The sequence below is a fragment of the Mytilus galloprovincialis genome, chromosome 3 (genome assembly GCF_965363235.1).
Source record: "Mytilus galloprovincialis chromosome 3, xbMytGall1.hap1.1, whole genome shotgun sequence".
NCBI lineage: Eukaryota > Metazoa > Mollusca > Bivalvia > Mytilida > Mytilidae > Mytilus > Mytilus galloprovincialis.
The window spans coordinates 37,601,281-37,709,324 of NC_134840.1; the positions used below are offsets into that span (position 1 = coordinate 37,601,281).

At 32.4% G+C, this 108,044-nt stretch overlaps 2 protein-coding genes and 1 long non-coding RNA gene across 6 annotated transcripts in view; 1 reads left to right on the forward strand and 2 right to left on the reverse strand.

Moving 5' to 3' along the window:
* Window positions 1-7,340: 7,340 nt before the first annotated feature.
* Window positions 7,341-72,169, reverse strand: LOC143067868 (von Willebrand factor A domain-containing protein 5A-like). Of its 4 annotated transcripts, none has more exons than XM_076241454.1 (19): window positions 72,053-72,169; window positions 60,064-60,182; window positions 55,151-55,353; window positions 53,240-53,459; window positions 50,524-50,672; window positions 49,526-49,634; window positions 48,321-48,425; window positions 47,432-47,558; window positions 46,842-46,983; window positions 41,473-41,552; window positions 40,872-40,989; window positions 37,792-37,959; window positions 34,709-34,871; window positions 34,291-34,397; window positions 33,614-33,629; window positions 14,454-14,636; window positions 13,410-13,505; window positions 10,075-10,205; window positions 7,341-9,134 (listed from the first exon to the last, which is right to left on the reverse strand). In XM_076241454.1, the coding sequence occupies exons 2-19, from the start codon at window positions 60,125-60,127 to the stop codon at window positions 8,949-8,951; spliced, it is 2,367 nt and encodes a 788-aa protein (XP_076097569.1). In that variant the 5' UTR covers window positions 60,128-60,182; window positions 72,053-72,169; the 3' UTR covers window positions 7,341-8,948. The 4 variants fall into 4 exon arrangements, with proteins under 4 accessions (XP_076097569.1, XP_076097570.1, XP_076097571.1 ...); XM_076241455.1 differs by lacking the exon at window positions 72,053-72,169 and adding an exon at window positions 67,027-67,045; XM_076241456.1 differs by lacking the exon at window positions 72,053-72,169 and adding an exon at window positions 64,390-64,408.
* Window positions 72,170-81,692: 9,523 nt separating this feature from the next.
* LOC143067867 (uncharacterized) lies at window positions 81,693-86,563 on the forward strand. The gene is made up of 3 exons (XR_012976054.1): window positions 81,693-81,938; window positions 82,457-82,606; window positions 86,314-86,563. It is a non-coding gene; the product is annotated as an uncharacterized LOC143067867 (long non-coding RNA).
* Window positions 86,564-100,548: 13,985 nt separating this feature from the next.
* The window catches only part of LOC143067869 (EH domain-containing protein 1-like), a 14,731-nt gene continuing 7,235 nt past the window's right edge, over window positions 100,549-108,044 (reverse strand). The window contains exon 2 of the mRNA XM_076241458.1: window positions 100,549-108,029. Coding sequence (XP_076097573.1) covers window positions 107,340-108,029 — 690 coding nt within the window. The 3' untranslated portion in view covers window positions 100,549-107,339. The remainder of the gene's footprint in view (window positions 108,030-108,044) is intronic.

Sequence of the window (108,044 nt, forward strand, 5' to 3'; positions counted from 1 at the left end):
AAAAATGTTGTTTTGGGGCATTTTGTAAGTTGCGACATAGGTATATGACATTGAAGATTGCCTTTTGATCAATTTATAAAGTATTTTTCAGTAAAGGGCATTGAAAATGTACTTTTTCAACGTAAACAAATTAAAAAAACTTATTTTTTTGAAATGTAGATTTTTTCTTGATTGCAAAAATATGTATTCACTTCTTAATATAAAAATTCAAACGACGATAGTAGACATAATGATTGATGGGGAATAAACTAATAAAAAATGGTTTGTTATGATTAAAAGTTTTAAAATTTTAAAATTGTTTCAAGCCAATTACTGATAAAAGAAATAAATGAACTAACCTAAATTGTTTATTAATTGCAGATGATTATTGGAAATTTATCGAGTAAATTATAGGCCTTACTTGAATACCTTTTATATATTCATATTTATATTTCATCTTTTTAAATATCTTGTTAATCCTTAATTAATCATTTATCTTTCAGATATAATTTACAGAATCACTTTATGTAATGTAGATAAAAATTAATATGCAATAGATAAATCTATCATCCTAATATATCAAACATCTAATATATACATTTGTGTATTGGGATATTTATTGAATTGTCTGTATAATTATGTAAGACTGAGGTTGATAAGTAATGTGGTCAATTTGATAGACAGTTTAGGAGGTGGGGCATTGTAATTACAGTGAGTTGACTGTTAGTGTTGCTCTCCACCAATTGCAACTCATTCAAAATTTTGACCAAATTGCAATTTGTTTTATAAAATCAAATTGTTCAACTGGTCAGAAAATAAATATAGAATACTTTTAGAAAGAAAAACTATATGAAAGCTTAGTTTGGACAATTTTATAGCAATTCAAAATAAACAGTTCCTCTTCAGCATGGAAATGACTATAATATAACTATACAAACTGATAAACTAATTTTGTCACAGCATCATTAAAGTGGAGTTAAAGTCTTATAGGATTGTAAGTATATTTTATTTTATCACCTTGCACTTTCACATTTTGACTGAACAATTTGTTCAATATTCTGACCAGTTAAACAATTTGGTTTAATAAAACAAATTGCAATTTGGTCAAAATTTTGAATGAGTTGCAATTGGTGGAGAGCAACACTAACAGTCAACTCACTGTAAAATAACACAATATTTATATGCATGTAAGTTTGTGGAAGCACCTGTTTATACCCTATTCTGATCCTTTATGTGTATTATTCAGTTTTGATTTTAATGTTATATTTCTTAATTTGAATCTTTTTCACCAGTCCTGAACATGCATGAAATATTTACCACTGGACATTAAGCAACCAACAATCAATCAATCAATCTTCACCAATTCATCTACTACAGATCTAGCTTGCAAAAATAACTGTATTAAAGCTGTTAAACACCGAGTTGAACTAGAAAGTCATTTACTAGTTTTCCAATTTTTTCATGAAAAAAATAAATAAATATCAAACACAAAATCTAAGTGCATCTTGCACTTTTCAACAGTAGTGTAAAAAATGGATGTTTTCAAAAGTTCGTAATTTTACTTTGTCCTAAAATAAATCTTATAAATAATCTCTCGTAAATGGGAATGATTTATTATCTAAATTTTGGATTATCACCAAAATGACCACTTTATTACACTCACACTGACAAACATTACTATGTGGTCAAAATAAAATGACCATATAATTGTCAATTGAAGGTCACTTAAAATTTATTACATTTTCACTTGTCTGTTTACATTGAAAATATTGGTTGTTTTTGCTTCAAGTCTTGGCATTTCCTTCAGTTCTAAAAATACAAATGTTTTTACAAAAATAAATATAAATCATCAAATTTGTCAAAGACACTTGAACTTGAAATAACTTCCCTGTGAATATTATATTTTTATATTCCTTCATCTTTCAGTTTTCTTGGGGGTTTCAAGTATAAAACAATTATGAATTACAGTTATAATAAAGTTTTCATCCTTCCATTATGTTAAGTTAGGCTGCCAATGTTCAAAATTAAGGTTATCCCAAAAACCTGAGGCCTACCCGTACAGTTTTGAAAATGACCTGTTAGATTGGTAGTAGTTATATCGGAGTAGACCAATATAATATTTCAGTCTGTGGCAAGTCTGGGTGTAACAATAGAGCTTTTAAATAAAGATATGAAATAAATGTGATACCACATCTTCCTATATCTATGAAAGATCTACTGGCAAGTTTTCTAAATAGCATGGTTTTGTTTGTATAATTATAGGCTTTATTGAACTAATATATCCATTTAACATTAGGGAAATCATTACATTGATTAACCAAAATAGTAATAGACATTTATATGTTTTCAACATTAACTGCAAGAACATTTACTGTTATTGTAATTTGAGTCTGTTGATCAAGATTCTAATTCTGCAGAACACCTTCATCATGCAATATACAGCATAGGTTGGTACAGGGGGCATCCCCTTTTATGGGAAAAGTTTTGGTTGATATAGTGAGTCACTGAAGAATGACTGGAGCAGTTTTTTTTTTATAAAAGGTTCTGGATTTGCCACTGTACAGTTAACTTTATACAAGGATTTGTATAATCCTTGCTTTATATAATAAATGTACCTGAATTTGTCATTTTTTACAACTATAGTTTATAGTTTGTTGAATTAAGAAAGTTATCTTAAACAGCTCCAAATTATTCTATCAGGTAACATGCAAAGACCTTAAAAAGATACCACATTGTATTACATTTCTTACATTGTCTTACACACAAATATTCTAGTCTATATCACTTTGTATTACTTTTCATACATTGTGTCAATTTTCTTACACTGTATTACTTTTCTTACATTGTGTCAATTTTCTTACATTGTATTACTTATATTACATTCTGTCACATTTTTCACACAGTGTGTCAAACTTTCTAAACATGAAATCAATATAATAAAATTAACAGTACCAATTTTCTTGCACCAGATGCGCATTTGACAATACATGTCTCTTCAGTGATGCTCGTGGCCAAAATATTTGAAATCCAAAGCTTATTTAAAAGATGAAGAGCTATAATCCAAAAGGTCCAAAAAGTATAGCCAAATCGCTGGAAGGAATCAGAGCTTTGCATGAGGGAGATAAATTCCTTAATTTATAATAATTTCTATCATTTTGTAACTTTATGTAAATGTCCTTTGATTTTTTTGAGTCTTTGTTTACTCCTTGGTTTTGATTGTTATTGTTTCTTTCATTGTGGGGAATTTTCTTACATTTTGTTACAGTTACATTTTCTTACAATGTGTATTACATTTTTGGATATTGTTGCAAGTAATATTCAGGTTTTACAAGGCTTTTAAATTTGCCCTTGGGGTTTCCCATGCCTGACAGAGATTGGGGAGAACTTAAGGAAGTAGTTTTATTGTTGTGTCTGTCGGCAGGGATTTCCCAACTTATGAACCTCAATTCTTCATATTTAACCTTGTGCAAAGAACCCATTTTAAAGATATCATTAATATTTCACCTGATTTTTTTTTAAATGACTTCAAGCTTTTGAGCACTTGGGCGAAACATTTACTAAAATATTATTGATAGGCACAGTTTGAATATCAGGAAGTGTCTAGGGCAATTCAAATTTACAAAAGAAAATTAAAACTATTTTGGTGACAGAAAGTCTGCAAATATTTGCTTATTCTTATAAATATAGAATACTTTTAGAAAGAAAAACTATATAAAAGCTTAGTTTGGACAATTTTATAGCAATTCAAAATAAACAGTTCCTCTTCAGCATGGAAATGACTATAATATAACTATACAAACTGATAAACTAATTTTGTCACAACATCATTAAAGTGGAGTTAAAGTCTCATAGGATTGTAAGTATATTTTATTTTATCACCTTGCACTTTCACATTTTGACTGAACAATTTGTTCAATATTCTGACCAGTTGAACAATTTGGTTTAATAAAACAAATTGCAATTTGGTCAAAATTTTGAATGAGTTGCAATTGGTGGAGAGCAACACTAACAGTCAACTCACTGTAAAGGTCCAACTTGTCCCTGAATGGTTGATGACTTCGTCAATTATCTAGTATTGTATCAATACTCAATTTACCTAATCAAAATGATTTAAAAAAAGCCTTTCCATCCACACACCTTAATGACATATATTCTTGAATGAACTGCTCCAAAAATATACTCATTCTTTTAAAATTCAAATGTATATTATGTGCACATACATGAGAACAGGGAACTATAGTAAGTAAGTAAGTAAGTAAATTATTTATTATAGTGACATGTGTTTTTTACAAAATATTATATAATACAGTGAGATATAAAAACAATAATGAGAACACCCGACCCTTTGGGTCTATAAGTCACTTTAAACATAAATTTCAATGGTACGATGAACAAAAATAAATAAAATGTTATCGAAAATTTTCATATAAAAAGTTTTTTCTCTTACTGAAAGCTTGCAATAGATATTTAGCAGTTTTTCTCGGATGTTGACATATTAAATATTTAAACTGTTCTTCATTTGATAGTATACATAAATTGTCTATTTGTGAGAAATGTTGCAGTCGCAGATTGTTATAAAAGTTTCAGTTTATAAGGAAATGAAATTCGTTTTCCACACAGCTGTCGCTACACATTTTACACAAACGGTCACATTCGTCTTCACCTACAAAACGACCAGTTTCTAACCTGAGAGGAAGAATGCCACACCTGAGTTGCGCTATTAAGGATCTTTCAGTACGGTTAAGATTAAGTTCAATGTATTGTTCACAGCAGTGTTCAGATTTTATGAGCCTGTATGTTCTTAGTTTCGGAAAGTTTGTTAAACCTTTCTGCCAATCGGCGGAGCATTTATCTTTGAGCAATGTTTTACACATCAGTGAATCACATGTGTTTTTTTGTAATAAAATTGCTCTCTAGTCCTATAACTGACATGTTTTTCTCTTCGGATGACCAATTGTTCATGCATTTTTCGTAGTCCCAATTGAAGACGCGTTTACATATACTAGTGTCGTCCATTGATATAAGTTTGTTCCAATACCTTATCATATTACACCATCGTCGTTCCTTTGAGTTCACCCAACCAACTTCACCGTTTATTGCCAATGTCGGTGTAAATTTATGGACGCCAAGAAAATAACGAATTGCTTTGTTCTGGATTTGATTCAAGCAAGCAAAGTCCTTGTATCCCCAGATCGAAGAGCTATAGTCAAGCACTGGTACTACACAAGAGGTAAAACGTTTCTCAAAAGTTTAATTCTGAAGTCTTTTAGATGATGAATCTTGGAGATAACTCCTCCTAAAGCTCTACCTCCAGCTTCTGATAGTCTATTTGCATTATCTTTAAAGTCCTTTAGGTTGTGAAAAGTTACACCGAGGTATTTGTATGTGTCAGTTATTTGAAGTAGATTGTCACCGATTTTGAACTGGAATTCACTTCTTTTAGATCGAGACGGACGAAAATGCATAACTTTTGATTTCTCTGTATTTATCAAAACTATATTTCAGTGTGAATACATTTAGTAATAATAGCTAACCTGTCGTGTTGTTTGGGAGGCCAGGAAAGATTTAGAACAAGTTCCAATCTTTCTAAAAACTTGGCTGGTTTAGTTGTCATCTTTGACCCGTTTACCAAATTCTAAAAATTTAAACCATACAATTTACCAGAATTAATTATATAGCTTAAGAGGAACAAGTGATCAGTATACAGAATTTTTGACATTGTCAATTTCCCCCATCTTACCTGCATATGGATATAAATATTTTTTTCAACTCATTCGGTATTCAAGAGTCTTTTGTCTTTGTAAATTATTAACCTTTGCTGTTGAGTTCATTTTTGCAACATCCTTTTGGTAGGGCTCGGCACTTGTGCATCCCACCAATGCGTTGATGTTCTGTTGTCATTTTTGTATACTAGTTTTTCATTTCCATTTAATTTTCTTTGTTGGCATATTTGTTTGTATTTATAGTGAGGACTGACTGCTGTATTCTCTTTTTTTTTTTTTTACATTTTTACCTATTATTTCTGTTTTCTTTCACATATCGTTGAAAAAAAATTGAATGCGACAGTCATTTAAATGAGAGGTTTTTCAAGCTATAAAACCAGGTTTCACCCACTATTTTCTGTATTTGGCAATGCCTGTACCAAGTCAGGAATATGACAGTTGTTATCCATTCGTTTAATGTGTTTGAGCTTTTGATTTTATCATTTGATAAGGCACTTGCCTTTTTGAACTTGTTTGGGATGCTTGGAGTTCGGTATTTGTGGTAGTTCACTTTTTCCCTTAGATGTTATGTTTCCTCTTAACTTCCAGCAAAAAAGTGAAAAGTTATATAATTCCTCCTTCCTTAAATCAATTATTCATCATTTTGGTAACTGTATATAGGAAGATGTGGTATGAGTGCCAATGAGACAACTCTCTAACCATGCCACATTTGTTGAAATGGACTTATTTATATAATAGTGCCATGTTTTTTTATTCAAATATTCTAGAACCTTAAGCTATGCCAATTGTTGAAAATATCACCCTGCAGATGTTCACAGGTCATATTTCAATATTAATTTAATTTTTAATTACAATACAAAATATCCATAAATTACTTAGAATAATAAATAAAAAAAACTAAAAAAAAAAACTATGAGAACAAACACATACAAAACCCCAAATAACAAAGCCCCACTTCTAACAAACAAAACAAAAGACAATGATAAATTTTATGACGATCTTAATGACCTGAGGTAGAATGAGGAAATAAGTCATTCAATAGATGTACAGATCTAGTGCTAGTTTTTCAATTATTGTCCTAGTTTTCATGAAAAATGTGACATTTCCAGAATAACATTGGATTAAGGGATGCACTCAAAACCATACCTCTAGAAGGCCCAAAATATAAAATAATTCAAAATTCAAAGTACCAGAATGGCTACAAAACAGACTTAAATCAAGTTTGTTGGAGCAAGTTGCTAAAAAACTAAGTACTAGAATATTTCCATCATCTTTAATACTAAATGAGCAATAAGTTGTTTCACAACACTCAAATCAAGCCATAAACAAAGCATTAATAATTTTGCCTCAAGGACAAATGCAATTGTACATTTTTCATTGTTTTTAGAAAACCATAAAGGAAAATAAAAACAAACTGCTGACTTTTTGGAGACTTTACTCTTCATAAGAATTCTTGGTATTTTTTATTAGTCTGCCCTCTACATGAATCATCTGATCATGAGATCCCTTAACAACAGCTGTTTGATGGACCTTCTAAATTTTTTTTTGTATATTATCCATTGTTTGCTTAATTCAATTCCAGTGGTAAATGTCAATGCATATACAGGACAAGTCACTTTGGCATAGTAAAATATCAAAAAGGTGTGAGAAATTTTATACAAATGAAAAACAATTCTAACAACAATTATTCTAACAATTATAACAAAAAGAATAGGCACATGCCAAGATAGACAAAAAGCTATTGTATCATAGGACAAGGTTGCTTAAGTTTCTACTTAAAGATAACATCAATAAAACTATATTTTAGGTTAAATGGCTTTAAATATTTCTTATGGTTGATAATGTAAAGTTCTAAGAGGGGCCTTTAAGGTTTTGTTAATGTCAAGACTCAGTGGGGACTTATCTTCATGTGGTTTATGATTATGCCATTTCTCAAAAACAGCTTTTGGTGGACCTTCTGAAATTTGTTTCATAAATTATCCATTGTTTGCTTAATTTCCAGTGGTAAATATCAAGGCATATACAGGACAAGTCACTTTGGCATAGTAAAATATCAAAAAGGTGTAAGAAATTTTATGCAAACGAAAAACACATCTAACAATAATTATTGTAACAATCATAAAAAAGAATAGGCACATGCCAAGATAGACAAAAAGCTATTGTATCATAGGACAAGGTTGCTTAAGTTTCTACTTTAAGATAACATCAATAAAACTATATTTTAGGTTAAATGGTTTTAAATATTTCTTATGGTTGATAATGTAAAGTTCTAAGAGGGGCCTTTAAGGTTTTGTTAATGTCAAGACTCAGTGGGGACTTATCTTCATGTGGTTTATGCATTCAGGCCAGCTTAATGAAAAGGTAGAGAGGGGCGTTTACCTTATGTGGTATATGAAAAGTTATGTTTAAAGTTTCTATCTTGCTTTAAACATAATAGGCAAAAAAGCCAAAAATTAAATAGGTTTGTTATTATATAAATTGATTTAAGCTGTATTTTAGGATATTTGATGATTTTATATAAACTATTTAACCACTTTGAGCTGGTTGCTAGGCAACAGAATATACAAGATAGACCCAAAATGCCACTATTTTCAGACGGTCTGTGGTAAAGAGTAACAACATGACAAATTAAATGAAATATTGGGAGTGGGGCCAAAAATAGCCATTATCACTCCTTGTCCTTTGGCCCAGTAGTTTCAGAGATGTTCATTTTTGTAAAAGTTATCAGAGGACAACAATAATGAATGCCAAATGTTGAGAAAAGCTCACTTGGTGCCTTTGGGCCATATGACCTAAAAACAACGATTCATACATTGAAATGCTTTCTCCTTGCACTTCTTCAAAAAAATTTCAAGAACTTCTCTGTTCTTTTACACGAGGGACACTGTCAGTTATACTAGTAATGAACTGACATGGTATTAGCTTAAATCTATCAGACATATTGGATGTAATTCACAAACTGCTACTAATGACACATTGCCATGCAGATACATCTCAACTGATGTAAACAATGCTTAAAGTTGTCATACAGATCACAACTACAAAATATCTATCATTATCAATATGTGACAATATATATTTACATGCATCGGAAAAATCTCAACTGATGTTAACTATGTTCAATGTTGTCACACAGATCACTACCACAAAATATCTACCATTATCAATACGTGACATTATATGATATTTACATGCACATATGTGTAGGTTTATTATAGAGATAACTATATCAATAAAGACTGTCTATCAATACATAATAGGCATATTTTGATCCCTGATATCATATAATAATTTGATCACACCCTGCCCTGACAAGTTCTGTGACTCTAGCCAACTCATAGCTTTGCTCACAATAAACTTCAATTCATCAGCATGTTTCTCAAGGAATTTCTGCAGGAAAACTATAACATAGGCTGTGCACCAAACATCCAACTAAAACAGTAAAAGACATAAAATTATAGACAGCCTTTCCACCTGTGGGACAGCAATTCCTTGTACAAAAATTCATAATTGATAAGGATAAAAAATATAATAATAAATGGGGACTGTATCCATGGGACATATATGATGCCCCCCTTGCATATCATATAAAGTTATAAATGGACAAAACTGAAGAACATTAATCAAAGCACTTGCAAGCACCAAAGGGTAAAGATTGTTTTATTTTTTTCAGTGAACATTGCGTTGTATAAAGCATTGGTTGTAGTTGATTCAACTACAATTATGTACAAAGGAAGCTAACTCCAATTTAATAAAATGACTTTTAACAATTAAATCAATGATATTTTTAGAACAGATATAAGATTCCTATTTTTCCATTTGTAAAGGATTATAACTCTAGAATAGTTAAAGTGACACCACCAAAATTCTATCTGGATCTGTACTTTTTGATTATAAGCATTGTGTATGAGTTTAATAACATTTGGTTGAGGCAAACTAAAGTTAGAGAATGGCATGCACTGTTGGTAAAGGGTAAAACTTAATGCCTCCATCCGCTACTGCTGGGGGGTATAAAAATAAATGGGACACAGTTGATGTCCCCTCTTGCATATAAAGTTATAATGAGGCAGAACTCCAGAACAGTAAAAGTTATGCCATCAAAAATAAAACTTGATCTGAGTTTTATGGTAATAAGCATTGCGTTTAAGTTTCATAACATTTGGTTGAGACAAATCAAAGTTAGAGAACGAAAACTAACTTTGGCAAGCACTGACTTACAGTCGACAGACAGACCAGGTTAAAACTTGCTACCCCCTCAACTATAGCGGGGGAATAAATAGAGAAAGATTTTCACATTTGAACAACATCTTTATTAATTCTTACAATTAATAAGTTTTAACATCTTATAGAAGGGATAATAAAATATAAATACCTTGTAACTTTTGAAACTATCAAATTTCTTTAAATTTTCTTCATTTGTTCCCAAGAACTTCACTAAATCTTCTGAATACTTCCATGGTCCATCAAACTGCTGCAGATCCACTAAATTCATCATAATATCACCTAAAGTAGAAAAACAAGAAGTTGAATTAAAGTTGTCTTCACTTGGTTCTCTACAAAAGAGGCATATACTGTAAACTAACTTATTTTTGTGGATACTTTGTTTTGCTTTTAGTCCATTAAAGCCCACTGCAAGACAAATTAATTTCATGATTTTTGATATAGTTAAATAAGAGAGGATCCTACTTTATAAAAATTTTTCAAAGAGATGAAAAGCATATATGAGTTGAAGAAAATACTATAGTTCATGATTTGAATTTTTTGGGGGGAAAAAATAAGGCCTGGTGGGTGCGGGAAGGATTGAAAATTTACCAATTAATTTTAATTGTCCTAACCTTTGGATTTTTGTATAAAAAAACATCTATAGTTCCACATAATGTGTAGTATAACATGTATTAAAATAGAAAAAATTTGTAAGGGTTCCACGGAACCCAGTGTCTCACCTACTCTTTCTGTTAACCGCAAGCTCAACAAAAATGAGGAAATAAATCAATAAAATATTCCTGTTGATACTATCTTTTGATTGGTAGAACCTTCTGTTCAAGTTTTGTAAAAATCCAGGATAGTTTATGTAATAAATGTTTAAAAAATTTAACTGCACACTGAATGTAATGTTAACTAGAAGAAAACAAAATTTCCTTCTAGATACTAGCTTTTGATCATAAACAAGCTTCTGTCCAAGTTTGGTACAAATCCAAAATAGTATAAGAAAGTTATTAAAATTTAAAAAAGTTTAACCACAGAGTGAATGTATTGTTTCCTGGCAGAAAATCTAAGTCCATTTACAGTGACTTGACTGTTAGTGTTGCTCTCCACCAATTGCAACTCATTCAAAATTTTCACCAAGTTGCAATTTGTTTTATTAAACCAAATTGTTCAACTGGTCAGAATATTGAACAAATTGTTCAGTCAAAATGTGAAAGTGCAAGGTGATAAAATAAAATATACTTACAATCCTATAAGACTTTAACTCCACTTTAATGATGTTGTGACAAAATTATATATATGGAAGTGTTTAACGACCTTGACTGGCTATACAGCCCTCGCACGGTCGGCTCGGTGCCCAAAGGCGATTGGTGAGCGTTTGAATATTTTGTGCCGTGGGTCAGGAACAGGTAGCAAAGGACGCCGAATGGAGGCCGCCATCTTGGTTTTGTTGAGTTGATTTTGTTTGTTTACTATTTTGGTGTTATTTCTTCACTAACGGCTGCTTTCAGGGCCAGTTTGGTCAGCTTGGCAGCCCGCTAGCCTCAATGATGGAGTACTGGTAGATGAATCGTGGTCGTAGTTCTAAAGATGACAGGAAGCGTTATCAGGACCAAAGCCGTGAGGCAGTGAAATGAAGGTCGTATCACCCAACAGCCTAGGATACAGTTTGTATAGTTATATTATAGTCATTTCCATGCTGAAGAGGAACTGTTTATTTTGAATTGCTATAAAATTGTCCAAACTAAGCTTTCATATAGTTTTTCTTTCTAAAAGTATTCTATATTTATAAGAATCAGATATCATTTTAAATAAAACATCATATATTCAGTAAAATATGTGTGAAATAACAATATGCTATTGATAAGTTTTCAAGGGAGATAACCTAAAATATTATTCTTTTGAATAAAGACTTTTTGAAAGAAAAGTTATTATCTCCCCCATGGAAACTTCCTACAAATATATATTGCAATTTTACACATATTTTACTGAATATGAAATGTTTTAATTCACATAATGTCTGATTCTTATAAATATAGAATACTTTTAGAAAGAAAAACTATATGAAAGCTTAGTTTGGACAATTTAATAGCAATTCAAAATAAACAGTTCCCCTTCAGCATGGAAATGAATATAATATAACTATACAAACTGATAAACTAATTTTGTCACAACATCATTAAAGTGGAGTTAAAGTCTTATAGGATTTTAAGTATGTTTTATTTTATCACCTTGCACTTTCATGACTTGGCTGTGGTTTTCTACAGCAGTTGGTTCAAATTTCTGACCAGTTGAACAATTTGGTTTAAGAAAACAAATTGCAACTTGGTCAAAATTTTGAATGAGTTGCAATTGGTGGAGAGCAACACTAACAGTCAAGTCACTGTAAAAGTAAAATACAAAAAAATGGATTTATTTTTTACAAAATTTACTTCTAGATACTATCTTATGATCATAAACAATCTTCTGTCCAAGTTTGGTACCAACCCAGGATAGTTTAAGAAAGTTATTAAAATTTTAAAAACTTTAACCACAGAGTGAATGTAATATTTCCCAGCAGAAAAACTAAGTCCATTTATAAGTAAAATACGGAAAAAATGGAATTTTATTTTTACAAAATTTACTTCTGGATCTTTTGATCATTAACAAGCTTCTGTTCAAGATTGGTAGAAATCCAGGATCGTTTGAGAAAGTTTTTCAAATTTTAAAAACTTTAACCACTGAGTGAATATTTGTGGACGCCGCTGCCGCTGCCGACAACGGAATGTAGGATCGCCTAGTCTCACTTTTTCGACTAAAGTCGAAGAATCAACAAAAAGTTTTAGACCACAGGAAACTTCTGCCAATCTGCAATTTCATGTCAACAGAGTTCAATAATGAAGAAAATACTGAAAAGAAATCTTTCCATACATAAAATGCTTAATAGATCTGAGAAACAAGATAAACCACTTAATTTAACATAGACCAGTGAACCATAATAATAAGGTCAAGATCAGATGATACCTGCGAGACAGACACAAACACCAAATATAGAAGACCTATTGCTTAAGTATATGAGAAACAGACTAAACCACAAAACTTAACATCAACCAAATAAACCATGCAAATAAGTTTAAAGGTAAGAAAAAGGCTGCCAGACATGTACAGTATTCAACAATTCCATACACCAAATATAGTTGACCAACTGCTTATAGTATCTAAGAAAGGGAACTAATTTCTTAAACATTAATCTTGATCACAGTTCCAAGAAAAGAAGTTGAGGTCAAGTGAACGCTGCCTAATGGACACGAAAATTACCAAAGGACAACAAATATACGACAAATGGGCACTTAGTAAGTCATCTGCATACCAGGTATGAACTCCCTTGTCTTTTTCCTTCTGAAATATAAAGCTTTATACAAATAATATATACAGTCAGTTTAGCATCCCTATTTCTACGGACACCAAGTGATGACAAAAGCTCGAATGGACTTTAAGGCCAGGTGAGCTAAAATGTCATACCATATTTTTCTGATCCCATCTCTATCCATTGTTCTGGACTACATCCCCCTCCTCGAAGTCTCAGTACTATGTGAAGTGTAGCACCAGTTGTAATACCTACAAAACATACATTCAATATTAATTCAAACAAATTCCTGTCTTTGTCAATCCTATTTTTCAAGATGAAATATCCTACATATCTCAATTTAACCATTTACAAGATGAATCTTATTCATGAAGTTCATAAAGTTCTTGGCAAGATCAATTTTAGGGCATTTGGTGCATGAATACTGGTAACAAATTCCAACTCTATAAAGCGCTTTTATACCAAAATTGTTCCAGCCATAATTTTCATTTTCTTTAAAATTTGAAAGCTTGAAAAATCTGGTAATGAGGAAAACTTATTTTGCTGAAAGATATTCATTGAATGTGCCATTTGCTGCATGCACACACTTACTTACCATATTCATTGAAAGCGCCATTTGCTGCACACACTAACTTACCATATTCATTGAAAGTGCCATTTGCTGCACACACTACTTTACCATATTCATTAAAAGTGCCATTTGCTGCACACACTAACTTACCATATTCATTGAAAGTGCCATTTGCTGCACACACTAATTTACCATATTCATTGAAAGTGCTATTTGCTGCACACACTACTTTACCATATTCATTGAAAGTGCCATTTGCTGCACACACTACTTTACCATATTCATTGAAAGTGCCATTTGCTGCACTTACTTACTTACCATATTCATTGAAAGTGTCATTTGCTGCACACACTATTAAACTTACCATATTCATTGAAAATGTCATTTGCTGCATGCACATACTAACTTACCATATTCATTGAAAGTGCCATTTGCTGCACACACTAACTTACCATATTCATTGAAAGTGCCATTTGCTGCACACACTAACTTACCATATTCATTGAAAGTGCCATTTGGTGCACACACTAACTTACCATATTCATTGAAAGTGCCATTTGCTGCATGCACACACTAACTTACCATATTCATTGAAAGTGCCATTTGCTGCATGCACACACTAACTTACCATAATCATCTAAAGTGCAATCATCTGACAATTCTAGTCCCCCGTGTATAAGTCTTTGTTGATCAGGTGGAATACCTTCTATGTCCTGAATGGCATTCTTTAAATCAAAAATAGTACTACTACTGTCAATGTGTACAGTGATTGTCTTTCCTGTTAAGGTCTTGATGTATATTTCTTGAGGAACTATAAGAAAAAAACATGTACAATAAAATGGTATAACGCCTACATGTTACTGGAACTTGTGTGATTTTACGTAATGGCGGACAAATTTGCACACAAGTGTAAATGCGTCTGTTGTAACTCTTTGACACATCACTTGCAGTTCATAAAAAACAAAATTCCATGACAGTGTCTATAAAGGTTACCCGGTAAACTCAATAAAATTGATGTGTCGTGTCATAGAGTTACAATAGACGCATTTACACTTGTGTGCAAATTTTTGACATCACAATTTAAAAAAATTGACAATGAAAAAGTGATTGTTGCTTGACTTCAGAAGGTTATTTGGAGTAGATCTGAGGTCATTCGGAGAAAAAATTCAGCTAAATACCAAATGTGCAAATACGTTTATAGAGACATGCATCATGTAAGTGACAATTGAAAAAAAACAGCTGTTTTGGACACAATTTGTAGCTTCTTTTTTTTTTAAATGGATTCAGCGGATAAAAACGTGTAGATGGATACATATTAAGTCAAAGGTTTACAAAAATAGTACTAGAATTCACAAGTGCCAATTTTATAGAATGCAAACATCATTGCATTGGTGAGTGGGGTCATAAATTCACTGATTTTAATTGCCAGTGTAAATTGATAAACAAATTTTAGTTCTTTGTATGTATTGTGTGTTTTTGAATGATAATCAAACCATTAAAATGTGTATTTCAAACTACTAAATATTACTTTCTAAATACTGATGACTAAATGCTCTGTGGGTATACAAATCTAATGGATAACTAGAATTTAAAATAGATATATATCTTAAACAAAGCTTTTGACATCAAAATCTAAATTGATTTCTAAATCAAAGAGCAGATTGATCTGAGGGATATGATTGCCAAATGTACGTTGATAGTGGGTCTTCCAATGGATAGAAACAAATGCCTGTGAGCTGGATAATATTATTTTCAAAACTAATTCAACTGCACATGTAAAATAGTTACAAAATAGCCAATCCTGGATAAAAGTGTATGAACAATGTAATTAGGCCTATTGTGTTTTATTTTTTTACTATCAATTCCAAGTTTACTTTCCACAGCAGTCACTGAGACTCAGAGTGAGAGAAGGTATTTCACTTCGTATCTTATCACCTATTTTCCTACGTTAATTCTAGGAGGAACCCCATTCCTAACTCTTTAAATATTTAATTTCCTTTGGGTCAGTGATCATGACTCCTTTCCGTACACATTTATCGGTTTAAAATGGGAATCGTTTTTAATATAATACACTTTATTGACAGAACGAGCTAATACTCGACATATTGTTTTGATTCAGAATTCACGGAAGTTACTTCCGGAAGGGAGACAACTCGAAACGATATTATGGAAGACTCCCTTTCGCCTGAAGGGGGTGTTCTACGATGTGGACTATATTCATTTTAATTTAAATGATGCATACATAATTTAAAATTATGCAACAACAATAACCTTCAATAGCAGACATACATAGTCCGAAGTGTTGAAAATCCCCCCTTTTTTATGAATAAAGCCCCATAAATCCAAAACTTAAAATCTGAAATTAAAAAAAAAAAGAAAAAAAGGGAGCTTACGTCAATAGATATAAACAATTCACTTAAGTTTCATGGCAATTGGTGAAAGTGTTTTTGAGTTATTGTCCGAAGTGTGGACTACAGACGGACGGACGGACAACGGTATACCATAATACGTCCCGTCTAAAAGACGGGCATATAAAAATTAATTAATTGAGTGGGGAATCAAAAGCAACCATTCAATCGAAAACCCCTTGAAGTCAAGAAAACTATACGCATGCGCATAATTTCCAAAACAAACCCTGGAGCAAGAATGTATATTAAATGTTTATTAAACGACCTAGACGTTTCTCTATTTCTTTTATATGGAAGTAAAATCTCAAATATCAGTTTCATAACGGTAAAATATAAGAAAAACTCCACTTCAGTTCTTATATGACAGAAATAGATTTATCGGAATTCAGAGAACTCTCGCATTTTATCAAAACTGGGAATTCACTCTAAACGTGTTTCTAAATTTATAAAAACACTAAATATAAATACTGCTTAATTCTGATTTTCCGTGTTGTTAAAAACACACATATAAGTCAAGGGAATTATCAAACATGAAGATTATGAAAAGAACATATATAGGAAAGTTGTTAAAGTTCAATCCCTTTGTTTGTTTTTACCTTTTAAAGCAAGACAATCATAAGAATCTGATCTGTTCCTTAATGTTTAGAATAAAACGATTGACGTGAGGGCAATGCTCTGAGCCACCGGTATAAGTCTACAGATTGCTTGAAAGCAATCGTATCCCAAAAACCCTGGTATTTTGTTTTTTCAACCAACAACAACAAAACCAGATGCTCCGCAGGGCGCAGCTTTATACGACTGCAGAGGTCGAAACCCTGAGGACAAAACATTCAAGCTTGATACAGCTCTGAATTTGGATTTTGATCAAATTTTTGACATTATATGGGTTTCTCACACAAAACAAATGTCAAGATCTTACAAATCTATTGCACAATCTTGTGCAATTAAAGATTTCTTCTTCAACTTTTCAAAATTTGAAATTTGAGAAATTTAGATTTTTTTTTATTGAAAACTACTACCACCCTCCTTTTTTTTGTAATTTGTCCAAAACCTGACATTTCTTTATACATAATTTACAAGTAGTGTAAGGGAGGTGAATCTGAACATGCCCAACATTGTATGTTAAATGTTTTTGAATTACCTCCATTACACTGCTTTTAAATTGTCTTAATTGTCCATTGACCAGAAAAACCTAATTTCCCCCCTAATTCCAAAACATTTTGAGCCATAACCCCCCTAGGTCAATACGAACTATCCCTTCATGGAATACACTCATGGTATAATTTCAGAGAGATTCATACACTTAAACACAAGTTATTGTTTGAAAACTACAAAAATGCTTATTTTGGGCCCCCTTTTTGGCCCCAAATTCCTTAATGATTGGAACCATAACCCCCAAAATCAATACTAACAATCCCTACATGGTATGGCAATTTGTGGTATAATTTCAGAGAGATTCATACACTTAATCTCAAATTATTGTTTGAAAACTACAAAAATGCTAATTTTGGGCCCCTTTTTGGCCCCTAATTCCAAAGCTATTGGGACCATAACCCCTAAAATCAATCCCAACCTTTCTTTAATGGTATTGAACCTTCTGGTAAAAATTTATAAAGATCCATTCACTGAAACTAAAGTTATTATCTGGAAACTAAATGCGTCTTCAGACAACGACGACAACATGATAGCATTATAGGATGCAAAATTTTTTTTTCGGTCGTATAAAAACAGCTGTGCCATGAGCGCATGATACACCCTTCGTCTTGTGTGAGAAGTTTTATGCAATAATCATAAAAAGTTTCTGAGATACCGTGCAACATGTGAGTTTTTTTTTTTTTTACAAAAAACTCAATAACTCTAAAATGAAATTTTGAATAATCACCAAAAAACATATAGATCTTTAGATTAATATAACTAAGAAGTGTGTAAAGTTTGAAGCAATAGTCATTTATGGTTTTTAAGATACGATGCAACATGTGAAAACCCCCTCTTTTTTTTACAAAAAACTCAATAACTCCAAAATAAAATTTTCAATCATCACCAAAAAGTATACAGATCTTTAGATTAATATAACTAAGGAAGTGTGTAAAGTTTTAAGCAATAAACATAAATCGTTTTTGAGATTATGGCGTGACATGTGAAAACCCACCCCCTTTTATACAAAAAACTCAATAACTTTAAAATAAAATTTTGAATCATCACCAAAAAGTATACAGATCTTCGGATTAATATAATTAAGAAGTGTGTGAAGTTTAAAGCAATAATCAGAAATTGTATTTGAGATACAGCGCCACATGTGAAAAATACACACACCCCTGTTTTAGTTATAAAGTCCCGTAACTCAAACACTTAAATCCTATTTTCACCAAAAAGTATAATCAAAGCACTGTAAGCGCTGTAGGCAGTTAACCAAAAACCAAGGCAAACATAATTATGAAAACTGTGGCAATGTTGCTTCAATTCTTTTTAAAGATTTTTAAAAAAAGAACAAACATTAAACATTCATAATTATATCATGTATATTGTACATTTATGTTCATTTAATGAATTTACCATTAAGGCAAAAAATTCATATTTATCAAGGTATTCAAAAGCAACACATATATCAAGTATATTTTTTTCATGGTCATGAGTCTGCAGTGGTACAAGTTCGCAATGATTGCAGTTGTTCTAGTTGATAGTTAATGTTGGTATTAGTTGACTGTTAGTAGTTCAAGTTAACTATAGTACAAGTTTGTTTAAGTATGAATGAACTTGCTTCCTTTGAAAGAAAACCGAGATTGTTTTCTACAGTGCAAAAGTTATGAGACCCAAATCAGACAAATGTTTACTACTACAGGGATCAAAGGTGGGGTCTAACTGAACTGCCCATAGTAAATGTAAATGACCTCCACCTTCACCCTAAATCCATGATGTGTAAGTTTTGGAATAAAATGGCAGGTAATTATAAAACAGTTGGTCAAACATTCTTGGGCTTGAAAGATATGCTTTCTTAAAAATGAGCCATTTCAAAATGAAAATTTTTATAGGACCAGATATAATTCCAAATATAATTAAGGTAAATTCTTTAAACCTACTCATTATTTTCCATCAATAAAATTTTATAATAAACAAGAAATAATTGTAATATAATGCTGTTACGTAGTCTCCCAAACAAAGCTCCCATAATTATTCATTCCAATGGTAGCCTGACATTCCGCAAAGTCTAGTACACATTGGTTAAGTCTAGCAACATAGGCGGATCCGGGGGGGGGCCTGGCCCCACCTTTTGTGGGAAAAATTTGGTTGCTTATATAGGGAATCACTGAAATGTGACTGGAGCGGCCCCCCCTTACAAGAAGTTCTGGATCCGCCACTGAGCAAAGTGATATGTATATGTGATGCCTATGAGATTGACCTTGAATGTCATTCAATCTTTTAGAAATGACAAACAGGAATGAATATGGTTTATGGGTTGGTATCTCAATCTTTTACAAGTTCTCAAAACACACACAAGAGGGGTGGGGTGACCCTTGGGACTACCCCTATATTTCATTTGATTTTTATCATTGTTCCATACATGAATATATATGGTTTAGGGGTGGGGATCTCAACCGTTATCAAGTTTTTAAACAGGAGGGGATGGGGTGACCCCAGTGGCTTCCCCTATATTTCATTTGATTTGTTATATTGTCAAATACAAGAATATATATGGCTGAGGGTGGGGATCTCATCTGTTTCTAATTTATCAAACAGGAGGGGTTAGGTTGACCGTAAGGACTTTCCCTATATTTCATTTGATTAGTTCTTTTGTCCCATACATGAATATATATGGTTTAATTAAAAGGTGGTAATCTCGACTGTTTACAAGTTCACAAACAGGAGGGGTGGGGTGACCGCAGCGACTCCCCTATATTTCATTTGATTTAGAGGTGGGGATCTCAACTGTTTCCAAATTCTCAAACAGGAGAGTTGGGGTGACCACAGGGACTCCCCCATATCTAATTTGATTTGTTATAGTCCCATACATGAGTATATATATATATAATTGGTTAAAGGGTGAGGATCTAGACTGATTCCAAGTTCTCAAACAGAAGGGTGTACAGTGACCCTTGGGACTCCCTTTATAATTCATTTGATTTGTTATATTGTTTCATACATGAATATATATGGTCTATGATTGGGGGTCTCGACCGTTTTCAAATTCTCAAACAGGAAGGGGTAGAGTAGCCCCACGAACTCTGAGTCTCCACCTATATTTCATATGAGAGGGGGTAGTAGGGGTCCTGATCCCGATATCTCTGGCTTAAAAACACCAGACCCCGAAATCCCAGGCTTAAAAACAGGAAATCCTGAGGTCCCGAAATTCGAAAAAAGAATTCCAATTCCAAAATCCTGAGCTTAAAAACACCTGATCCCGGAGTCCCAATAAAGGTCCTATCCCCCCTCTCATATGATTTGTTATGTATTGTCCCATACAAGAATGTATATGGTTTAGGGGTGGGGTGACTGCGGGGACTTCCCCTATATTACATTTGATTTATTATATTGTCCCATACATAAATGAATATATATGGTTTAGGGGTGGGGATCTTGACCTTTTCAAAGTTCACAAACAGGAGGGGTGGGGTGACCCAAGGGACTCCCCCAGTATTTCATTTGATTATTCATATTGTCTCATACATGTATATATATGGTTTAGGGGTGGGGATCTGGACTGTTTCCAAGCTCTAAAACAGGAAGGTGTGGTCACCCTAGGGACTTCCCCCATATTTCATTTGTTTAGTTATATAGTCCTATACATGAATGTAAATGTTTGAGGGTGGGGATCTCATCCGTTTCAAAGTTATCAAACAGGAGGGGGTAGAGTGACCCAAAGGACTCCACCTATATATCATATGATTTGCTTACATTCAGGTATCATATAATCTAGTTGCACTATTTGTGAAAATAAAGTAAGAAACTTCCAGCTATTTTAAATGACCCTTCAAAATTGAGAAAAAAAAATACCCATTGAAATTGCAGGAATATGTTTAGACTTTAAAAGCATCTCACATGCATTATCAACATTTATCACTGATAAAGAAAATTTATACTGTCACCAGGAACATATCGATTGTTAGATAGGGCACATTACGTTTGTGGCATTCAGGGATTCAAATGTTTTACGTTTGCGTGCAGCTTTTGATTACATTTGCGCGCATTTATTTTACAGGTAAACTCAGGTCAAAAAAGGAATATGATAAGATATAAATAATATCAAAATATAAATGACTATAATTTTCATATTAGATATGACTTTAAATCATTAAGTTTGAAAATATTTTTTAATTATATATTGTTTATATTGAACTCTAAGACAAAATATAAAGTGTTCCTAATAAATTTTGTCATAACTTAGAGCAAACATGTAACTTCATTACGAATTTGTCAGGGTGAACAAGTCCCCTGAGTAGTGATCTCTTTTAAATACGAAAATAATTTAAGTTAGTTTGAAAAGTTTGGTCAAGGCACGAACAGTTGACGTTTTTTTTATTTTTTTTTATAACAAATCGGGAAGAAAATCATTAGTATATGATGAATATAAGGCTTAAATTAAAATATTGTTTGTTTGCAGTTTACCGACCGACCCTTGAAAATCCTCCCGACTGTGAAAATTTTATTGCTTTAAATTTGAAGAAATTTTTTTTAATACTTCTATTGACGCGATCCGGAATTTTGGGTCCTTTCCGGAAATGATTTAAAGTCTGGGTCAATTACGCATTTCAAGTTCGGTTTTTCTTAGCTTCCCGTCAAGCGTTCATGTGACCAAAATGATAAAGCACATGGAAATTGTTTACAGGTATCCATGAAGTAACGGAGGAGTACGTCTCGTGTCAATTTTAAGAGAAATAACAAACAAAAAAGTTTATTAGTAAACTGTTTATACAGATTCAGGCACATGTAATGATGTGTGATGATATCATTGACGATGATCATATGCAACTATTCTCAGATCCGGACATCCCGGCATTTAAATTTTTCAAGGGTGATGCAGATAGGATTCCTCTAGATTTTTCATCTATTTGAAGGTGATAACTGATTATTTATATTGCTGATTATTTTTTAACCAGAGGATATAGTATGATAAAAATCAAAATGGAGATATTTTATACTGTCTTTAACAATATTAAGTGGGTAAAATTACTAGATTTAACTGGTGTCAATATAAATCAATTAAATTAATTTGCATTGAAGTCTATGGAAAATCTAGAGGATTCTTATCCGCATCACCTCTCAACATTGATTACATAACACAAATTCTAATCATTGATTAGTCAGTTACATGTTGTGATGTCACTGCAGATCTGAGAATTCCAGTCATAATTACGTTCGATAACTCTGCATGTTACTGGTTTAATTATGATTGTCTAAAATTTACTGGTTACCAGTTACCCGATGACTGATTTAAAGGAAAAGTGAACAATATATTTATTTCACCTCGGTTAATTAATATCCATTCGAGGTCTTCTTTTATAAATATAAAATAATATCGTAATGAATTTTATTGAGAATCGGACAACACTAATCTATATTGGTATTATTATTCTTTATTATATAGGTATTTTGTCAAAACTTACATCGTGATTAGGTGCCATGTTTGTTTTCTTTGATCACGTTGATGTTATATGACTTAATAAGTATCTCCTGAATCTAGCTATGCCCTTGGCTATCATTATAGTGACGACTAAAACATGTCATATTTAATTGCAATGTAAACAGGGAAATTAAATTGAATTATGTGCATGTACAAAACAAGTGTCGAACATCGTCCACAATTGAAAATTATTTGGTCGCCATTTTTTTTCAAAATTTTATAAAACAAACAGCATGTAACAGCTTTACCAAAAGGACCCAATGGTTGATTCTATGCTGCTTTAAGGAAAGACAATAACTGAAAACGCGAGCATCCAACGGTTATTTGATTTTCAATGTTACAATCTTACAAAATATATTTTTACCAAGTCGTCCCATGCTGTCAATGTGGTCGCCATCTTGAAAAATAATACGAGATTTTCTGAAAATGACTGATTTTCAAATCAATTAGGAAGGGACATAATAAAAAATTAAACTATTGCATCTACGATATTTTAAATATTTATGAATATAGTAACAAGCACATATTCCCACAATTATTCCATCTGTTTTGTTTAAATCGCAATTTTAGGTATAACACGACAGAATATCCAATATTTATCGGAGTTGATCGGAGTTGGATGATTAACACTACGAACTTATCGAAGTAACAAGACAAATTTTCAAAAGCATTTGGAAGGGAGAAGACCAAAACTTAAACTGTTTCAAAAGGCATAAATGTATTTCTAAATATAGAGTTATAACTATATATTCCCACACTTTTTGTATCATAAACTTAAAGTACTTTATTTTATCGATTCTTGAAAGCCCCTGTGCATTTCTATACATTTTACTTGGGCTTAATATGGGTGATGTGTGACGTCGTCAAAGTCACGTGATGACTGCTATAGTTGGATATGGCAGCGGATATTCATAACTGACACGATAACCATTCTGTCTCAAACAAATTGGGTACAGAATCTGTGGAGCCTGACTTTATGGAACCAATTTCAGTGGTTAAATAATTTGACAGCAGCTTGAAGTATGGCATATTTTCTACAAATCGTTGTGAAGACGACAAAGATGAAACCACTCCTCCGTGGCTTAAATCTTCATGGATATCTGTAAACACGCCTGTACCGAGGAAGGGCTCATTTGAAATGTTAATGGATATAGATCATGCCAAATCAATAAGAAACAACCCTAACTACACAAAGATGTAGAGAAAATGAATGGTTAGCTTGAAAAATAAATATACTCTCTCTATATTAAATCTATCTTCGATTGCAATGAGTATGCTCCTTTAGGATAAGGGGGGCTGCCCCACTCATTGCAATTATTCTCTTTCTTACAATATTAAATATACCCAAACTGTGTGGCCTGTGTGAATTCAATTAAAACATGTCCTTAGGAGCTATTCTGCCAATTTTTTTTATGCATTAAAAACATTTCAGTACAGACCATTTACTTTTAATGGGGTGCTATGGATTTCACCCCAAACTTTAGATTTCTTTGGTTTTCATTAAAGCCTGGCAAAAATATAACCTTATCACATATAATTAAATATTGTTAGAAATATGAAAACAGTCGGATGTCTTAATACTTTTTTTTCAAGTTGCCTTTTTTTCAATTGAGGAAGATTCAATGGTAATTTTTTTTTATTAAAAATACACTCTTTAATACATTGTCTTATAAATCTTTAATATCTACATTTTTCTGATGAAAATACTCTACTCATGAAAACATTCTAGTCAAGAAGCATACATGTCTGAATATATTTCTTTAAAACAGTTCTAGTCATAATGACATTCCTTGTTTCACTTTATAAGTGTTCCAGTATTTAATAATTATACCATATTTAATGTCATAAGTTGGATAATGACACTATGTTAAAGTTTCAGTTTTGGTTAAACAGTTTTTTATCTGAAAATGCCTGTTCATTTGATGTTGGTTTTCAGCATGTCCAGTGTTTGTTGTTTTAAAATGTTTTTTTTTCTTCACAAGAAACTTGGTTTAGTGTAACTGCTTGTTTAAACTGTATTTTGGCTGATAAAATATAATATTTTTCCTACCTACCGACCCTTCAGTCTGAAGGTACAGTCGGAAAACTGCAAACAAACATATTTTTAAGGTTGGCCTAAAACTTTTCGTATTAATAGAATATAATGCAACCGACGTATCCTGCTTGAATCCCACTTCCACCTCCTTGTGGGTGAGTAGGTGACTTAGACTAACGGAAAGGTACTTTTACTTAAAAATAATTGATCAAATTTATAAATAAATATGTATTATAACCTGAGCTTACCTGTCAAATAAATGTGCGCAAACATAATTTTTTTGCGCGCAAATGTAATGGTAATGCGCGCAAACGTAATGCACCGGTTAGATATACTGTTCCCAGCTGTCACATTCTATTGGATTTTGACATTAAAATTTGTCAAAAAGTAATTTTGAGTTTCTGTACAAAATTTTTTCTGCTTTTTCTTTCTTTAACATATATCTTTTGGTTTTCAATTCTAGTGTTAATATTTATTTACCATGCATAGATGTATTTTGTCACCTGTATGGAATTTTTTTAGTTGATTGCCAAATCCAGAATTACTCTTATCCGCTTCCGGAATCGGATCCGATATTGTAATTGGCATCCATTTTGTTTTCAATGTTGTTTTTGTCAGTCAGATACGATTTTACTCGAATTTACACATCATTTGTCGGCGATTTTCTGTATAAAGCTAGCGGTTGAACAAAATGAACATCGCTGTCATGAATAATAATGATGAAAATAAGTTTTGAGATCGTTTATTTGGAGACTTTGGAGAGGTCTGCAAAGTTATTTATTATTTTCTTTCAAGTGGCATGTCGGGCGTAGCTAGTAACCAAGTTGAAAGTCCGACTGCAAAAGTGGAAGGTCGCGGACCTCGGATCACCGCTAATTTGAACCCCTGTCTACATATTGAAAAGATACGCATATTTCGTCTTCTAATTTAAAATTGCCCCCAACAGTATGAATTTTAATAGACTACTGACGTAGTTGACGTAAAGTATTGATGACAAACAATATTCCTACGACTATTGCCATTTGGGAAATCTAAACTACCTGTATTTAGAAATTTTCGGCGATTAAATATTTCATACATTTGTTCTTTGACATCTTAGCCAAAAGCTCAGGGGATAATAAACTACATAAGGATTCCTAATGTGTTCTACTTCCTACGTGCAACTTCAAAACTTTTGGATAAATCGACGATCATTTAAGGTTTTTCTGGTCATATTTTTTGTAATCCAAAATTAAAAGTATGAAAAAACTGTTTAATTAGTTATAAATAACATACTATTCAGCTAGATAATAACAATGGCATGTATTTCAGAATTTATTGGGTAGAACACAAATCTAGGGTGCTCGCATAAGGTAGCTGAACTGCCTAAAAATCATGGTTACCCTTCTATCGATAAGTGTCAAGCCAAAAAATGACTTACATGTCCCGGTCTTTCCACCAACAATACGGTAAGGTCCACGTTTAATGGTCGCACATTTTCTTTAAATTTTGAAACTGATATCACTTGAAAAACAAACAGTATTATTTATTTACTCACATGAAACAAACCAGGATGCGGTATTCAGTACATAGGTGAAACTGGAAGATATTTATCTAAACGCATGCAAGAACACCTGTATCGTTTTAAAAGACCCAATAAATTCAAAAGTATCATTTATCAACATCTTAAGAAGCACAATCATCCTATTAAATATTTAACAGTTCAACCTTTAGAAGTAGTAAATAAGCAGCCTGGTGAATCTCATTCAAAGTTTGTACGATCACGGAAAATAATTGAATTTAATAGGATTAAAATATTACAGACAGTCTACCCTCTCAGTCTTAATGATAATATCATGGGAATTGGTAATATATCAAGAACCGATTCTGTTAACATTTTGGATATAGTTTCTAAAACTGTTCGTAAAAATCGTTCTCATGGACGTAAGAAAAAAATCGCAATCAATTTAAAATTTCGGACCAACCCTACAAATATTTCGGACCTAATTTCTATTTCAAAAAACAACGACAGACATTATCTGTTAACCAAGCTCTGTTCTTTACCTATAAATAAATTAAATAAAATTTTAGAGGATTGCAACACACTTTCATATTACAGTCCTAAGTATGAGATCGTTGAAATTATAATGGCATATTGTTATTCTAAACTGTTTCCCAAAATTGATCGGCCTGAAGATCATAATTTTTTTTTTATTAAATAAAGTATGTCAATAAAGGTTTTGATTTTGTAAATATTGCCGGTATTTTTAACGACCATTCTGTTAAAGACCAAATTACTGGATATTTTGATAATACTGAACTCCCTCTTATTTGTTATATTTAATGTGTTGAGTCCTCCATTCCTATTAGAAAGGGGTGTTAAACAACGTGATATATTGAGTCCCCTTCTTTTTAACTATTTTATAAATGAACTAGTAGGTAATCTTGATAACAAACATACGGATCCAGTTGCCATTGGGGATACCTCTTTGAACATTCTTTTATATGCAGATGATATTGTTTTACTATCTGAAAGCAAAGAGGGTCTACAAAAATCTCTTGATATTTTACATGAATATTGTTCATCATGGAAACTACAAGTTAATACTGATAAATCAAAAATTATGATATTTAATTCTAATGGCAAGACATTGTTAAACCATTTTACTTATGATAATGCATATCTTGAAACGGTAACAAATTATTGTTACTTGGGTATTGTTTTAAAGTATAATGGCAATTTTTGACCTTTCTGTGAATACTCTAAAGGAAAAAGTCAGGAAGGCATATTATAAGATAAAGAAAACTATAGGTCTCAACAACCCATGTAGACTTCTTGAATAATTGTTTGATTGTTTAGTTACTTCCATTCTTACATATTGTAGTGAAATTTGGGGGGGTGGATTCACATTTTAAAGACTCTGATCCCTTTGAAAAACTTCATGTTAAATTTATCAAAGACATATTAGGGGTTCACTGTAAGGCATCTAATGATGGATGTTGAGCTGAACTTAATAGAATTCCCTTGAAAAATAGAATATTATATTCAATATTCAACTACCTGAACCATAAAGTTTCTTCGGAAAATTCTTTGGCATATGATACATTCGCTAAATCTGTAGCTTCAATCCCTTGGGTCATAAAGGTCAAGAATCTTTTGAATGGACTTGGAATGTCTTATATCATCAATAACTTTAATTATGTTAAGGCCAGGGTTTTTTAATTTGTTGGTTTACGGATTTTACCCATGAAAAAGTCGGGTCGGTCGGTCGGGAAAAAAAAGAAAAAAAATATTTTTCAAGACAGAAAAATATGTTCGATGACGGACGGACAAAAACAAAATTAAATCGTCATTTCACAAACATTAAAAACAGATTCGCGTAGCTCTTAATCAATTCCAGAAAACTTGGTGAATTATGATCTTCAAGCACGAAAACTGATAAAGAAAAAAAATGTAAAAACGTCGTACGAAAATAAGTTTCAACACACGTGTCAAAAAACGTAATAGACTCGTCAACTGGAAAAAACGAGAATATCGGGTTAATCTGTTGTCATGCATTCCCATTTTTTATCCAAATGGACGATATTTTTTTATTATCTATGAAACAAGAAAATTCCAAATGATTATTTAATATTCAGTACTTTAACTTGACATCTTCCACCTGTCCACATTTGGACAAGTCTATTTCTATCAGATGATGCATCTTACGGACTGATGACAAATACGGGAAACGAACTTATTGTGTAATTGGTTTTGAACACAGGTTTCGTTTCTCAAAATTATTTGCGCAAACGACATTTCAAGGTCAGTTATAATTGATTATTTTTAGAAACGTAAACTGGAAGTTTTATTTTTTCCCTACATAAAGTGTTATCAATTTTGTTAGTGATAAATGCATTTCATTTCATAAAAAACAGAATATTTTAATTATTTTTCAGGGATAATGCACTTGTAAGGGTCAGCGGAAATAAAAAAGCATGAAAAAGTGATTTTATTTTTATTCTGGAAATCGGCAAAATCGGGTCGGCGGATCCGTAAACCAACAAATTAAAAAATCGTGGCCTAAAGGTAATTTAAATTCTATTAAACAAAGAATTATTGACCAATGTTTGCAAGTTCAAAATGCAAATATATTTGAATCAAAAAAGTTAGACTTTTTCAAGAGTGTCTACATAATGGGCAGAAGACCACCCTATGTTGATATATTGAAAAACAGAAGTGACAGAGCTGCAATATGTAAGATCCGTATAAGCACTCATATACTGATGATTGAAAGAGGGAGACATCTAAATATTCCCAGAAATGAGAGATGTAATTCTGGTCAAATTGAAAATGAAAAACATTTTCTTTTACATTGTGAAAAATACTCAACTAAAAGGACCATATTTTACCAAAAAGTTTCAAATATCATCATTGATCCTACAAAATTTCAAAAACATGAAAATAATATAATCTTTTTAATAAATAATAATTCATATACAATCCTAAAATTGACTTCCTCTTTCATTTCAGACAGTTTGAACCTGCGTAAAGCAGAACAAAATCTATAAAATTGTCAATATGTCTAATTCATAATCATTGTTTATAATATTACATATTAATATAGTCATTATTTGCAATGTACTTATTATGTTTGACCAACTATGTAATTGATATACCATGAGCCTTAACCATTTATTGTTGATGAGTTTGTGTTAATTAAATATTTGTATTTATTTTTACAAGAAATCTACCTGGAAATATGTGTTTAATTATAGCCAATTGTGTAAAGATGTAAATATCATTGAAAATACACCTATGTCATGTAATTGCAGTAATTCCGAATACACTTATGGCCCCATTTCCCATGTCATAACAGGAGACCTTAACATCGTTCGAGACCAAGAGTTGAAATCATTCCTCAGTAAAGGACCTAAATATCGTCCCCAATCAATTATTAATTGGAATGAGTGTCGTAATACCATCCACGACTCACTCCATACCTACTGTTTTGAAATGGGTAAAACGAGAAAAAGCTGACAAAAAATCTTTGGACTCTTTTTTTTATTCCGTAATGAAGATAGTTGATATTCGAATACAATATTTTAAATAACATTTTACTCTTAACAAAACCATAACCAGATGCTCCGCAGGGTGCAGCTTTATACGACCGCAAAGGTTGAACCCTGAACGGTTGGGGCAAGTATGGACACAACATTCAAGCTGGATTCAGCTCTAAATTTGGATTGTGATTAAATAGTTGACACAGCATAGGTTTCTGACACAGAATGAATGTGGTCTAATTGAACTTAAAATATTTTTTTTGCCTTTGAGCAATTCACTATGCTGTTGAATATTAATCCTCTCAAAAAAATGTTTGAAGAAATTTTCTTTTTATTTATGAAATCTGAAATGAGAAAAATTTACCCCCCCCTTTTTTTCCCACACCCCCCTTTCCCTTTTTCCAAAACTGATCTCAATTCAAATTTCTACTGGAGTTTGCAACAATAACTACTCATTTAAATACATAAAAGTGAATATACATTGTATAAAACAATGATTTAAGTTGATTCAACTACTATTCTGGACAAAGAAAGATAACTCCAATTGAAAATTTCTTGCTATTGCACAATATTGTGCAATTAGATATTTCTTGCTGTTGCGCAATACTGAGCAATTGAAAATATTTGCTATTGCACAATACTGTGCAATTAAAGATTTCTTGCTATTGCGCAATCAATTAATCAAAAATCTGAGTACATGTTTAGATTCAGCATATCAAAAAAGCCCAAGAATTCAATTTTTGTTAAAATCAAACTTAGTTTAATTTTGGACCCTTTGGACTTTAATGTAGACCAATTTGAAAACGGGACCAAAAATTAAGAATCTACATACAGTTAGATTTGGCATATCAAAGAACCCCAATTATTCAATTTTTGATGAAATCAAACAAAGTTTAATTTTGGACCCGATTTGGACCAACTTGAAAACTTGGCCAATAATCAAAAATCTAAGCACATTTTTAAATTCAGCATATCAAAGAACATCATTGATTCAATTTTTGTTAAAATCAAACTAAGTTTAATTTTGGACCCTTTGGACCTTAATGTAGACCAATTTGAAAACGGGACCAAAAATTAAGAATCTACATACAGAGTTCGATTCGGCATATCAAAGAACCCCAATTATTCAATTTTTGATGAAATCAAACAAAGTTAAATTTTGGACCCTTTGGGCCCCTTATTCCTAAACTGTTGGGACCAAAACTCCCAAAATCAAACCCAACCTTGGTCATAAACCTTGTGTTTAAATTTCATAGATTTCTATTAACTTATACTAAAGTTATGGTGTGAAAACCAAGAATAATGCTTATTTGGGCCCCTTTTTGGCCCCTAATTCCTAAACTGTTGGGACCTCAACTCCCAAAATCAATCCCAACCTTCCTTTTGTGTTCATAAACCTTGTGTTTAAATTTCATTCATGTCTATTCACTTATACTAAAGTTATTGTGCAAAAAAACAAGAATAATGCTTATTTGGGCCCTTTTTTGGCCCCTAATTCCTAAAATGTTGAGACAAAAACTCCCAAAATCAATCCCAACCTTCCTTTTGTGGTCATAAAGTTATAGTGCGAAAACCAAGAATAATGCTTATTCAGACGACGACGCAGACATGATACCAATATACGACCAAAAACCCTATTTCCCTTATCAAACATAAACTAAAAGAACTAGCCAAGGAATTTGTTTTTGTCCTTGCTGATAAAACTGCAAATAATATCATTATTGTTTGACGTAAATTTTATATTGAGGTTCTGCAAAAGGAAATCACTAATTCACCAACATTCCAACTGACTTCATTTTCAGAAAACGACATCTGTAACAAACACAAACTTTTAGCTACAAGCAGAACCAAATACAATAAAAGTCTCAGATATGTACTGGCTTCCGAAGCTACACAAAAAACCTTACAAATATAGATTTATTTCATCTTCAAGCCATTGTTCCACTACTAAATCATATTATTAGTATACATACTGAAGTCGTCATTAATGAGAGCCAATATATCATCCAAATATCTGAAAGTATGAAGTCGTCATTAATGAGAGCCAATATATCATCCAAATATCTGAATTTAACAATACTTTCAGATATTTGGATGATATATTGGCTCTCATTAATGACGACTTCAGTATGTATACTAAAGAAATTTATCCTGTTGAACTGACTTTAAATAAAGCTAATACTAACAATTTATGACTAGAATTAGCAAAGACCCATCGAAACAACATTTGATACAAAAATTTAACAATACTTTCAGATATTTGGATGATATATTGGCTCTCATTAATGACGACTTCAGTATGTATACTAAAGAAATTTATCCTGTTGAACTGACTTTAAATAAAGCTAATACTAACAATTACCACTGCCCTTTCCTCGATCTTGATATCTATATCATTAACGGGAAGCTTAATACAAAAATTTATGATAAAAGAGATGATTTTTCATTTCCTATCGTTAATTATCCATTTTTAGATGGTGATGTTCCCTTGTCACCATCTTATGGTGTTTATATATCTCAACTTGTACGATTCGCTTGTGTATGTAACAACGTATTAGATTTTAGCGAAAGAAATTTATGTATTACTGAAAAATTATTACACCAGGGTTTTCGATATCACAAACTAGTCAAAACATTTACTAAATTTTATCATCGGTATAAGGAAATAATTCGTAAATATAACTCAACATGCAGATATCTTATAAGTTCAGGTATTTCACATCCCATCTTTTATGGTAATATTCTTTACAAAGCACAAAAATGTCAGTATTCACCTCAAAAGCTTACAAAACCTTTAAACAGACTTATTAAGAAGGGATACAGTTACGATACTGTTGTCAGGTCATTAAAGATTGCATATTTTGGCTTTAATATTGATTCACTTATAGGGTCTTTGCATCGGCACTAAACACATTTATTTAAAAAACAGTTGTTGGCATGACACGGGTTATGTTCTTCTCATATATTTTATGATAGTATGATACTGAACCCCTAACAGGAGGGATTGTGCCTGATGTTCATCTGATGAAGACATAATCTTTCAATCAGTTTAATTGAGGTCTGGAGCTGGCATGTCAGTTAACTGCTAGTAGTCTTGTTATTAATGTATTATTGTCATTTTATTTATTTTCTTTGGTTACATCTTCTGACATTGGACTCGGACTTCTCTTGAACTGAATTTTAATGTGCGTATTGTTATGCGTTTACTTTTCTACATTGGCTAGAGGTATAGGGGGAGGGTTGAGATCTCATAAACATGTTCAATCCCACCGCAATTTTGCGCCTGTCCCAAGTCAGGAGCCTCTGGCCTTTGTTAGTCTTGTATGATTTTAAATTTTAGTTTCTTGTGTATAATTCCGAGTTTAGTATGACGTCCATTATCACGAACTAGTATACATATTTTTAAGGGGCCATCTGAAGGACACCTACGGGTGCGGGAGTTTCTCGCTACATTGAAGACCAATTGGTGGCCTTCGGCTGTTGTCTGCTCTATGGTGGGGTTGTTGTCGCTTTGACACATTCCCTATTTCCTTTCTCAATTTTAAATTGTTTGACCATCATAAGAAACAACTATATTAAGTTTCATGAAATTTGGATAAGCGGTTCTCAAGTTACGGTGCCACATGTGGACGCGGGACAGACAGACAGCCAGCCAGACATTTGTAATTTTGACGGGCATATAAAAATATATACAATAAAAGACTTACCTATTTGACCCTTTTTCTAAAATAAAAAAAATAACAATAAATCAGATTTATATTTTATACTAAACCATGTATATATCATGTATATGAAACTATAGACATAATTTTTGTTTTGCTCATCAATTAGGAAAGAAAGATTAGTTTCTACACTGACAAATCTTGCACACATGATTCAACATATGATTTTTAAAACATAAAATGAGCTGCTAGGTTATTGTTTCACCTTTTATTTTTTTTTAACAAATCATGACTATCTGCAAGTCATCATTACACACTGGCATACCAAAATCAGTTCTCCTGAGTTGATTTACGGTTACAGAAGATCAGTTTTAAAGATAATAGCAGATATGTTCATAATGATTTTGAATTATTTAACATTTTTGCAACAATCAGATTTTTGCTTTCTAGAATAGTATTTTAGATTTAACATAACTCGTATTTCACCCCTGTGCTAACTTTTTAAGCCATGATAGTTGCCCCAGTAGTTTCAGAGGAGGAAACGTTAAGTAAAAGCTAAAAGGTGAAGACAACTATTTGCTTTCAGCAGGACTGAATGTTAGAATGACACATAAGGACAACAATTGGTAGGGGCATAAAAATCAGAAAATAAAGGAAATGTGATATTGAGATAACACAATATTTTGTTTATTGTAATCAAATAATGTTTGGAATCTACTTACATTAGTAACTGGGAGTTTGGTTTGCACATCAACTCCTACAAAGGCTGTGAATCTAGATATGATTTTGGCTGCTGTACTTATCATGATGATCTTCTTTTTAGTGTCATCTATAAAAATAGTGCAATCTTATAATAACACACATTTTACCCCCAAATGATCAAGGACACATATCTGATCAAATTGTTGTCTAAATGTCACCTCCAAAACCTTATAAATTCAGACAGCAACTCTTGAGCATTAAATGTGAAAAGTTACTAAAAATAATCTGAAGTCTGTGGTAAGTGGTACTCATTAGATTTTAATTTCATGAAACATTTTCTTTAATTTATGATGCAGAATACACACAAATTTGAACTCTGCAAAGGAACAATGATATGTGTCGAGCTAAAAATAATGAAATATTTCTGAAAATTATTACCTGATAATGGACCATTTTCTAGCTCTTTCATTTGGTGTTTTGCAGCCACACGATGAATAGGCAAATCTGGATGTAAATAAGATGACGCTTTGATATCCATAGTATGAGCAAGTTGTTTTCCAGAAATAAAACCTTTCAGAGTTACTGACCCTTCAACAGATTTCTGAAAAGAAATGCAATCAAGTTGAAACAAACAAAAAAGTATATATGAAATATTAGACAGGTACTGATAAATAAAGTAAACTAAATTACAAAATTAGGACAATAATGTTTTGTATGAATATGGATATTAAAGATAAGATTTATATAAGTCTTCCAATTACATTATGAAGGCAGCCAAGCAGACATTCCAATATAAAAAGTTGATTTCTATACATGTTCAAACAAAAATCATGTATTTAGAAGGAATTGTAAATATCTGTTTTAAAATGAACTAGAGGCTCTAAAGAGCCTGTGTCGCTCACCTTGGTCTATGTGAATACTAAACAAAGGACACAGATGGATTCAAGACAAAATTGTGGTTTGGTGATGGTGATGTGTTTGTAGATCTTACTTTACTGAACATTCTTGCTGCTTACAATTATCTCTATCTATAATGAACTTGACCCAGTAGTTACAGTGGAAAATGTTAGTAAAATTTTACAAATTTTGTGAAAATTGTTAAAAAAAAATGACTATATAAAGGGCAGTAACTCCTTAGGGGTCAACTGACCATTTTGGTCATGTTGACTTCTTTTTAGGTCTTACTTTGCTGTACATTATTGCTATACAGTTTATCTCAATCTATAATATTATTCAAGATAATAACCAAAAACAGCAAAATTTCCTTAAAATTACCAATTCAGGGGCAGCAACCCAACAACAGGTTGTCCGATTCATCTGAAAATTTCAGGGCAGATAGATTTTGACCTGATGAACAATTTTCCCCATGTCAGATTTGCTCTAAATGCTTTGGTTTTTGAGTTATAAGCCAAAAACTGCATTTTACCCCCATGTTCTATTTTTAGCCATGGCGGCAATCTTGGTTGGTTGACCGGGTCACCGGACACATTTTTAAAACTAGATACCCCAATGATGATTGTGGCCATGTTTGGTTTAATTTGGCCCAGTAGTTTCAGAGGAGAAGATTTTTCTAAAAGATGACTAAGATTTACGAAAAATGGTTAAAAATTGACTATAAAGGGCAATAACTCCTAAAGGGGTCAATTGACCATTTCGGTCATGTTGACTTATTTGTAAATCTTACTTTGCTGAACATTATTGCTGTTTACAGTTTATCTTTATCTATAATAATATTCAAGATAATAACCAAAAACAGCAAAATTTCCTTAAAATTACATATTCAGGGGCAGCAACCCAACAACGGATTGTCTGATTCATCTGAAAATTTCAGGGCAGATAGATCTTGACCTGATAAACAATTTTACCCCCATGTCAGATTTGCTCAAAATGCTTTGGTTTTTGAGTTATAAGCCAAAAACTGCATTTTACCCCTATGTTCTATTTTTAGCCATGGCGGCCATCTTGGTTGGTAGGCGGGGTCACGCCACACATTTTTTAAACTAGATACCCCAATGATGATTGTGGCTAAGTTTGGTTTAATTTGACCCAGCAGTTTCAGAGGAGAAGATTTTTGTAAAAGTTAATGACGACGGACGACAACGATGGACGCCGGACGCAAAGTGATGGGAAAAGCTCACTTGGCCCTTCGGGCCAGGTGAGCTAAAAATACAAAAATGTATGGCTCTTTTCACATGCAATCTATTTATCTATAGTTAACTTTAGAAATATTGAATTAGTTGTATTATTAGAATTATAAATGTGAAATATATAATACTCTTGATATTCAATTTCCATTTGAACAGTTCTAAATGGACTCACATTTTCATAAAAAAGAATTATGACATAAATTACACTAAAATTTAACAAATCAAAGTGCTTGAAAGCACTGAACAGTAAAGATTGCTTCAATTTATCAGTGGAAAGTAAAATTAAATATTGCATTGGTTGTTGTTAATTTAACAGCTATTCTAGCAAAGGAAGATAACTCAAATTTTTAAAGATGAGGTTAACAATGACATAATTTATATTTATAGTACAGATATTGGATTCCTGCACCTTGAAAAGTTATGTAATTTTCTTGACAAGTGAAATATCATTTTGTGCCTTGAATATCTGAGCATATATTACATCGATAAATTTCTGAAAATATTCATGGATAGCAATATCAATGTGTTTTCAACTGATCGGGCGGAGCTTACGTTTCAATTTGCATAAGGACAGTCTATTTGAAGATGTGTGTGATAAGGATGACAATCGTTACAATCATTACTGATTTCTAATCACCTATCAGTGTCACTAAAATATTATAGAATAACGTCATATGTAGATTTTGCAACTGCTGTCGTTATAGTTTTACTTTCATACCCATAAATTCCAAAATGTGACAATTTATACATGTTTTTAAACTACATTTTTTTCAAGAAAATTAACGGATGCGTCTCATTATTCATTTTGCAAATACACATATAGTGTTTACATATTTTAACCGGGTCAATGACAATAACTGGACACTTCATTGATGATTTTATTCTAAAACACCTGTCTATAGATGGAATGGTCTATAACGAGCGAACTGGTTAAACTCTGCCCAGTCAAATGAAATAAATCAAGTAATATGTATAGAATTTTATGATCAATGCACAATATTTTGTGTATCAAAAAAGGTAGTGATCAGCCTTGGAACATTTAGATATCAGGTCAGTCCCATAAGGTTTTGATTGTATTTTATGTAATCTTTACCTAAAAACCACCACTGATGAAGCGGAGATCATTGGACAAAATCACAAATGAAGAATGATTGATCAAGGCAAAAGTTCACAATATCCAGTGGTTCAATACACAAAAAAAAAAACCAATTTGAAATCAAAATAACACTGAGTCAATAATCATGCATATTTGAAAGAATATTGCAGAAGTGGTGTAGTTTTCTTGGTTTTTCTAGTCTGGTCTGGTTATATCCTTCAAACAAATAACAGCTGTTAAAAAAAAATATATCTTACTAATTAGTCAATGATAATTACCGCTTTATTTGTATTCTGTAGAAGAGCAAAAATGGAAAGCCTATCTCCATTAAATACATTAGGTTGTTGTGAAGGGATGTTTGTAGCTGTGCATCCTTTAGGAAGATTCCATTCCAAAACAATATCTGCCAAACTGTCTTCCATTGAAAACTCTAAAGCTCTAATCACCTATAAAATAAAAGCAGCACTTTAAATTATTTTGGGTCAGAAGTGCTTTTCTGGATTCACCCTCATCATTGATAATATACAATACTGCAAATTCAGAAATTATTGTGTTCATTTATTATTGCTTTTTTTGAAGAAAGAACAAAAATGTAAGATTAATTATTATTTCATAAAAATCTGCATACAGTTGTATGTATTTGACAGCAGAATGTGTAATTTTGTAATTAGGATGCTCATCACGTTGGATTATTCCCAATCATAATTTCTAAATTTACAGCATTCATATAGAAAGTAGCATGGTCAACTGAATTGATAATCATTGGCTTTTCAGTTCAAACAGTAACCAGATGCTCCTCAAAACGCAGCTTGATACGACCGCATAGCATAGGTCAAATCCTGAAAAGTTGGGGCCAGTATGGACACAACATTCAAGCTTGATACAACTCTGAATTTAGATTGTGATTAAATAGTTGACTCAGAATAGGTTTCTGACACAGAATAAATGTGGTCTAAGAACTTAAAAAAAAAAAAATTGAATTGGACATTTACCTATTATGGTCCAATATCCAAAATCTATATACATGGTTAGATTCAGCATATCAAAGAACCCCAAGAATTCAATTTTTCATTAAATCAAATAAAGTTCAATTTTGGACCCTTAAGAACTCAATGTGGACCAATTTGATAAAGGGGCCCAAATATCAAAAATCTAAATACATGGTTAGATTCAGCATATCAAAGAATCCCATATATTCAATGTTTGTTGAAATCAAACAAAGTTTAATTTTGGACCTTGATTTGGACCAACTTGAAAACTGGACCCATAATCCAAAATCTTAGTACATGTTTAGATTCAGCATATCAAAGAACCCCAAGAACTCAATTTTTGTTAAAATCAAATTTTAATTTTGGACCTTTTGGACCTTAATGTAGCTCAATTTGAAAACAGGTCCAAAAATTAGGAATCTGAATACACAGTTAGATTCGCCATATCAAAAAAAAAACCAATAATTCATTTTTTGATGAAATCAAACAAAGTTAAATTTTGGACCCTTTTGGCCCCTAATTCCTAAACTGTTAGGAAGGTTGGGATTGATTTTTATTTTTGGAGTTTTGGTCCTAACAGTTTAGGAATTAGGGGCCAAAAGGGTCCAAAATGGTCCAAAATTTAACTTTGTTTGAATTCATCAAAAAATGAATACTCCAAAAATCAATCCCAACCTTCCATTTATGGTCATAAACCTTGTGTTAAAATTTCATATATTTCTATTTACTTATACTAAAGTTATTGTGCAAAAATCAAGAAAATTGCTTATTTGGGCCCTTTTTTTGGCCCCTAATTCCTAAACTGTTGGAACCAAAACTCCTAAAATCAATCCCAACCATCCATTTGTGGTCATAAACCTAGTGTTTAAATTTCATAGATTTCTATTTACTTATACTAAAGCTATTGTGCGAAAACCAAGAAAAATGCTTATTTGGGCACCATAATAGGTTTCCGACACAGAAAAACTGGTCTAAGAAATTGAATTGGTTATGTGATTTGAATTGATATTCATTTTTTTGCTTTTGTGCAATACACTATGGTGTTGCATATTGATCCCCCTTTATCTGCCAAAAAAAATAAATATTTGAAGAAATTTTCTTTTAAATTTCTGAAACTTGAGAACAAATTGTCCTCCACCCCCCACCCCCCTTTTTCCATCATAAATTCTTTCCCTCAAGATATGGTCATGATCTCAATTCAAATTTCCAATGTTTTTTGCAACCATAATAATTTAACCCATTTAAATACATCAAAAAACAAAATGACCTACATAATCACAGCTAAAATTAAATTACCTTGATTAGCATTTTTAAAATAGTTACTCCTAAAAATAAATTGACAGCTAATCACCACAAGACAATATAACATTTCTTTATTATACATAATTTAAAAGCAGTGTAAAGAAGGTAATTCAAAATGTTGTGTTTGAATTACTTCCCTTACACTGCTTTTAAATTATGTTTAGTACTTAAGTCATTGTTCATTAACCAGGACACCCTTGTTTTCCCCCTTTTTTGCCCCTAATTCCTTAACGGTTTGAGCCATAACCCCCCCTCCCAGCCAATTTTTACCATCCCTTTGTAGTATGAAAATTTGTGGTCATAAACCTTGTGTTTAAATTTCATAGTTTTCTATTTAAGGAATGACTGTAATATTTTTTCTGTCTATGAAGAAATAACATAAAAATTTGGTGCACAGTGAATTACGCGCGTAGCGGGTTATTTAACAGTGCGCACCACATTTTTTATGTTATTTCGAATAGACAGAAAAAATATTACAGTCATTTCTTATAATTTAATTCTAAATTCCATTTTAAGCCGTAGAAAACCATGAAAAAACGTTGATGACGTCACGGTCACATGACTAAATTATGTCTATGGGCGGATAACAAAATAACGTCAGCCAATCAGAGGATGCGTTACATCCAAAATTAAATTATTTACTGATATTAAAGTTATTGTGCAAAAACCAAATGTCTTCGGGCGATGCGGACAACGACGACGTGATACAAATGTATGACCGCAAATTTTTTTGTTATGCAGTCGTATGAAAACAATCGAAAAAAATGTATGCAAACTAATATTTTATGATCAGGTAAGTAAACAAAGCATAGGCAGTGGAACAAAACATTCATTTCGCTTGGCACTCCAACTTAAAATTAGTGTTTTTAAATGAAGCTATGAAATTGGAAAAGGGGGGATGGGGTTTGATTTATTTTCAATAATGAAATAACTTCTTGTTAAAACACCCTTTTTTTTTTATAAGTGAGCACTATATGAATTAAAAGGAACCAATTATAAAAGTCCTCTACTCTTTCTGATTTTTGTTTCAGTACAGACTAATGACAAGTTATTGACGACATTCAAACCTTGGCTTTCATGTTGTCTTTTTCATCTTTGATAAATGTTGCTCTTCCAGCACCAGCTTTAGCTACATTTTTTATCAGACTTGTAGAAGCTCCATGACCAACACCAAATGTAAATACCCTGTAATAAATAGAATAAACTAATCTATTAATACAAGTCAATATCTTGTTCATGATTATAAATTTTTAAAAAGTAGAATTCCCATTAAAAGCAATGGCAGAAATTTACAATACCCTGCACAGTACAATGAACAAAGCCTGAACCCTCACAAAAACCAAAGTGCATGTGAGCACTGTCAGTAAAGATTAAAACCTTTGACAAGAATATATACAATAATTTTTATTTTACAAAGATTCAAAGACATTAGTTTTCCAATTTCCTGCTATGCTTTAATAGTGGCAGGAGATAATAATGCCATAAAAACTGAATTAAATATATAGTTTATGAAATTATTCAAAATCATTTCAAAAGTTTATTTTAGAGAATTGACAAGTCTAAAGACTTTGATTTTTGAAATCATTATTTACCATATACATATGTAGCAAAATGAGTCACACCAATATATATTAAATGTTTTATTAACTTGTTTTGACAATACCCCACCTTGAATTATGAGAATTTTGTCCAACTAAATTTACAACAGCTTCAGTATTGCCAACTTCACCATCTGTCAACAGGAAAATCTGAAACAGAAATTATTTACTTTGAAATAGAAAATTACTAGATCTTGGAGAAATTTTATAACGAGGGGGGGCGGAGGGATCTTGAAATCCCGGGCTTAAAAACATGAAATCCAGAGGTCCTGAATTTAAAGAAATTTAAATCCTGACATCCTGAAATTCGAAAAAAAGAATTCCCGGGCTTAAAAACATGAAATCCTGAGGTCCTGAATTTAAAGAAATTTAAATCCTGACATCCTGAAATTCGAAAAAAAGAATACCCGGATCCCAAAGTCCAGAGCTTAAAAATACTCGATCCCAATGTTACACAAAAGAGCTAAGGGACGACATCAAAAGTTCAATGAAGGATAAAAAACTTAATTCACATAGTTTTTTCAATGACCCCCCCCCCCCCTCTTAACTTAATTTGGGAAAAATTGATTGACCAATATGGATGTATGTAAAAATCAATGTCGGATAAACAAAACTTGCAGCAGTTTAACTCCCCCCAACCCCCAAACTATTTGATTTAAGTTTTTATCATACATTGATCTTTTAATGTCGTCCCTAAGGGCAACTAACGCTTATTAGTAGATAAGTTTGCTGGAAAAAATAGGGAGGGTGGGAGGATTTCATTTTTTTTAAATCTTTATTTCCTCCAATACACTTTGGTAATGTGTTATTAATATGCAAGGGTATTAATAAATATCATATAACGTAAATATAATGAATTCAGTATACTTTAAAAAAAAATCTAAAATGAATATTTCCTATTGGCAACCACTGTTCTTATTGCCTTAGAAACCTTTTTTTTTTAATAAATAGCCAAAATGAGGAGAAATGCTTTTTTTAGGACTTCATACATTTTTGTAGACATGTGTTTCTTCTGCTTTCTAATCCATGGTTTATAATGCCCGTAATATGATGCATGTGCATTTGTATTATAAGTACAGGGTAAAATGATAACTCAAACTGTGTTGAAAATACTAGGGTTGATGTTTGTATTCTTCTGTGTGGTGCAAATATAAGTTTATAATCGATCAGTAATTATAAACATGCATTACTCAAAAGAAGTTTTTTAATGACTTTTCTGGTTAGCTGGGGAGAGAGGATGTTTGATCTTTGTCAAACAAAAATGCCAGTTTTGTTGTATATCTTGTTATAAGTTGGTCGATTTTTTGTAATCAATATATGGTCTTTTGTAACAGACTGAAACCTTGCAACATAAGGTATCTGCATGCAAGGTAACTTCTGATAACAATCCCTTTCTAAAAAACTGCTACTTTTGTGGAAGGCTTGACAAACTAGAGGCTCTCAAGAGCCTGTATCGCTCACCTGATTCTACTTGGGTTTTTGAAATCTATAAAAAAAATATAAAATTTGGCTAAAAGTAACAACACTTGGTCAGCACCTCATAAGGAAAGGAACATTCATGCTATGTTTGATTTAATTCAATTCAGTGGTTCTTTAGAAGAAGACTTTTGTATGCATTTCCCATAGGGTCCTATGTTAAAATAAGTCCCCCCACTGGCAGCCATCTTGGATGTTGCAATGACAACAAAGTAACAACACTTGGTCAGCATCTCATTAGGAACATTCATGCTATGTTAGGTTTCATTCCATTTAGTGGTTCACTAAAAGAAGACATTTGTATGTATTTCCCATAGGGTCCTATGTTAAACTAAGTCCCCAACTGGCGGCCATCTTGGATGATGGATCGGCTACAAAGTAACAACACTTGGTCAGCATCTCATAAGGAACATTTATGCTATGTTTGGTTTCATTCCATTCAGTGGTTCTCTATAAGAAGAAACTTGTATGTATTTCCCATAGGGTCCTATGTTAAACTAAGTCCCCCACTGGCGGCCATCTTGGACGTTGGAATGGCGACAAAGTAACAACACTTGGTCAGTATCTCATTAGGAACATTCATGCTATGTTTGGTTTCATTCCATTCAGTGGTTCACTAAAAGGAGACATTTGTATGTATTTCCCGTAGGGTCCTATGTTAAACTAAGTCCCCCAACTGGCGGCCATCTTGGATGATGTATCGGCTACAAAGTAACAACACCTGGTTAGAACCTCATAAGGAACATTCATGCTATGTTTTGTCTTATTCCATTCAGTGGTTCTCTAAAAGAAGTCATTTGTATGCATTTCCCATAGGGTCCTATGTTAAACTAAGTCCCCCTGCTGGCGGCCATCTTGGATGATGGATCGGCTACAAAGTAACAACACTTGGTCAGCACCTCATAAGGAACATTCATGCCATGTTTGGTTTCATTCCATTCAGTGGTTCTCTAAAAGAGACATTAGTATATATTTCCCATAGGGTCCTATGTTAAACTAAGTCCCCCGCTGGCGGCCATCTTGGATGATGGATGGGCTACAAAGTAACAACACTTGGTCAGCACCTCATAAGGAACATTCATGCTATGTTTGGTTTCATTCAGTGGTTCTCTAAAAGAAGTCATTTGTATTTTGCATTTCCCTTAGGGTCTTATGTTAAACTAAGTCCCCCGCTGGCGGCCATCTTGGATGATGGATCGGCTACAAAGTAACAACACTTGGTCAGCACCTCATAAAAAACATTCATGCCATGTTTGGTTTCATTCCATTCAGTGGTTCTCTAGAAGAAGTTCAAAATGTAAAAAGTTAACGATGACGACAGACGCCAAGTGATGAGAAAAGCTCACTTGGCCCTTTGGGGCAGGTGAGCTAAAAATAAATTTTGCAACAGGATGTTTTGAATCAAATGAAATTATCTGTTTGGTTAAAGGAAACAGAAATGAACAAAATCCAGAAATTTAAAATTTTTCTGGCAGGAAGATTTCAGAGGGGTGCTAGGATGAAAATCAATTACTGCGGATTCACAATTATTCGTTGGATACCAACTTTCTTGAGTACAGATGAACCAAGAAGTCAAATGTTCAATGAATTACAAATTTCATATAGTCCTTGTATACAGAGATTGCTTTACCACGAAAATAAATATTCAAGAAGATGCAAGTTTTCCTCAATCCACAAAAATTGATACCAAAGAAAATAAATAAATCCACAGTAATTTATTTATATTTAGGGCTATTCCAGTAAAAATTATCCAGGGGGGGTGGAACGCCACTTATTTTTTGACCCCCCACCTATGGAAAAGATTAAAAAAATACACCCCCACCTAGAACATGTATTTTCTTCCAAGACCCCCTACCTAGAGAAAAAAAATAAAAGTTAGCTAGTTTTTTAAAGTATACAAAAATGTTGCATCCTGTCAAATAAATGTAAAATTTGTTGGTTTATCTATTTCAGTGCATCCAAAAAGGGGGGGCCCCCTGGCCCCCCCTAAATCCGCCTCTGGTCTCAATGGCAATCATACCACATCTTCTTTATATACTAGCTATGTTGCTATTAAAATATAAAATGAAACATGTAACAATGTTATGGAGCAGCAGACGACAGATGCAACATGACGGCAATAGCTCACAGTGACCGAAAAAGGGGGGTGCGATTTTAATTATGGCCCATTTTATTTTTAAAACTGTCAATAACATTTTCAGGTACGACATATTCTTCAGGTGGGGAAACTGGTTGGCACCAACCATTTGATGTTTCAGAGTTTAGTTTGAGCCATAAAATATTTTTGGTAGGCACAATGTAATTCTTTTTTTATTTTTTGTATTTCTTATATACATTTTTTTTTTCAATAGGCAAATGTTGAGGAAGATGATATACTCTCCTGTGTAACAAGGCCATATTTTTCCGTAAAAATTAGGCCATTTTTTTCCTTCAATACCACCCACGCAACATGCGCAATAAAAATCTAATTGTCTGTGCCAAATATAAATATTTTTTTATGGACCGCATAGTTTGGATGTCACCCACACATATTTTTTTGTGGGGAGACGGTATACAAGGGAGAGGGTACTTGAAGTTGTTATAAACTGTATGCAATAAAATATTATTTGGGACAAAAATTGCAAAGAATTGGCCAGTCCACCTTATTAAGGACATATTCTTTGCAAGGAAAGAGATTTAAGTACAGCAAATTCTGCCATTTCAATTTCAATGAATATACAATAACTTCTTCCAACCGCAACAATATTTAAGTTAACCTTTATTTACAATGTTTAAACTGGTACTGTTGCCTTGTTCATGTTCATGTTGGTTTTTTTTACATTAAATTTGGGTCTTCGTCGATACCATACTTATTCCAGACGTTCCGTATCAGAGGACATTTCAGGCAATTCCTCTGCACTTCTTGTATCATTATATCTTCATCACGGTGACAAGAATAACAGTATAGAGTACCATTAATTCATAGAACAAAACAACAAATCGCTGAAGAAGTCATGTTTACAAAATGTCAAAATGAGCCAAAGACCAAAAAATGACAAGGACAGTTAAGCGTCTTTTATGGAGACAAAAACTATATTCCTAAAAAGTCTTTGGGGTTCTTCAATCGAAATAATAGCAAGCTAAACTAAATGAGATTAGTATAAGGGCTAAATCTCGTCTGTACTAGCCAAATTTAACAAATTTAAAGTTGTTTTTAAAAAAAATATATATCATGAAAGATGGTTAATTACGTTTTTCGGGTTATCAGTTAGACCGCATGGTTTTATTATTACAATAGGAAAACACCCGAGACGTGAAATCGCATGGTTCTATTATCATAGGTAAACATCCGAGACGTCCCAAAAATATATAGGTGCTCCTATTATTGGAGGAACATTACACAGTTGTGTACACACACATGGCGGCATGGAACACGATCGGAAATTCATTTGACGATATCTAAACGTTTCGAAACGAAGTGAAAAGTATCGTGCGCCACGTGGGCGCTTACATTTGTCACTGTATGCGCCATTTCTTGTCAATATGCGCTATAGGCGCAGGGGCACGTCCTTCCCGATCACTGGATTGACAAGAACACAAACGGACGCTTAAAATTAGTGGTCTGCCAACTTTATTTGCAGTCGGATGACCTTTTCAGGAGAATCTTCCTTCATAACAGGGGGAACAATATGTTTAACCTATCATTCAGAAACCCCCCACCAACAGAAATGAATTTAAATCGGGACCACCACCCTCCAGAATACAATTATGTTGATAACCCCCCACCTATGGAAAAAAATATCGTCGGCGTTCCGCCCCTCCTAGGTAAATTTTACTGGAATAGCCCTTACTTACGCAGATAACATATGTATTTTTGGAAGAATTATATAGATGGTATATCAATAGCTAGCAATCTAAAAGAACTGTAGAAAATTCAGACATTTTCTATTTTTTTTTTAATTGTTCCTATTTCTTTCTAAATACCTGTCTTGGATAGTCTTTATTATTCTCCATGCTATAGATTGCTGATAATGGAGATAGAATATCTGTTCCACCCATGTTGGCCATCATTTCATTTTGATGATGTTTTGCAGCAGCAAGACTTTCCTGATTATATTGTTGACTTCTGAAAAATATAGAATGAACATTTTGGTGACTCAATAACAAAATTGCCATGGATTGGATGCATGCTGATTTTCAAATTGGTTTTTAAGTATTGCTAGAAAGAATCTCAATAGATATAAGGAGAAATTTTGATGTCAATAGCTTACAATGTTGATCATACTGCCATTCCAACTAATGACATATTTTCTGCTGAAAATTGGTATCCAACAAATATTAATGAATCCATAGCATTTTTCATTTCAAAAATGCATAATTTTTGCTAAACTACCCCAGAAAATATTGAATGTGCACATCTTTTACAACTTATCATTTATTGCTGATACAAACCTTTGAAACAGGTTTCACTCTTATAGGTATTTAGTAGGGGAAGGCAATACCCTATCTCAAATTAATTTGTAATGTTCTATGAACAATTTAACATCAAACATTAAAGGTAGTTCAATACCTACCTGTCAAATAAAAAACTGTAATTATTTCCAAATGACACAATATTGAAAAGACATCCAACAGGTAAACTCTTCAAGAAAAGGAGTAGAGCTGCTTTAGATTTCTCCATTCTATCTCCATCCATACTACCTGTATAGGTAAATGCAGAAATTATAACAATATCAACAATGATCAAATCAAACAAAAGTTTAATTGTGGACCTTTTGGACTTCAATGTGGACCATTTTAAAAACATAGACCAAATCCAAAACTTGAATACATGTTTAGATTCAGCATACTAAAGAATTCAAAAGTATTCAAGACTTTGAATTAAACAAAATTGAAATATGTCAATAGACAATCTATAGAAAGTATTTGTAAACTACTGTTTTAGCACCTTTTTCCTAAATGGTTGGGGCCACTACCCCCAAAATCAATCCCAACCTTCCGTTCATGGTAATGGAACCTTGTGGTACAATATCATACAGATCAACAGACTTATACTCAAGTTATAATTCAGAAATATAAAAATCCAAGTTTTTTTGCCTATAATACTGAAATGAATTAGGCTATAACATCCAAAATCAATCCCAAACCTTCCCTGTGAGGTATGTAATATTGTGGATCTCTACACTTATAGACAAGTTATTGTCCCTGAAACAAGAAAAATGCTTGCTGTTGAAACATGAAAATCAGAGTTTCTTCGCCTCTGATTCCTAAACAGTTAGGACTATAACCCCAAAAACCAAACCCAAACTTTCTTTTGTTGTATTCAATCTTATAGTAAAATTTGATAGCAATTCATACTCTTATACTCAGGTTATTGTCTGGAAACCAAATGTCTTAGGATGACAACAGCATTGACAATGTTATAACATTATACAACATAAATATTGGTTGCAACAGTATTACCTGATCTGTCCATAACAAAGATAAATTCTCTTTTAACATTTCCACAATGATTCTTCAAATCTGGTATAAAATTCAACATCAAAACGTCTTCTTTTAATAATCCATCTGAAAAACAGTGGCATAACCAGAAAACAATCCATAAAGTTATTATAATTATTATTCTGCCTCAATTCGATCAATGTGTGTATGTGTGTTTACAGTGCAATGAGGGTTTAACTCTAGGATTATGTTTCATAGTACAAAATAATAGAATCCTTCATCTGAGACACCTTTGTACTTGTTTTTGTAATTTCCATAGAAACAAAACTACAAAAATGTCAGTGCAAGAGTTGTCAATCAAATTTTCTTTTTGAATCAAAGGCTTAATTGATAGTTGTTATTATACCATATTGTTATTGTGTCTTGTATTTTTGACCATGATGCTACAGCACTTTTTTGTATTGTTTTTCTAGGCCTCAGTGACCAAGTGGTCTAAGTAGTTCTACTACTGTAATCACTAGCCAGTCAACACTGAAGCTGTGAGTTCAACCCTGCTAATGCGGTTGCACTTGGCTCTAATCCTACTTGACTAGGATTGTCAGTTTTCCTATTGAAGGTATATGTAATACTTTTGGATTTTCCTGTGGCCTAAAATGACCTAACATACCTTCTCTTTAAGTAATATATTGTGGAGATGATGGTTAGAAGGCCTTTAATCTCTTATTTAATCAGCACAATTTAAAACTTGAGCTTCACTGAACATTAGATACAGCAGCAGGTCAGAACAGGTATTTTACACAATGTATTTTGCTTGATGCAGTAAAAAGCTGGAATATTGATATCAATCTAAGAGTTAAATTGAGGTGTATTTTTTCAGTTTCCTACAGCTTTGAACTTTACATTTGTGCATAACATACACATTCCATAATAGGATCAACATAAAATGGGTTGTCAGAAAAAATTGTTTCATTGGTACCAAGTGTATACCTTCCTTGGACTTCAGTGATATTCACAATTCCAGAAATATCTGTATATAACAATAACTCAAGAAATATAGGTATAACTATAACTTATGACTTTTAATGTGTTTTATGTCTTAGTCTTAAGTTATGAGAATCAAATTTAGAGCCTTTGAATAAAGATCATGATTAAACTCATTTCATTAACAATTTAATTATTTTTTCCATAAAATAACATAAATTCCAAGGTTGTGATTATTTTCTTACCTTTGTTACGATCACCAACTTCCAATATTGCTTCTGGCTTAGAAACATCATCATACGACACAAAAAATTCCAAATCTCTGTATTGATGACATATGTCCTTTAACTTTATCTGAAATATTTAATACATGCATTTTAACCGAGTTGTTTATCAATTAAGCATCTTTAAGATTATAACATCATGAGTCAATGATTGCTGTGTTACATATTTGTTTTCTGTATTTTTTTTTGTACATTAATTAGGCCATTAGTTTCTTTGTTAGAATTGTTTTCTGTTTGTCATTTTGGGGCCTTTTATAGCTGACTATGCAGTATGGACTTCGCTCATTGTTAAGAGCCATAAGGTGACCTATAGGTGTCTATTTCTGTGTCAATTGGTCTCTTGTGTAGAGTTGCCTCATTTGCAATCATATCACATCTTCTCTTTATGCTCAAGCAATCTTTATGCTCAAGCAACTAAAAATGAGGGGAATATTGTTTACCCCTGTCCATCCATCCCATTATGGGTATATAGTTATTCTGCATAACTCCTCCTACATTTAAGTCCTAGGAAGTTTTCACTTTACTGTCTGTTTGTACATATATTGAAGATATGCATGTGGTCAGGGTTTTGATATTTATCAATATTTGCTCTTTTGGGAGATAGTTGAACTTTGTCTTTTAATGGAGTATTTACTTGCATAAGAGGAGCGTGCTGCCATGCTCAACTTATGCATTTTAAAATAACACTTTGCATCTGAGGGGGCATCAATTGTGTCTCCCAGACACAATAATATCTCAAAGAAAGTCCTACATTGACTTTGTTACAATACAGTTACTTCAGAGTGGAGTCAGGAGCATCACTGAAGAAAAGAAAAATCCAGCATTTTTTTCATTTTTAAAGGGGCATAACTCTAGAATGGTAAAATTGATGCTACCAAAATTCGAAATGATCTGTGTTTTATGGTAACAACTTCACTCAAAGCTAAACAAAAAGCAACGTCATTTAAATCTATGCCTACCTCTGCTGAATGTTTATCATCAGATACTTGTAACTGTAAATCATCTCTATAAGTGCTAACAGATTTGATTTTGTGATGACCCTTTACTGATGCAGTGAATCCTAACTTTACAGGTTTTATTGAGGTCCGTGTATCTCCTGCATCTCCAGCTAAAAGAAAATAATAAATGCTATTTGTTAAATGCATTATTTAAAAGTTGTTGGAGTAAATTCAAACTTAAATAATACAGAAGCAAAATGGTGGTACATGCTATTTTGCAGTCTTTATGGATGTGTAGCCTAAGAAACACGATTTATGTGTCAAGTAAAAACAAGACTTTATAGTCTAGTGACAATCTACAAGTATATCAAATGGAGGGGGGGGGGGAATAACCAAGTTTGTCTAAGCTTCAGTCTTTCAATTGTCGCTGTAAGTTTGACATATGACCTAGCGCCCTATATGGGTGATTTTATTTATTTCATGGTGAATTAGCTTATCAATTTCAGCAGAAGTAAAATGATTGGTTCATAAAAAAACATCCAGAAACAAAAGTTTTGGAAAGATTAGTCTTATAATAGCTGCAGAGCTCCAGATAAGCTGTGTATTTGCGTGATCACGCAATACAAATAATAAAAAACCCAATGCAATTGCCCACTGCAGGATTCAATAACCCAATTAATTCAAAGGAAAACCCAATTATATTCCAAAACCATGAGTTCTCAACCCTTTTATTGGCTACCATTTGCGTTATTTACCCTTATCTGTTTACAGTGGTCGCGTAAACTATTTTTATAATATTTATAATTGGAAATTTCCTTTCGTTCTAAAAATAGATCCCTGCATCAAGTAGCTGAAATGGGTCCCTGTTAGAGTTTTCCGTTGCTCAATAGGTACACATGTTTTTGAAAACATTTCGATCTTCTCGGCGTTTATCCAATTAGCGTGTGTCATGAAGTCATATTTTTTTTCGCATTGCTTGGGATTTATCATTACATACATTGAATTAAAACAAAAGTGAATGTCCGGTAAAAATATTGAATAGAAGCATGTTTTCTGCTTCTTTTGAAAAGCTTAGGGAAAGTTATGATGATAACAAGACTCAGCCAGTGTTTTTAGGAAGCGTCCATCGAACACATGGGCGTGTGTATGTACCTTAACGAGAACATTGCTAATAAAAACAGGGTTTCCTCAAAAACGAAATCAGTTGGAAAAAGTGAAAGGCCAAATTAATTTTGACATGATAAAGCATCAGAAACCAAAAGTTCTAATAAAAGACAACTAAACCCAGATTTATGAAAATTGTAATAAAACAAAAACATTCCAGTATAATTAGAGTTTATTTACTATTTTTTTTCATTTATGGTTAATTAATGAATACACACACAGGCACTGGTCTCAGAATTTATTATATAAAGGTATAAGACGAGTGCCTGTGAATACACATATCTGTTTTTTTACAGTTTATATGAGAAAATACAAAACTGGCAGAAGGTTTGAAACGGAACAGAAATTAAACCTACAATTGCTTCTCAGTCAATAAACCAAATAAAACAGCTAGCAAATAACCCTAACCCTAACCCAAATAAAACAGCTAAACAAAGAAAGAAACATATTTAAGATGGAAAAAAAATCTGGGGTTGATATTGCCTAAATATTCAATATTGTGTTGATGAAAAAACCCAATACATTAAGGAGCTTGGTGGTGAAAAACCCAATTTGATATTAACATGAGGGGTGAATTGGAATTGATAATGCAATCAAAAAACTTTATCACACAATTATATAAGAATATGGTGGGTAAAAAACCCAATTTGTGAATTCTTATCTGGAGCTCTGTAGCTGCCTTGATCTTGAACTTGACTTATTGACCAAAAACTTTTGAACCCAGTTTGGCAAAAGTTGGACAGAAATGATTCAAGAGACATTATCTAGAGATCAAACTTTTTTTTATGATTACAGTACTATTAATAGCTGCTGAGAAATTAACCTTAGACCTATTGATCCCAAAATCAATATGGGTGTTTTTCTGGTTTCGATCGGGCATTATCAATTCAATGAGGTTGTTACTGTTGTATTAACTATTGTGGTTTCTTTTTTTTCTGTGGGTACCAAATTTTGTGGATTAAAGGTTATACTTGCATGTTTATGGAAATTTAGTTTCGTGGTTGTGTCGAATTCTGCATACAAGCCTATAGAAAATTTGCTATTCTTTGAACATTTAATTTCATTGATCACCTGTAACAACGAAATCCACGAAAAATAATATCCAACAAATAATACTGATTCCACCGTATGATGCAGTAAGTCCAGAAAAAAGAGTTCATTAGTGAAATCAGGACTTCAGTTTGAGAAATAGGACTTCTACTATAGGGAATCAGATTCAAATTCTTACTTCATATGATGTCAGACTGGACTGATTTTAGAAACAAATAACGATTTGAAAGCAGAAGTTTATTTGAGTTCAACACATGTTATAACAATCATTCATAAATAAACATCATTTATATCTATTAAATACTAGGTTATTAAAACAGGTTGATACCAATCTGTTCAGACAAATACTCAGTACCATTTATATGGGTCTTTAAACTAATCATTTTTGTTAATGTTAAGAATATTGTTAAATGTACACCTAAATTGAAAACCTGTGAATTTTCCTTTTCTTCCCTTATGCCTACAAGATATTACAATAAATGATATCGTTTTTTATAAATTATTTGAGCTTGTATAGACTGACCTGATGAATATCTAGTATTCAAAACATATGGCAAGACAAAATTCAGTTCCCCATCTGGTTGAACAGTTAACTCTACAACATATGTCATGGTCAATACAGCTGTTTCCCCTGCATCCAAGTTCCCAAGCTTACACACAAAAATATCTCCAGCATATTTACTCTCCGACAGAAAGAACGCAGCCTGACCAGTAGATGTAGCTTCTTCAAAGGTTATCTTAGCCTAAAATAAACAAATACTGTATGTAATGCCTAAATTATCCATAACTTTATTATTTGACTAATGATAACAATTTTAATTATACAATGACTGTCGTCTGATTTTTCTGCTGCAGTTTTTTGTTACATTTCAATACTATTGAAATAGTTTTTTTTTTGTATTTTCAGCAGCATAATAGTATAAAATATCAAGTCATAACATGAACAATACTCACTTGATCTGAATGTATGCACTGCTTGCCTATATCATTATAAAAGGACATCACTCCAGAACAGTAAAAGTGAGGCCACCCAAATTCAAACTTGATATCTGTTTTGTGGTAATAAGCATTGCATATAAGTTTCTACACAGAGTGGTAAAGGCAAACTAAAGTTAGAGAACAGAAACAAAGAACCCTTCCATTTATAAAGGGGCATAACTCTAGAATGGTAAAAATGACACCATCCAAATTCAAACTTGATTTGTGGTTTTTGGTTATAACATTGTGTGTAAGTTTGCAGAGTTAAAATAGCAATGAGTAGAAATCTATATATCAATTTGGTTTAAATATTAATCTTCTGTTAAGATGTTTGTAAAACTGTGCTATGATATTTTTGTTTATTAATAATCCCATGTCATAGAATGTATTTCTGAAAGCTGGGAAAATATTTCAATATGTTATTATAAAATAAACTCATCATAGATACTAGGACTGAAATTTCATATTTACGCCAGACGCGCTTTTTGTCTAAAAAAGACTCATCAAAGATGCTCGAATAAAAAAAATGTTGAATAGCTAGGCCAAATAAAGTACGAAGTTGAAGAGCATAGAGGACCAAAAATTCCTAAAAGTTTTGCCAAATACAGCTAAGGTAATCTATTCCTGAAGTAGAAAAGCCCTATTATTTCAAAAATTCTTAATTTTGTTAACAGTTAATTATGAACATATCAATGATAACTCAAGTCAACACAGAAGTGCTGACTACTGTGCTGGTGATACCCTTGGGGAAATAAATCTTCACCAGCTGTGGCATCGACCCAGTGGTTGTAAATAAACTCATCATAGATACCAGGACTGATATTTTTCCTATGAACAGATGAAATATTTATGAATGGTAGGGATTTTGCCCCAAAAAAATACATAAATAGGGGGCGTCTTTAAAAAGCCAGAAGTCTGTATACCCAAATTAATATGTTGAAACTCCAACTGTGGTTTGTCTGTGTTCTTTTTTTTTCTTAATTGGCCATGTTGTTGTATGTCTTTTCCCTTTAACACCTAAGGTCATTAGTAGATTGAATTTAATTGTTGTCATGAAATATTATGACACTGTCACACATACTTTTATAGAAGACTTCTTTGAACCCTTTTGACGTCATCCGATTCAATACAAACTTGGCCCTTTTTATTTGATTACCAGACCAAATTATTCATGATTATTTGATTATCAAGGACTGTATTTTTGATTATTTGATTATCAAGGACTGTATTTTTGATTATTTGATTATCAAGGTATGCATTTTTGATTATTTGATTATCAAGGTATGCATTTTTGATTATTTGATTATCTTCTTTAAAGAAAATAATTAATGATTATCATTTATGTGATTATATTGGCAAAACAAATTGTTATTATGTGAATCTTTTGACACTCTCCTGAACGGCCTGAATAAACTTTCACAATTATGGGAGAAACTTTAGATTTTTAAAATCTTACCTGTTGCTTTTCTTGACATTCTGCTACAATATGTCTGCCATTAATATCTGCTTCAAACTTATACACAGCTGACATGTCGTCAATAGGGAAGACATAACGTGTCTCAATAGATTCTGTGCTGTTGTTAACATAGGTCAATTTAGATTCAACATTGGCAATGAATCCTTGGATTGTCACATGTGTCTTTGATTCTTTTAACGACACTGGAAAGACAAACTGAATCTACAATCTAATGAATCAATCTGTCAGAACTTTACCCATATAATTCAAGATTCAATATCAGTAGAGGGATACAGTTAACAAGTGACTATACAAATTTGACCAGAAAATGCATTTACAGACGAATATATTGAAATTATAAAGAAACTTAAGGTTCAAAATTTGAACAAATAATAGGCAGAATGTGTCTAGGAACACAAATGTCCTTGATCTAGCTTTGCAATTTTCCAAGTTTAAAAGGGGCATAACTCTAGAAAGGTAAATAACTCACAAGCAAATTCTTACTGTCTGCTTAATGTGCATGGCTCTTGGCATTTTGTATGAGTTTCATAAAATTTGGATGAGGAAAACTTAAGCTCAAGTTGGTACGTGAAACAAAAAAAAAATCAATTTTCTAAGTTATAAAAGGACACAACTCTAGCAAGGCATGTGAAGTACTACCCAGATTCCAAACTTTGTCTGCTAGTTTTTGTTCTTAGCATTGTGCAGGAGTTGCATAACTTAAGGTTTCTACTCCCTCAGTCAAAATTGACCGTAGATGGAATTGGCAAATTATGTTTACATGTATGGTCCTATAGCCAATTCTACATCATTGGCTTTCAAATAAAGCATTCCTGATGAAAGTAATTCAGAAAAGCCTGTCAGACACATGAAATTAATGAAAAGTAAAAACACAAAAATACTGAACTCTGAGGAAAACAATAACTTACAAATTAGAGTAAATTACTCATTCAATAGTCGCTAGAAGGGTGGAGAACACATAGTTTTTTTAATGTTTAAAAGGACAAATGAATTAAGACTTTTGATTGTTTTCATTGTGTTGTGACAATTTGGGTTAAGGTCAAGGATCAGTAAATAAACTAGTCCATAGATTTTTTTAAAACTTAGAACTCAATTAGATATTGAAAATATACATCAGAAAATGTAAAAAAAAGTATATGTCACCGACTTCGTTTTCAAGAAAAATCCATTTTTAAAATGGTCCGAGAGGGTACTAAATTACATTGAATATATAGGGTAAATCTATATTTTTCTTCTACAATTTTCGGTTTCTGGTATAAATCACGAGAACCGCTCCATAGATTTTTTTTTTAAATTAATATTTTTTTCCTCTTTGTCTTACGAATTAGATGATATTAAAAAAATATATGGTCACCGACTTCGTTTTCCCTGTAGAAGCGACGCAAACCCAACATTTTGACAAAAAAAAAAAAAACATCAAAATTCGTGACGTCGTAATTTTTATTATATAACGTCAAGTTATCATGCTAATAATTTCCAACGTTCTTCGTGTTGATTATGCACGATGACTATGTGTTTCGTATTGATAGATTCTTTTTATCATAAGAGTCTGGATAATTATCATAAATTTTTATTTAGTATTACCAATATTCTTTATTCTTTATATTTTAGCACCTCATTATACACTTTTTCTTTTTTTTTCTTTTTTGCATTTTATTCTGCAATTTTTGCCCATTATTCTGTATTCCGGAAACCCCAATCAGAACCTCTTTTATTGAACATTTTAAAAAGAAATTATACGTTGTAAAAAATGTGATACATGTATGTTCATTATCAATATACATATCTAAATCAATTACTAATTCAGACAAAAATACGTTGTAAGTACATGAACGCAAAAATGGTAAAATCTTAAAAATAGAAATCATCAAGGTTACTGTCTACAAGTTGACGCAATTAAAGATGTAAATGAAGCTATATTTTTTTATGCCCCCTCAACTACCCCTGTACGTCTGTCCTTCCGTCATTCCGTCTGGCCACCCGTCCTTCCGTCCGTCAGTTCGTCCGTCCGTCCGTCCCTCTTTATAGTTTATAGTTATTCCGCAAAACATCTACAGTTTGAATCCTAGAACGTACTTTGCTGTCTGTTTGCATGTGGTCAGGGTTTTGATCTTTATTAATATTTGCTCTAATGAGAGATAGTTGAACTTTGTCATTTTTGGGTAACCAATTCATAAATCTCTTAGACTATCTTGTAAGTCATCTGTTTACACTTTTTCTCCGTTCCGATATATGATTTGGCCACTTTTGAAAAAAAAACGTTTTTTTTTAGCAGCGGAACATGTAAAAGCTTGTGTTTTGGTACTATATCACGACAGAACGTGTTCTGTCCATATACTGCTGCTTAACATCGCATATAAAAACAAACATTATATCAGTGATTCTACAAATTCTTGAAAGAGTGTCGTGTGGTTATTTATACATCTTCAAGTTAACAAGTAAAACACGCAGACAAACTGACATCTTTGTTAATATCTTTTTTATTCTGTATAAAATTTATTGTATACAAGTCTACAAAAACGTTTCAAAAAGGTTTACTAAATGGTTATTGTTCCATAAGTGTACATATGTATGCTCGAAGTATATATAGAATCAGTACATGATACACAACATGCGACAAATAAAGGGGGGGGTAGTTCTTTATCTTTAGATATAACGCTTATTCTGTAAAATCTTCAATTAACGATTTTGTAACATTCTGTACATGGTCTACACTATTATATTAAATAATTATTTTATTTTCCGTTGTTATTCTTTATAATTTTGCACTTTTTTGTTCAATTTTGACATTTGCCAGTATTCCTTATTCTGCAACTCCCTTTGAGATCTAATCATGTGTGACAATAAATTATTGTGCTTCTCTCTCTGAATTTCCCTTTCTCTCAAGACATTTGTAGTCTTTGTAGTACAGTGTATTTTCCAGAAAATACATTGTGTAAAAACATTTCCGAGGAAACCAAATTAACAGAGGTTGAGACATGACATAACAACAGATGTACATATTTATGTTTGATATGTCTACAACCCCCCCCCCCTTTTCCCCTTTCCCCCCTCCCCCCCCCCCCCCAACCGAAAAAAAAAAACAAGAAAAAAACAATCGCACACAGGCTGAGACATGACTGGTAATATTGTGTTTTGTTATTTAGTCCATGCATCTACACAAATGAGGGGGGACCTTAAACGGGACTCCGAGTTCGGGTGTTTTTCAGCACGGGATTTCGGGATTGATCCTTTATGGATCCGGCTATTTTTTTTCGAATTTCGGTATGGCGGGATTGAAATTTCTATAAATTCGGGACCTCGGGATTTCATGTTTTTAAGTCCGGGATTTCGGGATCAGGACCCCTGCACCCCACCCCCGTCAAATGCATATATCATAAGATGTCTTTTCCTTTTTAATTTTCTTTTGGCCTTGTGTTGTTGTCTGGTTACTGTCTTATTGAAGTACTCACTACTTACGGGATTTACATTTAACTTTAGGTACTGAAAGTCTGTGACACTGTGCATATTTTTCAGTCGGTATATATAGTAGTACTATGATATAGAGGTGATCGATATAATCTCGTTCTCAACCTTCAAGTTTTATGAGTGAAATAGAATGAAGAACAGTTCTATTGTATATTTGAAATGCTACTTTCAGCTAGGGTACATTTTTTTTTATTCGGTTAATTTTTACCCATATATATATAACAAATTTCCTTTGAAGAGACAACCGTACGAATCAATACTATTAGGATACTAAGCCCTGTATAAATCTTTAAACCATATACTATTTATACATGTATCTATTTAAAGATTTGTGTTCTATTTTTAACATCGAAATTGCGGACGTGAAAGAAAGCACCATTACAAAAACAAAAAAACAACGTTAGATTACAAAATGTAGCGATGGATTAATGATCGTGAAACATCATTTTTGCTTATTTTTAATTTGTTATAGTCTAAAAACTGTGTATGAATATTAAACTATTGTTCCAACCGTGAACAAGGTTAATTAATTTAAGTGTATTATGATAGTTTAGTGCCATCTATGACTGACGCAGCTTCGAATTTATGACCAGTATTAGTTTATGTGGTTCATTTCCTTTTCTCTAATTTGAAAATATTTTTACTTGTTCCGACTAGTGTGATAATTTTCAAAATATGGGAGATATTATAGTCTTACCGTACAATACTAAGTTTTAACTTTAGTATTAATGTTCCAAACTTGCACCCCTAGCTTCTGCTTATTTTCTGCTAGACGATGTCTTTTCCCAGTGAATATAGGGTTTTTGAAAGGACAGTTTTGACATACTACATATAGAATACTTCCGAGACCACACTGTTTTTTCTCATCACAATTATGTAGAAATAGTAGCGAGCAACAGTTTTCACACTTGTTTTAACTGGTCGGCAGATATACAAACTCTACCACCATATGTCCTGATTTTCATTTTGAAGATCGTCTTCAGGACTGTTTTCATATTCATTTTCAATTTTTAATTTTAGAAAAACAAGTTCATTCTCTTAGAAGTAACATACTTTCCGTCAAATTTACCGTTGACGTTGTCCCATCGAAAAGTCGCCAGGTGCAATTTTAACATAGCAAAATCTGGTCAAAGGGACGTAATTCATACAAAACGTCACAATATTTCGCGGAATCCGCTAAACGGCGTTCATTTACTGTTACTTGACCTTAAGACAATTGGAATATATCCATCATCATCTGTAAGACAGAACTTCCTGTCAACAAAATTGTGTCATTTAATCTTTCAAAAGAATAACTTCAACTTCACCCCTAAGAACTCTTGGTTCACCCGTAATAGCTTTCTTGTATTTAAACATCAACCATAGATTATGCCTCTGTAATATGAACTTCATATTTTTAGTCAAAGTTTGGATGAAATACAAACCAGGTTTTTGTCCTGACACCAGACCATACTTCTTTCCAGTGTCTGTTTTGATGCGACTGGCCATGTTTAATTCTTATATACTGATGAACTGTTTGCAAGGTCAGGAAAAAAGTTGTATCCTAAAAAAAAATATTTAAAATAGCCATTTTACACAATACATGCAATTAAGGAAAGATGAAAAAGCTTCAATAGCACATGTTTCAGGCAAAATGGAATAGGAAAAAGACTTGTCTTCTGAAGTTGTAGTAGACATGTGGTAGAAGAATCATATAATGGCAGTTTACAATAATGCTTAAATGATTTAAATTACACTTACAGAAGTAAATGAACAGTTGTATTATGCAATCTTCTCTCTGCAATAGGGATTGTCCCATTTTAAAAACAGTTGCAATTTTCCAAGTTTAAAAGGGGCATAACTCTAGAAAGGTAAATAACTCACAAGCAAATTCTTACTGTCTGCTTAATGTGGCTCTTGGCATTTTGTATGAGTTTCATAAAATTTGGATGAGGAAAACTTAAGCTCAAGTTGGTGAAACAAAACAACTGCAATTTTCTAAGTTATAAAAGGGCACAACTCTAGCAAGGCATGTGATTTACTACCCAACCTCTGTCTGCTAGTTTTTGTTCTTAGCATTGTGCAGGAGTTGCATAAAATTTTGATAAAGTAAATTGGGAATTGGTCCATGGGACATAGATAATACCACTGCTTGCATATCATATAAAGTTATAGAGGGACATAATTGAAGAACGGTTAAAGTGATCCTATCCAAATTTGTACTGATCTGAGTTTTGTGGTAATACATATTGTGTATCAGTTTCATAAAATTTGTTTGAGGCAAGCTAAAGTTAGAGAACGGAAACGAAAAAATTAAGTAATTTTTATCATTTATAAAGTAAAAGTGACACCACCATAATTAAAACTTGATATGTATTTTTGGTAATAGCATTGTGTTTCATAACATTTGGTTGAGGCAAACTAAAGAACAGAAAAGAAAAAGCTGAATTTTTCCATTTGTAAAGGGACATCAGTGATATTGTTTGCCTCAAATTACAGTCGAAATTTGGCCTTTTCCCCTAGAGAAAATTCCCAATTACTAAAAAAAATGGCTTAAAATTTCTCCCAAAAAGTTTAACATTTTCCCAAAACAGTGATGGCTTTGGTAGTTATGTTTGTAAATACCGTATTCATGTTATTATTTTGATATTAGAAAGCACTTTTGAGATCCGGTTTTCTGATCAGAATCATCATGGTGTTTGAAACACATGTAGTTTTCAATGCATTAAGTACCATCATTGCTTCTGTTTCTTTCCCCTGTCCGAAAAGTACCTTTCAGGTGAAAATGTCTGACAACCAAAATATACATGAAAAAGCAGTGCAAAAAAACAGCAAAGGTCAGCAAAAAATCGGAGATGTGTTTAGAATAAAATATACAAATTTCACAATTTCAATAAAAAAAATATGCATTTTTCCCAATAAAAAACGGTAGAGGTAGTTTTGAAAAAAGACAACAATATCACTGGACATAAATCTAGAATGGTAAAAGTGATGCCACCAAAATTGATGCTTGATCTGTGTTTTGTGGTTATAAGCATTGTGTATAAGATTCATAACATTTTGTGACCCAACATAAGTCACTTCCATTATTAATCATTATCTGAGACTACTATAACACATAGTAGTCTCAGTCATTATTTAGATTAAGAGATTGTCAAATACTAAATTCTCAGGTAAGTGAATGACAAATAAACAGTATTGCAGAAATATCTTGATTATTACAAAAAGAAATTGTATTTGGTGACACATCTCCATTTAAAGCGAGTGCACCAAAAATTTACATTAAGGTAATTTTTCAAGATTTTTCACCGTTATTCGTCTTTCAGATCACTCTTCATAGGCTATTTTAAAAAAAAATTCTGACACATTCCTACGACATAGAAGGCGTCACAGTAAAAAAACAAAGCATAGCCTTTCAAGACATCATAATTATTTGGACTAATCTAGCAGGTACCCCAATTATCGTTGTGTCATATGTTTTCGTATCATCCATATTTCATCGGTTTCGATTGCACACGCATATATTGTGACGTGTTTCTATATTTGGAACAACAACCACACTACAACTTGACATTTTTAAAACATATTCAAAATGGCTTTAAAAGACATTAGAACAAAATTTAATAAAACTGACCTGTTTCAGCAATTTTTATTTTATGTCAAAGATATGCATCACTAGAATAGTTGTTGAGAAAAAGTCTGAAGGGTTAAATGAAGTATACCTTTGTCGTTTGTCTGTCAGACACTGGATCTTCAAGACATGTTACTGACATGTGTTTTTTTTGGTAGTTTTTATTACAAACCAGTGAGTTAAAATTAACTGGGTTCTTATATAAAATGGTTGTTCAAACTCCGTTCATTCAATATTCTATTGACAATTTTTTTTATACAACCTTTAAACATATAGATGAAAACAGTCTTATATCTTTTTACATTTAATCAAAATATTTGAAAACTGCATTTAAATTAAAAAAAATAAGGTCTTTAGTAGAAATTGAAAAATAATCAAAATCATAGAATTTCAATATAAATGAAACAACAACCAAAAACTATTTACTAGTTAGTTTTAATACTGAAAAGAATTAAGTAACTTTTTTGATGATTCAAGCAATTACCAGAACCACTACTTTAAAAATACTCATTTCCGGATTTTATAGTCATTTCCTGTCTGTGTATTGATTCAGTTTTTACTTAAAACGAAAACATGAAAAAAAATATGATGTGGTTTTTGACATACAAAAATCTCAAAATAATCGGAAACAGTAAAAAAAATTGTAGTAAGCCATGTAAGCCTTGACAAAAATATTTAGATACAAAAAAACAATCGACAGAACATGCTTTTAAAATTGGCAGTGTCTGTGCGTACCAGCATGCAGGTACGAATAGTTGAAATTGCTATTCGTAGGCTACACGTACCCATATCCTGTTTTACAATAAAATGCCATTGGATCGGAAATGAAACGTGAAATATAAACGAAAAGTATCGATAATATTGGGATTTCGTGCAGAACGAGTGAAGAGTATGAAAATAATATTTTCAAATTGTATTTATTAGATAGTAATACATGATAAACATTGCAAATTAATTGCACACTGATGGCAAATGAAACTGTACAGTCCCTGTAAAAGCATACTTGCCAAGTGACATGATTTTTGCGTGTAATACATGCTTTTTCAACGATTTACACACGTGGAATTTGTCACATGGCGTGTACATGCTTTTCACCACTTTACACGTGATTACACGCTTTTTCGTTCTTTTCATGTTTTGGTCGTTAGTGATATCGCTATTCTGGGTTTTTTTCTTTATTCGACGACAAATACCGAAATTTCGAAGTAATTGTTTGGCTGCCATTGTTTGTTTTTCTATATGAACGAACAGCAAAAGGTAAGTACTTTGTGATTAGTTTTAACGATTTTGTGACTTTCTTTCAAATTCACTTTATTGGGGAAATGTACAAAGAAATAGGTCGCTTTCAGGGTCTGTACTGTCGTCTAAACCGGTGATTGTTAAGCCAAAACGATGTGTACGTACCAAGATTCAAGATTTATAAATCATATTTTGCAGTTCCAGTTTAAATGATTGAGTGACGAATTGTGCATTTTATGTTGCAATGATATAAACAATACAGATGAGAGCGGAAATACAATTTAGCTATTTGAATAAGCATTCAACATGTTTATTAAATGCAAATCAAGTTATAAAACATTTTTCTTTTTCAATTTCAGTTTCAGTTTCAAATCTAGCCAAAAGATTTCCACAGGCCATGGGATGACAATATCGCAGAACTGTTGGATCAGCTCTCATAGTGCCAGCTATCTTCTGATAAACTTACCAGTTTTGACCAGGCAATAGCAATGGGAGCAATTGCAGAGATGAAAGATGACATTATACATTGCCAAAAAAAAAACCGACATTATGACATTCTTCCAAAGCTTGATAAAACTAATTGAGTTGAGCCAAATATTAACAAATGATTAATTCTTACTGAGAGAGAGCGCTTTCAACTATAAAGAAATTTACACTGAATTCTGATCAGAACTTGACAATTGTTACATTTATATTGTGTGCTGTTACAATGTATCAAATAAATTTAACTAAACTTGAAACTGGCAGTTGTTTTCAATATGTACCTATATATAGCTAGTGGTGTTGCTTTAAAAACAACATCACAGACCACTGTAGGATACAATAAAAGTTTACAGAAGAATGTATATTGTTCTTTTATAATAACACTGACTTTTGTATAATGTGAAATAATTAACATTACCACATTCATATTAAAAAGTCTGCATCTACGTCACGCGTTTTCACACGCTTTTTGACATGTCATGTCATGTCATGACATGATTTCCTATTATCAGAGGTTGGCAAGTATGTGTAAAAGAAAAACATGATAAAAATTAATACTGTTATAATTCTTAAAAAATACATTTATGTTTTTTAAAATTTATAACAGTATTAATTTTACTGAATTTGAAAAATACCCATATGAGATTTAAAAATAATCCTTTAGTAAAATGTACAACAGAAACTGAAATTAAGGCTTCAAGTTTAAAGTAGAAAGGACATTCCATTTGGAAACCACTGAAAGTAGACATGTCCTTTAAATCATGAAAGGTTTACAACAGAAAAACTAGAAGTATTCTATAGAAATAAACTTGACTAATGAATGAAACACGTCAAATTTGATTTAAAAATACAATTTAAAACAATTACCTTGTATAAGCCAATTTCCTGTTGAATTATTTTGGAATGTTTCGCCTACGTGAATACAGAAATACATGAATACAGTTAAACTTTAATTTTGTGTTTCTGGTTTTTCTTTTCTCTGCAACTGCAATTGACTCCGAGTTCATTTATACAATTGTAATAAATAAATCGACTGATAGTTTTGAACAAATCAAGTTGTTCCAATTCATGACAACTTTGAAATGTCTTTCCCACATTTATCACTCTCTTCCATTTTAAGAATAATTATTAATTAAGAAAAACTATTCACTTGCCTATATCTAAATATTTATAAAACTTCTGAGTAGTTTTAATCAATTTATTCATTAATTGCGACAAATTCCCTATATACATGTACTTAACGTTTCATTCCTGATCTGATGCCATTTTATTATAAAACCAGATGTGGGTACATGTAGCCTACGAACAGCAATTTGACTATTCGTACCCGCATGCCTTTCAAATTTGAGTACACACGTGAATAAAAACTTAACAGCGAAAACCGTAAGAGGTGAAACTTGTTATTAGTACAAAAACACACGAAAACACATCACACGACACAGGCACTTGTTTTCTATCCATGGCAAGATCTACTATCCCTATATCTATTTATGGCAAGATCTACTATCCCTATATATTATAGGGATAGTAGATAGAATGTAGGACAGAAAGTCACAGGACAAAAAGTCACAACTCAATTTTTCTGATTATTTTTTTTGAATAAAAGACGCTAATTTTTACAAAAAGATTTTTGTATTTTACTTGAACTATTGTATATAAACCAACTCTGTAAACAAAATTTATCAAAAAAATATCAAAGATGATCAAATAATTGTTAAAAAAACAAAATGTCAAAGTGGCTTCGCACTTAAATGGCTTCATGGTGCCAACAAATCTTTCTTTGCATGATTAAAATTAAATAGAATGAAATTCAAAACAGTGTGGCTGTGGCCATTGATTGACACATAAAATTCATTCATTGACTGGGACAATTTACGTGAACGTTTGTCTGTAACGACCACTGTTCACGACGTACCTACGATAGACATTTAAACTGTGGGGTCACCAAAGGTTTCTTAACGCCTTTAATTATAAAATAATTTGAAAAATTAATCAGGAATAACCTTTATGTTTTGATTTATATAATTGATATAAATCAAAACATCGTGTTATTTTTGATTAATTTTTCGAATTACTTTATTAAGGTGTTGAGAACCTTTGGTGACCCCATAGTTTAAGCGTCTTTAAAAAGTACATAGTGAGCAGTGGTCGTTACATACAAACGTTCACCTAAATTGTCCCAGTCAATGGATGAATTTAATGTGTCAATCAATGGCCACAGCCACACTGTTTTGAATTTCATTCTAATTCTTCATTTTTCAAGTATAATTTCTTATTAATGACACATTTCCTAAACTTTACTATGAATATATGTAAATATTTCAAGATATTTCTCTTATATATTCAAACAATTGTCAACAGATTATTTGTGACTTTTTGTCCTACATGATTTTTGACTTTATGTCCTGTGACTTTCTGTCTGTTTACCAGTAGATCTTGCCATGGATAGAAAACAAGTGCCTATGTCACACGATGATACGACCCTCATATATTATGTGCACCTTTAGCAGTTTACGATCTATTACTGACATACTGTTAGGGGTGTTATGACCTTTATTACCCATGAGGGTCTCGCACGATCTATTACTGACACACTGTTAGGGGTGTTATGACCTTTATTACCCATGAGGGTCTCGCACGATCTATTACTGACATACTGTTAGGGGTGTTATGACCTTTATTACCCATCAGGGTATTGCACGATCTATTACTGACATACTGTTGGGGTGTTATGACCTTTATTACCCATCAGGGTCTCGCACGATTTATTACTGACATACTGTTAGGGGTGTTATGACCTTTATCATCCATCAGGGTCTCGCACGATTTATTACTGACATACTGTTAGGGGTGTTATGACCTTTATTACCCATCAGCCTGAGACTACTATAACACATGTGTTATAGTAGTCTCAGCCATCAGCCGATCAGGGTCTCGCACGATCGGCTAATCGTGAGTGGGACATACAACTCATGTAGGCAATATGTCAAAAAAAGAGTATATACACATAATTGTAACAGGAGACGGTTCGACCTTAGTACTTTTCTATGATTACCTGATCTCACATACGTTATTTTTCTAGAGTGACATTTTGGCGGGAATTCTGAAAGTCAATGGTTTCGCTAAAGACCTACAAGCTAAACGCGGGCATGAACAAACCAGAAAATTTAATAACATTTGATTTTTTTCGGTAATTTTCTTTGATTTTTTATAAAGAAAAAAAATTTGAAAGAAGAAACATATTATTTATTCAGATACATATTATATGTATTATATATCTCTGATTTATTCAACTTTTAAAAGCAAAGAAATGTCTACCGTAACAAATTACATGATGTCCTTGACTGGATATTTGGATTCAACTGAATCATGGTGAAACTTGATCATTTTTTAGATGTCAGAGGCGGATATAGGGGGGGGGGGTGGCAGGGGACCCAGGCCCCCCTTTTTGGGAAAAAATTTGGTTGCTTATATTGGGAATCACTGAAGCGTGACTGGAGCGGGCACCCTCTTAGGTAAGTCGGTGGCTCCCCGCTTATGGAAATTTCTGGATCCGCCACTGGATGTAACGTGTTAAGTATAACTCAAACTATAAGCACTTAGCACTCCCCTATCCCGGGACAGTGGTGTAACAGCGTGACCACTTGAAACGACACTCCCTTAAAAACAAACTATAAAAATAACTTAAATTAGCTAGGTTGCATTTGTCGGACGACGAGCATCTTTCCAAGAGCCCAGCATTTCTGTCATATTAAATTGTTTTATGCAGACAACAGACGTGTAATTGAGAAACGCTTTTTATCAGTTTCTCTAACAAATTGAAAATATTGCTTCGCTGAGCGCAGCTTGATAAGACCACAGAGGTCAAATCCTGAACAGTTAATTTTAAGGCAAATTTGGACACATTTTTCAAGCTTGATACAGTCTGAATTTGGATTGTGATCAAACTTTTTGACATACTATAGGTTTGACTTTCTGACACAAAATAAATGTGATCGAAGATCTTAAAAATCTATTGCGCAATGCTGGCAGGTGAATTGAAGATTTCTTCTTGAAACTATTCAAAAATTCGAAATTTAAAAAATCCTCCCCAAAATCAATCCCAACCTTCCGTTTGTGGTATTGAACCTTTTAAAAAGTTTTCATAGAGATCCCATAACTTTAGTCTTAAACTAAAGTTATTGTCCGGAAACCAATGTGTCTTCGGACGACACCGCAGAGCACGCAGAAGACGACGACAACATTATACGTTCCCAAATTTTTTTTGCAGTCGTATAAAATTGTGCCTAGCCATGTTATATGGAATGATTGTAACGTTGATATTTGACCATGAGACTACAGTACTATTAAAGTCTCAGACATGAGTTATATACAACGAAGCTGATCTCGCTTCACATTAACCACAATGTTTGAATTGTTCAGACAAACATTGCTGCAGGTCGACAGTGAAACTAGCACTGCACTTGACAGTTTATCTATCTTTATAACTACGAGAACAAACAACCGAGGTAAATCAAGGTGCGCACAGAACAGGGGTCAGTAGTGTTATATGCGTTCTACGAGCCCTAAACCTCGGACGCCGGACGCCAACGCCATATTTGGGCCATAACGTTGACGCCATAGTCGACCCTGAAATCGGGTCGCAAACTTGGGATTGACCATGTGACTCGGACGCCGACGCCATATTTGGGCTAAAACCATTTACCAGGCTATCCCTCACCAGGCAGAAGCTAGCGAACAATAGCTAGCGAACAACAATTAAGCCAGCGAACAATAAGGCGACATATCGAGAAACCAAAAAAATGAATAAGACAGCAACGGCCGTTAAATAAAAAAATATTCAAAAAAGCAGAAAATCAGTCCAAATATTGCAATTTCAACTCCATCTTGAAATGGTTTTTATAAAATTGAGAATGGAAATGGGGAATGTGCCAAAGAGACAACAACCCGACCATAGAAAAAAACGACAGCAGAAGGTCACCAACAGGTCTTCAATGTAGCGAGAAATTCCCGCACCCGGAGGCGTCCTTCAGCTGGCCCCTAAACAAATATATACTAGTTCAGTGATAATGAACGCCATACTAATTTTTTCCAAATTGTACACAAGAAACTAAAATTAAAATAATACGTACAAGACTAACAAAGGCCAGAGGTAAACCATTTATTGATTAAACAAGTCACATCTCTTTTAAGGCTAATATTCAGTACCACAGTAAATCTGCATCTTTAAACGGATTATTTGTAGGTGTAGGGTCACCAATACACCCACTTCAATTTAGAACGTATGTAAGGGACGACATCAAAAGATCAATGTAAGATAAAAAACTTAATTCAAATAGTTTGGGGGTTGGGGGGGGGGGGGGTTGGGGGGGGGGGTTGAACTGCTGCAAGATTTGGTTATCCGACATTGATTTTTACATCTATCTATATGGGTCAATCAATTTTTCCCAAATTAAGTTAAGAGGGGGGTGAGGGAGTCAGTGAAAAAACTATGTGAATTAAGTTTGTTATCCTTCATTGAACTTTTGATGTCGTCCCTAAAAGTAGTCCTACCCTGTAAAATATCGCACTTGTGATGTCTTCGTTTAACTAAACTAACATACACACTACCCCCAAGGTGGACACTATTAGTGACGTCACACCCTTGAAAGTGGACGCGAATTCTTCTTAGCTAAACGCCTACCATTCAAGCCCAAACCCAAACACAAACATATGTGGTAATTTTGAAAATAATATTCTACCTCTTAAATTAGTTACTACTTTAGACATGTTTATAACAACTGTAAGAATTCTCCAAGATACATTATTTATATTTAAGCAGTTAATCAGATTAACTGTCACTCAATCTAGTAGGCGGCACTTTAAATAGATGCACTGTAAAGATAATTGGATTAAAATGTTTGATATCAATACATAAATATTTATCTTCTTTTTTTAGTTTTTGGATCGCTTATCGGATAAACATGACAATCGTAAAACATTCAGTATAATTGCTTTTCAATTTCATTTAACCACGTAATATTAATATCATATGGAGCTGATTAAAATGACACCGAAAATAATTAGATTAAGAGATAAAGCACATCTGGTGATTAAACATAATTATCTTTATACACTTTCTTTCAATAACGGTCCGTGTAGGTATAGTCTCCCGCTCTCTTTGCGGTACATGTATGTATAGTCTCGCACACTCTGTGTGGTACATGTACATGTCTTGTGCTCTTTTTACGGTCCGTGAATGTAGAGTCTTGCGCTCTGTGTACGGTCCGTGTAGGTAGAGCATCGCGCTCTCTATTCGGTCCGAGTATGAAGAGTCTCACACTCTCTGTGCGGGAACTATTGCAACAACTTTCTGCAAAGTCCTTGTGTGTACATCGATGATGACATAGCCATTCACGTCATTGGCGACATAAAATACGCGAATTTTAATGAAATCCGGCTATGTTTGAATATATAATGTTGCAAGGTATATTTCTTTCTCTTTCTAACATACCCTCATTTTTCAGTGGCATTTCAAATTTCAAACCCTTCACCCAGGTCGACTTATGTTTTAAAGCCTTAATGTTGTATAATTCTTTAATTTGTTTTCATTCTGAATATGCAGGATATAGATGCCACTGGACATTAAGCAAGCGCCAATCAATATACTTATCAATCAATTTACCACACTTTGATCTACATATTCATCATGAATTTTGTCTAATTGCTGTTCAATTAATATATTTTATAGCTGTTAAATTAATATATTTTTTAAATACTGACCGACCGGACCAATCTTCGCTAGCCAAGGGTTTACGATTCATTCCCCTCCTCGTAAAAGAGGGACGAAAGATACCAGAGGGAGAGTCAAACGCATAAATAGAAAATAAACTGACAACGCCATGGCTAAAATAAAAAAACAAACAGCCAAAATTAGTACAGAAGACACAACATAGAAAACTAAAGACTAAGCAACTAAGCAACACGAACCCCACCAAAAACTGGGGGTCATACCAGGTGCTCCGGAAGGGTAAGAAGATCCTGCTCCACATGTGGCACCCGTCGTGTTGCTTATGTTATTACAAATCCGGTAAATAGTCTAATTTGGTAGGTCACATTGTGAAAAGGGAAAGGATAATGTAGTTACGACATAAGTCACATAAGGAACATATCCGATATCAGCTGTGAAACGGTTATTCCATAACGGTCAACCAAATCGTGATGGCGTCCGTAAAATTTACGAAGGGAAATACAAGCACGGGAATATTGTATCAATTGGGAGATATATATATGTTGCGTACAAGTTGTAATGTTGTACAAATTATAATTTGTATATATATATAGATGTTTTGTACAAGTTATTAGTGTTGTATGGCCTGCTGAACACAAATGACACAAATGGATGATGCAAGCACAGTCACAGTCTTTTATTTCACATCTGTCTGTCTTATTTTCACAACTTCATGATACAGTTTAATACTGAGACAAAACATTATAAGACAACAAAATGACTTTGTATGGATAGGAATATGGTATTAGGAAAAAAATAAAATCAGAATTTAAACCATTCAGGTATCCTTATTTCCAGTTTGAAGACAAAGAGAATAGCACTAAATGTTAGGTTGAAGTACAAATGTATATAAATTTAAATTTAAAACTTTACACTGGTACAGTTTAGAAGATAAACTTGTATCACCTGTTGCAAGAAGTTCTGTATGTGTTAAAAAACTTATAACTTGTACAAACTTACATCTTGTACACAACATATATACTCCGTATGCAGGACTAGTGTAACCCTAGTCTAGCGAAGACTGGACCATACATAACTCTTTTAGTTTCTTGAGTTGTTGTCTCATTGGTGTTAATTCTACAGCAGCTCCACTTCTCCCTTTATAGTTGCTGAGCTTTCTTACCTGTGACATACACTGCTCTGTTTCTGTGCTCTGATATCATTATAATCGTTATTATTTACAAATATAGATGTTTGTTGATCATAACAAATAAATTATATTCAAAAGTCGATATTAAAGGGTCGTTTGAAGGGGACTTGTCATTTTGTGCAAGGAAATTAACAACATTGAATTAATGACAGATATAGTTACCTTCCTCTGTGTTCTTTCTTATTCTGTCTTTAAGTTAGTCGTTAATATACCTGTGTTCTTTTGAAATTGTACACATTTCACAATCTAAATTTATTTATATTTAAAAATAGATATTACCTTTATTATTACCGTGAGCCTAAAAATAAATTATATCGGAAACAAACTTAACGTTGATTGACCATGCTGATGATTTAAATATTAGTCTTCTCTAAAAAAGACAAAAATTCCCGGTTTTTCAGATCATTTTGTAATTCTTCTTCTGTTATAATGGTTGAAATTTCGAAAAAGAAACTATACATCGGTATGGTAGGCGATTACTGCTATAATGCTGTGCACTAGCTCATGTTCTGTATTTCTTAACGTATTATCCCTAGTTCTAAAAAATTGCGATACAAATACTTCAAAAATATAAATGATTTAAACGAGAGCTAAGTCAGAGAGCCTTTGTCGAATAACCTATTAGTCTTTGTTAAATTTGCTCTTTTCAAAATTGTGCAGAATTTATCTTTGTTTCAAATAAAGAAATACTTGGCATGAGTAAAGTTTTATCCTGTCCAGTACCATAGAACAAAATCCATATAACATTTCATTGCATAAAAGAAAATAACCATCACTAGAAGTTAGCCAATCAAATTCCTCCCTTTTATATTTAACCTGTGTACAAGCTTTAGTAACAATGTAACCCCAAGTTTACAAAATATTCTATAGACCCCCCCCCCCAAAAAAAAAAAAAAAAAAAAAAGGTGCTTTGAAATACCCAAGACATATGTTTATGACACAGAAATGTTTTACTGCAATAAAATGTAGGATTAATTACCTACAACTGTCAAATTCAAGGGAATATTTTTTTCGACCTATATATAGCCTAGTCTACAATATTGTCTTTAACAATATATAGCTTATAAAAAAGGAATATGTGGTATGATTGCCAATGCATGAGACAACTCCCAGGACCACTACTTGAGACAGGCATATACATACAGAATGTGGCGGGGTTAAACATGTTAGCGGGATCCCAACCCTCCTCAAACCTGGGACATTGGTGTAACTATGAAAATCAGTTGAAAAAGGATTAACTAATCAGATGAATACACATACAAATACTACACAGAGTGAACGTGGTCGGGTACTTGTATATCCCAACAAGTATAGGTTTCAATGTATTATTTTTGTTGTATCGGAAATGGATTTTTCAAGATAAAGGTTTTTTAAAAGACAAAGTAACTAAAGATTGGATTGCAACCTCTCCCTTTTTTGTTATCGCTTCCTAAAAATGTATCGTAAAGGAAAGTAGTTATAGAATATAATATAAATTTAAGATAATTCCAACCAACACTGCAAATTAAGAAGTTTTCCTGTGTTAGTTCCTCTTCCGTTGTGCAGGGAGGAAGACTCTAATTGAAATAAATAGTTCAGATAACTCGTTTTTGAAAGAAAGAGAGGAACAGTTTTAAATTTTGTTCATCATATATTGCTACAAAATGTAAGTACATTAAGACAATTTATGGAAATTATGATTCGTTTTCATTTTTTTTGTTATAAACTGTAAATTGTAATTTGCGGTGGCAGTTTTGACTTTTTTCATAAGAGTAATATATAGAGATGAAATCTCTATTATAGGCAATAACCTTATTCGGTGTTGATTGTTGAAATAAAATGTGAAATGCAATAGACACATTGAGCCACAAGTTTTGGTATAGTTTGAGTTCAGTTATCAAATCAAGTTACAGGTAAAATTATCTTGACGTATACAAAAAAGTAAATACCATATATTGAGGAAACATTACATATAGACTTTTAAAGTTTACTATACTACGAAAAACGCGAACTTTGATGTTTCTTCATATGGACAAGAGCATACTGTAATCTTTTTTTTAGTTCGTACCAACCTATTAAGTTGGGGATTTGCTACCGATTTTTACAGTTTGATCTTATGGTGTGTTGTTACAACACTGTCCTATGTTAGCCACACAATTGTTGTGCCTGTCCGAAATCAGGAGTCTGCAAGTCAATGGTTGTTGTTGGTTCATGTCTTTTGTAAATTGTATTGTTATAAATTAGTTTGTTTACTCGTTTGAATTGTTTCATAATTTATCCTGTCTGAGCCTTTTATAACATACAAGACAATACAATAGTTTTTTTTCGCATTTTCGAAGGTCGTACGGTAACCTTCAATTTCGTAAATCCTCGTCATTTGAACTCCGGTGGATAACTGTCTCATTGGCAACCATTCCACACATTTCCTTATTATTATATTGTGATTTCATTTCTACGTTACAAAATTATTATATACTTTCAGTCAGAGTTTCTCTACTTAATTCCGTCTCCAAAAATGACTTTGAAGGAAGATTTTGCATCGTCTTCTATATGGGCCAAATTTGCATTTTGCTGTTTTGTGGCTGCCTTAATTACAGGCGGAATATCATTTACCACAACAGGATGGGCAAGTGTGAACATTACGGAGACTAAGGGTGGGCTGTACTTGGGGTTGTGGCGAACATGTAAAGTTGAAAGCGACGATAAAGTACAACGATGCTTCATACTCGATGGAACAGCCACTGGTTAGTATTGTAGGTTGCTCTCAATAAGGTGTAGCAATATATTTTACAGTGCTAATGTTTAATGAGATTTGTATTCTCTAATAGTTATGACCTGTTTATATCTATTTCTTGCATGAAGAGATATTTTTCGTTACACACTGCAAGGAGTGTGATAAAAGAAATGTGTTTTCAAATATCCCGTTGCCACAGTTATGGGTCTCTTTGGATTTCGACTCAAAATTGCTTATTTTGACGCAGAAAAAATACTATTTCCAACCAGTTATCAGAAACACATTTCAATTTTGATGAATATTGTAACATTGGTTGATTAGAATACAATATCTAATCAGTAAGATAAAGGATAACATTTACTCTAATAAAAAGATGGGACGTTGGCAACACTGATTAACATACATTTGTAAGGAAGTTTTCATTGTATTCAATAAGGCAAATTATAGGCATTTTGCATAAAGTTTCCGAGTTATGGGGTTTTGTTCATTATCAAAGGGGAATTTTTCAAGTTTTCAAACAATAACTCAAAAATCCCTGATCAGTTTTCATGAAACTTTTCTGAATTGTTTATATCTATAAAAATAACCTTTCTCCAGTTTTTAATAACTTCGGAAATGAAATTGAAAAGTTATTGAACTTTATTCTTTGAAAAAGCGACGGGCGTATCATGCGCTTTTGGCGCAGCTGTTTATTGTCATTGGTTTGTTGTTTAATTGACGTATACACCAACATCTCTTTGTATTTATAAATAACCTGGTTCTCTTCACATAAAAATCGTAAAATATAAGCTGCCCGCCATAATTTGAAGCTATTTGGTGAATGAGCGCAGCGAACGAGCAAAATGCTTCACATTGTGTCGAGTGGCTGATGTTTCATTTTATCTACAAGTAGAAACCCGATATTTTTATCGTTTAATTACTGATCCCTTCCCCCTCATTTAGACAGTTTTATGTTTTTTAAGACTCCTCATATACATTTTGACGTCACTTACGATGTCTGCTCACGTCTCAAAGCCAAGATACGAGAATTACGGAGCGACAGGGTCGGGTAAGAAGAAGAGAATGATAAGCATATTTATATAGTAAATAAAATGGATATTTTTTAAGCATTGCTCTTATTAATCCAAACAAAGGAGTAGGTCCGGTAAGGGCCGATCTTGGCCTCAAATTTCAGATTCATCTGACGAAAGATTTGGACACTTTTTAAACACTTATGTGTCTATTTCATTTGATTCAATTAGTTTATGTGAAAGATTTTAAGTGATATGCCAAAAAATGTCCGTTTTGGTTTTTGCCAAAAATAAAAGTGGCCGCATCCGTGTTTATCCACAACCTTTAAATATGTTATGTATTATCATCAAATACAACTTAAATTTCAATATCAAGAATGAACACAAATGCGGCAACTTTCATTTTAGACGGAAACCGTCTAAAATTTAACTAAAATGCCAAAATTGTGAAGATTTCAGTAATTTAGCATGACTTAATGATGCTAGTACCCGATATATGTGTATTGTATTGTCAAAAATAGCCCCTATTTATGCAGCAGAAGTATTCTACTTTCCAATAAATAACTAAAAGTTTTAACATTTTAACAGTTTTGTAAAACTGCTATATGTTGAGGCCAAAAAGTGGTCTTACTGGACCTACTCCTTTAAATTGTTTCTGCTTTATTAGATTTTGTTTTCACAATATATTTACAGAATGGTTTGCTGTTGTTCAGGCAATGGCGGTATTTGGATTTTCTGGTATAATAGTTTCCATGTTCCTGTTTATACTGTACTTGTTCTTCGAAAAATATAAAAAGAATTCCGAAATTGGAGCTATAGCCGGAATCATTTGTATTATTACTGGTAAGTATGGAGAAAACAAGTTAATGGCCACTTAACATAGAAATTAGAACAGTAATAAATACTAAATAATTTAGCTCTGAAATAAGAAATGAGTTTGCAAAGGCGTGATTTCGTTGTTTTACATGTAACAGCAAACACTGTTAACGTTAAACATGTAACTAGCTCACATATAAGATCTATTGGTACCTAACGGATTAAAAAAAAACGTGATCACCTAAAATATATTACTGTACGCTTGCCACTTTTGAGTTAAGATTTTATAAACATATTCTTTAATATTTCAACTTGTTTTGAAATTTCACTTATTTTATGTATATACAATCTTGTAATACCAGCAGTATATACGTGCTTCTCCTCTATTCTTATCCACAAGGCATACTATATTGAAAATTTGATTATTTGTATCTACTCTATTACAACATATGTCTACTCAAAAAAGACTAACCTCTTGTTTCTGAATCAATTATCGCTCAATTTAATTTTAAGCTTAAATTTTCTTTAAGATTATTTCTAATGACGGAAGTACGCACTACACGCAAGTTTAACTGATTACACCGTATGGTCAAAGTGCGGTCATTTTGTTTTTTGAAAAATCAAAAACGAAAATTGAAAACACTTTCGTTTTTGGGTTTTTTTTCAAAACACAAAACTAATGGACGCAAATATACACGGACAGATTTCAAGTGTTTATTTTTTACAATTTTCACGCTGGTTTACAACTGTGAAACTTTTCAAACTGATCGGACTTCATCATTTCGTGCATTGCATTCGGTGCCTACGGCGCATTTAGCGTCTAATTCTGTCGTTGGAAATTTACTTTAATGGTTTACTTTTATAGATTGTGACTTGGATGAAGAGTTGTATCATGGGCACTCATAACACATCTTCTTATATCTGTTTACGGGCAAATAAAGGATATTTGTTTTTATTTCAGGGATAATGTATCTCATTGGATGCATAGTATTTGTCACTAAAAAGAACAAGTACTATGAAGACACAGAAATGACGAAATATCCTTTAGAATATGGATTTTATCTCGCAATTATTGCGATACTTTCCGAAATAGCAGGTGGGGTGCTTCTACTCGTAGAAATAAAGACAACAAACACATCTCAACATCGTTATGATAGCAGCAGCAGAACTGATGAGCAGATATAGGAAAATACTTTTCTTGGTGTTTGACCTTTTAATGGCAATATGTATCTGTCTTCATCGATACACTGTCATTAGGCGATTTTATTTTTAACCTTATAAGTAATTGACGTGAGATTTAACCAACGCAATATACGCATATATATAGAATAACCATACATTGTCTCGAAATATCAATGTTATTTGTACAGGTAGAAAGCGAGGCTGTGCCGAGCATTTCTACCTGTTTCGAGCCGAGTACAAATAACATTGATATTTCGAGACAATGTATGGTTATTCTTTATATACTGCAACTCTTAAAACTGTTCTAAATGAAGTATTTTGGGTAAAAAACATCATTTCTTAATTTGAAGCGGACGACGATAAATTTCCGCGAACCTGTATGTTTTATTGACGTCATAAATAAAACTCTACGGAAACACATTGTCAACGTCATAAACAAGGTGATATACGGTCAGTGACTGTATATCACATATGAATATACGGTCAATGCAATTTGACTGCTCAATATATATATAAATAACTTTTTTATATTTATAAAATTTATTGAAAATTATTTACGTTATTCTGTTTATTATTTGCAAAATACTTATTATGAACTTTTGACGAAGTTAATACGTTATATATGGACCTGTTCAGATTATATTGACCGAGGACTACATATTCAATACGTTATATATGGACCTGTTCAGTTTATATTGACCGAGGACTACATATTCAATACGTTATATATGGACCTGTTCAGATTATATTGACCGAGGACTACATATTCAATACGTTATATATGGACCTGTTCAGTTTATATTGACCGAGGACTACATATTCAATACGTTATATATGGACCTGTTCAGTTTATATTGACCGAGGACTACATATTCAATACGTTATATATGGACCTGTTCAGTTTATATTGACCGAGGACTACATATTCAATACGTTATATATGGACCTGTTCAGATTATATTGACCGAGGACTACATATTCAATACGTTATATATGGACCTGTTCAGATTATATTGACCGAGAACTATGAACCTGTTTAGCTTAGTACTCGGTGAATATAATCTGAACAGGTCCATATAAAACGTATTGACCTCGTCAAAAGTCCATAATAACATTTGACTAGTTGCGTTTTACGTTACTTGTTTAAGTACGGTGACAAATACAGGCAAATTTGGAAATTTAACGAACCGAAATACCTCACGGCTATTTTTTGTCTTATTTTATAGATAAATATAATATCCTTTGATGGTCGAGGAATAATCCACAATTTGATCCCTTAAATTGTAAGAAAAAAATATTTATCATTTTTTAGTTGACACATTTGAGTTAAATATAATTTTGGGGTAACGAATATGAGTCTCACCTGAAACATAGTTGACATTAAAATCTGTTAACAAGACACATCGTACGTGGCAAAGTATTTTAGGATAAAGTTAGTATATTACGTTTGAGGGTCTAAGTAATATGCAAACCTTTACGAAATTCTTCCTTAGATACAAATATTTGCGTTGGAAGTTTGGCAGTACATGTAGAAAAAAACTTATTTCAAACGGGATAGCATATCCTATTTTTACGGAGATGTTGTTTACCGATCACAGAAATTTAGATACATCAGGGTAAACTGATCGATCCTTTGAATAAACTTATTCTAAAATGCTAACAATTCAACAGTGTATTTAGATCTTTGAATATTGTTTAAATTGGTATAAATATTGATTTTGTTAACACTCAATAAAAAAAAAAATCTAACTAAATATTTCTTTTATATACATATGCACTTTTATGGCTCAACAATCTGTCGACACCTGTATCTTGGCATTGTACAAGGTCATGTTTTTCTCTGACTGTTAATGACGTCTTTACACTAAATCCATTGGATGTTGGATGTGTACTGATTGATAATTCTAGTCTTACATGTATAATTTTGTTTATTAGTTGTTATTGGCTTTGAACTAGCTGCCAGCAACTACGAATACTCTCACATCTGTACTGAATGTCTTTAATGTTGTGCGGATGTATTAATACCCTGCCACGTCCGATCTATGTTTTGTTAGATGTTTTTCTGCTTTGTATCGATCTGATGAGTTAGGCACTTTACAAATGATTTTTATCGTGTTCTTATGTTGTACTGTTACACCACTATCCCAGGTCAGGGAAGGTTTTGGCGCCAACAAACTAGTTTAACCCCGCAAAATTTTGCATGTGCCTATCCCAACTTGAGTCAGGAGTCTGTAATTGTTCCTGTATACCATATTTCTATTTCGTTCATTGTTTTGTACTTAAAAAATAGGACATTACTTTTCTCGTTTGAATAATATAATTTACATTTGTCAATTCGGGGCTTTTTATAGGGACTACGCATATGCATTTGTGTCATTGTTAAAGGCCGTATGGTGACCTACAAAGTATACTGTAAACTTCTCTGTCATTTGGTCTCTGGTGGAGAGTTGTCCCACTGACAATTACACCATATGTTACTATTTTTTATAAAACAATATTTGTCATGTGTCATATCTCGACTTTTGTTGGAGAGATTCAAATCACTTAAACAAATGATTTTGAAAGAATTAGGATATGCGTAACCACTTAACTAAAGGGAAGGATATCATAAGTCATATAACACATTAGTGTATAAAAGTTTCGATTTGGACTCGAAAATGTTTGTTTACTCCGCCACTATTGAAAACTGAAGTGTTCGACTGTACCTATTTTATCCAATGACTGATACGGACAATGGAAGTATTTTTTTCTGTAAAGGCAACACTACTTATATTTTCTGATTTCGCCAGTTTTCAAGTAATATAAACGAACCAGAACAAGACACTTTTATGTGATGCACAAGTAATTTCGTGTTTGATTTGAGAAATTTAAACCAAACGGTGGTCTGAACATCTCTCTTTAAAGCTTGGTTATAATTGTTATAACCACGGTCATTTTACATCAAAATCATGTAAGTTCAGAAAACTTTTTCAAATAATTCTATAAAAAAAAAAAAATCAAAAAAATCCACGTGTTTCAAAATCATTTTGGTTTAAATATATATATACATATACATACAGCATGAATAATTAAGCAACATATGTGCAACTCATTTACAGAATCACAGCACACCGCCTGAGTATAGGTTCATAAAAGGCCAAACTATAAATGCCAGGAAAATAAAATATTATAGTTCTCTTTAGAAAGTCTTTATTAATCCAATGACAATAGAAATCCTGTTCAGTTTGAGACCTCCCATATTACAATTCCCTAATGTATTATGAAAGTCTCAAATGATAATAAACTCTAATAAAAGTATGTAATAATTGATGTTCTTTGTTTTTTCTTGTCATAGATTCAAATATGTCACCGAAAGACAGTAAATACAACTTTTTGAGAACAGAATAACTATAGTACATCACACTCCACAGACTTAATGTATTATTATAATCACTTCCAGTCTGTTCATAATCTGTGGTTTACTTGTTGATGCCATGAAAGACCAAAATGATCTAAACGTGAGGATAATATGTTATACATTCAGTTTATACTGATGTATTACATTTTCATTAGTTTTATATCCAAAAAGTACGTGAAGAAAATCCCCATGGACTTAAATTGAACCTTAAACATGCTTAAAATCGACTACACGCAAGTTTTCGTTTTTATATTTATTTGTCCAATTTGTTTTTCGTTGTAAGAGGTAGGTATAGACAATAATTCCTAAATCTTTACCATACACGATATGTTTATCTTTGCATATCGTAACATGGCGAATTTGAAATCTGGGTTTTTTTTTCTCATTTTAATAAATGAAATTTTTATAAGGATTTAAAAAGAGCACGTTGCACCCTTTGAAAAAGATCCTGTCGTTTAGAATAGATAAACTGTATCTTAAAGATATTTATATTTACTTATATATAACCAATAAAGACATACCCTGTTTACTCAGATATTTACTATTATGGTTTAGGAGAATTAAAATATTGTATGTAGTAAATGTTATCAGTTTCTTTTACATACTCCTTGTCATTTTATGATGTTTCTTAAAAGTTTGTTGTGGTAACCATTCTTAAATACTGTTGGCCTTACAAACTCCGAATAAGTAGCCAAAGTCTGTAAGAAATGACAGTTATTGAGGATTTTAAATCGGCTTCATTATGGATGAAGCTGGCTTTGTGTTTTCTTGCCGTTGCCTTAGTTTTTGCCTGCGTCTCCTTTACAACAACAGGATGGGGTAGCGCTACCAACATTGCAACTTCCTCTGCGCAATATTATGGATTATGGCGGATATGTAGCGATACTGATCAAATTACAGCATGTCAACAGCTTGATGGAACAGCAACAGGTAAGACCAATAACCAGTTCTAGTCATTCATATAATATTTTTTTTAGAAAAACCGAGATCTTTGAGATCTTGTTTGTTGAAAATGGAAGTTGATATACTATATATAAATACTAGTAGACATTTTTTTCAAAATATTTACTGATTTTCGCAAGTATTATCATCCTGAGGACTAGAATACAAAGAGTGCAAAATATGAGAGCAGACCTATAATATTTATGGAGCAATTATGAATCCTCTATGGATTTTAGAATCTGTGAAGGGCGATCATGAACCTACAGAGAGTTGTTACCTATCAAAAGAAAAAAAAAGATGTAAGAAGCGTTCATGAACTTACATTACAGTGAGGTGTGATCGAGCAAAAAATCCCAAAGAAAACCCCAACGTGTTAAAGGCGGCCATGAATTTGTAGAGAGGGGGAGAGTTGTGACCTAGCAAAACATAATCATTGATCAAAATAAAAAAGAATAATTCCTTTTTCGTAATAAAATTCTTGATATAAATAATAATTTTGTTTACAGACTGGTATGCAGCTACTCAAGCAATGGTTACATTCGGATTCTCTGGTATACTGATATCATTTTTCCTCTTGATTCTTTTCTTGTTTATAAATAGTTGCAAAACTAATGGACAAATAGGACTAGCAGCTGGTATCGTCAGTATTGTTACTGGTACGTATATTGAACTAAGCACACAAAAAACCGAACACACACACACACACTTTAACACCAAAAACAAAAAAACGCTAAAAAATATTCTAAACATAAAGTTGATTATTATTTTATTTATCTGAATGCAAGTGCTAGGGGAGGGGAGTGTCTTATACTTGAGTTGAGTTGAGAGCTCTTTTGCTGTTGAAGGCCTCAATGTGATTTTGAGATGGAGAACAGCAAAATAAAAAAAAAAAAAAAAAAAAATGGTCGTTCCTTTACTTTTGTGTGTTTTTATTTCGTTGTGCATGAACTGATTTTGTGTCATAGATCATGGATACCCCATATCCTCTGTTTTTCTATCTTATTTATCTATTATATCCTTTTCATAATAACCGACTTGATGTTCATTACAAGCACAGCTTTCATAAATGCAATTAATAGATTTCATAAGAATTAAACAAACAAAAAAAAAAGAAATAACAGAAAAAAAAAACGACTGCATAAAAGGATAATTTCACTCACGGGGTCAAAATATAAAAGTTACCAAACCTTACTTCAAAATGAATAGTAAATCGTTTATTTCAAACTTTAAAATAATTATTTTATAATTTTTCTTATTTTCATAAAAATCAAATTGATATTCAGCACTACATATTGCTTTGGAGGAATCGTTTGACATTTCCTTCGAGTGTCGTAAGGCATCCTCGATTGTAAATTATCAGAAAACTATGGCAAGCCGTTTTTATGTTCAATCAATTTCAAGATATCTTTTAAAGTTAATAAGATATCTTATAAAGTATATAAGATATCTGATAATGTTTATAAGATATCTTATTTAATTTTAAGTAAAAAAAGATATATTAATTGATATATAAGATATCTTATTTAGTGTATATAAGATATCTTATTTAGTGTATATAAGATATCTTATTTAGTATATATAAGATATCTTATTTAGTATATAAGATATCTTATTTATTTTATAAAATATCTTATTTATTTTATAAGATATCTTATATCTTTTCAATGATATATTTTAAACAAATACTTTATAAGATATCTTGTATAGTTTATAAGAGTATCTTTAAAAGTAAATAAGATATCTTATTTACTTTATAAGATATCTTATTTACTTTATAAGATATCTTATTTACTTTATAAGATATCTTATTTAATTATAAAGATATCTTATTTAATTATAAAGATATCTTATTTAATTATAAAGATATCTGATTTAACTTTCTAAGATATCTTGAAAGCGAATAAATATAAAAACGGCTTGCCATAGAAAACGACCAGTTTACATCTTTAAATATGGAAATGTTGGAGAAGGAATTCAATTCTTGTGTCCGACTTGTAGTCGGAACGAAGAAATGATATTTTGTGTGTGTATAATCTTATCATTACAACTGTTTGTATAAACACGGAATATTTTTGTTTGATTTAATTTTAAAAAGGAATGTGAAGTAAAGTTAAAAAAAAAACGAGTCCCGTCACCCTCTTTTTTTATAGCTCACCGTCATCCACTTAGAGTCATTTTCATTCGTTTTACTGTGCAATTTACTCTTAGTTATGAAGACGCTGTACCTTAATTGGTTTGTGCGACTTATGGCGCTTTATTGCCTCGACTTACGGTGTTCTATTCCCCGACTTATAGGGTTTTATAGCCTAGTTGAATTGTTACTCTTTTTAGTGTTCATTTAATCTGATCAATGCATTTCAATTGCTATCGCCTTTTTATTCATTGAAAATTAAATGATATCACAAATATTCTCAGACTTATAACTTGTGTAAAAGTATACGTTTTGTTCAAATGCAATACAGTCATGGGACAAAAGTGAGTTCTCACTCAAATAATGACCTATCATTTTGAACAGATATATCATGTTAAGGAGGGGTATTTGCGAAAGAAGAAAAAAACAGTCGAGAGAATGTTAAATTTCACGAGCCGTAAGGCGAGGGAAATTCATTCTCAAGACTGGTATTTTTCGCAAATACTCCTCAAGAACATGCTATATCTGTTTTTAAATTGCACCGAATGTTAACGTTCAAAAACGCATTGATGATCGTGACGTTACAGGCGTCCAGTCGGATAGAGTATTTTTTTGGCAAATACCACGACAGAGAGGGTAAAAAAGGCATATCCTTTTTTCAAATACCCCGGCGGCGTTAAAAAATGAACGATATTAATTTAAAACAGTAAATTGGTGAAAAATACACTGGCTATCAACCAATCAAAACCCAGGATTCTTACATAAGGTGTAATTAGTTTACAACTAAAATCGGATATTTTTCAAAAAAAATATCATTAAGTAACTGTATCTATAGGCGATTTTTATAATATAGATACCAAAAGATGTAGAAATGTCTGAAGTTTTATTGTTTATTTGGCCATAATTTTGGTGAGTTTCGTTTTCATCATCTGATGGGTTAAACACAAATGCAAATTTTTAAGATTTTGATTTGGTTAGGATAATAGCAAACGTTGTAAGTGTGAATTGCATGAAATTGCATGGTTTAAAAGAAAATATAAGTGTATTCCTTTTTCATTATTGTCATTAGTGATGCCCATGTTAAGTTAAATTAGATCATAAGTTGTTGATAATTTGTGAGAATAAAATGACAAGCACTGTTCAACTGAATCCAACAAAGAGATAAAGTAAATTTCCCATGGTGAACTTGATTGAACTTGATTCGTAGGAGGCTAATTAAACGACAACCTTTTACGAGGTTTCTGACATTTATTTCAAAATTTCAATCTTCCCTCTTTATTTCCAGTCAGAGTTACATAAAAGAACGATCCAAAAAAGATCAGTACCAGAAGCATATTTAACTTTATAATACCGGCATTATAGATGACAAAAGTATTACCTATAACTTAATATCTAGCTGATAGCTTCTTCCAAAATACAAGACGCAGTTATAAGGACGAACAAACATAATCTTATAGCCTTTATGAACAAGACAAAGATAAAGTTATAATGAAATCTCATCCTGTACACATTTTTTGGGTAATGATATTGTGTCGTAATAACAGGCTTGTTTTACAATATAGTCATTATGGAATCCTTTATAGCTTGCTTGTTCGGTGTGAGTCAAGGCTTCGTGTTGAGACCGTACTTTGACCTATAATTGATAATTTTCATACTTGAGCTCATAATTAGGAATGAGAGTTCTCTATTTTAATTAGATTGGTTTTATATAACGTCGCTGTTATGCAAAAACCTCGTATCTAAGGTTTTGATAATTTTACACCAGGCAGTAAAAACTGAAATCTTTTTATCGATTATTTAGAATTAAATATGTATGTTCCACTGTATGCAAAAATATCTGACCTTCTAACCAATCAATTACCAAGACGAGCAAAAATTTCTGCACCTATATATTGTAATTTCAAAGCTTTTCATTATTTCTAAGCTATATTAGAACCTAAAATTGATAAAACTGTACCTGTTATAATGTCAGCTGCCGTGACATGTGTTTTTCTTTTGAGATACGATATTTTCGCACAACAAAATGTGTCATCAATCCGACTACACTTTTTCGTCACATGTCAGAATTCGGGTTAATGATTGGTTAGAAGATCAGATATTTTCGCATACAGTGGAAGATACATATTTAAATTCTAATTAATCGATAAAAAGATTTCCGCAAAAAATTGAGATACGAGATTTTTGCATAACAGCGACGATAAATATGTTCATAATTTCTCTTTTCTATTTCAGGTATTTTGTATCTCATAGGATGCATAGTATTTGGTACACAGTGGGACAAATATTATAAAGATACACTAGTTACTGACTATGCTTTGGAATACGGGTTTGCTTTATCGATTGTTGCGCTTATTTTGGAAATAACAGCTGGCGTGTTTCTGATAATAGAAACAAAAAGAGCGGTTACAAAATCTTAAGACTTTTATACAACTTTATACAACTTTATTGAGTAGTGTTTTGCTTTTAAAAAAATCAGTGTACATTTTCGTTGCAATTACAGTAAACATTATTCCTTAATTTGGTAACACGCGTTTACCAAATGCTATGTCTTGTATTCATATGAATTTCAGAAAACAAGAGGAAAATTAGGAGCATAATAAAAACCTTCCCGTCACATACCTAATTAATATAGACAATACTAGACATCAACTAATACAAATATTATGATAATTAAAACCAATGTAACCAACGCCATGTTTATATTCTATTAAGGATTTGGAAGCTTAATTTTATATTTTTTTTTGCATCAAAAAGCGTTGACCGAAGCACATTTTGTACGAGCCAGCGCTTAATACTAAAATGTGCACACGATCAACGCGTGTGCAACCGTATAAATAACAATCTTACAATTTTATTTAATATAACCTTGAAAATATGTATATAACTTTGGAAAGTCTCAATATTTCTTCTAGCCTATCTATCAAAATGGCTGCATCTTATTTAAACCCAAGTTGAAATTGTCTGATTGAATCTGTGTTAGTTTCCCGTTCATATATAAACCGACATGTGAATTCGTTACTTGTAAAATTCAGAACATTGTTAAAATTCTCTAAGAAAAAAGTAAAAATTAAATTTTTTTTTTTCCGAAATCCAAAGAAAATTCAAATCGGAATTCCCTTATCTAATGGCAAAAATCAAAAGTTCAAATACATCAAACGAATGAAAAACAACAGTCATATTCCTGACTTCCTACAGGCATTTTCTTTATGTAGAAAATGGTGGATTAAACCTGGTTTTAAAGCCTCTCACTTAAAAACTATAAAACTTGTGACAAATATGTCAAAAAAGAAAAAACAAAATGGCTTACAGAAAAAGCACAGAAACAAAATTGAAAGACAACATACAAAAATGACCACAGCACAACAAACCATTGGGGTGATGCATAAGTAAGACATTGTATACCCCACCCCAAAGGATATGACCAAAATGGATTTAACAGTAAAGGTTAATAATTTACAAAGAAAAATAAAAGAAAACTACTTCAAGACCATCATGTACTATTTGTGAAGTTGATACGGAATATCTATCAACAAGGTCTAGGTATCTTCAGATGATTTATTTTAAAAGGTCGAGACCTTCTTTGACATTACCTTTCTGCCCAGACACTGGTGATTGTTTACAAAGCCTAAGTGGTAGAAAGTAAAATAACCAAAATACCGAAAATCAAAAGAAAATTCTAAACGGAAAGTCCATAAGCAAATGGCGAAATCAAAATCTCAAACACATCAAACAAATGGAAAACAACTGTCATATTTCTTACTTGGTACTTTTCTTGTGTAGAACATGGTGGATTAAACCTGGTTTTATAGCTAGCTAAACCTCTCATTTGTATGGCAGTCGGTTTAAATTCCATTATACTGAATAAAAGCAACAGTAGTATACCGCTGTTCAAAATTCATAAATCGATAGAGAAAAAACAAATCCGGGTTACAAACTTAAACTGAGAGAAACTTATCAAATATAAGAGAACCACGACATAACAGAGACACAACAACGAAATGTAACACACACAGAAACGAACTATAATGTAACAATGGCCATTTTCCTGACTTGGTACAGAGCATTTTATGAAAAAATGGTGGGTTGAACCTGGTTTTGCGGCATGTCAAACCTCCCGCTTTAATGGCAGTGTTAATTATAACATTAAAATGACAACATTACACGACAGGGTAACAATAAATAAACAGATAAATGGGAGAAAATATAGGACAGAGAAACAAACGAATAATAGCCATCAAAAGGTAACAGGTTAAAAACTATTTTTATACGCCAGACGCGCGCTTCGCCCACACAAAACTGCTCAGATGTAAAAAGTTTGGAAGCCATAACAATTACAAAGTTGAAGATCGCTGAGGACCAAAAGTTCCAAAAAGTTGTGAGGCCAGGGTTATCCGCCTGGGACAAAAACATCAAAAACTGACAAGGATGTGTGAACAAAACAAATATTAGTTTTCTCGTTTGAATTGTTTTACATTGTCTTATCGGGGCCTTTTATAGCTCACTATGCGGTATGGGCTTTGCTCATTGTTGAAGGCCGTACGGTGACCTATATTTGTTAATGTGTGTGTCATTTTGGTCTTTTGTGGATAGTTGTCTCATTGGCAATCATACCACATCTTCTTTTTTATATATAACAGGTAAAAATGTCAATAGCAGTCAGCATTGTGTTATATTCCCAATCACTATGTCTCGAGTTACAGATTCTGGTACTGAGACTGTCAAATTCAAGGTATCAGTCTAAAAGGAGGCAGAGTGAGCCGTGTCTGTTCCTTAATTGCTAGTTTTTAAGGATATATTAATGGAACACATGCAGAAAAGTTTGGATTGTTAATGGAAAGAACACCAACAAAAAATCCGAATGTAAAATTAAATGTTCTGGCTTCATTGAAGTTCTTGTATTTGACTAGTGTCTGAAGGAACTGCGACTTGTATGAAAATAAGAAGAGGTTGGCAAGGAGAGGCGCACAGTTCGCTCCCCTAGAAATGCGGACAATTTGTTAACAAGTTTTACCTCGACATTAAAAAAATATGTTGTATATAGGAAACTACAACATACTGATCACTTGTTCCTCTGTGAGGCATATTTTACCTTTTTGTTAATTTTTTACAGAAAGTTTCGTATCACAAAGTAATATATTTATAGCGTATGCCAACATTTTAAGTTGAAAATCATTGTGGATTATTTCTTTTAGAGGATGTTTAAATTTTACATGGGGAATGGTGGTATACAAGATCGAAAAATGAAAAGTCTTGATAGAACTAATCTCAGAGAAAAATTCAGATTTAAAATTATCCTCTTTTTCCAGTAGTCAACATTTCAATGTTGACATGAATATTAATAATGTGGTCATTTTTATAAATTTCCTGTTTAAAAAAACTTTGAATTTTTCGAAAAACTAAGGGTTTTCTTATCCCAGGCATAGATTACCTTAGCCGTATTTGGCACAACTTTTTGGAATTTTGGATCCTCCATGCTCTTCAATTTTGTACTTGTTTGGCTTTATAAATATTTTGATATGAGCGTCACTGATGAGTCTTATGTAGACGAAACGCGCGTCTGGCGTACTAAATTATAATCCTGGTACCTTTGATAACTATTAACACCACTGGGTCGATGCCACTGCTGGTGGACGTTTCGTCCCCGAGGGTATCACCAGCCCAGTAGTCAAAATTTCGGTGTTGACATGAATATCAATAATGTGGTCATTTTTATAAATTTCCTATCTACAAAACTTTGAATTTTTCGAAAAACTAAGGATTTTCTTATCCCAGGCATAGATTACCTTAGCCGTATTTGGCACAAGTTTTTGGAATTTTGGATCCTCAATGCTCTTCAATTTTGTACTTGTTTGGCTTTATAAATATTTTGATATGAGCGTCACTGATGAGTCTTATGCAGACGAAACGCGCGTCTGGCGTACTAAATCATAATCTTGGTACCTTTGATAACTATTTCAATCCTAATCGACAATTATTTCGTTGAACATGCAGATGAGCCGGCAATGTGCCTTTGACGGAACTTTATGAAGCATTTTTCTCTTCAATGTAATGTCCATTGAAGCCATAAAGGACATATAATTTTCCATAAATCTCATCTTTGTCAAATGATCTGTTTTTGAATGTGGAATTGCCTAATTGCTAAATTATCTCATTATAGATACCAGGATTTAATTTTGTTTTTTTAAGGCAGACGCGCGTTTCGTCTTCAAAAGACTCATCAGTGACGCTGGAATCCAAAAAAGTTAAAAGGCCAAATAAAGTACGATGTTGAAGAGCATTGAGGACCAAAATTCATTAAAGTTTTGCCAAATACAGCTAAGGTAATCTATTCCTGACGTAGAAAGCCTTGGTATTTTAAAAATTAAAAAGTTTTGTAAACAGTTAATTTATAAATATGAAGATATCAATGCTAGTTCATGTCAGCACAGAAGTTCTGACTACTGGGCTGGTGATACCCTCGGAGAATTAAACCTTTCCCAGCAGTTGCATCGACCCAGTGGTTGTAAATAAACTCACCATAGAATTTATTCCTAATTCTTTTACAAGACAATCGTAGTATTACGAGTCACAACATTATTTGAAGCTTTGTCAGCAGGAACAAAACCATACTTATCGTGAAGAGATGATAGACATTGTGCAACCTCTGTGTCTCTGAAATCCGGCTTTGCTGCAAGCTCTTGAACACCGAAGGACTTCAGAAATGTATATACCATATGCAGGTGAAGTTGGTAATTTGCTACTTAGGTTATTGGAACGGATAATTTCAAAATAAAAATCGTCTCATTTGTCACAGAGCGTGGTATTGAGATGACCACTCATGTCAAATTCGGGGTATTATAAGTCCAAAAATGAGACAGAGAAAACCACTTGAGAACTCAACATATACCCCATAACTATTACCATATAGAAAATCCTGAACCATCATAGAGTTGTTATAGGTTCCTTTTGAATTATTACTAAATAATAAAAGAGTGGATCTTCAAACACCGTATTGTATACCAAAATTACAAAAGTATACTTGCAAAGACAGTTATATTGTTGGGTCCGACAAATGCTTGACGAAACCGTTTTCTAAATTATTAACAACCATTTGATCAGCAATCAAATCCGACATAAGAAATACTGTGAAACTACCGACTTAAGAGGCGGTGTGAATCATATGTAAAAGAAGGAGGGACGAAAGATACCGAAGGGACAGTCAAACTCATAAATCTAAAACAAACTGACAACGCCATGGCTAAAAATGAAAAAGACAAACAGAAAAACAATAGTACACATGACACAACATAGAAAACTAAAGAATAAACAACACGAACCCCACCAAAAACTAGGGGTGATCTCAGGTGCTCCGGAAGGGTAAGCAGATCCTGCTCCACATGTGGCACCCGTCGTGTTGCTTATGTGATTACAAATCCGGTAAATAGTCTAATTCGGTAGGTCAAATTCATGAAAGGGAAGGGGATTGTAGTTACGACGTAAGGAACATATCCGATATCATTTGTGAAACGGTTATTCCATAAAGGTCAACCAACTCGTGATGGCGTCCGTAAAATTTACGAAGGGATGATTTCAACTTCACCATTTGGAACTCTTGGTTTAATAGCTTCCTTGTGAGCAGTAACCCTCTATCAAGAAAATCATGATAGGAAATGTAAGCACGGGAATATCGTATCAATTGGGAGATATATACCCCGTATGCAGGTGCTGCTGGAATGTTGCTACTTAGAAATGGAAAGTTCACAATTGGAAAGCTGAAATCATCTCTTTTGTCGTAAAGTTTTGTTTTCAACCGACCCTCATTGTCAATTTCTAGATGTAAGTCAAGATATGAAGCCGACTTAACTGTATCTGTAGTATCCTTTATCTCCAATTCGATGGGATAGATGCGTTCCACATAGTCACCAAATTTTGAATTGTTTAGTGAAAGAACGTCATCTATATAGCGGAAAGTAGAGTTAAAGGATATTACTAACTTCTTATCTTTCTTCCTAAGAAGTTCCTGCATGAAGTCAGCTTCATAATAATAAAGAAACAAGTCGGCAAGTAGAGGGGCACAGTTTGTTCCCAGCTGTAAAGTACTAAACAATTTTAAAAGATCTGTAAAATTACATACAGTACAAGTCTCTTTACTCTGCCATCAGTATAGCAGTATTTGACTTTTTTTTACCCTTTTCACAAGCAATCCCCAACTTTGTTTCATGTATAAAACCACTAATTCATAGCCCCATTGCTTTCTATGTTAAATTCTGCAATTTCAAGCATTAATGGCTACTTTATCTCAAGTTCAAATAAAGAAGCAGTTATTTCATGTCAAAACTGTACCTTATCCTGACCTGTGCTGAAAAAATCAACATACCTTTAATTGCATATTAAAGCGTACTAGTTCCCGGAAGTTTGACAGTACTAAAACAGGAACTTCAAATCTGAACAACAGGCCAAATGTGCCCTCCTATCATAATTTCATTAACTTTTTCTTATTCAAATAAATCTTTCAACAAGGGTTCTACAGTCATCCCAAGTCCCTAAGCTTTCATTTGATACAAAAACTACCCAAATATATCCATTATTGACAAAGATACAGCTATGCGTAGGAACTATTTTGTTTAAAATATGTACAACTTTCTTGTATGTTCTTTCCAACCGGGCCTGCATTAGTGGTTCTATACCTTCATAGAAGAAACAAAGAAACAATGGCCATGGGATAATAATTCCTATGTGAACCAACTAGACTACTTTGCTTGCTGACTTGATCCTTCATTAATATGGGACAGACTTAATACATGAGCTTCATAGGAAAAATTCCAAGAACTTTAATTTCACTATATTGATTATGTCCCAAATAATTAAAGTTTGACAACTATGCTGAAAGTGTCTTTTCCATCGAACTTAAAATCAAGTATATCACAGCTACAGTTAAGTCAGCCTCATATATTGACTCGCCTCTAGAAAATGACATTGGATGTCATTTGGGAATAAAACCTTACAATTAAAGAGACGTTTGATGTTTCTAGTTGTGAACTTTCCATTTTTACGAAGCAACATGCCGACTTTACCTCCATATTGAGTATATATCTCCTAGTTGATTCAATATACCAGAACTAAAATTATTTCCTATCATTGCTATCATGATTTTGTTATGACGTGATGTTGCATACAAGGAATCTGTTGAACCAGGCGTTCCTATTGGTAAAGTGAAGGTCATTCCTTCGAATGTTTTACGAACGCAATCATGAGTTGGTTGACTGAAACAACTGGAATAACTGTGTCCCACATGACCACTGATGTGTTTCAATTGTCATAGTCACCATCCCGTCCTCTTTTCCCCGTATGTGAATCAGCGAATGAGACTTTTCACCATGCATTTTTTTACTTACCATGAGAAACAAGACGTATACCACATGGGTCAAGCGCAATTCATTTCCCATAGGCGATGACAATTGTGGCATTTTTTTTCCCATTCCTCTGTCCGTTTCATAAACTTGGATATTTGTGATGGCTTGTTTCGAAGCTGAGACATTTAAAACATTTTCAGGGTACGAAGCAATATTAAACTTTTCATAAATTTGGCAACCTGCAAAGGCCCGATATGATGCTCAAGCGAATAGTCTTTTTTATCACACAGTTAAATTCTCTGAAAATTCAGTTCTGTACGAACCTTTAATAACTCCAAAGTTTGTACATCTTTATTGTACACTCTTATTTACTACAGAAATAAAAAAAAAAATGGTTAAGCTTAGTCAATTACAAAAAGGCATTATGTCCAATTTCATTGCATACAGTTTTTTTTTAATTTCTATTAATAGTTCGAGTACCTAACTTTGAGGAGCATTATGGATTATTGAACCACATGAGGACCAGGGTCTGCTTATCATCCCACCGTCCTTAGGTCTCTTACGGTTTTTAGTGGGGTTGGTATTACCTAGTATTCTGTCTATCATTTCTTTTTTTTTCTATTGAGTTGTCGGTTTCTCCTCCATTTTTAATTTTGAATATCTCTTTTATAAGAATTGAAACTGCTGAAGTCTGCTTTCTTCCTTTTATGTTTTTATTACGTTAAGAATTTCTGCCTGTGTAACTATTTTTTTCTCTGATTTAAAAAGAGCTCCAAAATATACGATATACTAGGTTAATTTCAAGTTGGACGTTGTTTGATTCAGTAGCAGTTGGTAATTATGTACAAACTAGAATTATTTTATTAGCTGATTGACATGAACTGATTGTTGAAATATCGTCTAGATTCAGTTACATCTTAAAAAATAACTTCCTTAAAAACGCAGGCAATACTGTGAACAATCTTGGTGACATAAACCTTAATCTCATGAATTTCCTGATGTCTGTTTGAATGGGAACATGGAAGGATGCAACTGTCAAATTCAAAGTTACTGATAAGGCTTCAATTTCTATTGCTTTTATTTCTGGACTTTTGTTGATGGAATGCCGAGGTATGTAACCAGGCTGTTTTGGTCGTATATAAAAATAAACACCTCCGGATCAATGGATTCGTTTTATTGTGTATAATATGAAATGACCCTGCAATACAAATACAAATAATCACTACAAAGAAAGATAACTCTATTCATTCTAGGTGACAATACCTAAAATACAATACTCAAATATTTCCTACTGAACAGCTATGGTTTCTCGTGTTTTTTACATACAAATCTATTTACATAGAATGTTAACCATGAGAAATATAATATTGTTCTCATCATAAATTACACATATTAACCTTTAATATATTGTATTCTACCAAATATTCTTCTGATAGTCATTTACTGATCATTCCATTCAAGTTCATAACAACATTGAATTAGTACACATAAAGCAAAGCGTACAGTAACATAACACAATAAGCTTATTAAAACAGTATAGCCATGCTCAAGACAAATGTTAATCATTCTTTCTGACCATTCATATTTATATGTGTGTTTTGTTGCCCAACATTTGTCTTGAGTATCAAAGTATGAGTAAATTCTGAGCTAACAATAGAATTTCCCTCCAAAATGACCATATGACTAAATTAGCCAAAGCAAGAAAAAGTTCCACAATACAAACTATTAGAACATACTCACCCCTTCTCGTCCAATGAAAAGTCAGTTTTTCCCCCTCTAATTTTTATAGTACATGGTTTTCCATGCACTATGAAATGCTATACATGAATGACTTTTCATTGTCAATTAATTATGAAAGTGAACTCTTAATAACTGCACTACCGAAGTCTGCAACCCCCTGAGGCATTTTACATGGGAAAAGAGCCTATACTGATAAATGATGAAAGAGCAAAGATTAAAACAAAACTTTTTTAATTTTCCAAATTTTCACACATTTTCTAACGATACACACATAATATAGAATAAACAAAAACAATTTTGGTCAGGATGTAGGTAAAATAATACTTATTTAATTTATGTACCTGACATTTGAGGGAATTTTTTTTCTAAAGCAAAGAATTTTTTTTCGGAGAAACACTACATTTGAATTTATCAATAAAAAGTAAGCATTTTATGATATTTTATGTTGAATGATCTGAATTTAAATATTTATACAGATAGTTTTATCATTTATAAAAAAAAATCAAATTTCAAAAAGGGGATTCATATAACATTGTTTTGCCTTTTAAAATAACAAAAATCTCAAGATATATAAGTATTAAACTTTACCTTAAGCAGAAAAAAAAACCAATTTATCCATTTGGTCCTCACTAACTAGATCCGAGCTTTTTCATTCCATTGAAATGATGATTACCTATGTTTTACATTTAGTTCATTATAAAAAGTGAACTCTTATTTAGGTTTGAACATTACAATGGAAAAGGATAAACTTGTAAGGTCACTCGAAAGTGTGAATATGTTCTAAAGTGGTCAGACAATACTTGGTCATGTTTTATGAAGATTTAAGCCCTCGGCTTTGCCTTGGGCTTAAATCTTCATAAAACATGACCAAGTATTGTCTAACCTATAAGTAAAATCCACAAATGACCAATATATCAAAACATACTGAGCCATGTAAAGATCATACTATGAACATAACCAGTGGAGCATGACTAGAACTACTCACTAAATACTTAGAATTAAAAATAATTCACTCATCAAATATAAAATATCATAATATCAAAGTATAAATATCCAAATTAACACACTACCACAGGTACATGTACATAGTACTTAAAATTGATTTAAAGATTTCAGGTTGTAAGTTACAGTTTAAATCAGTAGGCCCTGTAAGACCTTTTTTTTGGGCCCAAAATGCAAAAAAAATGTTAAACGTGTATACTTTTGACGTTTTAGTTTATTTATCTTTTTTATAATACAATGCACATGCATCAGGTACTAGCATAGTTAATTCACGCAAAATTAATGAAATCTTCACAATTTCAGCATATGTGGTAATTTTCAATCGGTTTTTGCGGCCACTCCCAATTTAGACATAAACTATCTAAAAGGTAGTGTTCTGTGACATATTTGAGAGATTCTTCATATCTAAGCTTGAATTTGAGCGTCTGTAATGACCAAACCAGTTCAAATTTGTTTCATATCTAATTGAATTGACTGAAGACGATACTAAAGTGTTTAAAAAATTTCAAAAATATTTAATCAGATGTACTTCAAATTTTAGGCCAAAATAAGACCTTACCGGACCTTCTCCTTTTCCTTTCTCCTTTTCTTGTCCAATTGGAACTAATTTTACATTTTTGTTTTAATGAAACGTTTATTCTAATTATAATAGATAATTCGTGAATCCAATGTCTACGAACGCACTTTTCTTTCTTTTTTTAATGACTGACTCATAAATTTCAATCTTCAATAGCCCTTTTGGTTAAGCGTTTAATAGCTATTGATCTCTTGTGATAATTGTCCACTTCCTGATAAACCTCAACCGACGTGCATCTTCCTGGGAATTTATGATAACGAATTATACAAAGTTTTTTAAATCTAATTACATGTTTTGGCCTTCGACATATTATCTAGAAAATAAAGTATTTTCTGTTCAGCCATTTTACGAAAATCATCCTTACTGCGTACAAAATTATCGTTAATTCAGGTTGCTGATAAAACATCGAATCCATAAGTTGAAAACCTGTTTAAATTGTCTACCAAAGTCGGTATTCAGAGAAAAAGAAGAAGAAAAAATCGGCCATCTCTTCACCATGAATATTTTGTGGTTTTTGCGGACAAGGCTTCATATCATGTTGTTTGTGTATGTAAATTGTACTTCTTAGAGAGTCTTGTAAAAGAATTAGGAATACATGAGCACTAAGGTAATACCACATACGAAACATATCATTTGGCAAGAATAAAATTATGGGGAATCATATTTCCCCATGCAGTCGCTTCAATGAACATTACACTTAACAGCAAATTTGAGGACTTCCCTTTTTGTATCGGATATCTAACCTGAACAAAATTCCGTACAAATATAGCACGTTGTCATCTTGTTTGTAGAATAAAAATAAACTGTCCTCAGTGAAAGAAGTTCTTTATTATATACTGTGAAACTGTTTACTCGCAGTATAATTAGAAAACGATTAACTGGGAAACAACACGAACCCCATACAAAACTGGGGGTGATCTCAGGTGCTCCGGAAGGGTCAGCAGATCCTGCTTCATATGTGGCACATGTCGTGTTGCTCATTTAAGTACAAATCCGGTGATAAGTCTCAATCGGTCGGACACATTTGGAGATAGGAGACGGGATTGTTGTTTCGACATTTTAAACATAAACGTCAACCAACTCGTGATGGCGTCAGGAAAGTTTAAGAACCTGAAGGGATGATTTCAATTTCACCACTTGAAATTCTTGGTATAGTAGCTTCCCTGTGAGAAGCAAACCTCTTTCAACGTAATAATGATGGGAAAGACCCGGAATATCGTATACACTGGGAGATATACATTCCGTATACGGGTGCTGCTTGAATGTTGTTACATAGAATTGGAAAGTTAACAATTGGGAAGCTGAACTCATCTCTTTGTCTTAAAGTTTTGATTTCAACCGACCTTGATTATCGCTTTCTAAATGTTAGTAAAAATATGAAGCAGCCTTATCTGTATGTGTTGTATCTTTTGTCTCAAGATGGGATAGATGCGTTATCATAGTCACCAAATTTTGATTTCTAATTGAGGGAACTTCATCTATATAGCGGAAAGTATAGTTAAAGAATAATGTTAACTTATTTTCGTTCTTCCTATAAAGAAGTTCATGTATAAAATCAGCCTCCATAGAACCAAGGAACAAGTCGGCATGTAGAGAAATATACTAGTAGTTGGTTCCGATGGGAATGCCGATTATTTTTTTTTTTTTTGGGGGGGGGGGGGGGAGGGGGGGGGGGAGGGGGGGGGGGGAGTCACGTCCTCAAAACGAAACAAATCTTTTGTCAAACGAGACGATTTTAATTTTAAAATTATAAATTTCCACCATGTAAGCAGCAATATACCAACTTTTGTTCCAAATCACTCTGTATTCAAGAAATTACAGCTGTTACTCGGACTTTATAGAACGTCACTTATATCTGAGCAGAAAGATGACGAATTAAGGCAATAGTAGTATACCGCTGTACCACTGCAAATCAGGGTCACAAACCAGTCCCGCCTTTATGTTGTTGTGCTATGTCGTTTGTTTTGTTTATTGTCATTCATTTTTGCTCATAAGCTTTTTGTTTTTCTTTGTTGTTTATTTTCATAGTGATTAACATTATAACACAGAGTTGACTGCTTTACCCTAACTTTGGAAATTTTACCTTTTGTGTTTGTTTTGCTCACATATTGTTGGTAATGCAACTATTATACAAGCGAGAGGTGTAGCTAGCTATATAACCAGGTTTTATCGACAATTTTCTACACAAGGAAATATCTGTACCAAGTCAAGAGTAAGAAAGTTGATTTCCATTCGTTTCATTTGTTCAAGCTTTTGATTTTGCCATTGGAAAACTTTCCGTTTTGAGTTCCTTAGTTTTGTTATTTTACTTGTTTTATTTTTTATCCTACTATAAATAGCCAAATGGTGAAGTATCAACAGTCTTTCTCGTAGTGAACTAATTAGCAGGAGTTTTATAATCTCAGAGATCCTATAGCATCACGTAATTCACTGGTGAAGTATGCAGTACTGCCCTTCATAAAGTTGACTAGTGAAACTCATATATAACTCTCCGTGTGTTCAGGTACATAAACATGTACATCCTTAGCTATGATTTTTTTTTGTTTAAGGGCACCTCAGCTTAAAACTGAATTAGTCACGATTCAGTCGACAAACCAGGTATACTTTTAAAGCAGTAACTTAAGTAATGCCATATGTCCTTAAACAATATTATCTTCACGGATTGTCTCATCCATAAAGTCAAAATTTGTTAAAAGGTAGTAAAATTAACCCCAAATTCATAAAAAACGTTTGTAATCTAACAGCCAGACTTTCTTGAATATTATAATAAAATATGGGAGGATTACAGAAATAATTAAAGTCATCTGTCTTCACATCGAAGGCCTTTGCATTCCTTCCATGTAAGCCGTTTTCCAAACACCCGCCATCTGTTACCTCATGTCAATGATGGTACTTTTTAAGGGGTAAATGAATGTCATTTTATTCTTGTTTTTCATTTTAGTTCATTTGATTGGTCTATGTCATTTTGTTTTTCTTTGTTGACAATGTTTATATAGTGTAAAAGATGGATAATAACACAATGTTCACTGCTGTAGCCCTGTGTTTAACATTTTTACCTATTATGTCTGTTTTATTTACAATAAATGGAATTTTGTGTGACTGTCATACAAGTGAGAGGTTCAGCTAGCTATAAAACAGGATTTAATCCATCATTTTCTACATACTGAAACGTCTGTACTACATCAGGAATATGACAGTTGTTTTGATTTGTTTTTAGTACTTTTGATTTTGTCATTGTAAAAGGGACTTTTCGATTTGAAATCGGTATTTTTTGTTATTTTACTTGTTAAAGTTAACAGTATATATGTATAAAAGATTTTGCTTCCATTTTTTAAGAGTCAAATATAATCCTTTTTAAAGATAGAACTTGTTTATCAGTCTTGTCAGCTTTTGGCCTCTGAAAGAATGAAAGGCGCAATTGTCTGAAGGATGTATAGATTCAGACTCAACTGTTAATAAATAATCATAGTAAGATTGAATTTTGTAAATATATGACCTACTTGTTAAGAATTTTCTGTACATATTGAAAGAGGCTTTGCTGGTGGGTCTAAGTTTGCAAAAACCATTATTACTTCCATAAAATTATGTCTTATGCTTGTTCTATATGATTGATCAGCAAAATATCAATGAAAAAGGGACTTTTAGTGCCAAGGTTGCCTAAACTACATGAATGTATACTGCTGCTTTCTGATTGTGGCAGATGTGTATTCATTTTCAAAGGTATTTTTAAACATTCTTCCTGAACTATTGAATATTTTTCATCAAGATACTAAACAACAAACAAAATATTAAAAATATAACCCAAAACAACTTAAATCATAATGAAAGTGTTTATTCATATCATTAACAATAATACACATAACATTCAAAGCATTCTACCATATTGTTTCATTAGCTGTTGTTATGAATTTCCTCTAATATTGAAACATACTTTTTCAACTAAATTTTCTAAATACATTCTCGTCAAAAGCAGACAAATTCCAATGTAGGAGATGAAAGACACAAACTGCTATGTATCCCCTAATACTACCCCTACATGACATTGATGATAGTAAACCTTCTTTGGAATTTGAAGATTACTAGGCAATAACTAAAGGCATTACTAAATCATGGGGGTTTGTAGAACTTTTCTCCCCAGCATACAGTATTATTTCTAATTTCGTATTGGTTTCATATGTATTGAAGAAATGTTACAGCAGTTTGAGAAAAACTTTATAAGTTTTAAAAACTTATTTTCTTTCTTATTCTCTTAGTTGATTTATCCTATTTTCTTCTTGATATCTATTGTCTGAATGTGATTGTATTCATATGGATACTAATAAAAATAAAATATGTGTTCTAATACTTTGAAGTTGAACCCTGTGTTTTACTACAATGGACGTTTAACTTATATTATCTCTCCAGACTTTAAAAGTTGATATATTTTTCAATAATAAAAAAATAAACAGAATTATGTCAAATATTCCTGGGTAAACTTTTAGAATGAATTGGAATAACACAATCTTTTCTTTTTTGGCTGCTCAAATTTCACTTGATTTAACATTTTAAAATGCATTCAAATAATAAATGCAAAATAAAAAAAAAAGACAGAAGACACAGAAATCTCACTATATCCTTACAGATGACTTAAATAAAAGTAATTTTGGAATATTAGATGTTGACAACATCCTCACTAAAAAAGTAAAGCCTAAAAATGTCTTCATCACATTCATACAGGTAAGGCAAAAACCAAACTTTACAAATACATATGCAATCAAATCTAGCAAATAAATCATAAATAATGAAAAAATCGATTACATTTACAATTCATCTTCTTAAATCAAAGACACTTTATATTTATGGATTTGATCATTAAAGCAATTGAGTATTATATTACAATAAGATGTTCCAGGTTACAATAAAAGACTAGGTCGACTGTAGTATGATACAGCAATGGTCAAGATAAAACATCAATCTAACATACAAAATGGTATATAGATGTCATTATTCTAAGCAATTAACTAAAATGTATATATTAAATAATGAGATGTGGTATTATAGCCAATGAGACAACTATCTACCAAATACCCAATGATGCAGATGTTATGAACTATGTTACCTTCAACAATACGCAAAACTGAGTATTTGATTAAAAATGTCAGGCTATGCAAATATCCAGACTTTCATTTTTACATTAGATGATAGGAAATAGTTCCATGCAAATGAAAGTTATGCAAATAACAAAATTATGCAATAAAGTGGAGTGTATAAACTTATATTTCAGGGCACAAGGCGTATCTGTTAGTGTGCTCACAAGAAAATATTGCTTTTTAGAAAGAATTTTTTTTTCAATAATAAAAAAAAAAAACATAAAACAATTGCAACAAATTTAATGAAAATAGGCAAACTGTACATCAAACCAAAGAAAATAGGCAAGCTGTACATCAAACCAAAGAAAATAGGCAAGCTGTACATCAAACCAAAGAAAACACTGTGTTTGACCGTTCTAAAAGATTTTTGAAGGAACTGGATGGGGCCACAATTCCTCAAATTAATCTAAGATCTTTCTTTTCTGCAAGTGATTCTCTGTTTACAATTTCAAAAGAATCAGTCAACTGTTAAGTTTTTTTTGTGAGAAACCATTACTCCTGCAGACATTCAATGATGACAAATGTACACCATTAAAGAAAGCAAAAATGTCCATCAAATTACATGGCATTCAGTTAATCACTATTAGTTTTATTATTTCCTGGAACACCCATCAATTTTAAATAATTAAAATTTAATCAATCAACATTTTCAGGCAATACACGAAAAAAGCAATGTATAATTATAAATGAATGATACATCTTTCATAATAAATTATACTAAAAGTGTAACAAGTCAACATATTGACATGAACAGTAAATACATTTTTCAGCAGAGAAAATGGGCATAATATGTGAATAGTTTCAATGGTAAATAAAATATTATGTACTGAATGACATTTTTTTTTATGTTTCACAGAGACAATAAATAATTTGTAGATTTATTAAAAATTCCTTCAGATAAATTTAACACTTCTGAATTGGTTTTTCTTTTTGTAAATCTATCTTAACTCAGATCCATTTGAAATCAATATATGCATTGGGTATGCATATGATATCAATTCATCAAAATCTACAATGACCAAAAATTTTCACTGTAAGAGGGGCATACAAAGTTAAGGTTTTGAATTAGAACTACACTAACAAAGTAACTATCACTAATGCCTGATGTGTCAAATATATATTACTTAGTTGCTGCCATTTAATATTTTGTTAAACCAGCGCCAGTGTCAATTTGAACTGATTTTAAATTGATACATTTGAATGAAATTTTTATAGCATAATGCAAATGTTGAAATCAAAATAGAAATACTTAGACATGTAACCTATACAAATATTCAAAGTCAATTCCCTGACTGAAGTGGAGGGTCAAATAATCTCTTAATAATGTCCACACGAGAACTGCCAAGGCTAGTACAACTGTATACATCATAAGTGGTTCATCTTCAACCAACATAAATACAAACTTAATAGTAAACTATGCAAAAGTTTCAAGGGTTAACGACCCATGATTGGGGGTGACCTTGGGCCAAATAATCTCAATAGAATGAGACATGCTAGTGCTTATACATCTATAAACCAAATATCAATAACTCACAATAAGTAATTCCCCTAAATCTGACCTAATCACAAACTTTAACATGTAAACTCAGCAAAAGTTCCAAAGTCAATGGACTATGACAGCAATTACATTTCCTCATCATTGTATTTAACATGAAAACTTAAGTTATTACCAGAACAATACTATGCTAACACAAAGTTAGTATCTTACAGAAACAAAACTTGTGAAGTGTACGCCAAACAAGACCATCTCAAGTTTTTAGAGTGCAGCAATTTTATGGGATAAATAAACTTCAAAAATATGCAAATTTACATTTTTATCCTTGATCATATCTGTATTAAGATTTTCCTATATTTTCGACTCTTTTTCCTAGTCAGAAACATTCATTATAACACACCCATAAATATTTATGTTTACAATATAAATAAATATAACTGATAAAAGATAAAGTAAATATGACCAATAACTACTAATAACTTATCTAAAGAATGTAAATCAATTATAAATCATGCTTATTATATTGTAAATCAACTATCATCTGGGTAATTACAGTAGATATAAGTAACTATTTATATTACATTTAACATCGAACATTCCTTTCTTGTCCTTTTTTAAAACATTTCTTTCACTACACCCGTCATTTAATGTTGATATTTAATATTTGGCATTAAATACTAGTAAACTATTAAATCTTGCAAGTGTATCCTATCACTGACCTGTGAAGATACAATGACAGTTAGGGAGGGTTTATTGTTGTTGTTGAAGAATGATGTGGTGTTTGCATTCTTGAGACAAAATCCCTAAACACACTCAAATCCTGAAGCAAAGGAACAGCAATTTTATTCAGAAATATATATGTGATACAATTATTTCATACATTGTGTATGTGCTAGTAAACCGTCTCATCAGAATATTTATATTTGATGTAATGTAATTTAAGTTTTAGCTTATTTCTTTTGGCTGCAATTTTGGAGGGGTAACAGGTTGATTTTCTTATTTGACTAAACAAATTGACATGTATGATACAAACAAGTCTGATTAAAGATCTATACAAGACTGTAGTGATAAATCAATCAAGACTAAATAAAATATTTAATTGTTCAGATCAAAAAGTCTAACAGTCAGTATATTAACTAGTTGAATGTCCCTGAGGTGCACATAGGGAAGAAACTTATTGCACAAACTGTTTCAAATCTCCTCACTTTTTTATTTTTCGAAACCCTGTTGGTGTATATATATTGATACAAACTCAATAGTTTTTTCCTGTAGGCAATTAGTCCTATTATTACCCTCTAATCAGTCAACAACTTATGACTATACATATGGGGATAGAAATATTTGGTTCTAAATTTATAGTCAATGAGGAAAGGCTTAATAATGAGCTTGATAGGCAAATTTCATACTTGACAATTAATATTTCATGCATTTTCTATGGAACACTACAAGTGCCACAAAGTACCCTCCTAAGTAAGTCCTTACACTAATATCTACAATAGACTTCCAGTAATGGTTAACATTCTACTGACATAAAAAAGTTAGTTACAAAGACACAGCATGCATAGATTGTGGTTAACACATGTATATATAAATTATATTAGTGAATTCATAAAATAAATCAAAATTTACAATGTATAAACAAATTTATTACCAACAAATTTACCTAAAGAATATGTTCAAACAAAAGCTAACTCTTTATGAAAATCAGGCACTTATCTAACCTATTGGTTTCTTTGTCAAGTGGTTTATTGCAGCAATAATCACATAAAGCCTCTCTTTGACACAAAGGATGGATTATCATGAGAAAAAAAAAGATAATCAATAGATTACAATAAATGAAACAACTACAATTTGTATGGAAAATTCAGTCATATTTAGAAATGAAATTTTTAAAATTAGTTTTCAAAATTCATCTGCTTATTTTAATAATTCTAACTATATACAATTGCCTTTGAAAATAATCAATATCATTACATGGTAATTTTCCAACCAAGCTAAATATATTGCCTGCAGTAAACCCTTGGTGTGTGTACATGTACACATGTATTAAATGACTATTACATAAACAGCTGACCTTATAATTTGGTCCTAAAAGTAATCCAACATGTAATGATACATTTTATACCTTTATCAATATGAATTAAAACATTTACTTGTTTGTCAAATTACAAATTTTCCTAAAAAACTTTAATGATTGGACAAACTGAAATACAAGAGTGCACACGCTGAAATGTCTCGCCTTCTATACTAATCATTGATATTATGTTGATAGTCCTATGTATAAAGCTAAGCTTTATTACAACTGTCACATAAACTTAACATTAATCAAGATAACTTAACAGAGACCAATGAACCTTGAAAATGAGGTCAAGGTCAGATGAACCATGCCAGGCAGACATGTACAGCTAACAATGCTTCTATACAACATATATAGTTGACACATTACTTATAGTTTAAGAAAAATAGACCAAAACACGAAAACTTAATACTGTGCAATGAACCGTGAAAATGAGGTCAAGGTCAAATAAAACCTGCGCGACTGACATAAAGATCATAAAATATTTCCATACACCAAATATAGTTGACCTATGGCATATAGTATTAGATAAAAAGACCAAAACTCAAAAACTTAACTTTGACCACTGAACCATGAAAATGAGGTCAAGGTCACATGACATCTGCCCGCTAGACATGTACACTTTACAATCATTCCATACAACAAATATAGTAGACCTATTGCATATAGTATGAGAAAAACAGACCAAAACACAAAAATTTAACTATAACCACTGAACCATGAAAATGAGGTCAAGGTCAGATGACACCTGCCAGTTGGACATGTACACCTTACAGTCCTTCCATACACCGAATATACTAGCCCTATTGCTTATAGTATCTGAGATATGGACTTGACCACCAAAACTTAACCTTGTTCACTGATCCATGAAATGAAGTCGAGGTCAAGTGAAAACTGTCCGACAGACACGAGGACCTTGCAAGGTACGCACATATCAAATATAGTTATCCTATTACTTATAATAAGAGAGAATTCAACATTACAAAAAATTTGAACTTTTTTTTCAAGTGGTCACTAAACCATGAAAATGAGGTCAAGGACATTGGACATGTGACTGACGGAAACTTCGTAACATGAAGCATCTATATACAAAGTATGAAGCATCCAGGTCTTCCACCTTCTAAAATATCAAGCTTTTAAGAAGTGAGCTAACACCGCCGCCGCCGCCGCCGCCGCCGCCGTAGCTGCAGCCGCCGGATCACTATCCCTATGTCGAGCTTTCTGCAACAAAAGTTGCAGGCTCGACTATAAATCCCATTTCACTTGCACTTTCTGTTTATTGAAAACCTTCTACTAGCTAGAAATATGCTAAAATTAGCATCGGTTGAGCATTTTTAATTCAAACCTCAACTTGATATAAAATTAAGACCTATTGTACTGAGCCAAAGTTTTCTAAATAAGTTCTTTTGTTAATTACCACTATATTTATATACATGTATTCATTTACCAGGTATGTTGGTCTGTCAATGGGGCCACTGGACATAACTATTATTCTACTCTTTGTAAGGATGATGGGATGTCAAATAAGTCACAATTGGTCCCATGGCTTCAGAAGAGAAGGTTCTTGAAAATTGTGTCATGATCGTCATCCTACGAAGTCAAATAATGACAAAAGCTCCCATAGATTCTGTAGGCCAAGTGAGCAAAAAATGGTTGATGAAATTTTACTGTATCAGTTTTTCTTTTTTTAACAAAAACAAGACTTAAAATCAGATCAAACAAAAATGTTTCTTGTATGTAGAGATCAGATAATCTACTAAAATACAGTGTAATTGATTAAGAACATAGTATTTGTAAGAGGTGTACAAGAGAAGTCACAATCTAAATGTGTGTATAACAATATAACAGTTTTTGACTGGTAAGAGACTAGGCCCTTTCACTAATAAAACCACTTAAATTCTTGAAATTACAAGTCTTTCTTGGATGGAGGGATCAAATGATCTGGTAAGGTATTTGGTAATTCATGTCCATCTAATTTAATCTTGATCAGGTGATTGGCTAATGCCCATTCATCCGCATCCAGCATACCATCTTTGTCTATGTCTGATAGTTTCCACACTTTCCCCAACATAGAGTTTGGTAGCTTGGATCTGACCATTTCTGACTTTGCTGCAGCACCAGTAATTTTTCCATTGATTGGATTAAGTTTATCAAATGATTCATCATATTTGTATTTCTCTTGACCAACGATCCATTCATGCTCACCACGACCTTCGTCAATGCCTTCTCCCCTTCCATAACCAAACATACTCTCATTCATTGTATCAAAAGCCCCACCTTTAACATTTGGTTCCCCTACACTACTTTCTTGCTCATGTGGGATCATTGTCATAAGCCTGGCTATATCTGAAGAAAGCATGGTATCAACGGTTTCAATTAACTTTGGTTTCAATGCATGGAATTTTGTAAAGTCTTGATGCTGGAGTACTTCTCTCATTTTTTCTATATCTGGGAAATCTCCTGGTGAAATCTGGTGTTCTCTCTGCAGAACTTCATATATTTCTTTTAATCCTTTTATTAATTCTTTCTTCTTTGCATCCTTGCCAAACATTGAGGGCATCTCTTTCTTTAAATGACTGATTATGTAGGCATGTACCTAGAATGAGAAAAT

Excerpts from the sequence above, each read along its gene's own strand:
- LOC143067868 (XM_076241454.1), bottom strand. The coding sequence starts at position 60,127 with ATGGCCAGTCGCATCAAAACAGACACTGGAAAGAAGTATGGTCTGGTG. Across the intron at positions 49,635-50,523 it reads ATGATAAACATTCAGCAGAG|ATAAAGTTAAAGGACATATG; the intron begins GTAGGCATAGAT and ends TAAATATTTCAG. Across the intron at positions 37,960-40,871 it reads AAGACAACATGAAAGCCAAG|GTGATTAGAGCTTTAGAGTT; the intron begins GTTTGAATGTCG and ends TTTATTTTATAG.